The 144,179-nt window shown below is 45.2% G+C and overlaps 1 long non-coding RNA gene and 1 pseudogene across 1 annotated transcript; both read right to left on the reverse strand.

Moving 5' to 3' along the window:
- Positions 1-26,318: 26,318 nt before the first annotated feature.
- LOC100437315 (iron-sulfur cluster assembly 1 homolog, mitochondrial-like) lies at positions 26,319-69,974 on the reverse strand (annotated as a pseudogene).
- A 17,708-nt stretch (positions 69,975-87,682) lies between these two features.
- LOC112132936 (uncharacterized) lies at positions 87,683-92,066 on the reverse strand. Its single transcript, XR_008526577.2, has 4 exons — positions 92,003-92,066; positions 89,985-90,073; positions 89,757-89,900; positions 87,683-87,843 (listed from the first exon to the last, which is right to left on the reverse strand). It is a non-coding gene; the product is annotated as an uncharacterized LOC112132936 (long non-coding RNA).
- Between the last annotated feature and the right edge of the window lie 52,113 nt (positions 92,067-144,179).

Consider the following 144,179-nt stretch of genomic DNA (forward strand, 5'->3'; position numbering starts at 1 on the left):
GCTTCTCCCTGTAACTGGCAGAGACAGAAAGAGCTACAATGTGAGGTCCCCCTCCCATGGGATTCTCATTTTCCCCTACCCCACCCCAGCAACTGAGATGGGCTGTGTACCCTGGCCTGGGGGGCAATGCAAGACTTTTTGGCTTCTCATGCTCCTAGCTATGGCCTTCCTGTTTTTTGCATCAGATAGATCACGTGGTAAACTAGGGAGAAGACTTGTCGGTGTTTTACCTACCCGGCAAGAAGCTTCCTCCTGGCAAAGGCCGGATGATTGCAATGACCTCCTCCTTCCCGGCTGCTCTCGGACTGCAGGCTTTCCCCCTCTGCAGCACTTGTTTATAAAACTGACCACACAGTCTTCCTCTCACAACATTTCCTTACATCATCTCCTTCCTCAAGAACCCTCCCTGCCCCCTTACTGCCTTTAAGGTCAAACCCGAATGCTGATCCCTGTGCAAGCCCCTTGTCTGTCTGCACGTGTCCCTCCTTCCAGTGTGCACGTGCCCACCCCTACAACTGTTTTCCAACTCTCTTTGACCCTCGGGGCCCTCAGCACTCAGCTTCAACTTGCTCTTTCCAGTGCTTCTCTGCCTGGTTCCCAGGACTTCAGCTTTGTCAGTGCCAGAGCATATTGCAGGGTCATTACCGAGGGTTCCTTCTACTTGAATTTGTTTTAGAGTGTGCTCCTACCTGCCCTGCCCTGCCTCAGTGAAGGGGCTGGTGTTTATGCAAAGCAGGAAAGCAGAAAGACCAAGAGCACTGGACTCAGCAGACCTGGGTGCAAGGACACACGCAGCGCTTCAGGAGTTGTAAGACGAGGGACAAATTCCTCAGCTTCTCTGAGCTTTTGTTTCTTTACCATATACACGGGAATAATGGTACCTGTTTCCCAGGACTGTTGGGAGGAGGAAAGTACAATGGTCATGGAGATGAATGTGTGGAAATTACAAGGCACTTTCCCGGGGGTCAGCAGCTGTCCTGCTCAGCTGCCCGAAGCTGGCTTCAGCACCACTGGACAGGCTTGGCTCATGCATTGGTGGCCAGGCAAGGCACAGAGCAGGCACGAGGGCCAGAGAAGGGGATCACTGTTGTCCTGGTGCACAGCCTGGAGGAGGACCTAGAAAACAGCACTCAAATATATGAAGTCAGGAGCGAGGGGCAGAGTGTTGGATTGGAGATGTGCAGAAGCAGGTCTGCAGAGCTGAACAGGGACAGGGGCCAGGGACAAGAAAGCAGATAGGGGGAAGAAGGAGGGATGAATACAGAGAAGGCCACTCCGTGTGGCTTAGGGAAGAGCTTCTGGGACACTTTTCATCCAAGGCCAATTATGTGGCTTAAAACATCACCAGTACAGCCCAAGAATGCATCCTGGAGGTCAGGAGCCCTGGAGACTCTGGAGGCTGGCAGCTCCTCTGTTCTGTCCGGGGGTGGTGTGTTCATGTAGGATTTGAGGAGACTGAATCGTGTAATCATGTGGAGCCTTGGCTTTGAAATACTTTCTGTGCCCTGGACGATGACATCTCAAATGTTATTGAAGTTCTTGAAGCCCCCGTTCCTCCTCTGTATGACAAGAATCCTAGTGACCACTTCACAGGGTGGTGATAAGATTTCAGTAGATACAGCACAGAAAGTGCTGAGGACAGGGCTGGGCACAGAGGAGGTGATCTTGGTTGTAATCATCATTATTATGCTCATAAAGGCTGCTTAGGCAATGCATGGAAGCTGGAAAGATGTGGGTCTTCTCCGTACAGAATATGGGTAAGGAAAAAGTTTACTCTCAACATCAAGTGATGCTTCCTCTGGGCTGGAGTGGAAAAGTTGCTCCTGGGCTGCTTGCTTTGGTCTGGGAATGTCTCTGTGGCCTCCAAAAAGCAGATGAGGCTGGAGAGGGTTTCTTTTCTGGGGCAGCCTCTGGAGTTCAGACATTCAGGTTTCCCATCCTTCCCAGGGTGCTTATCTTAAAAACACGTACCTCAGTCAAGAGATTCACTTCTAATAAGGAGAAGTTGCCAGAGCTGGCTGCAGAGGGTGGTGAATGCAAGTGTAGCCCCGTGGTGTTATGACAGATACTGGTTTTCATCCATGGTTCCTGGCTAATAACTCCCATAGCCCTCGTTAGTCTTTTATTATAATGTTGGGTGTGTTAGGCCTCATGGGCAGGCTTCTGACCTTCTCCTGCCTTCCTCCCACTCAAATGTTCCCCAGACTTTCTGACTGCATCTTGAGACCTCCTATGAGGGTCCCACCCTGTAAACGAGGGAAAGGAATACTGATGTCATGAAGCTTCCATAAAAACCCAAGAGGACAGAGTGTGGGGAACTTCCGCATAGCTGGAGACATGGAGGTTCTTGGAGGGTGGCGCTTAGGGAGGGCATGGAAGCTCCGCACCCCTTCCCCCATACCTCGCCCTACTTGTCTCTTTGTCTGTATCCTTTGCAATATCCTTTATTATAAACTGGTAAACATAAATGTTTCCCTGAGATCTATGAGCCAATCCAGCAAATTAATCAAACCCAAAGAAGGGGGCCCATGATCCCCTCTTGAAGCTGATTGGTCAGAAGTTCCGGAGATCTGGACTTACGACTGGTGTGTTTGGGGGGGCAGTCTTGGGGACTGAGCCCTCAACCTGTGGGATCTGACACTATCTCCACTTAGATAGTGTTGGAACTCAAATAGATGACACCCAGCTGGTATCCTCTGCTTGGAGTATGTGGTAAAAAAAACTCACATATGGTCACAGAAGTCTTCTGTGTTTGATGATTGTTGTGGTATGAGAGTAGAGGGGAAACATAGTTAGAAAGAGTTCTCTCTATACAAACCCCCAGTGGGAAGGTTTGATCGGAAAGGTATACATGGGCTGGAGGCTGGGCTGCAGGGAGAGGCACTTGCATGCGTTGTGGTCATGCTCTCAGCCTGGACACAGGGACCAGAGGGCTGGCCCTGAAGGGTGGCAGGGCTGCCTGAGGTGGCATCTTACACTTTGCAAACAGAGGCCACTCGGTTGCATACATGGGAGCAAAGTCCAGGGAGACTTTTTCTGATCCTTGAGATGGCTCCTTCGTAACTGAAGGAGAAAATGCATTTTAGAGAATTAAAATTTGGAAGTTGGCAGTAAAGTTGGCCGTGTCCTACTGGTCAGCACTTGGAAAAAGGAAGTAAGAGAGGGAAGGAGGGAGGGAGGAAAGGAGGCTGGATTGGCTCTTCAACTATGAAACTTTTGACAAGTTCCATCTTGATTTTCATTCCTCTCTTTCCCATGCACTAAAGTTGACACCTAAGATAGATCACGGTGCAATTCACATGGAATCTGAAGATGAGTGTGCTGGACATTTCTTGCACTGCTGTTTGGCTGCTATGCACCCTTACAGGGATTTCTCTGGAGGGGTAGATTTCTCTGGAGAGATCATATTCAAGTCCTGCTGGCAGAAGATGCTACCATCAGGTGTTTTTTCCTAGTCTAGAATGACATTTAACCCTAGGAAGCATGCAGCTTCTGGGGCGAGCCCTGGCTGCAGCCTCCTGCCGCTCTGGAGTCTCAGGTGGTAGACGCGTTGAGGTGGCACCTCATCCCACTTAGCACCCGTTTTGGAACATCACACAGAACATGTGGGCTTTTCTTTCGAAAGCTGTCACTTGGGGAGCAGTCTGTGTGTCCTCCTATTATATAGTTTGATGTCTTGTTAGAATAGAAAGATTTCAAAATTAGCATCAACATTTGGGGAGAAATCAAATCTCTTCCATATGCTACTTTGCTTGGGTAGCACCAAAAAAAAGGCAGAGCTGAGCCCCAGAATGTGTCTCTCATAGCCCCCGCCCCGCGGCCCAAGCAGGTGTGTTCTCAGACGTGCAGCCTCCACAGTGGCCTAATTTCAGCTTCTACGGCTGCTCCCTGCTCTTCATCCCCACGCTGTCTCTTCCCCCAGCATCTGGCTCAGTTCCCCCTCTGCTCTTGCTTCCCTTGCTGATGCACCGTTGCTGATGCGGTGGCATTGTAACTTGAAGGCCAGCAATCCGAGACCCCCAACTCCTCACTCCTGGGCTCTCTCTCCTTCATGCTGGTTCTTAGGGGAGGAAGGGCTGGGAATTGGGCAATGTGCCTCTGATCTAGCCACATGCTATTCTCCAGGGAGCCTTGCCAGGCCTTGCCTCACCCTAAACATAAAAGCAAATGACACTGACCTCAAAGTCAAGGCTTCTATAGAACTCTCAGATTAGAGAGTGAATATTCCCAGATCAAAGTAGGCACAACTCTTATGGTCCACTCTTGGCAGTGAAGGATTCTCTTCTCTGACTTATTCATTGGAATCTTTGCAACTTGTTCAACTGCATATCCCACAGACAGGTCTCTGGGCATTTTATGGTGCCCTGTTGGCCAGACAAAAGACCTTAGACTTTGACCTTTTTTTGTTTTAAATGAATAATCTCCTGGGTCTCATCTAAGTAAATATTTTTCTTGTTCACAAAAGTTCCTGTGATGAGCAGTGAATTCTCATACAAAAAATACTATCAAGCAAGAATTTCTTGCCTTCTAGGAAATCATCATTTTATCCAGGTTGATCTATCTTGGAAAATTACCAACTAGTCCTAACCACAAAAAAAATCAGTAAAATGCTTCCCTTTTGGCCTTTTGTGCTGCCAGAGCAGATAAACTTCACCTCCCAGGGTCCAAGCACTGAGTACTGGCCTTGGACCCTTTTTTTGGTACCTTGAGACCAAGGGATACAAAGCAAGTTCAGAATTAATAAAAATGATTTCATATATTATAATTTATCATATTAATAGAGTGAAGTAGAAAAGTATGTTCTTTTCTTAATATACAAGAAAGAAAGAGACGATATTCAACATCAATGAGTTCTGAATCATTGGTAGCAAACTTGAAATAGGACAGAGCTTCCTTTTTGGGGCCCTTTGTCTTTGGCTCAGATTAATTCATTGAATCAAATAGCTGACACCTTGGAGATTTTGGAAGTCTGAGGTCAAGTGAGTGCCAGTGGAGAGGGAAGGTGGACAAAAATAGGAGGCGGCAGAGGCCGTCCAGGGTAGTTGTAAATTCCATGCTTACCTCCGGGCTCTCAGGGGTCTCACTGGCATATTGAAGAAAATCAAAATATTTCATCTCAAAATATATTTCTTTGACACATTTTGAGATTGCTGTTCACAGAGCCTGCAAACAGAAGCAGCCCTGCAAGGCTGTCATTCGTGGGGAAATTTGCACCTGCAGAGAATCTGATTGACGCAGCCGTCTCGGAGGCCCTCCCTTGTCTGGATCTAGGAAAGATTAACTGAGGTTCTTTTTTAAAGAACTGACACCTTTAAAGATCTGAAAGAAACATTCACCATCTATGCTTTCTGAGGGCTGCTACCTGTGCGGTTTCATGTATGTAACAAGGTGACCTTTGCTAGCCAGGCCTCCTCTTCTCCCCCTTCCATAACCTGTGTTGCCACCATAACCTGATGTACCACCATTACCTGTTTTTGTCATATTCTGAGTCCTCTTGTCTCTGTAACCTCAAGATGTACCCCACTGGGCGGCTGGGTAATCACTTTGTGATTTTCTCCTCTGCGCATGTTAGTAACTTTGTATGCCTTTTCTCTTACTGATCTGCCTTTTGTCAGTTGATTTTTCAGCAAACCTTCAGAGAGCGAAGGGGAAGTTTTCCCTTGGCCCCTACAATGTTAAGGTGGCACTGAGATGCTGGCCGGTGGGAGCAGCTCTCCTGGCCTCCCTCTTCTCCCCAGCATCCTGCATTGTCACAGTCCTAGCTTCTGTTCCCGACTAGTGGGACTGGAAAAAATGTGGGAGCAGCCTCAAGCCTGTTCTTTTCTCCTGTCCTGCATATGAGTGAGGGCACCACGGCAGCCAGGCAGGATAGACTTTCATTTCTCTCTCACAGAACAGTCCAGAGGCAGGGCAGTCCTGGCAGGTTGGCTGGATGCATGAGGCCATCCCGAGACCCCAGCTCCTCCCCTCTTGATGCTCCGTCATCCCCTAGGTGGGTCACATCTGCACCTGTAGCCCATGGGAAGCACAGGGGGAGTAGAAGATGCCCCCTTCCTTTGTAAGAGATGTGACTCAGAAGCTGTCCTGGTCTACTTCTGCCCAGATCCCATCAGCTGGAACTCAGACGATGCCACACACAGCCCCCAGGGAGACTGGGAGTGCTGGTCTCCAGCTGGGAAGCTGTGTGCCCTGCTGACCCCCTATTGAAGGAAAGAATGAGAGAATGGAGACAAGCGCAGCTAGCCACCCGCTCCCTCCCAGCTCGACTCGGACCCCGCTTTCCACAGGAGTTCTGGGTTCGGGCCCCTTCCCAGTGCTCCTGCATGCCAGTGTCTGCGTCTGAGGGCCCCACATCCCCGCAGGTTCCGATTTGAGGAGCTGGCCGCTCCCTTGGCTTCTGTTCCAGATTACTTAGTAGAGCTATGACACTCCTCTTGGCTGCCAGCTGCTGGCCCGAGCTTTGGGATCATCAGCTGAGCTCCTGGCGCCTGGCCCTGCCTATGTGTTGACAGGGGCGTCCTGCGCTAGCAGGCCACATTAGGGAGGCTGCCCACCTCTCACTGTCCATCCGGTTGTAGCAACCCCCCGCCCCTGGGAGTCAGGCTCAGTTCTCCTCCCTTGGGCTCTACTCAGGTGGGCACAGATGAGAGGGCACTTCAAAGGGCACAGGAAAGGGTAATGGAAGGAAAAGTGGGCCCAGGTTGAGCCCAGAGTCCCAAAACCCTCTGTCCCCTTCGATTCTTTGTCTGCACAGGAAACCAGAGGGTGAGAAGGACAACTAGGGATACGAAGGCTGACCGCGATTGTGAAGACCATGCTTGCCCATCCCCCAGGCTGCCACTGAAGAGCCAGGCCTCTTAGATGAAGGCTCAGAATGTAGTGGTTGAAAGAGACCTCAGCTCCTCCCCTGTGCAGCAGTGCTCAAGTGCTCTACCCAGCCTCGTGTTCAGGAGCCGCCTGCAGGTGCAAGGGAAGGAAAGGGGCACCCTGGACAAGGCTGGTCAAGGTTGTCCACCCCACCTTGCTGCCAGAGCGTTTCTGTCTTATCTGTTATGTGTTTGGGGGTTGTGTGCAATATTTCACTTACTAAAAAGGATCCCACTGGTGGGAGGGAAAGAGGACTTGAAAGCCACTGATCCAGGACAAAGCCTTCCTTTTACACCTTTCTTTTCCTTCCTTCCTTCCTGCCTTCCTTCCTCCCTCCCTTTTTTCCTTCCTTCCTTCCTTCCCTCCCTCCTTCCTTCCTTCCCTCCCTCCTTCCTTCCTTCCCTCCCTCCTTCCTTCCTTCCTCCCTCCCTCCCTCCCTTTTTTCCTTCCTTCTTTCCTTCCTTCCTTTCTTCCTCCCTCCCTTTTTTCCTTCCTTCCTTCTTTCCTTCCTTCCTTCTCTTTCTCTCTTCCTTCTTTCTTTTTCATATAACCCACAAACATCCTTCCATATACTTAAATTTTTTTTTTCCAGACGAGGTTCTGCTATGTTGCCCAGGCTGATCTTGGATTCCTGGCCTCAAGTGATCATCCTGCCTCAGCTTCCTGTGTAGCTGGGATTACAGGTGCCTGCCACTGCACTCAGCTTCTGTGTTTTGAACAGGCTCCATTGGTGATGCAGATGCTGCCTATGGGACCTGTGATGGTTAATTTTATAAATCAACTTGTCTGGGCCATGGTACCCAGATAGTTTGTCAACTATTATTATTATTATTTTAATACAGCATTTTTTTTTAATTTTTAATTTTAATTTTTTTTTTGAGACAGGGCTTTGCTATGTTGCCCAGGCTGGAGTGCAGTGGTGTGATCATGGCTCACTGCAGTCTGGACCTCCCAGGCTCCAGGGATCCTCCCACCTCAGCCTTCCAAGTAAGTGGGACCACAGGCATGTGTATCACCACACCCAGCTAATTTTTGTATTTTTGGTAAAGATGAGGTTTCACTATGTCACCCAGGCTGGTCTCAACCTCCTGGGCTCCAGCGATTTTCCCACCTCAGCCTCCCAATGTGCTGGGATTACAGACATGAGCCGCCATGCCTGGACAGGTCAAATATTATAAATTTTTCTGTGAAGGTGTTTTAAATGAGATTAACATTTAAATCAGTAGACTTTAAGGACAGCAGATTAGCCTCCATAACATGGGTGGGCATCATCCAAACAGCTGAACACCTTAAGAGAAAAAGACTGAAATTTCCCAAGGAATATTGAATTCCTCCAGCAAACGGTCTTTGGTTTTGAGCTGAAACTCTTCCCTGGGTTTCCTGCCTGTCCTACATGCCCTACAGACTTTAGATTACCCTAGCCTCTACAGTCATGTAAACCCATTCCTTAAAATAAAGTTTCTCTCCCTCTCTCTCTTTATGCACACACACACACACACACAGAAACACACACACAAACACACACAAACACACACATACACATACACACAAACACACATACACATACACACACAAACACACACAAACACACACACATACACACATGCACACACATACACACAAACACATACGCAGAAACACACAAACATACACGCACACACATACATATACACACACACAAACACACAGACACACAAACATCCTGTGCGTTTTGTTTATCTGGGTTCAAACTCCAGCTCTTCCACTTACAGTGAGACTTTAGACAGGCTATCTCAAATCTTTGCTTCTGTCTCTATAAAGTGGAGATTATACATTTAGTCCAGTGCCTGGCATGTAGGAAACTATTAATGAATTAGAACTCTAACCTTCATCAGGCCATGATGATTATCACAGTAGCACTGGGAAAAACTGTAAGAAGTCTCGCCCTTCCTGTTCTTCAAGAAATCTTGTCTCTATCCGTTATTCTAAGCAATGAAAACCTCACCTTTGCTTGAAAATCCCATGGAAATGAGATTGTAGAGACATCCTCTGCTGAGCACAGCAGCCCTGCCCAGCACGTGAGGGCCCGATGGCCCCAGTCCCACCTCTCCCCTCACTGCCAGGCAGCAGGGAGGAAGCAGCAGAAAGCGTTTCCCAGTCAGGACACGCTTGTTGTCAGCTCTTTCCTGGACAGAGCCAGCTTTTCCTTCTTGTTTTACTTGGCACCTATCTGTGTATTATCTGTGCAGTTCTCTGGAAAAGAACAGAAAACCAGCTTCCTATGTGAATAGCCAAGAGCACTGACCCCTCTGATCTCTGGCTGTTTTCAGGACTAACTCAGAATTCTTGGCTCCTCCTGCCCCTGGCCAGGGAGGCCACCTGAGTTAGTGCACAGAAGCCTCAGCTGGTATCGGGAATGTTCTGCAGGACCAAGGGTGGTTCCAGGGTTTTTACATAGAAGGGGCTTGAAGGCAGGAGTTTGGTTGGAAGAGAAATTGTCCTATAATTGTATTTGCAGCACAAACACAATGGTTTTATTTAGATGGCATATCATAGAGCATGAGGGTGACAAACTGGCCAGTGGGACAAATCTGGCCCCCTACCTGTTTTTGTAAATGAGGTATTGTTGGAATGCTTCTATGCCCTTTCTATTGCCTATGACTTCTTTCGCATTGTAGCGGCAGAGTGGAGTAGTTGAAACAGAGGCTGTATGTGTGATCTGCAAAGGTCTAAAATACTTACAATCTGGTCCTTTACAGGAAAAGTTTGCAAATCCCTGTAACACAGCAGTAAATCAGCACATTTTAAAAAAAGATGCTACATTTATAACAATGTGCGTAAAAATGAGAAACTATCCTTTGCTCATTTCAAATCATATTTTGGGGATGTCTCGGTGGGTGGGATAATGAGGCCCCTGGGTGGGGAGAGGAGTGTAAATTTTCCTAAGTGACGTTTTTGCTGTGACCATGGAGACGCTCCTTCCTCAACCCAGGTCCTCTGAATCTCACAGAATGCCAACCTGTGGTCTGAGTTTCTGCTTTGTTTTCAGGTTTTGGCCTCTGCCCAGCAGCACAGACTGTCCTCTCACCCGGGTTGTTTTTTCAGTTTTTCTTGCATCATGGCAGCTATGGAAAACGGCATTCATTATTTGTAAAAGGATGTGGCTGCTCATGGCTGAGGAGACAGCCACAGGAGCTGTCCCAGACCCCATCCCCAGGACTGAGGCATAGGCCTCTGCACACATGAAACCCATTAGCGGCCCGGAAGACACTGCAGCGGAGGGCTGGGAGGCTCCCGCTGGTGAGCTTCCCCTTGTTCCTGGTGACAGCGCTCTGAATCTGCCACTCAGGGTGTCAAGGAGAGTCGGTCACACTTTCCTGTTCCTGCTCCAGGATGGGGCCTCCTGTCCCCCAGGGCCCCAACTGTAACAAAGACCTGAAGGAGCATGCTAAGTCCTGGTTGAGTTGTTTTCTCCTACGTTTCATTTAAACCTAATTAAAGTTCTGGCATTAGGCCAGAGAGATATGATACTATTAGCTATGTTTTGTAATGGAGGAAATGGAACCTCAGAGCACTGCAGCAAGTTGCTCAGGTAAATGGGCTCTGAGCCAGAGGATCAAGTGCTGGTGGTGTGCTGGTAATGCCAACAACGGGATCTCCTTGAACAGCAGGGAGTGGGGAAGCCTCATCCACAGCATCTGCCCCAGCCCTCAAATAAATCCCCCACCCAGGGGGCTCGCCACCGCTGGACTCGGATCCCTGACCCTCTCTGGGCCTTTATTCCCTGACCTGGGGGTTGAGAAGGTGTAGTGCCTGGAGCTGCGGAGCAGACCTGCACAGGAAGTGCTTTAAAAGCTATAGGAGCCTTTAAAAGCCACAGTCTTAGATGGCGTGGGTCAGTGCCAGCAGAGTAGGAGCCCCAAGCATGAAAAGACCTGGCACATCCCACCTCAGTCACCCATGTGCGACTAAAAGCAGATCTGACACTAAGCCATATGTTTAAGAAGGCGTTTTTCTCATGATGCCTATGTAAATTATCATATTAAAAAAAGTGTTGGGCTCCCTATCTTGCTATTGCCCTAAGCATGTTCTTGGCCTTTCCACTGGGTGACCCAGCCTGGGGACAATACGTCTGAGAAAGATGGGTATCTTGTATCTTTCAGGATCCAGCTGGAAACGTAAGGAGAATTAGGGGTATCCAGTATCCAGCTTGGAGTAACTTCAATGGCCTGGGACTGAGTTTAGACAAATGGCCTGCAGAATTGTACCTAACTAGCCGCGTAATCACTCGTGAATTGTTTTCTGAGCACCTCTGGCAAGGTGCTGAGGGGGAAGAGGTGAGATGCTTGTCTTCTCTGGGGCTGGGGATGGGGTGAAAGATGCATGTGGCAGAGGCTGCTTATGACCCAGGGAGTGCTGCTGCCATGATACCTGGGCAGCATCCGAGGGCCCATAACGGCCAAGTGTGCTGTAAGGGGGTCAAGAGATCACTGTTGAAGTTGGCAGCTGCAGGAGGCTTCCAGAATGGCAGATGGAGCTGGGCCTCAAAAGGCAGGTGGGATTCCAGCAGGTGAGGACAGAGGCTGGAACAGCACTCTCGGGGATCCACCGAGTGGTTTTTCCTTTCTCTGTTTCACTTGGATGCCCTTGATTCTCGCTTCCATTTTCTCTCCTGGTTTGACCCCCGAACTACATCCTCAGGTGAGACGGCAGCCTTGATTCCCCTGTTCTGGGACTCGTTATTAGGCTTGGTAGGGGTGGAGAGGAGGGTGACTTCCTCCCAGAGGCAGTAGTAATATACCCAACTGACACTCCAGCTCTCCTTAAAGGCATCTTCGCATCCCTTTAATGAGTTCATTTTTCCATTATGTAGCCTAGAGGTGTGTGATTGGCTAAAATTCAAAGAACTAGTATTTGGCCACCTTTTAGCACCTTTTAGCAATTATTTCAAATATGTTCCTTTAGAATGTGCAGGTGCTTGTTGAGAGTTCTTTTCAGCAAAGATCCTAACACAACCGGAAAAGTCCTCGTGTAATATCCTGTTACGTTCTCTAGGTTGATTTTACATTCTGCCTATATGATTGAACACATTTCCAATGCAATTAGAAAATAGTTTGCAACAACTCAGCAGGTGCTGATGTGCAGCTTCCTCAGTTGCCTGGCCCATCATTTTCATCAGGTTACTCTTAGGGCGTTCTGTGACCCATGACACTAAGGCTGTGTGACCCATAACGTAAGACCAAGGCCTGCTGGCCTATAAGGCAAGGTGCTGTTACCAGCTTACTTGACGCCCCTGGCTCATCTTAGACTTGAGGTCTCCTAAATCCTTGCTTAGAACACTTTCACAAGGTTCTTTCGTCCCCTAAACAAAACAAAACAAAACAAAAGAAAAAACAACCCAAAACCAAAAGCCTTGAGACCTCACTTTTTGATTTGAATTTTTGTTTACCCTAATGTCCTTTTATCTCTTAATAGTTGGCTCTGGGACCCACTGCAGCTGAATCCTCTTTCATCGGCCCTTGTGCTTGTTGGTATAATTTGGTGTAAAGGAAAATAAAAAACTCTCAGGACCCCCGAAGTCCTTATGCAAAAGGGAAGGTTAAACCTGGAGACTGAGTCACATAACACTCCCTTCCAAATGAAGAGCTGTTACCAGCATTATGTGGTTCCCCTCTGGAAGGTAAAAATCCTCAGGCATCTACAAAGGACTACCCCACAGATCATTCATAAGTAAATTCTTTGCTAGCCTCCTATAAACAAGCACATGTCAATTGTAACTTTGGATCTACGGTCTAAGGCTAGCGCCAAAAACTAGTCAGTTCATTCTGTATTGATAATGTGAGTTACAAGCTTATCTTCCCAGGTGCAGAACATAGACAAGATGAGACTAGTCATTCCTCCACCTACCCAGAGAAGTCTGCATAATCAGTTCTTCATTTACTCCCTTTTTTTGCTTCAAACATTCGCCTTATCTTATGTAAAATGTAGATTTAGTGAGCACTAACTAAAGTCTTACAAGAATGTGACCATTTACCTTACCGCCTACCTGCCTGTCTTCCTACCTGCCTTCCCCTCTTAAGGAAATGTACAAATACTAAACCTTCTGAAAACCTTTTTAGAAAAAAACAGCCACAGATGTGTCTGTGTTTTTCCTGGATCCTCCCTCAAGCTGGCTTAATAAACCTTGATTGACTGAGACTTTTGCTTCAGTCACTCATTTCGGTTATATTCAGATTACATGAGAATATCACTGTGCTATCTAGAAAAACGGCCTCCGCTGCTGTAGGGACCATGCTAGGAAAGTCTTCCCTCATTTTCAGTGCCTGCCTGCCCTTCTGCAGTAAAAATCACCTACTCTACCTGCCCACACTCCCCTAGCACCAGCCAAAGGATGCCCCGCTGTGAAGACAAAGCTGGAGTCCCCAGGAGGCATCTCCACATAGGTAGAGTGTTTGGAAGAGGTGGGGTCCTCGGGTCCCACCAGCCAGAGAAACATTCAGTTAAGGCAGAGCCTGGCGTGTGGTCAAGGATTGCTTTACTGAAGAAGAAATCTCGAAATAGATATGTAGGTGTAACTGAGTAACCCTCTTTTTCTAAGAGATAGTGAATGAGTTGTTATTATTATTATTTCTCTTCTTTTCTCTTTTCTCTATTTCTCCCTGCTCCCCACTTCCTACTTAGCCCTTCAGAAATGCAATTATAACCTTCTACCACGCCTTCACCAGACACTGCCTACAGGTGAGTTCATCTATGTGCTTAGAAGGTCTAGAGGGGGACTGTCTCCCACCAGAAGACTGCCTTGAGGACAACAGTCAATTTACAACTCAAGGTATGCCTGCTACAAAACTCTCTCCCACCTGGAGAGTTTCGGCCACCTTTATAACCTAGTTCTACCCACCAAGGCACCAACTCGTCCACCTGGTAGATAAGGCACTGAAAGTAGTATGTGGACCCCTACCTGTTCACTTCCAGCCCTGCATGTCATTCATGCCAGGTCCCCTTTTAAAAGTGCCCACTTTCTTTTTATTTTATTTATTTACTTTTTTTGAGACAGAGTCTCACTCTGTTACCCAAGCTGGAGAACAGATCTCGGCTCACTGCAGCCTCCGCCTCCTGGGTTCAAGTGATTCTCCTGCCTCAGCCTCCTGAGTAGCTGGGATTACAGGCATGCACTACCACGCCCAGCTAATTTTTTGTATTTTTATTAGAGACAGGGTTTCACCATTTTGGCCAGACTGGTCTCGAACTCCTGACCTCAGGTGATCCACCTGTCTTGGCCTCCCAAAGTGCTGGGATTATAGAAGTGAGCCACCACACCTGGCCAAAAGTGCCCACTTTCTGTTCCAAATGTGAAGTGGTATCCTTAAGGCAGGGAAGCCTGTACTTCTTCCCCTAAGCTAGCTTTGGAATAAAAAATCACCTTCTTTGTACCAGACCTCGTTCTTGTTGATTGGACTCTGCAAGGGGCAAGCGACTGAACCTATGTTTTGGTTACACAGGGAAACCTCAGCACCTTCAACACATTAAAAATACTGAATATACTGTCTCTTCTACTTCTGGGTCCACATCAAATTTACTTTCACGTTTTCTTTAATTTGGGAAGGAAAGAGAAAAGGAAAGTAACCTTGGTGAGATCTTTTCTTATTGATCCATTTATTTATTCGTTCATTTACTCAATGAATCCACTATGTGCCACGTGAGCAGCAAGATGATAAATGATAAAAATACCATCTATCTATGCCTTTGTCAAGTTTGATGTCCAGCCAGAAGCCATCAGCATTTGGAAAAGTTTTTCTGTTATCACAGATGCTAGCCTCCCCTAGACCACATTGTGAGAAAGGTGAAATTTGACCTGGATGCAGTTTCACTCTTTTCCTTCCTCTCTGTATCAACCTTCCTCTGCTACCTCACTGGGCCCGGAACCCTGTGGGATCTACTGGTGGTCTCTGTTTCTATAAGGACATGACTGACCTCCCAGCTCCCTTCTCTGAATCCCAACTCCTCATGGTCATGGGTCAGAGGGTAACAGTCCTTCCAATTCTATTGCCCTAAGGGATCACCACTGACTTGGGCTGAAATAATATCCTCCCTGACCATCCACTGTGAGAGGTGCCCTCTCAGCCAAGGTAGCAACTGAGTATGTTTATAGAGATCAAAGGATTTAGTCCTAAGAATAGTATTTGATTTAGACATTGTTTTTGTAGCATTTCAAAAATGTGGAAATGGAAGCTGGGAGGGGTTGAATGGCCTGCCCAGGTCCACACAATTCATAAAGGGCTGAGGCAGGCATCAGATCCATATGTCTGACTTCACGTTTCCATCTTCTCCATCATAACACCCTGGATCGTTGAGATGCTCATGTGAGTAGGCTCTTGCACCTGGAGAAAACTAGTCAAACTCCATGTATTGTTAAGTTTCTACCTTTATATTTGTGTAGGGCTTTTTAGAGCCTGAACTCAACATCAGTGGTAGACTTTTCAAGGCCTCAAATTACCCTAAGTGATGATTACACACTCTGCTGGTTTTTAGACTAATTGATTCCAATACAACTTCTTCGATAAGGGTAGTGGAGATGCAGAATTTGCAGGAGACTCAGGGTCCAGGAGCGGGAGTCAGGGTAATAGGTGAAAGGACCCAGTCAGGTTTGATCTCAAGACCTGCTATAAAATTAGCTATAAAATTACTAATAACATGGTGAAAGAATATGCTGAGCTGAGACAAGAAAGTCATTGAAAAAGGAATAGGCCTTGAACTTGGAGGAAGGCAGGAGAGAGATCGGATAGCCCTGAATGACAAAGAGCTGGTCCTTTGAGGGTCTTTCTCAGAGGGGAAGACCGAGGGCTGGATGAGTACTTCTGTTGAAGAGAAAATTTGTTCAGAAAAAGCACACTGGTTATATGACATGGAGTGAACTTCAATGACTAAGAAGAAGCAATGTGGGAGAGATTTTTTTGGGGGAAAATGTAGTGAGTCTCCAGCCCTATGGGCAGTCTCTAGGGGTCTGGGGAGAACCCCCTAGTGAAATTCACAAAACTGCAGCTGTCTGGACCTTGACACCAGAATTTTTGATTCAACAGGTCTGTAGAAGACCCAAGCATCTGAGTTTTCAGAAGGTTCAAGGTGATTCTGACACCCTCCAAGGCTGAAGATCTTGATCCAGCTTGTACTTCAGAGCTGACCTTGGCTTGCTCTGTCAGCCCCTGTCCAAAAGTCAGCTTCTTCCCTGGGATCAGCTAAGGCCATCCCCTTTGAGTTGACTTTGACAGCCTTTGACTTCCCGAATAACAGAGAGCACTGGAAGAATTCTGAATATTTTTTATTTTTATTTCAGTAGGTTTTTGGGGAACAGATGGTGTTTGGTTACATGGATAGATTATTTAGTGGTGATTTCTGCAACTTCGGTGCACCCATCACCTGAGCAGTGTACACTGTACCCAATGGGTAGTCTTTTATCCCTCGCCCCCCCTCCCACCCTTCCCCCACCAAGTCCCCAAAGTCCATTGTATCATTCTTGTATCTTTTCATCCTCATAGCCTAGCTCCCACTTATAAGTAAGAACATATGATATTTGATTTTCCATTCCTGAGTTACTTCACTTAGAATAATGGTCTCCAGTTCCATCCAGGTTGCTGCAAATGCCATTATTTCATTCCTTTTTATGGCTGAGTAGTATTCTATGGTGTGTGTGTATATATATATATATATATATCGATATACATACATACACATTTTCTTTATTCACTTGTTGATTGATGGGCACTTGGGCTGGTTCCATATTTTTGCAATTGTGAATTTTGCTGCTATAAACATGCATGTGCAAGTGTTTTTTCATATCATGACTTCTTTTCCTCTGGGTAAACCCAGTAGTGGGATTGCTGGATCAAATGGTAGACCTACTTTTAGTTCTTTAAGGAATCTGCACACTGTTTTCCACAGTGGTTGTACCAGTTTACATTCCCATCAGCAGTGTAAAAATGTTCCCTTTTCACCACATTCATGCCAACATCTATTATTTTTTTTATTTTTAAATTATGGCCATTCTTGCAGGAGTAAGGTGGTATCACACTGTGGTTTTGATTTACATTTCCCTGATAATTATTGATGTTAAACCTTTTTTCATGTGTTTGTCAGCCATTTGTATATCGTCTTTTGAGAATTGTCCATTCATGCACTTAGCCCACTTTTTGATGGGATTGTTTGTTTTTTTTCTTGCTGGTTTGTTTGAATTTCTTATAGATTCTGGATATTCGTTCTTTGTTGGATACATAGTTTGCAAAGATTTTCTTCCACTCTGTGGGTTGTCTATTTAATCTGCTGGTTATTTCTTTTGCTGTGCAGAATCTTTTTAAATTAAGTCCCATCTGTTTATCTTTGTTTTTGTTGCATTTCCTTTGGGGTTCTTGGTCATGAAATCTTTGCCTAAGCCAATGTCTAGAAGGGGTTTTCTGATGTTATCTTCTAGAATATTTTTGGTTTCAGTTCTTAGATTTAAGTCTTTGATCCATCTTGAGTTGATTTTTGTGTAAGGTGAGAGACGAGGATCTCACCTTATTCTCCTATAGTGGCTTGCCAATTATCCCAGCACCATTTGTTGAACAGGATGTCCTTTCCCCACTTTACGTTTTTGTTTGCTTTGTCAAAGATCAGCTGCTTGTAAGTATTTGGCTTTATTTCTGGGTTCTCTGTTCTGTTTCATTGGTCTATGTGCCTATTTTAATGCCAGTACCATGCTGTCTTGGTGACTATAGTCTTGTAGTATAGTTTGAAGTCAGGTAATGTGATGCCTCCAGATTTATTCTTTTTGTTTGGTCTTGTTTTGGCTATATGGACTCTTTCTTCAGTTTCACATGAATTTTAGGATTTTTTTTTCTAGTTCTGTGAAGAACAATGATGGTATTTTGATGAGAGTTGCATTGAATTTGTAGATTGCTTTTGGCAACATGGTCATTTGCACCATATTGATTTTACCCATCCATGAGTATGAGATGTGTTTCCATTTGTTTGTGTCATTTATGATTTCCTTCAGTAGTATTTTGTAGTTTTCCCTGTAGAGGTCTTTTACCTCTTTGGTTAGGGATATTCTCAAATATTTTATTTTATTTTTTTGCAGCTATTGTTAAAGGAGTTGAGTTCTTAATTTGATTCTCAGCTTAGTCACTGTTGATGTATAGCAGTACTACTGATTTATGTACATTAGTTTTGTATCCTGAAACTTTAATGAATGCATTTGTCAGTTCTAGGAGCTATTTGGATGAGTCGTTAGGGTTTCCTAGGTATACAATCATATCAGCGAACAGTGACAGTTTGATTTTCTCTTTACCAGTTTGGATACCCTTTATTTCTTTCTCTTGTCTGATTGCTCTGGCTAGGACTTCCAGGACTGTAGGACTATGTCGAATAGATGTAGTGAAAGTGAGCATCCTTGTCTTGTTCCAGTTCTCAGGGAGAATCCTTTCAACTTTGTCCCATTTAGTATAATGTTGGCTGTGGGTTTGTCATAGATGGCTTTTATGGTTAGCTAGTATTTTGTTGATGGCTTTTATGGTTAGCTAGTATTTTGTTGAGGATTTTTGTCATAGATGGCTTTTTTGGTTAGCTAGTATTTTGTTGAGAATTTTTGCGTCTATGTTCATCAGGAATATTGGTCTGTAGCTTTCTTTTTCTGTTATGTCCTTTCCTGGTTTTGATATTAGGGTGATATTGGCTTCATAGAATGATTTAGGGAGGATTCCCTCTTTCTCTATCTTTTGGAACAGTGTCAACAGGATTGGTACCAATTCTTCTTTGAATGTCTAATAGAATTCAGTTGTGAATCCATGTCATCCTGGGCTTTTTTTTGTTGGCAGTTTTTTTTTTTTAATTACCATTTCAATCTCACTGCTTGTTATTGGTCTGTTAAGAGTTTCTGTTTCTTCCTGGTTTAATCTAGGAGGGTTATATATTTCCAGGATTTATCCGTCTCCTTTAGATTTTTTAGTTTGTGTGCATGAAGGTATTCATAGTGGCCTTGAATGATCTTTTGTATTTCTGTGGTATCCGTTGTAATATCTCCCATTTTATTTCTAATGGAGCTTATTTGGATCTTGTCTCTTCTTTTCTTGGTTAATCTTGCTGTTGGTCTGCCAATTTTGTTTAACTTTTCAAAGAACCAGCTTTTTGTTTTATTTATCTTTTGAATTTTTTTGTTTCAATTTCATGTAGTTATGCACTGATCTTTATTATTTTTTTTCTGCTGGGTTTGGGTTTGGCTTATTCTTGTTTCTCTAGTTCCTGCAGGTGTGAGCTTAGATTGTCTGTTGTGTTCTTTCAGACTTTTGGATGTAGGCATTTAATGCTATGCGCTTTCCTCTTAGCACCGCTTTTGCTGTATCCCAGAGGTTTTGATAGATTCTGTCACTGTTATTGTTCAGTTCAAAGAGTTTTTAAATTTCCATCTTGATTTCATTGTTGACTCAATGATCATTCAGGAAGAGCTTGTTTAATTTTCTTGTATTTGGGTTGTTTTGAGGGTTTTCCTTTTGGAGTTGATTTCCAATTTTATTCCACTGTGGTCTGACAGAGTACTTGAAATAATTTCGATTTTCTTAAATTTATTGAGACTTGTTTTGTGGCTTATCATATGATCTATATTGGAGAATATTCCATGTGCTGATGAATATAATTGAATAATTATTAATTGTCCACTTAGCATCTCATAGAGCTGAGAAAGACGTTCCCAAAGCCAACAAAGCAAGTAGCAGCGAGGGGCTCAGAACAGGGCCTTCCTTTTCTTTTTCTTTTTTTTTTTTAAGACAGGGTCTCACTGTGTCACCCAGGCTGGAGTGCACTAGAACAACCATGGCTCACTGCAGCCTCAACCTCTTGGACCCAAATGATTCTCCCACCTTAGCCTACCAAGTAGCTGAGACTTCCGGTGTGTGCCACCAAGACTGGCTAATTTTTGCATTTTTTGTAGAGGTGGGATCTCCCTGTGTTGCTTACCCTGGTCTCAAACTCCGAGGCTCGAGTGATCCTCCCACCTCAGCCTCTCAAAGTGCTGGAATTGCAGAAGTGAGCCACCATACCCAGTGGGCTTTCCTTTTCAAGGCTGCCTCTGCCCACGCTCTCCTCCTGTCTCCACTCTGCACTCTGTCTCACTCAGATCCATTTCTGGCTCTGAATCTCTCTTCCTTCTTTCTGCATTCCCCTTTCCACATTAACCTCCCACAATATGAATTTGATGTACATAGAAATCATTTGCAGGATTTAACAAGCAAAAGTTTGCATGTCTTGTTCATTCAAATATTCAGTGAGCTTCTCCAGCTCTGTCAAATCCTCCTCACAGTGAAATTAATTCCAGGTGGCCTTGCCTGTAGGTCAAGACCCTCCAAGAGCAGTGGTCTCCCCACCCTTGAGTGAACCAAGGACAATGAGGTTATGGGTCTTGGTGGATGTTCTACTTGACTCCCACTAAGCTGGTTTTATTTCTGGTACCTCAGTTTACCTACCTGTAAAATACAGACTCCCTTCAACAGGATGCAGCTAATGCATGCCTAGCACAGTGCCCAGCACATGAAAGGACACACACAAAAAACCAAAATCCCTGTTTCTCATGGAAGTAATAATACTTGCTAAGGGACACTGGGAGATTGATTCAGAGAACTCAGCGTCATTTCCAAGGAAGAAAACTAGTCACAAAAGATAGCTTTGGGCTCTTGCCCATTCTGCTGAGCTCCAGGACATGCTTGCTGTGCTCATAGGATCAGACTTGTATGGTTGCCAGGCACCTCCGTGTTCATTTCTCCTCTTGTCGCTCTGTGTGTGTAGCATCAGGGAGGGGAGGCAGGGATTAGGACCCCTTGATGGTCCCTCAGCCTCTTACCCCTCCAATGGCCAGCAGCAGGGAATGAGGATATGCTCACAGTGGACAATTATGCAAATAAGTACATTATTTTTACGGGTTCTTAGTAACATGGGAAATGTTTATGGTATGAGATCACATTTTAAATGCACACTCCCAAATTGCATATTATGCAGCATGAACTCCTTGGGCTGCGGTGGCCCTGGTGTGAGCCTATGAGGTACCCAGTGCTGATCACCTGTGTCCTAGAGGGTCTGGTGACCTCAGGCAGAGGAGCACCCTGGGAGGTAACTGCCTGAAGGAAGAGAGCTGTGGTGGCCAGTGACTGGGGCCTGGAGGGAGGAGTTCCATCTTTCACTTGGAAGAGCTGGGTAGGAAAGGTCCAAGAGCTAGTGCATCTCCAACTGAGAGCAGGCAAGAGTGCAGGAGGCAGTCCAGGCTCCAGAGTCCCTGTTCAAGAGGAAGGACCAGGGCACCTAATGGAGCTGGCACAGCCGTTGGCACTAGTGTCACCCTACAGAAGTGGCTTCTGTGCTGTAGTAACCATGTCTTTTGTTTTCTGATGCTTTAACAAATGGGGCCTTGCTTACCCTGGAGGGACTTGCCCCTGAGTGCAACTTTCACATGCAAACCAACCAATTCAAAGCCCACCCCCTACCCCCTCCTCTATCTGGCTATCATACTCAGGGCTACCATCCACCTGCCCTCATCCAACACCTAGGGCCAGGTACCAGACAACTAGGGACAGCCTCTATGCCCTGGCACACACTGAAATGATTCAAGCCAGCCAATCCTAAGTCTGCCTGCCCAGCTTCCCTGGTCCTTCCCGCAGAAAGCTGCTAAATGCTCTTGCCCTTGTTTTCTTGTGCTCCCTCTGCCTCCTGACCAACGCTGGTGCCTGCCGTATGGACCCCGGTGCCATGGCATGCCCCCTCCTCTTGGAACTGTGAGCAATAAACTCTCAGTTCAATGGCAGCTGTCTCCTCATCTGCCTTACTACACCTCAAATTTTCTACTAATATATTTTAGAACATGTGTCCAGAGGATGTAATTGCTGCCCTGACAAGGCTGCTGTAGGAACAGGAGTGTCCAGCTCAGGTCACGAGGGGCAGGGAAGCTAGGAAAGTGGAAGATGAACCAGGACAGGCTGTGGTAACATCTGAACTCCAGCACATGAGAAACCCACCCTGGAGAGCCCCAGAAAACAAGGACAGGCCACTTCCCAGAAGGCTCAGGCCCAACATGAGCAAGAGGAAAGTCAGTGGAATGGGTGCCAGGCTATGTATAAAACACAGGAGAAGTTGGCAGGGTACATGTGAGATGTGGTGTGTGGTGTGCTGGGGGATCTGATGATGGGGGAAGGGGTTTTTTTTTGGGGGGAGGGGGGCCTGTCTGTAGAGGGAAGATGAAATGAAACCATGGAATAGTGTGCCTGGCCAGGACTGACTCTTCTGATCCTGGCCATAACGAGAAGCTAAAAGAGGAGCCTCCACAGCCAGAGGCAGGACTCAGCTCCCATGCGTCACTTGCTGATCAGCTTCACACCTGGGGCTCCCAGCTGGAGAGACTTTCACTCTGTAAAGTCAGTGAGAAACCTCGTGTTGCTGAAGGAGATGTCCAGCCAACTCCAGGAGGTACGGTGGGGCAGCTGTGTCAAATTAGCTGGGGAAGGCTGACACAGCTGTAAGACAGTGGCTGACGCAGGGCCTGGAAGGAAGAGGGGTTGCTGCACTTTCCCAAGCTCCCAGCATGGGGAACGGGAACCAGGGTGGGCCCCAGGCTGGGAGCTGCTGTGGAAATATCCCTGCTTAGGCATCAGGAGACCAAAAACCTTGCATGGTGACACCTGCCAGCTGACAACCTTGAGCACGCCGTTTCCCTAGGTAGGCTGTGCTCCACTCTTCTGTGAAATGGGCTGGTTGTGGCTTGGTAACATTTTCCGACTCTGACTTGCATGAAGTTCCTTTCCCCCATACTTCCCCTGACTCCAGCAGGGAGTGAGCTCAGAGCCCTTTGCCATTAGGGTAGCCCCTGTGAGGAAGGAAGAAGAGATGGGCTTAAAGTCTTCCCAACCCTACTTTCCAAAACCCAAGCCCCAGAAAGGGAGAGGATTTGTGGATGTAAACAAGACATCTTCGCTAGAAACAGGGAGAGAGAGGGGAGCTTTTCTCATACACCAGAAAGATGTTCTCCATGAGGAAGATGAAAGAGGAAAGCAAGCAGCAACAGAAAGAGAAAAATCTCTATGAGGGGCCCTGTGGGCAGGATGAAGGAGGGCTTCACCATGACACATGCAGACCACGAGGCTCCTGCCTGGTCCGATGACCCACAGCTGTGAACAGCCCTGCAAACAGGGATGTCCAAGTGGGAAGAGGGTGACTCAAGTAGAATTAAGTTAAAAATTTTACGATCTGGTGAAGTAAGCCTGAGGCAGCTTTCAGTACCCATTGAACACTAACTCCCCATTCTGCCTCCTCTTAACCCCCTTTCAACTTTCCATCTCTTTGCATTTGACTCCTCCAGGTACCTCATATAAATGGAATCATACAGTCTCTGTCCTTTGTGACTGGCTCATTTCAATTAGTATAATGTTCTCAAAGTTCATCTATGTTGTGGCATGTGTCAGAATTTCTTTCCTTTTGGAGACTGAATAATATTCCATCGTATGCATCCACCATAATTTTTGTTTATCTATTGATCTGTTGATGGACTTGGGTTGCTTTCACCTTTTGACTATTATAAATGAGGCTGTTATGAACAAGAACGTACAAATATCTCTTCCAGTCCCTGCTTTCTATTCTTTTGGGCATATACCTAGGAGAAGAATTGTGAACTGTGTGATAATTCTATGTTCAACTTTTTGTGGAGCCACCAAACTGTTTTGAACAGGGGTTGCACCATTTTACATTCCCACTAAGATTCCAATTTCTCCACATCCTCACCAACACTTGTCGCTTGTTATTTTGTGTTTTTCTTTTGAATGTCATCCTAAAAAGTGTGAAGTGGTGTCTCACTGTGGTTTTGATATGCATTTCCCTAATGATTAGTGATGTTCAGCATCTTTTTATGTGCTTGCTGGACATCTGTATATATTCTTCAGAGAAATGTCTACCTAAGTCTTTTGCCCATTTTAAAAATAATGAGTTAATTTTTTTTTAAAGAAGTCAGGTCTTTTTATGTTGTCCCGGCTGGACTTGAACTCCTGGGCTCAAGTGATCCTCCCACCTCATCCTCCCGGGTAGCTGGGACCACAGTTTGGCTTGTTCGCCCATTTATCAATCCAGTTGTTTGGTTTTTGTTGTTGAAATACAGGAGTTAATATATTCTGGATATTAATTCCTTTTTTTTTTTTTTTTTGAGATGGAGTCTTGCTCTGTCTCCCAGGCGGGAGTGCCAGTGGCATGATCATGGCTCACTGCAACCTCCACCTCCTAGTTCAAGTGATTCTCCTGCCTCAGCCTCCTGAGTAGCTGGGATTACAGGTATGTGCCGCCATGCCCGGGTAATTTTTGTAATTTCAGTGGAGATGGGGTTTCACCATGTTGGCCAGGCTGGCCCCGAACTCCTGACCTCAGGTGATCTGCCTGCTTCGGCTTCCCAAAGTGTTGGGATTACAAGCGTGAGCTACTTCATCCAGCCTCTGGATATTAATTGTTTATCGATACAAGATTTACAAATATTTTATCCCATTCTGTGGGTTGCCTTTTCACTGTCTTGACAGTACCCTTTGAGGCACAAAAGGTTTTTTTTGTTGTTGTTGTTTGTTTGTTTGTTTGTTTTTGTAGAGATGACGTCTCACAATGTTGCCCAGGCTGGTCTTGAACTCCTGGGCTCAAACGGTCCACCTGCCTTGGCCTCCCAAAGTGCTGAGATTACAGGCGTGTGCAAAAGTTTTTAATTTTCATGAAATTCTATTTATCTGTTTTCTCTTTTTGTTGCCTGTGCTTTTGGTGTAATATCTGAGAAATCATTGCCAAATCCAAGCCATAAAGCTTTTCCCTGATGTTTTCTAAGAGTTTTATAGTCTTAGCTCTTACCTACCTTTAGGTCTTTGATCAAGTTTGAGTTAATTTTTGTAAATGGTGTAATGTAAGGGTTCAACGTGATTCTTTTACATGTAGATATCCAATTTTTCCAGCACCATTTGTTGAAAACACTGTCCTTTTCCCAGTGAGTGCTCTGCAAACCCTTGTTAAAAGTCAATCAACTAAATATGCAAGGATTTACTTCTGGGCTCTGTATTCTGTTCCAGTGATATTTTTGTGTATCCTTATGCCAGTGCTGCATTGTTTTGCTTTTGTGGTAGCTTTGTAGTATATTTTGAAATCAGGAAATGTGAGGGTTCAAATTTTCTTTCTTTTTCTCGATAGTTCTGGCTATGTGGGGCCCCTTGAGATTTTATATGAACTTTAGGATGAGTTTTTCCATTTTTACAAAAATCGCTATTAGGATTTTGATAGGAATTGCAATGAATGGAGATTGCTTTGGTTAGTATTGTCATCTTAATAACGTCAAGACTTATCATCTATGAACAAAGGATGTCTTCCCATTTATTTAGTCTTCTTTAATTTCTTTTAGCAATGTTCTGTAATTTTCACTGTATAAGTCTTTTGCTTCATTGGTTAAATTTATTCCTAAGTATTTTATATTTTTTGATGTTATTGTAAATGCAATCATTTTCTTTTTTGAATTGCTCATTGTTAGTGTACAGAAATGTTACCGATTTTTTTGCATGTTGATTCTGCATCCTAAACTTTGCTGTATTTGCTTGTTATTAATAGCTGTAACAGGTTTCGTGTGTGTGTGATCTTCTGCATATAAAATCATGTCAACTGTGAACAGAAGTGGTTTTATTATTCCTTTCCTTTCTTCCTTCTTTTTCTTGCCTAATTGCTTCAGTTAGAACTTCTAGTACTGTGTTGAACATACAGCCAAAAATGGGAACCCTTGTTTTGTTCCTGATCTTAGGCTAAAAGCTTTCAGTCTTTCACCATAGAGTATGATACTGGTGGTGCATTTTCATCTATGGACTCTACTATGTTGGGAAAATTTCCTCTTACTCCTTATTTTTTGGGCATTAAAAAAAAATCATAAATGGGTGCTGAATTTTGTCAAATGGTTTTTCTTCATCAATTCAGATGATCATGTGGGATTTTTTTTTCTCTTCATGCTCTTAATGTGGTATATTACATTGATTTAGTGTCATATGTTGAACAATTCTTACATTCCAAGAATAAACCCCATTGGTCATAGCGTATTTTTTTTAATATGTTGCCAAATTTGGTTTGCTAGTACTTTGTTAGGCACTTTTGTATCAATATTCATAAGGAATATTGGTCTGTAGTTTTCTTGTAATTTTGTTTTCTGGCTTTGGTATCAAAAGTAATGCTGGCTTTATTGAATGTTAGGAAGTGTTTTCTCTTCAACTTTTGGGAAGAATTTGAGAAGCAGTGGTGTTAATTCTTCTTTAAAAATGAGTAGAATTCGCCAGTAAAGCCATCTGCTCCTAGGCTTTTATTTTTTTGTTTGTTTCATTTTCAAAATGCATCACTTTATTTTCCTTATAAGGCAGCCACACATTAAGCACGTGACAGTCACATGATTTCTTCAGTGAGCCCCAAGGCTTCCATGAGCTTTCCTGGAGCCTATGGTCAGAAGAGTCCTGAGATTTCAAATATTAAAGGTTTCTCCACAGCCACAAGTTGCTTTGATGTTTGGGTTATTGAACACAAACTCACTGGATAATTTGTCTTCAACATAGTCCATTTCTGTTCCTAAAAGTGTTAGCTGTGCTTTCTTTTCGATGAATACTCTGACTCCATCTTGAATAACTTCTTCATCAGAATCTCCTTTTGTCTTTGTATATTCTATAGTATAAGAAAGGCCATTATAGCCCCTGGTTCAGACACCAGCGTTTATACCTACATGCTCAGGCTTATCTTTAAGAAGTTGTTTTATCTTGTTTACTGCTGAGGGTGTCAGGGTGAAGGCAGCCCCGGTGGGCTGCAGTTTCCTCTTTCTAGTTTTTTTAGTTTTCCTAGTTTTTCTAGTTTTTTAGTTTTTTTAGTTGCCCAGACTAAGGAAGCCAACATCTTCGTTGTCCTGGAGCCCTGGTGCTTCGGAGCCCGGCCACCTCAGCCTGTCTCCATGAACACGGCGGGCGAATTCCTGGCTTTTCTTTCTTGGAGGTTTTTGATAAGTGATTCAATCTCCTTCCTAGTTATAGATCTAATCAGATTTTCTATGTCTCCTTGAGTCAATTGTGATAGATTTTATGTTTTATAGGAATTTTTAAATTTCACTACTTTATCCAGTTTGTTGGTGTATAATTGTTCATCATATTCTTTTTTAATAATTTTTATTTCTGTAAAACCGATGGTAATGTCCCCACTTTTATTTCTGACTTTAGTTATTCGAATCTTCTCTCTTTTTTCCTTAGATAATGTAGCTAAAGTTTTCTCAATGTTGTTTTTTTTTGAATAATCAACATTTAATTTTGTTAATTTTCTCTATTTTTCTGCTCTCTTTTTTTTAAATTTCTGCTCTAATCTTTATTATTTATTAATTATGTTTCTTTTGACAGCTTTGGTTTTAGTTTATTCTTCTTTTTATAGTTTCTTAAGGCATAAAGTTAGTTTGTGAATTTGAGATTTTTCTTCTTTTTTAATGTAAGCATTTAAATCTACACGTTTTTTCCTGGCATCACTTTTACTGAATCCCATAAGGGATTTTTAATTATAATTTTTTTAAATTTTAGATTCAGGGGATACGTGTGCAGGTTTGTTACAGGATATTTGTGTGATGCTGAGGTTTGGGCTTCTATTGATCCCGTTATCCAGATAATAAACACAGCATCCAATAGGAAGCTTTTCAGCCCTTGCCCCCTCTCTCCTCCTCTCCTTTTGGAGTCCCTAGTGTCTGTTTTTTCCATCTTTATGTCCATGTGTACTCAAGGTTTATTTTCCACCTAAGTGAGAACATGAGACATTAGGTTTTCTGTTTCCGCATTAATTCACTTAGGATAATGGCCTTCAGCTGCATCCATGTTGCTGCAAAGGATATGATTTTATTATTTTTAATGGCTGCATAGTATTCCATAATGTATATATGCTGCATTTTCTTTATCAAATCCATGATTGATGGGCACCTAGGTTGATTCTGTCTTTGCTATTGTGAATAGTGCTGTGATGAATGTATAAGTGCGGGTGTCTTTTTGGTAGAATGACTTATTTTCCTTTGGGTATATACCCAGTAATAGGATTGCTGTGTCAAATGGTAGTTATATTTTTAGTTATTTGAGAAATCTCCAAACTGCTTCCCACAGTGGCTGAACTAATTTGCATTCCTACCAACAGTGTATTTGCAGTCCCTTTTCTCTGCAGCTTCACCAACATCTGTCATTTTTTGAAGTTTTAATAATAGCCATTCTGACTGATGTGACATGGTGTCTCATTGTGGTTTTGATTTGCATTTCTCTGATGACTAGTAATGTTGAGCATTTTTTCTATGTTTGTTGGTCACTCATACGTCTTCTTTTGAAAAGTGTCTGTTCATGTCATTTGCCCACTTTTTAATAGGGTTATTTGTATTTTGCTTGTTGATATGTTTAAGTTCCTTATAGATTCTGGATATGAGTCCGTTGCCAGATGCATTGTTTGCAAATATTTTCTTCCATTCTATAGGTTGTCTGTTTACTTTGTTGATGGTTTCTTTTGCTGTGCAGACTCTTTAGTTTAATGAGGTCTCACTTGTCAATTTTTGTTTTTGTTGCAATTGCTTTTGAGGACTTAGTCATAAACTCTTTGCCTAGGACAATGTCTGGAAGGGTATTTCCTAGGTTTTCTTCCAGGATTTATATAGTTCAAGGTTTTACATTTAAGTCTTTAATCCATATTGAGTTATTTTTTGTATATGGTGATAAATAGGTATTCAATTTAATTCTTCTGCACATGGTTAGCCAGTTCTCCCAGTTCTCCCAACACCATTTATTTAATAGCGACTTTTCCCCATTGCTTACTTTGGTTGATTTTATTTAAGATCAGTTGTTTGTAGTTGTGTAGCTTTATTTCTGTGTTCTCTATTCTGTTCTGTTGGTCTATGTGTCTGTTTTTGTGCCAGTACCATGCTGGTTTGGTTACTGTAAGCATATATAGTTTGAAGTTATGCATCCCATAAGTTTTGATATGTTGTGTTTCATTATCATTTATCTCATTTCTTTCATTACTACCTTCTTTTGTATTTAGTTGATTTTTTGTAGTGATACATTTTGATTCCCTTCCCATTTACTTTTATGTATATTCTATAGATATTTTCTTTGTGGTTACCATATATAACCTCCTAAAGTTATAACAATTAGATTTAATTACCACCAACTTCAATCACACACAAAAACTACTCCTACATAGCTTCATCCTCCCCTTCATGTCATTAATGTCACAAATCATAAATGACATCTTTAAACATTGCGTGCTCGATAACATAGATTTATAATTATTTTATCCCTTCTTTTTTTAATCCCAGTAGAAAATAAGCTCAAAATTATAGAAATACTGGCTTTATACTTGCCCATGTATTTACATTTACAGAGATCTTTATTTCTTCATATGGCTTTGAGTTACTGTATAGTTTTCTTTAATTACAACTTCAAGGCCTCCCTTTAGCATTTCCTGTAGGATAGGTAATGAACTCCTCATTTTTTGTTTATCTGGGAATGTCTTAATTTCTCATTTTTGGAAGACAATTTTTATGCATATAAAATTCTCAGTTGACAGGTCACTTTCCTTTCAGCACTTTAAGCTATCTGCCCATTGCTTCCTGAGATCCAAAGTTTCTAATGATAATTCTGCTGATAATCTTAGGGAGCATTCTTTGTATGTTATGAGTTGCTTCTCTCTTGCTACTTTCAATATTCTTTCTTTGTCTTTTGGCAGTTGATTATAATGTGTCTTTGTATGGTTCTCTTTGAGTTTATCCTACTTAGAGCTCGTCAAGTTTTGTGAATTTGTGCATTCATGTCTGGCATCAAATTTGGGGAGTTTTTAGCCATTATTTTTTTCAATTTTCTTTCTTTCCCTTCCTTTCTCTCTTCTCCTTCTGGAACTTCCCTAATGTGTGCTTGTCTGCTTAATGGTGTCCCACAAGTCTCTTAGGCTCTGTTCACTTTTCTTCATTCTTTTTTCTTTCCATTCTTCAGACAAGATAATTTAAATTGTCTTGTCTTCAAGTTCATATATCTTTCTTGTGCCTGTTGAAATTGAATCTGCTGTTAAATACATGTAGTGAAATTTTCAATTCAATTATTGTACTTACAGCTCCAAAATTTCTGTTTGGTATTTTTTAAAATTTTGGTCTCTGGTAATATTGTCATTTTGCTCATCTATCATTTTTCTGATTTCCTTTAGTGGTTTGCCCATGTTTTCCTTTAGTTATTTGAGCATATTTAAAACAGTTGTTTTAAGGTTTTTGTGTAGTAAGTCTGATGTCTGGGTTTCCACAGGGATGGTTTCTGTCAATATCTTTTTTTTTCATTTTTTACTTGAGTGAACTATGTTTTCCTGTTTCTTTGTATACCTTGTGTTTTTTGTAAACATTGAACATCTCACTGTTACAATGTGGTAAGTCTGAAAATCAGAATCTTTTCCTTCCCCAGAGGTCACTGTTTTTTTGTTTGTTTGTTTGTTTGTGGTTTTTTTTGTAAAAATTGTTGAAGCCTGTGGCATTCATGTCTGAGAGTTTTTCAGACGGTTTTCCCAAGACTATTCCTTGTCACATGTAATCACTGAAGTCTGTATTCCTTTAGTTTGTGTTCAGCTAATGCTTTGACCGAGATTTCCTTCAATGCTAAGGGCTCTTGCAGTCTTTTCAGATTGCCTCTGTGCTACAGCACTCTTTCAAGGCTAGCGAGGCTTATTCAGACCCTAGGGATCAGCTTCAGGTGAAAGCCTAAGGCTTTCTTCAGACTTTTTGAGCCTGTGTCTTGCCTGGGCATGGACATGGCTTTCTAAATTCTCTCATAACAGCTGCTTTTGAGTGTCCTAATTTCCCAAAGAGTCTTACTCCAGCTTCTCATCCGGGCCTTAGACGGTCTACTCTGTGGCTCCACTCAAAATCTCTTGCCCAGGCCATGAGCCTATAGTGATCTTGCAGCTTGTATTAACAGTGTCCACTTATTTTTCCAGCTGTGTTCTGAGTTAGGTAACACAGACTAGTGAGTCAGTCCGTCACTTATCTCCCAGACAGTTTAAAAGAGATGTATATAATAATTTGCAAGTAATATCTGCTCTGATTCTTCCAGTTTACAAGGAGGAAATTGGAACAAGGCTGGTTGCTGTGTTTCAAGACAAAGACTGCTGCCACACCGGGGAGAGGATGGGGCCAGGGTGAGTTAAAACACAAAACTTCCCTGCCATTTTGAAGATGACTTTTTCTTGATTGGGCCTTCACTTGACTGCTGTAAACCTTTGACTGTTTCCAGTGCTGTGACAAAATTGGTTCAGAAAGTTTCTAGGTTTTAAAAAATGTTTCTGTGGGGAAATGCAAATTAGGAGCTTCCTAGTCTATCATTTTGCTGATATTCCAAAGCCAACAAAGTCTTTAATCATGTGTATTAACACACAGATATTGTCATATCTATTTCGCCTGAATGCTTCCTCAGATCTTTGTGGAATGAAGTAGAGAATAAACACATAAACCCTTGGACAGGCTGCTGTGCCAAGACTGCAGGTGCCTGATCAGACTTCAAACTGATATTTTTGTTGAGAACTTGAAAGAGGGAGATTGTAAATGGGCCCAAAGTCCTTCTGGAGAAAAACTATTGTGAGGGTATGTCTCTCCTTTCCTTGGAAACTTTACTCAAAACCATTTAAAATTCTTCACAGCTACTTTACCAATCTGGTGGAAACTTCAACTTTAGTGTTATTATTTTTTTACCCATTTGTGGTGTAACACACATGTATGTATGTTATGAAGTGGGCAGAGGGGGGATGACTAATTATTTTTCCTTGTCCAAAAGGGCAGAGAAGTTCCCCCCTCACTCTGTCACTCCCCCACATTGATCAATCCCCTCTTTACCTCCCACTTTAAAAAACTCAGCACCTGGCCTCATTATTCCCTCTAAGGAGTTCACAGTTTGGTGAACTCCTTTCAACACCCTCACAATCTCTTGTGGGGCAGGTCTTTCTACCCACCCTTCCTCTCCTGCTGGTTTTAGATCTAAAGGGCTTTACATTTAGGATCAGCCTTCTAGTTAGTTGAAGAACTGGAGAGAGAACAGAGCTTGGTGGCTTCCAGTTGGCTCCAGTGCCACCTGAGTCCAAGTCAATTAAATTCCCACCATGACCAAGGATGGTGCCCAGAACTTTCCTTTTGAAATGTGTAATGCAGAGAACCCTGAGAAAGTTGCAATGAGGGAGGAAAAGTCAATCAGATGGGCTCCACCTTCCCTGTCATTCCTCTTTTCAGTGCCCCATCTGCTGCCAAGTAGCAATTTGGGAGCTTTTGAAAATGAGTTTTAAATGGAAGAACTAATGGAAGAAAAAGTATACAAGGAGAAGGGGTAAAGGAAAGAGGATACCCTTTCTAACAGGTAGCTCCTCTTTCCTCTTGACCTGACCTTGTGAGACAGTGAGACCAAGGAGTTTCTGGGGTCACACTTGGGCATTGTGGCCTGAAAATCAGACAGACATGGAGTGGGTGTGTGAACCATTAAAACAAGTGAGAAAAAAACCTAAGCTCGCAAAGGACAGCTCCCAGTGCTGTGGGAACACACTTCGCAGATGAGGACTGGTCGCAATGACTACTCGCAGGACCTCAGTCTGCATCTTTCAGTCCCAGCCCCCCAGGGGAATCAGAGGAGGGAAGGAAACCTCCCTAAGATGTCTGTCTGGTCAAGGCTGCAAGGCCTTCTGGTTTTCAGTTATGAAACAAAGGCATTTAAAATGTTCTCTCCTCACTTTCTCTGAGAGCCAGGATCTCTTTCCTGGGACTATGGGAAAGAGGAGCTGCTACAAGCCCAGAGGATATGCATGATTATCAGATGGCAATGACAACTGGGAGATTTTTATTTGACTTGGTCCCACTTTCCCATTTCACAGGTGGGAGAGCAGGCTCAGAGAGTGAAGTGGTTTTTCCAGTTTTATAGAGTAAACGTCTGTTGAGATGAAGGCCAGACTGCTGATAGCAGGCCAGGCATGTATGCTGTCTGATTAGTTCATCTATCTTCCCCTCTACTCCTGTATCTTCCCACACACTAGCTCCAGTCAAATGAATCAGCTATGAGGTCAACAAACCCATGCTTTGCCTTCCTGCAGAGTGAACAAGGTAGGGGCACATCCCCATCAGAAAATAGGGCAAAACCTCCTGGTTTAATCAGGCTGACTTTGGTGCACAATCTCAAGTAAAGAGTGGAGTTGTTTCCTTTTCTTGGTAGCTGATGTTGTCTTTGCAAAGAAATAAATCAAAAAAACCACAGGCAGAACTCCTGCTAGTATGTCAGTGCTTGACCGACAAACCGATTCATACACTGGTCTGGTTTGGCTATTTACATGTATAAGGTCTTTCCCCACAGGATTGATATACAGACAAGTGGGTTTGCAAATCCTAGCTCCTCCATGTGTGATGGAAGGATTTGGAATCCCAGTTGGGGTGTTCTGCTGTGAAAAATTTATCAAGGTAGGACTGTGTCTAAACATTTAACTCTGAAAAATGGGCCAGCAAACAGAAATACCATATGTGAATTTCCTATTTGTTCCTTAGCTCAGGATTATTGGTGGTTTCATCCTTACTCCACAGTACACCCCTCCCGTCACTTTTTCATACTCATTTAAGTACAGAATTAGTCAAAACTGGTTTAAAAGTTATGACTCAGAGCACGGGGCCAGCCACCTGGGTGTGAGACAGAGGGTCCTGCACTTGGTTTAATGCTTGGATGTTGCTGTCTTGAAACTCTTAGTAGTTTTTGGACAAGTGCCTGTATTTTCATCTACCACTGGGCTTTGCAAGTTATGAAGCTGGACCCGTTGGCATATATGACTTCCAATTTCGGCTCAAACTTGTGTTGTGACTTTGGCCAAACTTTACTCTTTTTGAGACTCTGTTTCCTCATCCATACTCGCCACAAGGGCAGTGGCTGCAGTAGTTATTTACTACTAAATTCTGAGCCCTTACCATGTGCCTGACACAGGTAAGTGCTCAATAAATACTTGTAGAATAAATGAATTAATGTCAAAGAAAACCTGCTGCTTAAAATTTGAATGGCCATTCAAATTGAATGGCCATTATGAAATAAAGATGATGGCAATATCACTGACCATCTATTTCCTGATGGCTGCTCTGGGAATTTACTAAACAGCGGATACGGAGAAAAGAAAACAGCCTTCAGTAGATACAACCGGGACTGATGCCAGACATCTCATTGAATCTTATAAATTCTTCATCTTTACATAAGCGTGCATGGAAAAAGGCTTCTCAAGCCATAAAGAAAGCTACAAAGAAAGCTCTGGATATTGCGTTTCAGGCCAAGGTCTAGTTCAAATGCAGTCTGGGAAAAGTCCCATTTGGAAAAGCTGTCTGCTTGCAGAATTTTATTCCCCATTAGTACTTTGGTATCACTCAGAACACAGGCAGAACTAAACGCTGGGCCTAGAAAGGAAGAGGACTTCTCGTAAGGATGCCTCCAGTCAAAAGTGTGGTTTTGGACTGGATAAAAACTAAACATCAGCTCCAGCAAATCTGGGAGGCATTTGGTAAATTGCTGAATTGGACCCTGCCTCAAGACTTCTTGATTATTTTTTCTGCTCCCTTTCCTGCCCCAGGGTGTGCCTCAGAGACGGAATTCAGGGTGAGCTTTTCTCCTGAGCTGCTGGGGGATGTGGGCACAACCCCACCTGAGATGTGAGCATGGAGCTCTGGTTAAAGCATCCAAGCTTTTGAGATTCAGGGCTATAGTTAGAAGGGGAGGTCAGAGATCACAGTAGCTACTGGTTATTTCTCACTTACCAGGTGTCATAAGTTCTTCATGTGTATCATGTTTAATCCTCAAGACCCCTAAAGGAGCTATTATTACACCCGTTTTAAAGGTGTGGAAAATGAGGCTCAGATAAGTTAAGTAAGTTGACTTAGTTGATGCATTTATTAGTGGTAGATCCAGGATTTGAACCCAAATTGCTCAGGGTCTAAAGTAAGTGCTCATTTTTCATCTACGACTTGTCCCTTTTGATTTTGGGATTGCCAATGGAATGTGGGTGGGCATGATGTGGGCACTGGCTCTAAAAGTGCTTGCCATGAGAGCATGAGTAACCACTGCCCTTCAGGCTTAGCCCCAGCTGGGAGATGTGAACAGACTGGAGCTAGCTATGAAGCTGGAGAATCTCTGAGCTGTGGAGGTCATTTGTTACACAACACCATTGCAGCAATAGCTGATTAACACAGCTTGTTTTTTCACTGGGAAAAGACAATCAAGATGATATACGTATCAATTCAATAAATGTTTATTGATTACTCTGTGCCAAGTACTGAGCTTGGTTCTAGGGAACACAATAATCAATGGATCAGACACATGCTTCCTTAGTCTCGTTTGCTGATTTATCCTTCCCTACCTGACTTTCAAATGTTATTGTGAAGGTTCCATTCTAGACCCTCATATGTCTCAATATTCTTCCCAAATAATCCCATCCATCTATGTCCATGGCTTCAATTCCAACCATATCTGTAGCTCTCTCTTTCTTTCTGAGCTCTAGATTGGCATAGCTAATCCAATCTTAACTGTCTGCTTTCCTTTGCCACTGGGCACTTACAGCCCCTTTCAAGCTCAACAATTCCCAAACTAAACTCATGCTCTTCCTCCCCCTAATTTGGGTCATCTCCTGTCGGTAACCACAGAGGAAGTCCTGTCCCCATTATCTACTGTCAGAGTAACTCATACTTGTCCTTGGTAGGGCTTGCCAAGGTTAATTAATTAAATGCAATAGCTTAGTTAGTTAATTGCTTGTCTTCCTCGTGAGAATGTAAACTCCTCCAGAGCATCCACAGATCTGTATGTAATTGTGGACACTCACCTATGGAATAAGGTCCAAACTCTCACAGCTTTCAAAGCTCACTGAGATCTGGTCTCAACTTAACATCAAGTCTCCATTTCTCTGCTCAGGCAACTAACACCCTTCCCCTACTATTTCTCTTTCCCTGGATAGGGAGAAACACACATGTAGGAGGAAAATGACCTATCACTGAAAATGCACCAAGAAGCTGGTGTATTTGGCCTCGCCTGCTGGCTCTGAGGAGCTGCCCATTCTGAGTCCCTTCTTCAGGGACAGAGTACTGTGGTGCTCCTCTTTACCACACTGTCTCCCATTATCCCCAGCCCTTTCTCCTCTAGCCTGTCCCTCCCACTTTCCAAACTATCACTGTGCAACAAAGAAAGAGAAAAAGGAAATGAAGCAATTGAAGTGGAATTGAATCCTGGAAATCTGCAATAGCAGAAGGAAAGGTGGGGCTTGTGCTCCAACCTCCTCATGTCAGAGTTCATGGCAATCTCCTGGGGCTGGTTTTTTACCTTTTATCCTTTAAAAATTTTAATGTACTGCAGATTCTAACCTTCTTATCCATTCCTGGAAATCCCCCCATTTTACTTCTTTTCCCAATAGGCCCATTTAAATCTTGGCTTTGCCATTAGCAATGTTTGAATCTGAACAGCTTTAAGGTAAAGTGATCCCTGAAATGGTTCAAGTTAACATTTTCTTTTGTTTCAAAATTTCTTGCTTATTTTTTCCGGTTAAGACCCCAGTCCAAACCCCACATTTCAGATAGCACATCTGAGCTGCAGTCTCAGAACAGTGAGCTCATGTGCTGTGTTTGTCTTGGCTCAGCCCGCCTAACCTAGGCAGGGACTTGGTGTGTATGTAGGGGAGTGGGGGAGTGGGGATTTGTGGGGGGGCGGGTAACGGCAATAGATTAGAGCCATAACGACAGCCCAGTCCTAGCCCTTGTTAAGCACAAGGCTGGCCAGCCTCTTAGGGCTTCAGGAACCCCTTCAGGGAAGCCCAGCAACGCCTTGTTGGTCCCTTTTTGGCCCTGATTTGCACCTCTGTGGTCTTTTATATTGGCTTATGTTCTTTTTTCTTTTTTAGAGACAAGGTCTCATTGTCACCCAGGGTGGAGTGCAGTGACACAATCATAGCTCACTGTGGCCTTGAACTCCTGAGCCCAACCAACCCTCCTACTTCAGCCTCCCAAGTAGCTAGGACTACAGACCCACACCACTATGCCTGGATAATTATTATTTTTTGTAGAAACAGGGTCTTACTGTGTTGCCCAGGCAGGTCTTGAACTCCTGGCCTTGAGTGATCCTTCTGCCTCAGCCCCCCAAAGCACTGGGATTACACGCATGGACCTTTGCACATGGGCCTGGCTTACATTCCTCTTCTGCTCAACCAGGACAATGGTGATAGGTGGTTAGAGACAGTCTGAGCAGATGGGGAGGCAGAAGAAGAATCTGATGCATCTCCAGAGGTCTTTCTGTCCATTCTGGTGGGCAGATGTCGTGGCCGTCCCCAGGGTCCAGCCCAGGCCTTAGCTCATAGCCCATTTAGTGCCTGCCAAGTACAGGTCTCCCAGATGTATAATAGAACCTGACTATCGCTAGCTAGCTGTCCTTTTCTGTGGAATCTGCCTTGCCACCCCAGTTTGAGTCTTCCCTGACATCCATACACCTATCTACAGCCCTCTGCTGCTGTTGGAACCCCCAGGGCCCCATGAAGGCCCTTCTTGCCTCTTCCCACTAAAACGTCTGCCAGCTCCGCAGTAGCAGGGGCCTCATTAGCCAATCTGAGAGTGAAGTGGCTTCGTTGTCTGGGGAAATACCCGAGGTTCGTTGTCTCGAGCCAACAAGATTAACGACACGGACACACACGCACGGAGTAGGTTTAGGTTTAAGGAGCGGAAAGTTTAATAGACACAAAAAGAAGAGAGAGAGAAGAGAGCTTCCTCATGCAGAGGAAGGGGGTGCCCAAGAGGGTTTCTAAGTTTGGGATGGGATGCAGTTGATTATATAGACGGGCTTGAGGAGGTGGTGTTTGATTTACACAGGACCCAGGGGATTGGTTTGACCAGGTGTGTCATTTACATAGCCCTCGAAGAAACTGGCCCTCCCACCCTAATCTTTTATTATGCAAATGTGGCCTCAACCTGGTGGTGCCATGACACCTGCACAGGTGACAACAAGGAGAGGGAGGGGAAGTCACCATGTTGGAATGTACTTGGCTTCTAGGTACAGCTGCTGGCACTTACACATGTGACCTTCCAGCTTGCTTATCTATGCTTACAGCTTGGCTTTTGGGCTGCTTTCTGTTAGAAAAGAAATGGTTTGGGGGCTGCTTTTTATTAAAAGGAAATTCCACCGAAAACTCTTTTACCCACACTAACTACCTAAAATAATTTCTTAATAACGCCTCTATCATTCATGCTGGTTCCATAGACTCAGGGTCCCAGGGCACAGAGAATTTGGGACCCCATGGTGCCCTAGCCTCTAGATCCCAGGTCCTGAGGGCAGTTAGGGATAACTGCATTTAGGCTGGGAATGTAATGCCATTCCTACTGTTTGAAATTTGTGGGCTGGCATAGAAAGCCATTGCATGGGGCCTCTCACACAGCACTCAATAAACCCTAACAAACCTCATGATAACCTGTTTCTACATGTGGGAACATTCGTATCTTTCAAAGATCTTCCATGGAACTCTCTGGAAATACTAAAATAGAGATCTTTGTAAGGGCCATTGCACTTTAGTCTGGGCAACATAGCAAGATCCCGTCTCAAATAATAATAATAATAATAATAATAATAATAATAATAATAATAGAGGTCTTAGAATCTGAGAGTGGAATTCTGACCCTGGCCCTGTCATGGCACAGTGTGACTATATCACACGCAGCTGCTCTGGGTCCTGCTTTTAAGATGTGTACAATGAGTGGCTTGCCTAGCGTTGCTGGTTTTCTAATAAACCCTGACCACACAGAGGTGCCTGGGGAGGAGGAAGGGAGGGAGAGCTCTGTGCCGTCCTTCCAGCTCCGACAGAAGAATCTGTCTTAATCAGGCCTGCCCATAAGCTTTCATTTGAAAGAAAGTTTTGCACTTAGAAAGTAAAGCTCAAAAGCCACAGGACTAGGAGAGAACCAAGACCTTTCCAGCTCTAACATTCTGGAACTGAGCACCACAGCCTGGCATGTGACAAGCTGGCATTGCATTCCCCTCAAAGATGTCACTTAGGAAAAAGCTGACTCACTCATAGGAGTTAAATGGATTCTTCTAAGGGAAGACAACACCAGTAGCTAACTCATTACTGAGCAGGATGAATAACACTGATTGTCAAAGGAGCACGTCTATTGGTCGCAAAGTGCCATATGGCTGATTGCGTCTAATAAAATGAGCTCATGTTGAATTGACAATCTGTATATGTCTCTGTTGTCCTCAAAAAGACAGCTGAAAATGATTGAGGGCTGCAAGTATTTGGTGACTGCACCATGGATGCAGTAATTTAACTCAGCTGTCACTAAGCTTGTGCCAGATTTGGCCTAGCAGACATTTTTGTGTTGATGGGGCGTGTTTCTTGGTGTGTCTCATTACAGGTGATGGGGTCAGGCCCAGCTGAGGGGTCCACATGGACTCCCCAGCAGGGGCAGTGTATGGCTGTGAGAGCTGCTCACATATCTCTAAGTCCTCATCCATTCCTTCTGTTCCCATGCCCTGCCCATCTCCTCCCACCAGATACAGTGCCAGGTGGGGAAGGCAAGTGAGGATGGTGGGGAGGGGGGTGCAGTGGCAAAGGCCCCCAATACGGTCTGCTTTGTGACTTGTGGCTGGAGGACTCCACCTAGCACCTTCCTTCTGAGCTGAGCTCCAGCTTGAGCCCCAGTTGCCCCGAGTCCTGGTTAGAGTTCAGAGCTGCAGCTCAAGGTGGTAGCTGCAAGCCCCATGTGGCTACTGAGCACTCTAAATGTGGCAATTCCAAACTGACACTGAATTTCAAACCCTTGGTATAGAAAAAGAGATTATAAAAATCTTACAAATTTTATACAATTACATGTTGGAATGATAATGATTTTTATATATAAAGTATATTGCTAAAGTTAATTTCACCTGTTTCTTTTTATTATTATTACTTTTTAGTTAGCCACTAGAAAATGTAAGATGACGTGTGTGGCTCACATTATAATTCTGTTGGGCGCCACTGATCTAGAAAGAATTCGATTTGTAAAGGGGCCCAGATGGACCATTTCAGGGGATTCGGCAAGTGTTTGCCGAGCACCTTCTGTGTGCAGCTCATCTGCCGCACAGATGGCTGTCTGAGCTGCTGAGGGAGGTGGGAGGTGGGGTCGGAGCAGGGAGCTGCCCCATTGGAGGAGCGTGGGGAGCAGTGCCCATCCCTGAGCTGAACCACGGACATCTGCCTCAGGAAGCACTTTGAGTATCTGGGCCCAGCACAGCCCGGAACCCTCCCAATACCTCTAAGGTTACAAGCAATTGTCTAAGGCCTACGTTATTACTGCACACCCAAGCACAGCCCTCAGCATCTCATGGGAAAAGAGAGCCTTGTCTCCAAGATGCACTTTGAAGTTTAAAAATAAAAGTGGGGGTGACCAGTGCAGTGCTGGTTGGCCTCAGCCCATGATGGGGGCTTGGGAGAGTTTTCTTCTCTTTCTTCTCTTCCTCCCTCCCCTTCCTCCCTTCCATTCTCCTCTCCTTCCTTCCTTTCATCCTTTCCTTCATTCCTTCCTTCCTCCCTCCCCTTCCTTCCTTCCATCCTCCTCTCCTCTCCTTTCTTCCTTCCTTCCTTCCTTCCTTCCATCTTTCCTTCCGTCTCTCCCTCCCTCCCTCCCTGCCTCCCTCCCTTTGATGCTTAAGACTCAGCACAGGAAGAGAGAGCTCCTAGGAACATGAAAGCTGAAGATAAACCCCAAAGCCTCCTTTGTCTTCCCTTAATCTGCTTTAAGCTCCCACCAGCTCAAGCCTAATTGAGTTAGTTCTTGAGTGAAAGGGAGCTTTGGTGATGTTAAACTGTTATTTAATCACAAGTGGCAGGTGGGATGTGGGGCAAAGGGCAGGAAAAGTGGGTCTGTGGGAACGTAGAGCTGAGCAAAGCCTTCCTTCCTCCCCTCACATCAGGGAAGGCCCGCGATGCCCTTTCATTAGTATTTCAGCCAGTGTTTTCCAAATTGCTGACCATAAACCGTTAGGGGATTGGGAAATCAGTTTAGTGGATTTCAATGAGCATTGTTGAAATGTGGGGGGTGGTGCGGCCTGGGAAGAGTAGAACAGAAAGTAACAGAAGGCTTTGCCTGTAATAAAAGGAAGTATTGCTTCCTGAAACTTTTGACTTAGATGTGAGTGTGTGTGTGCGTGTGCACGCATGGGTGTGTATACTTAATTGCAACAGAAAATGCACTTTTTGCTGTGGGTCATGAGCAAAAAAGTTTGAAAGCTTCTCTCTGATGCTCCTAGAAATAGAGCCCCTTCTGTGCATGGATCAGGAGAAATGATAAGCGACAGAGGACGGGGAAAGGAATCCTTGGCCGTGTGATAGAAAAGGCCGTGGGGAGGTGCGAGGTGGGAGGTGGGAGAAGCAGCAGGGCCTGAGTGCCCAGTCCTGGGCAGCCTGTTAGACTTCATGGCCCCATGGTCTGTTTGCTGCTGCACATGCAGCAGGGAGCAGAGGCCAGGTCCCAGGGGGCACGTGGCTCCACATTCTGAAAATCAAATTAGTGGACGAGGGAATGGAAGGCCTCTTTGAGGGGCTCTGTGCCGCATGTATTCACCTGGGATCGGGGGAGGAAGGATGACAATGGAGAGAGTGTTCTGGGAGGAAATTCAGTCCTCACCTGAGTAGACTGTCTGTGGGGGCTTTGCAGAGGCTCAGCATTGCAGAAGATGACGTTTCTATTTCCATTGTTAAAGACACCGTCTTGGCCGGGTGCAGTGGCTCACACCTATAATCCCAGCACTTTGGGAGGCCGAGGTGGGTGGATCACGAGATCAGGAGTTCGAGACCAGCCTGGCCAATGTGGTGAAACCCTGTCTCTACTAAAAATATAAAAAATTAGCCGGGTGTGGTGGCATGCACCTGTAATCCCAGCTATTCGGGAGGCTGAGGCAGGAGAATCACTTGAATCCAGGAGGTGGAGGTTGCAGTGAGCTGAGATCGTGCCATTGCACTCCAGCCTGGGCAACAGAGCAAGACTCCATCTCAAGAAGAAGAAGAAGAAAAAAGGAACCCCTCTTGTTCTTTCGCCATTCATATTTTATGTGTATAATAGTCAAAGAATATTACGATGAGCACTGGGATTCATACTAACTCATTCTATTGCTAAAACAATTTTTTCACTGAACTTTTTCTTTTGGTTCCTCTTAAATAATATCACTATTAAACCAAAAAAGTCAGAAAGCGAGCTATTTGGGAAAAAACAAGCACAAAGATGAACTCAACCCTGGTTGAAATATAGCCCTGGGGAAGGGAACTACTTGATCTCCCAAAGCACAAAGATTGGCGACTTTGTAGCACTTTGAGTGTCTGGGCCTGGCAGGCAGCTCCGAATGTTCCTGTTGCCTCTAAGGTTACAGATGATTGTCTAAGGCCTATGTTACACCTTCATACCCATGTACCACACTCAGCATCTTATGAGAAAAGAGAGCTTTATCTTTAAGATGAACTTTGAAGTTTAAAAATAAAAGCAGGGCTGCTGTTTCCCAGGCCGCTGTTAAGACTGCGCAGAATGGGCTATTTCTTTACAAATAAACAAGCATCTCACTGGTTGACCAGCTAACTGGCATTTCAGGTGGCTGCAACCTCTTCCTTTGAGGCCTACCCAGGTGAAGGGACATTTACTTGGGTTTAGCATGTTTGCATCTGAGGAGAAATTTTTAAAAGCATTTTTCTCATGGAGAAAGGGAAACATTTTGCTATTTATTTATTTATTTATTTATATTTTAGAGATGGAATCTCACTCCGTCACCCAGGCTGGAGAGCAGTGGCATGATCATAGCTCACTGCAACTTTGACCTGGGCTCAAGGGATTGTCCCGGGAAACTGTTCTTTTCAAATGGCAGGGAGATAGAAAATGCTGATGATCCACAGTGCTGCTCAAGTTTAGAATGCAACAAAGAAACAGCCAGTTGTTGTGAAATTATTTGCCAATCATTACACACAATGACAGGAAATTATTTATAGAAAAAAACCCAACACAATTTCTTTCCCCAGCGTCCCAGGGGACGAACCGGGGAAGGTAGTGCAGGAACAAGCCCAGCAGTGAGCTGTCACCTGCGGCGCTGCTCAGCCACCTGCTGTGTCTTCAGTGGCTTCCCCTTCAGGCGTAGGGCTTTCTTCCTGCTGTACCTTAGTGTATCCCGGCAGGATGAAAGCAGGTCTGAGACAGATGTTTCTGGGTCCTGGTGTTTCTCTTTGCCCTGCCCTGGGTTTAGTATGCACACATCCACACTGGCGGTTGCTCCTAGCCCCAGGGCCTATGTCCTGCGACCTTTCTTGGCCTTTACCTCTCATGGCATGAAAGAGGGAAAGGCCCAGAGAAGCGAAGGCCCTGCATGAGCCAGGTGGCTGGGGAGGGGTTGAGCAGGCTCACAATTAGGAAGATGACAGACAAGGATGCTGGCATCCTTCACACTGATGTGCTGTGTAAGGTCCGGCTCACAGTGTGACCCTGTCACCCCCAGAGGACCAGGACCATTGAGCAGCACCTTCTGACTGGCACAGCTCCTTTGAGGCTCTCAGAGGTACAGGTTTTCCTTCAGGCCTGGTGGCTCTTCCTGGAGGAGATGGTGCTGCCACCCTCTCTAGCAGTCCAGGGTCTGCACAGTGGGCTTGGTGGGGCCCAGTGTCCTCGGATCACAGCTCCCAGCAGAATTCTGCTTCTCTGCTGCCTATGGTAGCTCCTCCACCAGGACCCAGCCAGTGCCAGGAGGGTGGAGTGGGTCCTGGAGGCAGGAACGGGGTAGCAGATCCCTGGAGAGCTGAGCCCGAAGGGACCATGGGCCAGCTTGGGAAGTAAAAAGAGCAGTAGAGAGGCTGGAGCCAGGTGTGGGTCTCAAGTATGGGTCTCAGGGCAAGCGAGGGGGTGTGTCCCCAGAGGGATGGGAAAGTGGGCCCAAGGCTGAGTGAAAGCACGTTGCCAGGAAGAGCCAGGGGACGGAGAGGGAGCCAGAGAAGCAGAGGACTCATCTGCTGTCCTGGGGACCTGCGGGTCACTGCTGCTGAATCATCAGAGCTGCCTAGAAGCTGCTTGGTTGAACCCAGGAGCAGAATGGGAAGGACCAGAAAGGAAGTTCTTCTCCTTCTCGGGGACCCTGGAAAAGGATCATGGTCATGGCTGGGCTGGGCAGCACCATGAGGGCATCAGCCTCAGGTGGAGCAGGTCCTGGTCAAAGAGCTCCATGGTCCAGGCCAAGCTGCTAGAGCAGAGCCTGAGGCCCCTGGCAGTGCGGTGTAGGTACCGTCAGCACGCACTGGCTTACGTTCTAGACTCTACGTTCACTTTAGAGGTGAGGCAATGGAGACCTGGAGACTTGCCCGGGGCCACAGAGAGTCGGAGGCGCTGGTCCTCCAGAGTCCATGCTCCTTAATCACTTCCCAGGGTCTGCAGTGATCAGATCCTGGAGACACAGTGATGAGACCTTATCATGCCTGTATTATTAAGGGCCCAAACTGAGCTAAATGGCCAATTGAAAGATGGATAGATAAATTCCAAGGATGCTGTCCTTATGGCAAGGCCATTTGATTTGCTGGTGTATTTATATATTTGGTGGATTTTTAAACCTCTGAATAAGTATAGAAATTTTTTACCATGCTCATCTGAGGAGTCCCCAGGCCTGGGAAATAGGGAAGGACTGCACAATTTGCTGTTTCTTTAAGGAGTGGAGCATCTGCCACCATTCTGTGTCTGGCTGCTCTCCCAGAACCTGGTGCACTGACAAGGCCAGGCTGTGGCTCAGGTCCACATCCCAGGAACTGCCCTGCCCTGGGTGCATTGATAGCGATGTTGGATGTGAAGGTGGCTGTGGGCCTAGTGTGCACACTCTCCCCTTTAGAGAAGTGGATGCTGGGAGTTTTATGTTGTCCCATGCCTGGATGCTGGTGTGGCCTGGGCCGACCGAGTATCTGTATCAGCTGCCATCTTAGTGCTCTAAGATTTGCCAGTTCCCTTCCTGGGCTAATGGCCTGCAGGCTGTGCCGGCTGTCTCCATGGGAGCAAGGCTGTGGACTGCTGTGTGTCCTAGAGAGGAAGTGGACTGCTGAGTTATGTGCTTACGACAGCCTGTGGTTTCTCTGTAGGCTGCAGCAGACCCAGCAGACAAGCCGAGGAGACCCTCCTTGCCTCTGCTCCATGCCTTCACCATCCTCTGATTCTGTCCACCTCACAAATGAGAAAACCGAGGCTCCCTGAGGGTCAATGCATTGATCAAGGTTCAACTGCTTGGAAGTGGCATATCCCAAACTCAAAGCTTTTTTATGCAAAAGCTGATGCTACACTGTTGTACCAAGTGCCTGTTATATCTTGTGAGTAATTTTGCTTTGGCAGGACAGACCAGCAATCTAGAAATCGTTTCTTAGTGATGCTAAAGGGCACCATGGTGGAGTCTTTTCCTTCATGACCAGAGTGATGCGCCTGCCCCAGAGAGCTCCTGACCTCTCCCTGGGCTAATCAATGATGTTTGCAATAAGTTATCCCACCCAGGATTTCCTTCCCCAAAAGAGGGGTTTTGCAGGGGCTCTGCTGTTTGGATAAGGTGGTGAGTCAACGTAAGATTAAAAGCCTCTTGATCTGCAGAGAATAGTGCATTGTGGGCTCTGGCTGCACCCTACAGGGTGGGGACCCAGGCACTTCCTTTTCTGTATTGCTTGTTTGCAAGGAAAGGGCTCCTATGTCATCCATAGAGACCAAGCGGGTGATGACAGGTGTTCTTGCTTCCATCATGGGTATCTCTGGCCTGGACAGCCAGGAAGAAAATAGTGATTAACTTTGCGCCAGCTTTCCTTTCTCTGGTTGATTTGGCAAAAATGCTCTGACTTTCCCTTTTGTTCTGTTTGAGGAACATTTTAGCAGGAGGAAAGATTTTGTCAGGCTGAATTGATCCAGTTGTGTTTCCAGGGTATCCAAGCCTCTCCCTGCGGCCCTGGCCCACCTCCTCCCCATGCACCAGGCTCTGGCTCTCGGGTACTCCTCCTGCCATGGGGCCCAGGCAGCAGCTACAATGCATGCTTTGTTCAGGAAGCCCTGGGGAGGCAGCTGGCTACAAAAAAGTTCATCCACTAACTGGGCTTGTCCTTGACATCTGGCTTCTCTCCTAGGACCTCACTTTCCCCAACTTAAGTGGGATTTTGAATTAATGAAATTATAGCCCTTTGAACTGACTTGAGAATTCTCTCCCAGGCTCAAATTACATCTCCACTCAGTGTGTCTAGATGGCTCCAACACTTTCACAGATCATCCCCTCCCAACCCCTAGGAGATCATCTACATTGCTGTTTTCCAGTTGTAGAAGAATGTGATTCAATAGAACCTACTGCCTGAGACAGTGATAGCATGTGTGCATTTATTGAGAGCACTATACTAGGCATTTTATACTAATTTTCTCTAAAATTCACAACCCATAAGGTAAATAATGATACAATATCCCAATTTTTCTGACAAGAAGACCAAGGCTTTTGTCTACAGTTACTCAGCTAGAGGGTGGCAGAAACTAGATTTGAACCCATATCCCTCTAATGCTAAAGCCTGTGAGACTCCACAGTGTCCCTCTAAGTCACAAGTTGTCTGTGAGTGTATATTTACAAACACATGTGGACAAAAATATTAATGGTAGCATCCACAAACGTCACATTGAGATGTGAAACAGGCCTCTAATAAATCAGATTGGGATACCTTCCTTGCTTCTCACCTGGCATAATGCTGGGTTTGTGGCAAAATACAAATATGTATAAAGTTGGCCTCCTGTTGCCTCAACACAAGAAGCCTTTGCATCCTAAAATTGCTATTACTTAAGTTAAAATACATCACACAGTCTACTTCAGCCTGCTTCAGGCCAACTTGTGGTTGTCACAGGGGCCAGCCTCAGAGGTAGACAGAGTTTAGACTTTTCAGTCTTGCCCCCAGTGTCCTTCTTCTCTCACTGGGAATTTCCCTTTGATATTCCAACCAAATACCCTTGCCCTGGATGGAGTCATATTCTCTGAAGTATCTTCCATTCAAGGGTCCTAAGAGTCAAGTTCATTCCTGATGGAAACACATGCCCAGGAAAAGAAAATCAACCCTCAATGTGATCTAGGTCGTTTAGATCTAATTTCCACTTTTTAAAAAAATCCAAGGGTCAGAGGGACATGTTAAATGACACCATAAGAATATAGCAGCAAGTCCAGACTGGGGGAAACTGCAGGACAAATGACCTGGTTTCTTCTCCAATAAGAATTTGTAAAGGGAAAAAAAGGCCAAGTGTAGGTGCCCATGCCTGTAATCCTAGCGCTTTGAGAAGCTGAGCTGGCAGGATCGCTTGAGCTCAGGAGTTTAGCCTGGGCCACATAACGAGACCTCATTTCTACTAAAAACTTTAAAAAAATTCACTGGGCATACTGGCACCCACCTGTAGTCCCGGCTGTTTGGGAGCCTGAGGTGGGAAGATTGCTTGAGCCCAGGAGGTTGAGGCTGCAGTGAGCCGTGTTGTGCCACTGCACTCCAGCCTGGGGGACAGAATGAAACTGTCTCAAAGAAGAAGAGGAAGAAAGAAGAAGAAGAAGGAGAAGGAGAAGAAGAAGAAGGATTTATAGAATATGTAGGTAGAAAGAAACTTCAGAGACAAATCAACCAATCTCAGTATATGAATCTCTTATTAAATCCAGAGTCAAACAAATGAAGTACAAATTGCAAGACAATTGGGAAAATGCAAACACTGGCTGGGTATATTATGAGACTAAGGACTAACATTAATTTCTTAAAAAGTAAGAATAATGTTATCATAATCACATATTTTAAAAAACAGCCCTTATCTTGTAGAGCTATCAATGGAAATACTTAGATTGCAATGACATGATATTTGTTCATACTAGTATTTGTTATACCATAGCCAGGGTAGGCAGCAGTTAATTGCTGGGTGTATAGACAAAATACTATCTGCCATGTGTTGATAATTGTTAAAACCAGGTAATGGGTATGTTGGATTATTAAATATTGTCTGTAATTTTATACATATATGAAAGTTTCCATAATAATGAGTTAAAAAAAAAAAACAAAAGAAAATAAGGGCATACCCCTTTATGCTCCGTCCCCAGTGGGTGGCCCAAGTGGAGGGTGGAGAACTTCGACTCTGGATTCAACCAGACTAGTTGGGCTCGCTGCGCCCACCACTGCCCAGCTGGAAGCTCCACTGGATGGAGCCCTGGCCTGATGTAACCATGGCTCACTGAGGAACAACCTGAAGGAGAAAGAGCTAGCTAGCACATTTAGAGGACAATCAGGAGAGTAATGGAAAGGAATTACTAGCACAATGGCAATCTATGAAAAGCACTTTGTAAATTGGGAATTAATAAATTCTTTTTAGTTACAATTCATGTATTCTTAGAACTAGGGATATAGCAATGTTCACAAATCCTCTTCCAAAGGAATTTAGAAAAAATAATTAGAGGATGGTGCAGAAACACAAGGATATAAATGATGTAGAAATGCCAGAGAGAGATCATGATTGATGGGTAGGAAACTGAGGAATGACCTCAAGCATGCCTGGACTACCCCTGGTCCCAGGCTGGTGGGTTCAGGATGCACAGGGTAGGGCTGTCCTCCTTCCCGCCTGGCTAGCCTGCCTGGCAAGGCTAGCTCTTCACGGAACCGGCTCAAGAATAGAGATTGCACAAGTGTTTCAGCAAAGTGCTGCCACCTGGCAAGACTAGAATGCCAATAAAACTAGAAGAGTCAGGAGGAGCAGAGAAGTCCTGTCAAAGTGAAAGTGGGGGAGTGCCTTAGTCTGAGGGTTCGGCTCTTAGTCAGTGTGTTCGGGGTGGATAGTGTCGGGGTGGGCCATGTCGCCCTTTCCTCTTGCTGCCTCCGGCCCTTGTCCCAAGAGCTACCTCTCTGGTCCTCAGATATCCCAAGAAGGCAGGACGGGGAAGGGGTCAGGTCCCCAGTGGTGGAGCTGGGAGGTGAACACTTCTTATTTGTCCATTCAGTCAGGCTGGTGAAGGACTTAGGACTGCCCTGGTCATGCTGGGCTGATGTCACGCACTCAGGGACCAGGTTTGCATCCTAGCCTGCTTCCTATTTGTTTCTGTCCTTGGACAGGTTATTCATTTACCTCATCAGTAAAATAGGGATCTCCCTCTGCACTGCTATCATAATGGAGATTATTGCCACGTGTTTCCAGGTAGGGGTTTGAGAGGGAGAATGAGCAGGAGGTGGTGAGGTGCAGGGACAAAACGTGGGCTCCAGGGACAGACAGAGAGGAGAGATCCCTGTTCCTCTTCTTGCCAGCACTTGGATAAGGTTTTTAGAAATTTACATTTTCCTGCTGCTCAAAATTGTTGTTATTTTCTTTTGCATTTTCTGGACAAACAAGTAAAAGATTCTTCCATAATCCAGCTTCTCTCCCCCATCAAGGTTGTAAAGAAAACCAGTAGTGCTTGGGAGAGTGGATGTCAGGCGTGGTGTGATTATGTGTGAGAGCTCTTGGGAAACACTCAGTGTATTGGAACTTTCTTTCAAAGAAAGCAAGTGAGAGAAACAAACAAGTTAAGGGGACTGCTATGGTCTGAATGTTTGTCCCCCCCTCACCCCAACATTCATATTATTGAAATTTTAACCTCCAATGTGATGGTATTTGGAGTTGGGGCCTTTGGGAGGTGATTAGCCCATGAGGGTGGGGGCCTTATGAGTTGGATGAGTGGCCTTATAAAAGAGATCCCAGAGAGCTCCCTCATCCCTTCCGCCATGTGAGGACACAGAAAGAAGGTGCCATCTGTGGACCAGAAAATGAGCCCTCACCAGACACGGAACCTTCGGCACCTTCTTCATGGAGTTCCAGCCTCCACAGCAGTGAGGAAGGAGTTTCTGTGTCTTGGAAGATGCCCAGCCCAAGGCATTTTGTTATAGCAGCTGGAATGGACTAACACAGTGACCATTCTCCCTTTGCTGAAGTGTCAGTATCAACCACAGCAACACAGGGTTTTGAAAGCAGTCAATAAATGAGTCACATTAAATCACAGAAAATAATTCTCATATGGAAAAGTCATCTCTTTGTCTCCTTTTGCCTGCTGGGAAAGGCTGTCTCCTCTGAGCCTCCTTCCGGTGATCATGCACGGGTGTCGGTTAGAGATTCACCCTCAGTCTGTGGCTTTATTCACATCTGCTGCATCAGAGCTCAGCATTCAGGAGCCAGAGCCCACTGGGACAAGGGACAGCCACCACCGGGGAGGCAGAGCTGGGAGACAGAGGGCACCCTTTTCTCCAGGACAGGACCACCACAGGCCTGGCTGTCTCTGCGATGGGCCCCCATCTCTGTCCTCTGAAGCCTTACCAGAAAGGTTATCGGCTGCAGGGAGATGGAGGTCCTCAAACGAAAGTTGCTCTAATATGACCAAACTCAGTATCTTTCAGAAGGTGGCCACTTACTGTTGTGGATGGGAGCCCTAAATGGTGACCTGGAATTGCAGCCTCACTGAGAGGCTTCCCCAGGGATCTGAGGCATGCAGCTCTCACTCAGCCACAGAGATGGCGTCTGAATTGCCTTCTGTCCACGGAGGGGCAACAGCAATGTCCCCACAAAGTAGTAGTGGGGAACTTGCTGTGGGCAGACTGAGACAGGGCCTGAAATATGCCAGGGAGTGGCTAAGTGGCAAATGGGAGCTAGAAATGGAGGGACCTGGGGAAGGGCAGCTCAATCGAGCACAAGTGGCACTCGCAGAGCAAGCAGGAGGACTGTGAGGCCATGCTTGTCGCATCCAGCTACCTGCACAGTGGGTGGTCCCGCCTCTCCCTAGTCCCCTGCATCAGCCCAGTCTCCGTCCTGCTAGCTCTCCACTTGCTGTGGCACTGAAAATTCCGGCCGATGGCATTTCTACCAAGTCATTACTGACCAATAGCATTTAGCTTGTTTCCCTTCTCAGAGACAAACAAGTTTAAAAAAGAGTTTTCTGCTGCTTCTCCTTCTCCTCTTTCTCTTTCTCTTTCTCCTTCTCCTCCTCCTCCTCCTCTTCCTCCTCCTCCTCCTTCTTCTTATAGAGACAGGGTCTTGCTCTGTCACTCAGGCTGGAGCTGGAGTGCTGTGGGGTGATCATAGATCACTGAAACCTTGAACTCCTGGGCTCAAGTGATTCTCCCACCTCAGCCTTGTGGTAGCTAGGACTATAGGTGTGCACCACCACACTCAGCTAAATTTTTTGTAGAAAATAAGTCTGTTATGTTGTGCAGGCTGGTCTCACACTCCTGGGCTAAAGGGATCCTTCTGCCTTGACGTCCCAAAGCACTGGGGTTACAGGTGTGAGCCACTGTGCCCAGCCAAAAAATAGTTTTCATTTACTGTACATCTATGTGGCATAACCTGAAAATTTTTCAAATCAAATCGCTCAGTCCAACTTTTATTTTGTCATATGTTTTTCCAATTCTCAGCCATTTGCATAAGGAAGGTTCATTTAATCATTTCTCATTTGACAAATACTAGTGCCTGCTATGTCATCCTAGAGTTTCACAACGTATTTTATGCTACTGAGAGTTCTGAGAAGTTCTGCTGTAAAAAAATCAATCTCTTCCACTTTAGCTCATCATCTTTTTTCCTTGATACAAATTCTGGTGGATTTATGCAAAAGAATACTTTACAACTTCAGAGTCCAATGTGGAGCCCCAAGACCCCTGTGGCAATCCAGCACTTGAACTGGGACTGGTCTAAACTGAGACATGCTGTAAGGATAATATCCATGTCAAGTTAGGAAGATAGGGCAAAAAAGAAGAACATAAAACCTCACATTAACAATTTTTATTTATTAATTTTTTAAGACAGGATCTCACTCTTGCCCAGGCTGGGATGCAGTGGTGCGATCACGACTCACCATAGCCTCGACCTCCCCGGGCTCAGGTGATCCTCCTACCTCAGCCTCCTGAGTAGCTGGGACTAGAGGCACATGCCACCACACCTGGCTAATTTTTGTATTTTTTGTAGAGACAGGGTTTCGCCAGTTCACCCAGGCTGGTCTCAAACTCCTGAGCTCAAGTGATCCTCCCACCTCAGCCTCTCAAAGTGCTAACTAAGATCACAGGCGTGAGCCACAGTGCCCGGCACATTAACAATTTTGAGGGCGGTGGTGGAGAGGGCAGCGGGGATGGGAAGATGTCCATCAAAGGGTACAGAATTGCAGTTATGTAAGATGAATAAGTATAAGAGATTTAATGTACAACATGAGGACCATAGTTAATAATATTGTATTGTGTTGTATACTGGAAATTTGCTAAGAGAGTAGATTTTAGATACACTTAACCACACACACATGCACACACACACACACACACAGAGTAGCTAACTATATGGGTAATGGGCATGTTAATTTGCTTGACTGTAGTAAGCACTTCACTACATATATGTATATCAAAATATCAGGTTATACACCTTAAATACATACTGAAAATAAAACAATTTTTATATTGATTATGGGTTGAAATGATAATATGTTGGCTATATTGGGTTAAATAAAATGTTGCTAAAGTTAACATTATTTGTTTCTTTTTTTTTTTTTTTTTTTTAAGGAGAGTAAGTCTCATTCTGTTGCCCAGACCAGCCCAGACTCCCCTCAGACCCTGCCTCACTTCCACTGCCAGGGTCTGATTTGTCCTTAGATGGCCCACACAGTCCTCCCAGGTATCTGCAGCTGCTGCTGGAACCTCCTTCACGCAGGCAGAGATGGGGTTTTTGGCCCTGACACGGTGTCCTCTTACACTCTCCCTGAGCTGGCTGCTAGAACTGGGTCATGTCTCTAAATGCCCTTCAGTCTTTCACAAAGCAGGGCGCGCGGGGTGTGTGAAAGTTGAGGCTGTGCTGCTGGGAACAACCCATCCCGTCCTTTCCCTTTGCTCCTCCCCAGCGTTGGCTGAAGCCCTCCTTTATTCACTGGCCAGGTTATCTCGTAAAGAAGGCGCTAGCTTATGAACTCAGTCAGCACATTGGTGAAACAGCCTGAGATCATTTGAAGCTGGTTTCGGGGCTTTGTTTATTCTTTCAGTTTTTCTAAAGTTACTGAAGGAGGTGCGTAATTCAGAGCAACTGAGAATTTTCTAGTAACTCTTTTTTCTCTGTGCACCCCCTCTCCACAGGAGGATTTAGATAGAAGCCATTACTTATTATTCTTAAGTGAGTTTGCCCTTTTGCTCAAGGGTAAATTATAGTCAAATCTTACCAATTTTTACTAAAATAATTTGAAATTATATAATTCACTGTATTAGAGTTCTCTAGAGGGACAGAACTAATGGAATATATACATATATATATATATATGGGAGTTTATTAAGTATTATTAAGTATTAAGTTTATTAAGTATTAACTCACATGATCACAAGGTCCCACAGTAGGTCGTCTGCAGGGTGAGTAGCAAGAAGAGCCAGTCCGAGTTCCAAAACTGAAGAACTTAGAGTCTGATGTTCAAAGGCAGGAAGCATCCAGTACCAGAAAAAGATGTAGGCTGGGAGGCTAGGCCAGTCTCTCTTGTCACATTTTTCTGCCTGCTTGTATTCTAGCCATGCTGGCAGCTGATAAGATTGTGCTCACCCAGATTAAGGGTGGGTCTGCCTTTCCCAGCCCACTGACTGAAATGTTACCCTCCTTTGGCAACACCCCCACAGACGCACCGAGGATCAATACTTTGTATCCTTCAATCCAATCAAATTGACAATCAGTATTAACCATCACATTCACATAGGGCCTGGATTGAAGTTACTGGTCCTTGTCAAACCATACATTGGGAAATACCTGTGGCACAACAAAGGGTCCCAAATTTGGAATTCCAATCCCATATTTGGAATATGTGGGTTCAACCCCTAGCTATACCAAGTTTTCCCAGGGAGGCCACTCATCTCTTAACCTTAGTTTATGCTCTATAAAGTGAGGATAATAGTAGAAATACACCCTGTGCCAAGTTGTAAGGATTCACCAAAATAACAGAAGTAAACAACCTTTGTAAATTGCAAAGCTATGCAAATAGAAATGGTCATTGTTTATCAACAGTGTGCATGAAAAGTACAAACAAGATTGGGAGAAATAAAATGTTAAGATCATATTTTAAAACTCTATAAGCATTCTATCTTCTTACGATTGATGTGCTAATTCCAACACCTTGTATTATGACCAGCTCTCTGATGACCTCTGTTTGAAATCGGACCCTTCTCACTCTGTTACCTCCTAGAGACCCTGCCAGAAATGCCCAGAATAGAAAGGGGAACAGCCAGGACAAAGGGGGGCAGCTTCTGCAAAGGAAAGGCTTATTTCTCTTGGTTTTATTCACTGCTTATAAGGAGAAGAAGTTAGGTCCTGAAATCCCAGTAATTGACTCACCATCACTTTAAAAAACTGATTTTTATATGGAAAAAAATATGTTTTCCTGACAGAGTATAAAAAGATAAAAGAGCATCTAACCCACTGCAAAGAGAGGTCTTATGAAATTCAAGGGCTGAACTCCGACTTTCCATGAAAAGAAAGGTCATCTTGGTCAAATTAAACATAGGCACTTGCAGTCCATATCGTCAGCAGAAGGACGGCCTGCTGGTCTAGCGAGCATACTTCTTCCTTATGCTGCTTGCTGTCTGTCACCTCCAGCAGATTCACTCCCTACCTTCTTCCTCCCTCTTCCTCCCTTCCCCCTTTCTTTTCTGGTAGTATTTGTGTCTACTTAGCCACACATTATCTAAATCCTACTTAAGATAAACAGGAAAACGGAAATGGGATTTAGGAGTTAGTGTGGAAAAGTCCTTGAAATTTTCAACTCAGTGTATGAAAACAAAAGAGGGTTAGGTAAGACGCCAAAAAAAAAAAAAAAAAAAAAAAAGAGTGCAGAGATTTCTAATAATTGAATTTGGGAAATATTTGCAAGCAAATCATACAAATGCATTAGTAGATGGACCCCACCAGAAGCACCTTTGTGGATGGATAAGTTGGAAGCTATTCCTATTAGATGGTGTAAAAGAAGACAATTTAAAAAGGCTTAAAGTTTTACAATTTTTACAGATTAAAATTTGAGAAGGCAAATGTTGGGGGTTATAGGTATTAAGAATGAGGAGTAGGGATATCAAATGGACTTCAATGAAATGACGGCTGGGTGCGGTGGCTCACACCTGTAATCCCAGCACTTTGGGAGGCCGAGGTAGACAGATCACGAGGTCAGGAGATCGAGACCACCCTGGCTAACAGGGTGAAATCCCATCTTGTAAAAATACAAAAAATTAGCTGGGTCTAGTGGCACACACCTGTAGTCCCAGCTACTCAGGAGGCTGAGGCAGGAGAATCACTTGAACCCAGGAGGCGGAGGTTGCAGTGAGCCGAGATCGCACCACTGCACTCCAGCCTGGGTGACAGAGCAAGACTCTGCCTTAAAAAAAAAAAAAAAAAAAGAAAGAAAGAAAGAAAAAGAAATGGCATAGTTGTTGAGAAGGAACTTCCAGTGTGTTTAATTAATCCTGGATACTCACATAGGATTAGAGATCTGTGATGCTCTGGCGTTTATGAGCCTCCACTCCTCAGTCTTCCTAACTTGTAGCATGGGTCTTTTTAATGAAAAACTGCCCCAAATCATTTTCTAACAAAGAGCAGCCTGAAAGCTGGGAGTTTGCAAGGGTGAATGCCAGCAGGAACTAAGGAGTAGACATGTTCAAGATAGCGGCTTCATCTTCCCTTCTCTGCCAGTCATGTGTACTGTAAATGACATCATACCAATATTCCAATCAATTCTCACTCAGTTGCCACCCACAATGACAAACTGTAAGACAGAAAAGCAAAGGAGTGAAAATGGCCCCTTGAAGTCCAGAAAGTGATGTCATACTTGCCTCTCTGGGCTCATCACTTATCATGACAAACATCTTCTCATTCCCTTAGTATGCTTATGCTGTTCCTGCCAAACTAAGATATCTTTTGAAGATAAAACAAAACATAAAAATAGGCCTTTCATCTTATTTCAGTGCAAATGGAATGTTACTGAAAAATATATAAAAACAAATTATACCAGAACATAAAATACATGCATGGGTCTGTGCAACAGAAGTGACCTCTATTACACACATCAACTGAGGTTATACAATGAGAAAAAACATAACTTTTTAGGTAAACTTGCCATGAAGTGGATAAAATGAGAAGCAAAATATGCCACCATCTGATAACAGAGCCCAGAGAAGGATCTGAGAAGCTTGGCCCTGACTTGATGGCTGAGACCAAAAGCTGAGATTGGGACATTCTACAGTTCATCTGGGTAAGAGTGCCCATGTGCTGGGTTTCTTCATTGTAATGATTTTCACAAAATATGTTCACCAAGATGAGCAAGATTTGTTGGATGTAAAACCTGACACATTCACTAGGGCCAAAAAGCAAACACCCCATTCAGCTAGTTTTTAAACACACCATCAAGTAAATTGGCAAAAATGCCCAGCGTCTGTAGCCCCAGTCAGCAGCCCCAGGAGGCGGAACCACATGGGTTTCTCACACTCGATTGGCCCTGGGCTGCGTGGGTTTCCACATGGTCAGGTCTCTGAGTGGGCTTACACCTGAGGATGGCCAGGTTGTGGACAGGTGACAGTTGTCACTGCCTGCCCTCACACACTGAATCTGGGTGTCCAAGGCAGGGGGCAGAGTCCTGAGAACAAGAGAAGCCCATTCTAGCAGCTGCTTCTTCCTTACAGGCAGCGGCTCTGTGGAAAACACAATGATGGTTCTACATTGCCAAGTGATTCAGAAGACTGGGACTTTGTGAAGACGTGTCGCGAACATCTTAACCAATTTTATTCTCCATATATTCCTCACTTTATGAAACAGCACTCTGTGATTTAACATTGTTTTTAAAAAGTTTAAAGAGTACTTCCAACAATTATAAAATTAGCATTCTAAGATGTAAGAAACTGGTCTGGTCTTAGTGGTGCTTAGGATAATGGTGCTGTCTTACAATGGTAAGTTGCACAGATAAGAACTGTGCTAGGATCTTTCAAGTTGACATTGGATATTGCTATGGAAATTGTCAATTTTATTAACAATGATTTGTAAAGGTATGTAAAAATTTGCCTTTTCGTAGTAAAGTTTGATGTCTATCTCTAGAGAAGATGTAATACTGGTGGGAATATTTAAATGACACTATGTATATATAGTGACACAAAATCACTATACACATTCCTACATACACACATGTATATACAGTCATGCATTGCTTAACAACTGGTTTATGTTCTGAGAAATGTATTGTTAGGTGATTTCATCGTTGTGTGAACATCACAGAGTGCAGTTATACAAAGGTAGATGGTATAGCCTAGGACACACCTCGGCTATATGGTACAGACTATTGCTGTCAAGCTACAAACCTGTACAGCATGTTGCTGTACTGAACCTTACTGTACTGAATTGTAACACAATGGTAAGTATTTGTGTATCTAAACATAGAAAAAGGACAGTAAAAACATTGCATGAAAGATAAAAAGTGGTACACTTGTAGAGGGCACTTACCATGAATGGAGCTTGCAGGACTGGAAGTTGCTCTGGGTGTCAGTGAGTGGTGAGTGAATGTGAGGGCCTAGAACATGATACCACTGCTAACATTATAAATGCTACACTTAGACCACACTAAAATTATTCTAAAGTGATTGCTCTACAACTTTATGACAGCTGCAATATTAGGCAATAGGCATTTTTCATCTTACAGGACAATAGATACTATAATCTTACAGGACAACTGTCTCATCACACTTTATCATTGACCAAATCATTGTTATGTGGCTCATGACCGTACATACCTATATATGTATTTTTTCCTTTTGCAAATGTAGGAACTCTACCCAGCTAAATACCGCCAGATATAACATGCTTGCTCCAATTTGCATGTTTTGCTGATATTTTTAATGAACGGAACAAATTCAATTCAGGCTGTGAAGGTTGCAACATTATGGTGATTACAACTGCAGAAAAATTGTTGGCAGTTAAAAAAAAAGAAAAACTTAAACTCAACCTGAAAGATAAAACAAATTTGACTTTTAAAACTTTGCTTAAATATGTTGCAAAGATGAGCATTATGGTATCTAAGATTTTTTATTTTAATGACATTATTTAATATTCAAAATGTTTCAAAAGATATATTAAAAGAATATTTTTGCCAGAAATGGAGAAAGATTCTTTGATTTCTTCCAGATTTAATACTTACTAATTAATGATTTGAAACATTCACTTAGAGCTTTTTTTGATTTGTGATTTAATGTTGGAACAAAAATATTCTGTTACTCTCTTGAGCGTTTCCATAGGGGATTAGCAAACAGGAGGCCAAAGCCAATCTCACTGCATGTTTTTGTATGGTCCATCAGCTATGAGTAGTATTTACGTTTTTAAATGGCTGAAAAGTGATAAAAAGACAAATAATATTTTGTGAAATGTGAAATTTATATGAAATTAAAATTTCTGTGTCTGTAAATAAAGTTTTATTGGAACATGGCCCCGCTTATTTGTTTACATGTGGTCTGTGGCTGCTTTTGAGATAGAAAGGCAGAGTTAAGTAGTTGTAACAGAGACCATAAGACCCACAAAACCTAAAATATGTACTACTTGACCTTTTACAGAAAATTTTGCCAATGCTTAACCTAGATCAATTTGCTGAAAAAGCATCTCGAGTTTGCAAAATCAATTATTTAAAAAACATTAGCATGCACAGTTGCTTATCTGAGTGCCCCAGACCCTTCTCACTGTGCTGCAACTAAAACAATCCATAGAAATAAACTGGTTGGTAGGGCTGTTATTAGTATTTCAAATTCTTATTAAATAAATAACACTTCTTAACTTGCTAAATAAAATTTTGATTTAAAAAGTTGTAACATTTCTTTTTTCTTTTTTTTTTTTTGAGATGGAGTCTTGCTCTGTCACCCAGGCCGGAGTGCAATGGCACAATCTCAGCTCACTGCAACCTCCGCCTCCTAGGTTCAAGCAATTCTCCTGCCTCAGCCTCCCAAGTATCTGGGATTACAGGCACGCGTCATCATGCCCAGCTAATTTTCATATTTTTAGTAGAGACAGGGTTTCATATTGGCCATGCTGGTCTCGAACCCCTGACCTCAGGTGATCCACCCACCTCGGCCTTCTAAAGTGCTGGGATTACAAACGTTAGCCACTGCTCCCAGCGTCATTTCTTCTTTTTTTTTTGAGACGGAGTCTTGCTGTGTCACCCAGGCTGGAGTGCAGTGGCGTGATCTCGGTTCACTGCAAGCTCCACCTCCCAGGTTCATGCCATTCTTCTGCCTCAGCCTCCTGAGAAGCTGGGACTACAGGCAACTGCCACCACGCCTGGCTAATTTTTTGTATTTTTAGTAGAGACAGGGTTTCACCACGTTAGCCAGGATGGTCTTGAACTCCTGACCTTGTGATCCACCCGCCTCGGCCTCCCAAAGTGCTAGGATTACAGGTGTGAGCCACCACACCTGGCCCAGTCTTATTTCTTAATTGAATTTTTAACTACTGTTGTAGATTTGAAGTAGCATAAATTTGTGCCAATGAAATATCAACATGTGGTTTTATATTAGGGGCTTTGGCTCAAGATTTCATTAAAAAATGGAGCCCACTCCTGTAAAAATGTGAAATTCATCAGAACATACAAAGTAAAAGTTAAAGAAAGTAGGGTCCCTGGGCACTTAAGTCCTATTTTTTTTTTTTTTTTTTTCGAGTCATGCTGTGTCACTCAGGCTGGAGTGTAGTAGTGCAATAACAGCTCACTGCAGCCTCAGTCTCCCAGGCTCAAGAAATCCTCCCACCTCAGCCTCCTGAGTAGCTGGGACCACAGGTGCATGCCACTATGCCCTGCTAATTTATCTGTTTGTTTGTTTGTTTTCTTTCTTTGTTTGTTTTTTTAATAGAGATGGAATCTGGCTATGTTGCCCAGGCTGGTCTCAAACTACTGTGCTCAAGCAATCTTCCCACCTTGGCCTCCCAAACCGCTGGGATTAAAGGTGTGAGCCACTGAGCCCAGACTTAAGTCTGTTCTTCAAGGTCCATTTCAAATGCCACCTTTTTTTTCAGGTGGGCACTGACCATGTCAGTTCCACGTGTTCTCTTCTCTGGGTGTGCTGGTCTTGCTATTCTGTCCTAGGCACTTCTTAAAAACCTGTTTCTCTGTTTGAGTCTTATCTCTCTGTTGAGGTTTTCAGTTCCTGAGGACAGCTGAAATGTCTACTCCCAATGCTAAGCTCTTATTTCTCTATTTTTTTTTTTTTTTTTTTTTTTTGAAACAAAGTCTCGCTCTGTCGCCCAAGCTGGAGTGCAGTGGTGTAATCTCGGCTCACTGCAACCTCCACATCCCAAATTCAAGCCATTCTTCTGCCTCAGCCTTCTGAGTAGCTGGAACTACAGGTGTGCACCGCCACACCTGGCTAATTTTTTGTATTTTTAGTAGACGCGGGGTTTCACCATGTTGGCCAGGCCGGTCTCCAGCTCGTGACCTCGTGATCCACCCGCCTCGGCCTCCCAAAGTGCTGGGATTATAGGCGTGAGCCACCACGTCCAGCCTACTAAGCTGTTATTTCTTAACTGAGCTATGCCCTTTGAAAGATCTACAATTGATTTTTATATTTACACCTTCCCCAACTTACGGGTTAAGCCAGGGAGAGACCCTAAGCAAATGTCAGTCTTAGGATATTACAAATGACTAGAAATTTACAGTTAAGAAGCACCTTTGCATGTACGATCTCAGCTGATTTTGGAAGAGCAGGTCATAATTCTGTAAGTGAGGTCAGTGGCTTGGCCAAGACTTGGGTACCTGGTGAATGCTCACTGCAGTCAGGGCCTGAATGTGCGGCTCTGGGTTTAGTGTTCACCACTGGCCTTTCAGCTCCATCATTGACGCCTCAGGCAAGATAAGACCACTGGGGCTGAGGGTAGGAAAATGGGCCATGAGAGATGTCCCAACCTGACTGACGCATGTCTGTGGTCTGCAGAGACACACAGGCTGGGCGGCTGCGAAAGTGTCCAGGTGCTAAAGGGACCAAGCCTTTACTGAGTGCTTCTCATGCATGTTCTCATTCATTCCTGAGACAACTCCATGAAATAGGTTCTAAATCCCCATCTCACAGATGTGGAAACAGAAGTTTGTGAGTTCAGTAATCTACCCAAGGTGACACCACCGGGGCGCTGTGGAGTCCCGATTTGAGCCTATTGTCTGTTTGTGGGGTCTGTGTCCCTCCAGCTGCCTCCCACCAGTCTCCCTCTCATCCTGCCACATGTGCCTCTTATACACAGGGCTGACGGCCGCTTATCTGAAACCAAGCAAAGAGCCAGTGCCCTCCCAGAGGATCTGACATGGGTGACATTCCCCAGGACAAGGAAGTCCAGGCAGGTAAAGAGGAGATGGGGCAGCTTCCAGTCAAGACAGCAACATGAGGTGGGGACAGGGGCTGTGCCCCCTGGGCCCCAGTGCCGAGGAGACCCTAGGAAACCCAAGGAGCTATGTCCACATGGGGCTGCTTGTCTCCTGCTTTGGGGATGCTCAGTGCCACTGTCTTCTGCTCTGGGACTGTGGAAGATGGTTCAAAACCTGCCATGTTTACTTGGAAGGCTGAAGCTGGAGGATCGCTTGAGACCAGGAGTTCGAGTCCAGCCTGAGCAACATAGTGAGACCCCATCTCTAAGAAAATAAACAAACAAATGAATAAATAGCCTGCCATGATTTTCCCATTCCTGGTTGCAAACTCTTGGTAGGCAACTGCTGCTCCTCTTTCTTTCCAAGCTCATCCTAACTTTTCCTCTGCTCATTCTAAAACAAGAGAGGAGAACACTTTTCTGCTTCAATGGAAGTGAGTAAGTTTTGAAGAAATATGCTAGATCACACATATCCAACCCCATGGACCCTTCCCTTTGGCTAAAGGCAGAGTGAGTGGTTCCCTGGGAGAGCTGGGTGGGTCTATGTGAGATGGACAGGCCTCTCCACTCAGGGGATTGCTCAATGGGATTGACCACAGCACCGTACACACTGCCTGGCTCCCTTTGCTCACCAAATATTTATTATGCACCACCTATACACCAAGGCCTATAACAGGCCTTGTGGATACAAAGACAAATTACAAAATGCCTCTGCATGAGTCATGGCTCCAGCAGGTTGCCAACGGAGGCATCAGCTCCATTGTGTCGCACAGAGCAGAACGCGTTTTCATCGTCTGTGTTTCTTCGAGCCACACCACAAGGAGGCTAAACATAGGGTCACCTTGATCAAAATGATAAGAATGTTTTTCTCATCCTCATCCCCTGGAAGGATCTCATGTGGATTGTGAAGGAATGTCATCCTTTTCTTGCGACCCAGAGCCAGCCTCCTATTCCACCAGCTCCAGCACAGACTAGTTCTAACTCATGCCCACACAGGAGAGGAGGTGTAGACCAGGAGGAGAACTCGCTTACCTGGCCGATGCCTCCACTGCTCGCCAGCCATAGGGCCGGAACCTGCCAGAGGGGCCTGTGAGCATCATTCACTTCCTTCTGCCTAGATGAGCTGTTTGACCCTAGAAGGCACTGAGCTCTCTCAGAGCCACCTGGCCATCCATGTGGGTTGCTGACATGAGGCAATACAGTCAGCAAAGGGGACTTAAGACAGAAGCAGTGTAGGGTGAGTTTTCCAATGCGTGATCTGAGAGTCTTGTCTGTGATGCTGCGTTTGGGAAGCACTGCATTCTATAAGCTCCTCTGAAAATCACAGTGCATGCCAGTGTAACAAAGACTTGAAGAGCCCTGTGATAAAATCAAAACAAAATAAAACACACTCGGACACAAAATCCTGTTTGTCTAAATTAGCATTTTCCTCAAGTTTTTTTTTTATTGGTTCGAGGGTTTCTTTTTTCTCACTGAAAACTTCTTCATCTTACAGAACTAAGGCCTGTGGGAAAAACATAGTGCAGACAACCCTGCCCTAGGGCATCAAGGCAGGAGGGTTGGGGGTGAGGGGGGGCACACTTTGCCTTTCCTCCAGTTTCCGCCTCCCAATGGCAGGACCCGGGACCCAGGACGTCTCACTCCCCTCTCCACTCCTGGCTGTGGTGGTGTGTGTCCCACATCGGAGGCAGCTGCAGTTGTTGATTGAAATGGGACACACATTTCTACACATTGTTAGCTGAGCTCACTGGTAGGAGGACACACACTGGGGAAAGAATCTTGGCTTAGGAATTGGACAGACAAAGCTGGGTACTATTGCCTATTTAACAGCTGTGTGATCTTGGGTAAGTTAGAAGTCCCTGTAATTCTCGGTTTCCTTCTGTATGACATGAGAATAATGCATGCTTGACAGGCTTGTGTAAGGACAAAATGAAGTCATGTGTGCGAAAACCCTAGGGATGTGTCAGATACAGGGGAAGTGTGCAGTCATTGTTAGCCTCATGTACACACTCACTCACACACACTCTCACACTCACACCATCACACCCTTCACACCACACATCCTCTCACACACCACACTCACACACACACCAAACACACTGGCACACAGGCCATACACACTCACACATGCACATCCTGCAGGTCCCTGAGGCGCAGGCACTGTGCTTGGGCAGCATTCTGAAAGTACAGCAGGACCCATGTCCAGTGCAAGGGAGGGTTGGGGGGCACTTTCCACTCCCTGGCAGAAGGTCTGAAGGGACTCTGAAGCCAAAACAGATGGAAGGAATTTGACAAAACGCTGGCAAGAAGGGCGTGGTGGCTCACACCTGCAATCCCAGCACTTTGGGAGGCCAGCCTGGGCAACATGGCAAAACCCTGTCTCTAGAAAAGCATAAAAAATTAGCCAGGGTTGGTGGTGTGTTTTCACTCAGCTACTTGGGAGGCTGAGGTGGGAGGATTGTTTGAGCCCAGGAAGTTGAGGCTACAGTGAGCCGTGATCATACCACTGCACTCCAGCCTGAGCAACAGAGTGAGACCTTGTCTCAAAAAAGAGAGAAAGAAAGAAAGAAAAGACACTGGTGGTAGCTTTCAAGTCTTTAGAACTTGCTCCTACAGGGTCTTGATGCGATGGACAAAAGCAGCTGAATCGAGCAGTAACAGGTCTGTGAACGAATCCTCCTATGTGTACCCCTCATGTCTGTGTTCTGCCCACTTCTGCAGAGAATCTCTGCCCCAAGCCAGGCCAAGGGACATCTTTACATGAGCAGCCAGGGGACAGAGACCTCTGGCTTCCCCAGGTGGGCCAGGGAAGCACAGAACAGCCAAGGGTGTCCCGATGTCTATTCACAGCGTATCTTCTTCCATCTTGAAAGTGCATCACTTGTGGAAGGAACAAAACACCATTACCCTCTATCTCATGGAGAAGCAGAGGTAAAAAGCAGAGAAGCGCTGTTTTACCCCATCCTTCCTTATCTCTCTCAGCCATACTGGAAGCCCCCAAGGACGCATGATTATCTCAGGGTGACTGATGCTCTCTCTTTCCTTAATGCCACACACGTAAGTCCACACTTTCAGCAGAAAAAAATACATAAGTGAGTGTAACAGCACAAGAGCCATCTATGCATGCTTACATAATATTGTTTTGGGGCCTGTAAAACCCTGACTGGAAAAAATATTCCAGGCTGGACGCGGTGGCTCACGCCTGTAATCCCAACACTTTGGGAGGCCAAGGCGGACAGATCACAAGGTCATGAGATCGAGACCATCCTGGCCAACATGGTGAAACCCCGTCTCTACTAAAAATACAAAAGTTAGCTGGGCATGGTGGCGCTTGCCTGTAGTCCCAGCTATTCGGAAGGCTGAGGCAGGAGAATCACTTGAACCTGGGAGGCAGAGGTTGCAGTGAGCCAAGATCGTGCCACTGCACTCCAGCCTGGGTGACAGAGCGAGACTCCGTCTCAAAAAAAAAAAAAATGAAAAAAAAGAAAAAATATTCCTTGTGCTAATGCCCAGGAGTCCACTCACAGCTCTGGTCTAGTCCCTTCAGTGTGGTGTTTTGATGCTGTTAAAAAGCAAAACGTCCCTGAGAAAGGGTACAGCCTGTGAAATATCTGCAGGCATGAAGGCTGCGAGGGCTTTGTTAGAGGCAGGAAGAGTATCTGTTGTTGGCCAACGAAGGTGGGTTCGTTTCTGCATTAGCTCTGTGAGCCCAACCCTGACCAAACCCAGACACCAAGATACTCGGTAAAGTAGCCCCTTAGTAATGGTTTTTGGCTGGACCATCTCCAGAGCCCTAGGAAAGCCCATGAAAGGAGCTGCCATCTGATGTGGTGTTGGCCTGCAGCCCTTGCTCGAGGCTGAGGAGGACATCTGGGCCTTCCGCTGCCTGGGTGTTTGCCTGGTGAATAATGGCTGTAGCCAGAGTGTCTCCTCAGAGTCAGGCCCCAGGCTCTGTGACCTCAGGAGGTCAATAAATATTTGTTGACCGACAGACTCCACTGCTTGTCTTATTACAGACACACAAGGGGGCCTGCCCCTGCTGGCCAACCCCCAGTGTGGCCCCATCAGAAAACACAGGACAATAAACAGAGACGGATGGTCTGCCAGGAAAGACAGTGTCTTCCATTTGGTCATCCTCTTCCCAGCTGTGCCCTTCATTGAAGTTACAGGACAGAGCGAGTGGCCTCACCAGGCCTCGGGGGCACCAGGACCTGAGGCACCTCCTTCCTCCCTCCCCTCCCCCTGTCCTGAGGTGTGATGGACAAAGGGAAACCCTGCCTGGGTGCCGGCTGATTAACCTCCCGTTCACACTGGCCTGGTGGGGGGCGTGGGCTGAAGTTTCACAGAGTTAGCAGATGTGCTTCTAATTATTTATTAGGACTTCTGTCAGTGTGGCTCTTCTAATGAGACACTCTAAACTCCCAGAGGCTCGCCCATAGGGGAATCATACAGCCACGGTTTGCAGGCAGGAAAGGCATGTCTCCATCACCACCCAGCCTTTGCCTGAGTTCAGGTATGCTGTTATGTGTAAAGTGTACGAAGTCACACGTTTAAACACTAAGCCAGGAGACCTGGCAGCTGGAATGGCCTAAATGTTGACTTCATGGACTGAACTGTGTCCCCCCAAATTCATCTTGAATTCCTAATCCTCAGGACCTCAGAATGTGACTGTATTTGGAAATAGGATCTTGAAGAGGTAATTGAGTTATGGTGGGCTAATCCAATCTGACTGGTGTCCTTGTAAGAAGAGGAGACTGGACACAAACACAAACAGGGAAATTGTGTGAGGACACAGGGAGAAGATGACCAACTGCAAGCCAAGGAGAAACTACCCTGGTAACACCTTGATCTTGGACTTCCAGCTGTGCAGAATCACAAGAAAATACATGTCTGTTGTGTAAGCCACCCAGTCTAAGCGGCTCTGATATGGCAGCCCTAGCAGACTAATACGGTGGCCCTGGGGAATGTCGTCCTTTATACCCGGGGCTTCACAGCTTACCATGTGTGCCATGGCTAGTGGCTTGTGCAGTCCGCACCACAGGCCTGAAGGGCAGGTCAAGAAGTATTACAGGACTCCTGCCCCTTATCTAAAACTACTGGGAACAAATGTGTTTGGACTTCAGGATTCCTCAGATTTCAGAAAGATCAAGCATGCATATACCACAAATTATTGAACACTGAGTGAGTCTGACATAGCACCCATAATTAAACACACGAACACTTCTGAAATGAAACAGGATGCGTGTGTGTAGAGATAGATGTCTAGATATAGATATGTATTTGCACTGAGGGATTTATATAGTTTGGATATTTGTCCTCCCCAAGCCTCATGTGAAATTTGATCCCCAATGTTGGAGGTGGGGCCTAGTGGGAGGTGTTTGGTCGTGGGGGCTGATACCTCTTGAATGGCTTGATGCCCTTCCCCAAGATAATGAGTGAGTTTTATTCTATGAGTTCACGTGAGAGCTGAGAGCTGGTTGTTCGAAGGAGTCTGACACCTTCTCCCCGCTCTCTTGCTCCCTCTTTCTTGCCATGTGGCATGCCTGCTCCCCCTTCACTTTCTGCCATGATTGGGAGTTTCCTGAGGTCCTCACCAAAAGCAGATGTCAGTGCCATGCTTCTTGTATAGCCTGTGGAACTGTGAGCCAAAGAAACCTCTTTTCTTTATAAATTACCCAGCCTCAGGTATTTCTTTACAGCAGCACAAAACGGACTTAGACAGGGATACACATAGAATATATATAACCTCCTGTTTGTTCATATGAAATTTTGCCACCAAGACAGTTAGTACTAAGTGGATAAATACTTGTTTGGTTTGGGGGACTTTAGAAATATGTGTAGGGTATTATGGATTTGCCTAATACCCCCACCCCCACCTCCTGACTTTCATAGATGAAGAAATCAAGACTCAGAGGGTAAGCAGTTCATTGGAGATCATTTGACTCATGGAAGAGCAGCTTGGCTCTTAACTTCTGTCTCCTAACTCCAAGATCCATTTCCTTCCACATGAGCCTAGAGGGCCGCCCTGTAGGGTTTATTCACCACCAGCTGCTTGCAGATGCCTTCCTATGTACACATCACCCACATCCTTCCTCCACACCTTGCTACCTCCTGGCTCCACCTTGAACACCTGGCAGCTGTCAACAGACATTATCTTCTAGGCTCACTCCTCTGACCTCTCTGACTCATAGTTTTGGAACTAGAAATGATTTTAAAGATTATTCTAGCATGGTAGCCTGCTGATGTTTTTAAAGAATCAAGCCCTTTATTTTTCCAGCATAATCATACAACTCAGGTTATCAAACAAATACAGCAGAGCTTCAAAGTGAGCTGTACAAGGTGAGCCTGGCATCCTTCCCTAGCCCAACCAGCCAGAGAGATCTGAGGTACTGTTACTGCAGCAAATCTGTATCTGTGCAGTCTGCAGCAACCTTGATTCTTGCCTCCTCAGAAGAAAGAATTCAACTGAGGGGCATAAGGCATAAGGCATAAGGGAAAACTGAGGCAAGGTGTTTTGTTTGTTTGTTTGTTTGTTTGTTTTGAGATGGAGTCTCACTCTGTCATCAAGGCTGGAGTGTAGTGGCATGATCTCAGCTCACTGCAACCTCCGCTTCCTGGGTTCAAGCAATTCTCCTGCCTCAGCCTCCCGAGTAGCTGGGACTGCAGGTGCATGCCACTGCACCCAGCTAAATTTTTATTTTATTTTTAGTAGAGATGGGGTTTCACCATGTTGGTGGCCAGGCTGGTCTCGAACTCCTGACCTCAGGTGATCCACCTGCCTTGGCCACCCAAAGTACTGGGATTACCGGGGTGAGCCAATGCACCCGCCCATGAGGCAAGGTTTTAGAGCAGGAGTGAAAGTTTATTAAAAAGCTTTAGGGCAGGAATGAAAGGAAGTAAGTACACTTGGAAGAGGGCCAAGCAGGCAACTTGAGAGGTCAAGTGCAGGGTTTGGCCTTTGATTTGGGGTTTTACACGTTGGCATGTTTCTGGGGTCGTGTGGTACATCTCCCCTGATTCTTCCCTTGGGGTGCACTGTCTGCATGTGCAGTGGCCTGCCAGCACCTTGCAGGGGCCTTGTGTGCAGTGCGTTTACTGAAGTCATGCACATGCCCACTTGAGGCATCTGTCCCTTACCAGTCCAGCGTTCCTAGAGGAAGGTCATATACCAGTTAAACTCCGCCATTTGCCTTTTAGTGCGTGTGTTGGGTCCACTCACCCAACTCCTGAGATCTTATCTGGAAGCTGCTGATCACCAGTTTCAGGTATTTTCTATCTATTGGGAGACTGCCCTTCCCTGGCGCCGGCTGCGACCAATTACTATTTTAGAGAGATCGTTAACAACCAGCTGCCTGTCACCTGATGGTCGCCTGACATTTCTGGTGTGTGTGTCAGGGCTGGCGGGGGAGCACTCTCCTGTCCTGCTCATGCCTGACTAGCTACCTACTATAACAGAACCTTCACAGAACTCTGGGGATCCCCAAAATACAGTCTGATAAACTCTGATGCAGTGTGACCCTCTCACACCATGGAAGAGAAAAAAACAAGATCTGCCAGGTCACAAAAGTAGATGATTTTTACAAGATGCCCACTAGTTATGACTAATCTCATTGCATAGAGTCAGAAACGGAGGCCCTGAAAAGAACAGCAAAAACAAAAACAAAAACAAGAACAATAACAACAACCCAAGGGCAAGCAGACTGCTGTTTCCATCCTAGCCCCTGGGCTGGCAGCAGCGCTGCAATTAGCATGCCTTACAGATACATGTTCCAGGCATTTCATGTTGCTCTCCCATATGGTAAACAGAAGAGTGAGATGTACTGTCTGGAAAGCTGCCTAGTTGTATCCTGGGCTGACCAGGTTTATGCTCGGGAATTCTTAGCAGCGATAGTTTGTAATATGAAGCACAAATTCCAATGCCCATCCTTATGCCCCAAATGTTCATAATAATGCAGTGACCCCTGAGTTAACCAAATGTAAAGAAATCCCAAAATATGTTACATAAGAGAGATTTTTGTTTCTCTGCTCTAGAATCTGCCAAATGGAGCATTTTCAAACTTTTCATCTCAAAAAAGTTCCCCCTAGACTAAAATCCAAAATCCAAGAGTTCAATCCGAAAAGGATAAATTTGTTAAAGGTCATGATCCTGGTAACTTAGACTAGATTGTAGTGAAAATTGATGTTTTCATGACAAAAAAAATTAGGTTTATAGTAGTAGTATTTTGGAGGAGTTTTGCCAAAAAACTTTGAGTATCTCTTTCAGTTTTCTTAAAGCGATGCTTGTCTTTTCCTCTGCCTTCTTGATTCCATTGTGAAAGTCACCTCTACATGTTTGGGGACAGTTCCAGGGACTTCAAAGTTTGCTCAGCTACTGTCTGAAAGTGAGATAATGACTATAAATTGTCCTTTGATATTCATCACCCTCTTGCTCTTGATAACAGAAGCCCCTGAGCACAGGCAGGGCTCACAGCTACGCACAGGGATATGACGTTCTTCAGCCTCCCTTGAACAAGATATGGCCCTTAGGTGAAGGTTGCACAAAAAGGATGCAAGCAGAAGTGATGTGGGCTACTTCTGAGTTATGTTCTTAAGAGAACCACGCTTGCCCCTCACTCACCCGTGCTTCATGTGATTGAGGATGGTTCCCCAGGACTCGAGAAAGGGAACTGGGCCTCTGGATGATGACCTGCTGCAGCATTACCCACTCTGGGCCACATGTTTTGGGGTCCCTTTGTTACAGCATCTTCCCTGTATCTACTAACAAGCCTGGGACATGACGTGTGGGTGTGACAGCTGCAAGAAGCAAGCATGGCAGGAAGCCTGCCGTCTCCCACTCCCCTGCATGCATTTACTCCCCTTCCTGACCCATTTTCTGCTTGTCCTATCACAGCCCTATCTGAGGAGAGGAGCTCTGTCCTCATTATAAAGATGTCATGGATAAATCTTGAGAGGAATGACTCTGAAGAATGCACTGGGCTAGCTGGGCGCAGTGGCTCATTCCTGTAATCCCAGCACTTTGGGAGGCCGAGGCGGTCGGATCACGAGGTCAAGAGACTGAGACCATCCTGGCCAACAGGGTGAAATCCCGTCTCTACTAAAAATACAAAAATTAGCTGGGCATGGTGGCACACGCCTGTAATCCCAGCTGCTTGGGAGGCTGAGGCAGGAGAATCGCTTGAACCCGGGAGGCAGAGGTTGCAGTGAGCTGAGATCACGCCACTGCACTACAGCCTGGGCAACAGAGCGAGACTCTATCTCAGGAAAAAAAAAATGCACTGGGCTAGAAATAAGAGCAGGAAGTTCTGGTCTTGAGCCTTGGCCAGAACATGATGTCAGCTTCGGTGACAGCACTTGTGAGCTCTTGGGAAAAAAAGTAGCCGTTGTGACCAAGGGCCCGAGAAGTCCACAGGTTACTGAAAAACTTGCGCTTGATGCTGCCCTGCTCATAAGTGTAATTTCAGCCAATGAACGCAGGTCGGCCCAGCACGTGGGGAGGAGGGACTCTGGGCCAGCAGCCCTCACATCTGGTTCACATAATGATACCTCGCACAATCACCACTATCGTCCTCTTCTCCACAGGCTTTTCTCCCTGGAGCACTGAGCAGATGTGAACCTTCTGTACTGTGGTGGCGGGCAGGGGTAGGGGACTCTGATATTTTCAATCATTTACTCATTCATTCATCAACAAATATTTATTGAAGGCCTCCTGTGTGCTGGGTGCTACGCTTGACAGGAGGGTCAAGGCCCCTGCTCTCATGGAACTCGCATTTTAGTGGTGGGAAACAGAGAACAAGTAAGTAAACATTGAACAATATTATTTTAGGACGTGATTAAGAATGAGTTGAGGGCAACTTTGGGAAGAGTGGTCAAGGACACTTTCTTCAAAGGGCTGATGTACACACTGAGACCAGCACCAGGAGATGAAGCCAGCCACGAATAGTGAGTGCAAATGTCCTGGGGCTGTCAAGCTCTTGCTAAGTTCCAGAAACCTAGAGAAGGCAGTGCCGCTGGAGTACAAGACGTTCAGGGTGGAGGGCCGAACAGTAGGCAGGGGCCAGATGGTGCAGGGGCCCTGCGAACTCTGACATGGACTTTCAATTTTATTTTAAGCACAATCTGAAGCCATTGAAGGATTTTTAAACAGGAGAAGGATGTGGCATGATTTGCATATTAAAAAGATAGCCCAGCTGCTATGCAAAGAATGTCTTTTAAAAGTGCAAAAATAGAAATACGAAGACCAGTTAGGAGGGTATTGCAGTAATCCTGGCAAGAGGTAATAACTATTATTATCCGCATTTCATGGAGGCCTAGAGAAGATGGAATTTATGCAAATGCATACTACAGATAACAATAATGCTTTACTTTTATTTGCATTTTAATGCAATAATGATTTTAATTTGAAAAGCCTTTTTACCTATAGCACTTCATTCAAACTTCAGAACAACCCTGGGGTAAACTATGATCCCATTTCTTAGACTGAAGTGAGCCTCTGAGAAGTGGATGCCTGACAAGATCACAGAAGTGGTCAGGGCCAGAAGCCTGGTTTAACTCCTGGTCTCCTGACTCCTAACTTCCAGTTCTTTCCACTCCCCTTTCCCTACCCCATACCACTTCCCCAGATTAGAAGCAATGGGCATAGAAGCCAAACCAAGTAATCAAGCATCCAAAGTCACACAGGACATCTGCCCTGAGGGGCTCCAGGAGTAATCGAGCTACTTACCAAGTCCCTGTGAGATGCCAAGCTCTACTTCAGTTGCTGCCAGAGGGTTAGAGAACAAAGGAAACAAGACATTCCTTGGCCCCTAGACACTTAAAATCTAGTTGGGAAAATCAAGAGGACTTCTATAGATTATTTACAAATGCTCTGCAAATTAAAAGCCATATCCAATTACAAAAAAAAAAAACTTTGGGAAGAACCCAGATTCTTTCCCTGTGTCCAATGGGCCTGAACTCTATTAACAAAGGTAGTTCCTTTAAATGGGCCTTCATGGTCCTCAAGGGCAGTTGCTGGCCTGTTAACAAGGTCAGCAGCAGCACCCGGGTAATGTTGGGCTGGAGAAGTCCTTTTCCAAGTGCCCTGTCTTATCTAATGTGACACAGCAAAACACTCTCAAACTTAGTAATCCAATAACCATTTTTATGATCCTCATGAATTTTGTGGCTCATGAATCTGGACAGGGCTGAGCTGAGCTGGCTTGTTTCTGATCCACCATGTTTGGGCCTCAGCTGAGAACACGTTAATGGCCAGGAGCTGGAATCCCCTGATGCCCCATATGGCTGGCACTTGGTCTGATACTCGCAAGGCTGAGCTGGGCTTGGCTTGCTGACCAGCCCATTGCCTTGTGCTTTCTCCACGGGCTGGGGCTCCCCACTGGATCATGGCCTCATGGAAGTCATACTTCTGCTTTGCAGCTCGGAGCTCCAAGAGTGAAGGTTCCAGAAAACGAGGTGGAAGCCACATGACTTTGACTTACTCTCGAAGTCCCACAGTGTCCCCTCCACCACGGTCAATTAGGCAAATCATTGTAAGGTCACCCACACTCAAAGAGGGGGCCACAGATCCTGCCTTTCAATAAGAAGAACATCAAAATTTTACAGCCACAATTAAGAGCAACCACCGTCCCCTTTGCCTAAATGGTGTGCTCCTGTGAGTAAATATAAATTAATACTGAATAAGGTGTTCATAGTAGCATTGCCAGTGTGCAGAATGAAGGAATGACTACAGTTAAGATTGCCTAGTCAGGAGGGTGTTAATACAGATGTTTTTCTGAAAGGTTCATTTTAGTTAGGTTTTAAAGGATGCAAGAAAAATATTGATTTCAAATGAACGCTAATTATAAATGAATCTACTCTTCTCATTAAAGCAGCCCAGCAGGGCTTACACTTGGAAATACTTAGAGAGAATTAATAGAGTTATTATGTGCTTGAGATAAAAATAAAAAGAGAATGCTAGGTTGCTGCAAGAGAAAAAAGCAAAGAGCCAGTCTAAGAAACACCACGGAAAATGTGTGATTTTTTCCCTGTTGATTCTCCTGGTAGGCTCCTGGACTATTCTCTAGTCAGCTCTCTGGCAGCAAAGCACAGTATGATTGCAGAGTATCTCACAAAGAAGAATAGGTTTTCTTCTCCCATGGTAAGCTAGAATGCATGTGCGCACCTAGTAAAAGAAAAACCTGGGTTAGTTTGAACCTCTTCCATTGCTTTTTAAAACATCTTTATTAAGACGTAATTCACAAATCATAAAACCTACCCATTTAAAGTGTATCATTCAGTGGTTGTTGGTGTATTCACGGAGTTGTGCAGCCACTAGCACAATGTAATTTTAGATTGTTGTCATCACCCCAAAAAGAAACCCCACCCCATGAATAGTCATTCCCGTTCCTAACCTCCTCCCCAGCTCTAGGGAACCTCTAATATACATCTGTCTCTTTAGGTTTGCCAGTTCTGGACATTTCACATAAATGGATGTAAAGTGCTTCTTTATGTCTGGCTCTTTCACTCAGCATAATGTTTTTAAGGCTCATCCATATTAGCACTTCATTTCTTTTCAAGAAACAGCAACGTTCCATTTATGGATATATTACATTTTGTTTATCCATTTATCAGTTCATGGACATTTGAGTTGTTTTCACTTTTTGGCTACTATGAATTCTATTGCTACGAATGTTCATGTACAAGTTTTGTGTGGACATATGTTTTCATTTCTTTTGCATATGTACCTGGGAGTGGAACGCTGGGTCATGTCTGTTTAACATTTAGAGGATCTGCCAAAGTGTTTTCCAAAGGGGCTGTACCATTTTACATTCTCATTAGTAATGTATGAGAGTTCCAACTTTTCCACTTCCTTGCCAATACTTATTATTTTCTGTCTTTTTGATTATAGCTACCCTAGTGCGCATGAAGTTGCATCTCATTGTGGTTTTGATTTGCACTGCCCCGATGATTAATGATGTTGAGCATTTTTTTCAAGTTGTTATTTGTCATTCATATGTCTTCTTTGGAGACATGTTTACTCAAATCCTTTGCCCATTTTTAATTGGATTACTTGTCTTTTTATTATCGAGTTGTAAGAATTCTTTTATATAGTCTGGATATAAATCCCTTGCTATATATGGAATTTGCTAATATTTCCCTTTATTCTGTGGGTTATTTTTTCCTCTTTCTTGATAGTATTGTTTGCAACACAAAAATTTTAACTTTGACAGAGTTCAATTTATCTATTTTTTTTCTTTTGTTGTTTGTGCTTTTGGTGCTATATGTAACAAACCATTGCCTAAATCAAGATCATACAGATTTTGGGTTTTTTTCCCAAAGGGTTTCATGACTTTAGCTCTTACCTTTATGTTTATGACTATTCTGAGTTAATTTCTGTGTATGGCATGAGGTAGGGGGTCCAACTTTACTTTTTTATTTGTGGACATCACCATTTATTTGTGTCCACCATGGTTTGTTCAAGAGTCTATTTTTCCCCTATTCAGTTGTTTTGGCACCCTTCTGAAAAATCAATTGACCATAAATAAAGGGTTTATTTCTGGACACTCGATTACATTTCACTGATCTATGTTTTCCTTATGTCAGTACCATATGGTCTGATTACTATAGCTTTATAGTAAGTTCGAAAATCAGGAAGTGTGAAAACTTCAGGTTTGTTCTTTTTCTAGATTGTTTTGGCTATTCTGAGTCCCTAGCATTTTCACATGAATTTTAGGATCAGCTTGTTAATTTCTGAAAAAGAGCTGGTTAGAATTTTGGTAAAGATTGTGTTAGATCTATAGACCAATTTGGAGAGAATTGTCATCTCAATAACATTAAGTCTTCCTATCCATGGCCTTGGGAAATCTTTCTATTTATTTAGGCCTTTCATTTATTTCAACAATGTTTTGTAGTCATCAGTATAGTCTTATACTTTTTGGTTAAATTTATTCTGAGAAATGTGTCCCTTTTGATACTACTACAAATGAAATTGTTTTTAATTTCATTTTTTTAAATTGATAAGTAGTAATTATACATATTTATGGAGTATGATGTAAAGTTTTGATATATTTGTACATTGTGTAATGATTAAATCAAGCTAATTAACATACCTAGCATCTCACATACTTACCATTTTTTGTGATGAGAACATTTACAATTTACTTTCTTAGCAATTTGAAATATACATTATTATTAACTATAGTCACCGTGCTGTGCAACATATCTAAAAACTTATTTCTCCTATTTAAGTGAAACTTTCTACCTTTTAACCAATGTCTCCCCCAGGAAGCCAGCTTCTGGTAACCATCATTCTACTCTCTATTTCTATAAGTTTGACTTTTTGTTCTTAGATTCCACATATAAGTGAGAATATGCAGTATTTATCCTTCTGCGCCTAGCTTATTTCACTTAACATAATGTCCTCCACATTCATCCATGTGGTCACAAATGACAGAATTTCCTTCTTTTTAAAGGATGAATAATGCTCCATTGTGTATGTATGCTGCATTTTCTTTGTCCATTCATTTGTTGATGAACACTTAGGTTGATTTCATATCTTGGCTGTTGTGAGTAATGCTGCAGTGAATATGGGTGCACAAAACTCTTTGATATGCTGATTTCAATTCCTTTGGATGTATACCCAGAAGTGGGATTGCTGGATCATATGGTAGTTCTATTTTTAGTTTTTTGAGAAATCTCCATACGGTCTTCCATAATGGCTGTACTAATTTACATTCCTAACAACAGTGTGCGAGGGATCCCTTTTTTCCACTTTCTCACTAACAGTTTATCTTTCGTCTTTTTATAATGGCCATCACAGTATATTGTGCCGCTGCTGACGTTTCTGTTCAGTTACCTTATTGGTCAGCTAATGATTTGCCAGAAATTTCTTTAAATGCTTTGAGCCAGTAGATCTTCCACCCTTTGCCAAGGGGCCCCGGGTGTGTTGGGGCATCTCTTCAATGCTCAGTTTACAACTCTGCTTTAACCTTTACTTCTTGTTTGTGCAGAGCCTTATGGTTAGCCAGAGATTGGGTGAGCTGAGAGACTGGGACCTTCTTGGGTCTTTTCTGGGCATGTGCACAACCCTGCACACATGCATGATAGCATTTTAGATCCCTGGGAATATGTCAGAGCTTTTCAAAGCCCCATAGGGACACATCATTCCCCAGCTATTCCTGTTACATTTTTGGCCAGACTCTTGATTGTCTCACCTGACAGTGCAGCCTCAGGCAGCTGCAGTGATACACAATTGCTGCTGACAGTTTTTGACCAATCCCCTGGGTATAGAGTTTTTCTTCAGAGTGAACTCTGTTAGGCCAAATATCAACAATGACTGGTAAATGGGACTTCTCCAGAAGTCGGAAGGACAGCTAAATAATGACAATGTTTTGCAGATGGGACATTTTGAGGAGCTTCAAACCCGGTCTACTTCCTCTGGTGGCTGCAAGGTTACTGGTTTTTACCACTCCTGAGGTTGTGAGGCTGCTAGTTATCATGGCTAACAGGGAGCTGGGTAGAGTGGGATGGGAATAGGCCAAGTTCAAGTGTCACAAACCTTTCTGCTCTTACCAAGGTTCAACAGTTTTTCCTGAATAAACGCCCTCAGATTGTTGCCAGCCTTTGGTTAATTTCCAGAGTTCTGAAACAGTTGATTTTGACCATTTTCCTAGTGTTTCTGTTATTTTAACGGGAGATTAGGCTTATGGAGGGCCTCACTCTGCCATTCTGTAAGTCCTGCCCCTCTTCCATTCTTAAACAGGACCATTCCTATTTGGTTGCACTGAAAAACTATATCGAAATAACATTGTCTCTCCAAAGTCATTTTGGCAAAACCTCCGACCAACCAGAGATATGGGTGAAGAATATTCCATGGTCAAATAAATTCAGAAACTATCCTTTGCTCTGCCTCATTCTTGGGGAGTCCCAATGCATGTTAGCATTCAAGAGTGGGAGAGATCCTGCTGTAAAGAATCCATTTAATTTTGTTTACCAAAGGTTTCCTAAACATATTTGCCTGTATAACTGTCTTGTTTTACTTTGTTTCATTTGCTTAACACGTCTTAATTAGTGCTTCTCAGAGTCTACTAAACTAACCTTAAAGGTGAACTCCAGGCCAAGTGTTTGGCCCACTTCTCAGAACTAACGCCTCAGGAGTTGGGTATCTGATAAGAAGTGTCAGGGTCCCCATGAAATCCAGCTGTAGTACTTTTGCCTTTATTTCTATTTTCTTTATACTTGATCTGATGTCTAATGAGGTGACTATGTTTTTTTCAGGTTTGGAGATGTGGGTCCAGCTAATTTACATGTTTCAGCTCCATTGCGAATATCCTGTGTGACCTAAGAAAGTTGCTTTATCTATTGTGGTTTTCTTTCCTTTCGCCAAAGAAAGGATCTGCGAACTCATCTCCTGGAATAAGGAAGTGCAAAAAACTTTGTGGTGCAACGTATGGGTTTCATCTTCTTCAGGCCCCTCAATCAATAATGGATTCTAAGAAATCACGCAGACAGGGAACGCCACAGAATCAGCGATCCCAGTCATATGCATGCACACGCACACATGCACACACGCATGTATACAAGACCCAGTGGGTGTGGTGAGCCCAGCAGGGCTAGGGTGGCAGGAGTCCCCAGCAGGTTGCCTCCATCTGAGAGCAGCCTTGTCCCTTTACCACAAGGGTGGTGCAGAGATAATTCTTTCCTCTGAGGGCCTTGGCCTGAGTAAGCCTGGGCAGCCCTGGCCTGGGAGGCTTGCGAGCATCCCCACCATCACTGGTGAAGGGCTCTGGGATAGGGAGTCAGGAAATTGGTTCTTGTTCTGCCTTTGTCACTCTTCTGGAAAAGTCACCTCACTTTCCTGGGTCTTCGTCATATAGACCCAGGAAATGAAGACATTGAACGTTGTTGTGACTGCCACAGTCCTTGCCAGCTCTGGAGTTCCTTGAATTTTATGATACAGGATGTCTTCATAGTGCAAGAGGTCCCAGTGTCATGCATGGCCATGGTCCCATCAAGTGCCTCCTAACCTCCCCCAGCTCTTGTCAGGCCTGCACAGGGCGGGCTTCCAGAAAACAGCCTCCTTTCTGGTTTCTGTCAGCACAGCAGTTGTGAACTTCCTGCCATGTGGCCTATAGCTTCAATGTCTGGGCCAAATGTGGAGAAAGGGCAAGCAGAGAAGGCCTGCAAGGAGGAAGCTGAGGGACTGGCACTGGCTCCCACTTCCTTCTTATCTGTGGGTGAGGCACAGAAAGCCCCCTCCCCTCCCCTGCCAGGGTGCGGTGTGTGGGCCCCTGATCGGCAAGGCCTCCACATCACTACCACCTTACCACATTGGCCTGCACGTGTTTCGGAGCCGGCTCCCTTCCCATGGCCTTTCCATGCCACCCCACCCCACCCCCAGCTCTGACATCAAAGCAGTGGGCTCTGGAGCTCTGAGGATGTCCCAGGCTGTTCACACAGAGGCCATTCCACATTTTACAGCTCTAATTGGTTTCATAACTGCAGTGAGTTGATGAGAAACACACGCGCTCACACGTAGAAGACAGGGAGCACTACAAACTTTGCTTATTTTGCAAATGCAGTGAAGCAAGACAGCAGTGTCAGTGCCAACATCTGACTGATCAAGAGTGTCCATGGCATTTTTCCAGAGAGACAGCTGGGCCTGTGATGGCCTTGCAGGGCCCCAGATGCTCTGTGGGGTGCCCCAGTGTCCCTCCCTCACTTGTTTACCCGTGAATGCGTCACATCCTGCCTGGGGCTGGTCAAGTGAGGCTGGAGGACTTCATGGCGGCAGGCTCAGCCTGAGAATCCCAGGCCAGCGGGTGGTGCTGGGGTCAGGCTGCACATGGACAGGAGGATGAGAGGGCATGGACAGTCACCGCAGGTGGGGCCAGCTTGGGCCTGGCACACTGCAGGTGTTCAGTTGAGACTGGTTAAAAAGTCTTCTTGCTAGAGCTCCTGACTCTTCTTGGTGCTAACAGGCACCTCCGGCTTGTCCCATCCAAAACCCACGCTTGTTTTCTGCACCAGCCCACCCTAACCTCCTCCATCTTTCCATTTCAGTGAATGGCACCACCCCCTACCAGAGCTGAGAGAAAATCCTACCAGCTCCCCATCGCTGGGGACATCAGAACAGTGGCGTCCATGCTATCAGCACCTCCTCCTGCAGCCTCCAATGAGTCTCCTCATTTTCCCTTTCGTCCCTGCAGTCTGTTCTCCAAAAACAGCAGGAGCAAGCTTTCACAAATGGGAGTCAGGTTATGCAGCTTTCCTGCCTAAAATCCTCGGCTGGCTTCCCATGGCTCTTGAATAAAATCTCAGCTCCTCACCACAGTCTAAAGGCCCTGACTTCCACCTAACTTCTTTCATTTTTGCCGTGAGTCCGTTTGTTCCAGCCTGTGGGACTGCTGTCTGTCCTCAAGGGCATGAACACGGTCCTGCTGAAGGACTTTTGCATGTACTCTTTGGCTGCCTGGAATGCTCTGCCCTCCATGTTTTCAAGACCCGCCTGTCCTCTTCCCTTCCTCGGAGGAGTCCCTTACCACCCAATGGGAGGGCATCCCTCCATCCCATCAGTGCTGCCAAATACTTCCCATTCTACTATTTGCAGCCATTACCATCCAACATTTAGATAACCATTTTTATAGTTTTTGTTGTTGATTTGTTTATAATTAACCTCCCCTACAAGAATGAAAGCTTCTAGGTTGTCTTGTTAGCCACAGTGCCTAGAACAATGCCTGGCACCCGTCAGTGCTTAATACGTGTTGACTGAATGGAGCTGGGCCTGTTCCACTTTCATAAGTCACCCCAGTAGGAATTCCTATCATGTGGAGAGTAATGACTCCATCCCCAGGTTCACAGGGACCATGGTGGGTTGAAGTGGGGCACTTAGACTTCAGCAGAAACTTGACAGCTCCCCGTGAGCATGCCTGCGGCCACACTGGTGGGGCTCTGCCCTCACTGTGGACCAGCAGCACATGAGGGGCCAGCCAAGGTCACCTGGCCCTCCCTCCTCTCCCGCCAGCTGAGCCTCCCGGCATGCGGGTGGGACCATGAGGGATGTTTTCGAGTAGAGAAAAGGAAGAGGCAAGATGAAGACTAGCTCAGAAATGTGACTGTTTTCTTTTTGTTTACCTCTATTTTCTGATAATTATATAGTGATCATGTATGTCTTTCATAATTAAAAAATCGTTGTAAAAATTATTCTAGTAGATTAATAGTATCAGGAGAGAGAGCTAGAAATAACAATTTACCTTTAAAATATCTTGAAAATGGACTGCAACCATGTGCAACGATCCAACCCTCTAGCTCAGGAGTCGGCCGCCCACAGCCCACCACCTGTTTTGTAAATAAAATTGTATTGGAACACGGCCATGCTCATCCTATAGATGCCTTCTAACTCTATCATGTTAGAGTTGAGTTGTTGAGACAAAGACCCTGAGGCCCGCACAGCCTGACATACAGACCACCTGGCTCGTTGCAGGAAAAGCTTGCTGGCTCCTGCCCTAGAAAGAGAGTGCCCAGCTGTCTGCATTTCCTGGGGGGTCCCTCCACAATGCCAGCACAGGCAGCCTGCAGCTCCTGCTGTGTCCTCTGCCCCTGCTTGGTGTATCTGTGTGTCTCTCTGCTGAAGGTCAGAAACTAGATTCATCTTTATATTTTTATAAGGGCTGGCACATTTTTTACCTTAAATGAGTCCATATTATGAAAATATTTCTGTTCTGCTTGAGTAAGGAAGTCTCAGCTGATGTCCCACTCTCCAACAGTCATGCGTGGCCACAGAGTTGGGGATCCTCCCACTGAGTGCTGCACAGAGACCCCCATAGCTGCCTCTTTTGCAACTCCTCACTGTCTGGTGGCAGGGCACCCTGTCTCTGAAAGCTCTTGGCCACACGGGACAGCTGGAGATTGCTCCTCCACAGCACCCCTCCCTGACCCTGCTCAAGACTGCCCTGGAAAGGCCTCTTCAGAGCCAGGTAGCACCCCCCAGGAAAAGGAGACAGTAAATACCCACCAGTCAGGATAAGCCAGGATAGGGGTGGGCAGGCTGGATTAGGATTTGCATTTTTAAAGAAATTTCATTTTGTTCCTTTCACACAAAAGCACCTGGACTTATGCTTATGAAACATTGCTGAGAAAGCACCATGCTGAGCATGAAATGAAAAGTATAAATTCATTTGTAATTTGCAGCCAGCATCAATGGCACAAAACAGGCAGCCTGGTCCAGTGTGTTTAATTGGCCCCCTGTCAGATGTGTATATCATGAAGTAGCTTTTAACACTCCCTTTGTATGTAACATAAGGGCAAATAACAGCAGAGCATAGCTTCCTGATAAACCAAAGGATCACAATTCCAGGCTAGCAGAATTCAATTAGGGAGGATATGAATTAAGCAATAGACCCAATAATTCATCTACTATGAGAAGGTGATGTGTGTCAAAGCTAGCCTCAGGAAGCTACGAGTGTGTGTGTGCGCACGCAAATGAATGATGTGTCTGTGTTCGTGTGTGTGTGTGTGTGCACATGTGCCTGTGCCTGTGTGTGTGTATGTGTGTGGGGGGGATGGGGGGAGTGAGAGAGTCCAGCATTTTTCGAGAAGGGAAGGAACTAACTGAGGTTGCCTGTGAACATCTGTCATCTTTACTCTTCATGCTAGAGAAATGGCCATTCGACTTAAGACTGGCTGTTCCTCTTGAGCTGGGTGTGAAAGGGACAGAGCCTTCTTTTTCTCAGCAAAAGGTAGTAGGTTCACATTAAAATCATTTCCCAGAGAGCTAATGGTCCTCTCAGGTTAACGACTCAAGGCGAATTAACTCGTCTGGTCACTACTCTGTAGGGGACACAGGGTAGGGGGTGTCTCATCTCTAGAGCTTAATTAAAGAACTGCAGGCGTCCGGGTCAGCTGGTGGTCACGTAGGCTTGACTAATGGTAATATTTTGTTCATTAAACTTCTGGAAGGAGACATAAGCACGATCCCTCACAATCCCTCAATCCCAAAATAGGCAGACCAGCGTTTACCATGTTCTCCACAAGTCTGATTCTTGGGGAGCTGCCAACTCTGGGCAAAAGCTCAACTTTGCTGGCTGGAGGCGCACAGCATGGCTTAGTAACAGAGCAGACGTCTGCTTGTCTGCCCTGCAGGACTCTTGGGGGTCTCTGCTGACCGCGCTCTGAGTGTCACAGGAGCGGGCAGTGCAATGAGATGGGCCTCCCCGTTCCACTCTTTTGGGAAAAGCCTTACCCCTGGCCTTGGGTAAGAAGCACGAACAATAAGATCTGCATTCACTCTGTTTCTGTTCCTCTTCCTCTTTCCACCCCTCAGATTTGCAGGTCTCCAGGATGATTCTCAGATTGAGCTCCTAGGAAGCAGTTTAGATGCAGGTTCCATCCGGACTCAGGATGGCTGAGCTGGGCCTGCGATCTGCAGTTTCATAGGGCGATGCTCAAGCGGGTGATCCACAGATCACACTGTGATGGCACTGCCTGATGCACAGACAGTCCTAAGAGCCTTCTGGGGTCTCCCCATGCACCCATGTGCCGCCTGTCCTAGGGCACAACGGCCACCTGGCTGCCAGGCCTGGTAAAGCCTCCTCCGAGCTCCCGCACCATGTTCATGCTCCTCCTCATCGCATTTCCCATCTGATATGCCTGCTGCTTGACAGATCCCGTGACATTGCTTTAGAAACATTTTCTTTTAATTTTCACAACATATCCCACAAAATAGATAGTTTTATCCTGATTTTCCCTAAGGGGGAACTATGACTCCGAGGTAAAGCAGTATGCCCAAGTTCAAACAGCTGCCAAGTGCAAGAGCTGAGTTTCAAGCTGTGACCCTCGGATCCCTGCCCTCCACAGGGCAAAGTGGGAGTCCTCTGCACGTCTCTCCAGGCTCTGGGTCTGGCGGGACTTGTGCCTCCAGACTCAGCTCCCCCTGGGGGCACCAGCCGCCTGCACTTCCCCACTGTTATGAGCCGAATTATGTCCCCCATTAATTTATAGGCTGGAGTCCTAACCCCACATACCTCAGAATTGGACTGTACTTGGAGACAGAGTCTTTAAGGAAATTCAGTTAAAATGAGGTAATGAGGGTGGGCCCTAGTCTAATATGACCAGTGTCCTTATAAGAAGAGGAGATGAGGACACGGACTTGCACAGAGGGAAGACCATATGAGGACTCAGCAAGATGGCAGAGTACGGTCTTCCTACAAGCCAAGGAGAGAGGCCTCAGGAGGAACCAAGCCTGCGAACACCTTGATTTTGGACTTCCAGCCTCTAGAACTGTAAGATGGTACATCTCTATGGTTTACCACCCCCTAGTCTGCAGTGCTTTGTTATGCAGCCAAAGCAGACTGAGACACCCCTCCTCACATGTGCTGCACATTTGCCCACACCTGCCATCCCCATGCCTGGGTGCTCTTTCCACTGTCTTTGCTTGGTTAGCCTCTGCCAGTCTTTTGAGATTCATGAGGGATCTATTCTCCTCCAATTCTCTGGTTTGGGATTCCTTCTCTGAACACCTGTAGCCCCCTGTGCATGGCGGTATCTTAGCAGACAGCAAATCATGATTGGTTGTGTGTCTGTCTCCCCAACTGGACCCCACGCTCTGGGAGAGCAGGGACTCTGTCATATACCACTGTGTGCCCAGCAGCTGGTGCAGGCCCTGGTGCATGATGCCAGACTGACATCAGTGGCACTATATGCTGAGTGCTGGGTCCTCACCAGAGCATATGCTAGAACCCAAGTTTCTCTGTGCTCATGAACAGAAGCCCATCACATCTCTCGGCAGGATCCATGGGTGGCCACATTTCCTCCTTTCTTCCTCTTCATTTGGCCTGAGTCAGCTTGTGCTTCTGCCCCTCTGCGGAGCATGAGGAGCCTGTAGCCGCCAGGGGAGCCTGCCCCACCCTGACCCGTCACAATTGCCAAGCCTCTCTTTGCCTTGAGTCCCTTGATGCCTTCTTGCCCCCTGGCCCCTCCTCAGTGCTCCTGGATCTTGGAGGCCAGTGGGACCTCACAGAGGCTGGGCTTACTTGTCCTAAGGATCTGGAGTGGCAGGTGTACTAACGCAAGGAGCCAGGCCTCCACCCCACCACTGCCTCCCACCAGTTCAACCCTGCTTCTGCAGCAGCCCAATTCCCTGCTTTATGAATGGAGCAGATCCCTCCAAGGTGAAACCATGGCTAAAACAGATCATTAAAACAGAAGATGTTTGGATTGAAAGTATATTATATTATATGCACTTTTTTGCAGCAGCAGTAGCATTTTGCTGCTAATTTTTTGCATATGCTAATTTTACAGTGAATTTCATTCATTCCCAGAGTCCACAGCAGCTTGTGTGTGCTTGTAGGCATATGGGGGTCTGGTTCACCCATGATTCAAGTGTGGACATCTACCAGCCTGTGAGGGTAGCTTCCCTGAGCTGGCACTCCTTCGCCTCTAAAATGGGGATAATGTCTACACTGCAGGGCTGTTTCGAGGAGTGGAGATTTTGTGATAGTTGTTCAAGTGATAGCTCTCACTGACAGCTACTGATTATTAACAGCAGTACTCTTTCTTTTCAACTTAATTTTCAAAGCTTGTGTCAAATATCTACTTCTTTAGTATTCTCTTTACTGTCTATCACATAATTAAGTTATTGTTTCTGTTTTCATTAACTAAATAAGAAAGGGAGAAAAGTGTCATGTTTGGGAATAAAACAAAAATAGCTTTGGGAAATCAGAAAGGAGATAAATAAGTGGGAGAGAAAGCATACCACTGATGGCTATGTCTCTCTGTGCATCTGACAATGCAGGAGCACCTTTGTTATCCCATTATCCCTACTGGGTCCCAGCACTAGCTGCCTCCCTGCAGCACTGTACCTGTTAAAGGCAAGCTGGCACCATGCTCGGTCGGCCTTGTGCTTCCCTCTTTCCTGGAATACACATATCATTATTGTTTGTTGTTCTGCCTTGAACTCATTGCTGCAATCCACCCTGTGCACAGTTATGAATTTAACAATCAAAAGGAGAGCATGTGAGGAGCTGTCTTCTGCTGGGGGGACAAATCTGAATAAAGAGACATATAAAAATCATTCCCTTGCCCTAAAGGAGCTGACAGTCAGGTTGATAATTCAGGTCTTAGACATTTTTTTTTTTTTTTTTTTACTTTTGTAATTTAAGAATATTCAGTATGAGCAGTGCCAGCGGAATGGTTTGGAGACTTTCAGTGCTTCCTGAGTTCAGAGGAAGGAAAGACAGCCTGGGGTTGGAGGTGGGCCCCAGAAGGCAGGAAATCCATCAGGAGACAGGCAGGATGATGTACACTCCAGGGGCAGATGGGTCATCCTGGGGGGTGTCACCTGGCTGATCTCTCCAGGTGCTCACCTGCTCCTCCCTGCCTAACCCCCTAGAGAAGAGCTGGCTTGCCCCCACCCAGGAGTGAGGAGGTGGCCCCTACCATGGAGGCCGCTCTGTCTGTTCTCCCTCCCCCGGCAGAGCAAGAAAATCCCCTTTCCCAGGGATGGAGCAGCTTTGGGATGCACTCAGATACCACCCAATCCTGACCCCACGGCAGATGGGACTTCACCATCCCAGGGCAGAAAGGGCCTCATCACTCACAGGGCCTCACCCCAAAGCCCCGTCCACCAAGACGCAGATTTATTCAGATGGTTTATGCAGGCAAGGTGGCTTGCGTGGGAGTTCTTCCTCAGGCCCTCTTTAATAACAACAGCAATAATAAAGTCAATCCTGCATGATTATTATGGAATGCTGGTGCAATTGAGCAGATAAAGTACTTCTGAATTAATGTGCTCCTCATATAACACACAGTATACAGTATGATGTACAATGCAATGTACAACATGTAATATGAACCACACCATACAATATAGCTCAATGCAGTCAGGCATGGCTTAACAATGAGGACATGGTCTGAGAAATGTGTCATTAGGCAATTTTGTGGTGCTGCAAACATCGCAGAGTATACTTATGCAAACCTAGATGCCTTCTGCACACCTAGGCTGCATGGTATAGCCTATTGTTCCAAGGCTCCAAACCTGTGCAGCATGTTACTGACCTGAATACTGCAGGCGGTTGTAACATAAGGGTAAGTATTTGTGTTTCTAAACATATCTCAACATAGGAAAGGGACAGTAAAAATATGATACAAAAGATAAAAAATGGTCACCTGTAGACAGCACTTACTGTGAATGGAGCTTGCAGGGCTGGAAGTTGCTCTGGGTGAGTCAGTGAGTGAGCAGTGAGTGCATGTGACGGCCTAGGACACTACTATACCCTACGGTAGACTTTAAAAACTCTAGACACTAGGGCTACTATAAATTTACTTTAAAATGTTTTTCTTTCTTGAATAATAACTTAATCTTAGCTTACTATGACTTACACACTTAAACTTTTTCTTTTTTGAGACAGAGTCTCACTCTGTTGCCCAGGCTGGAGTGCAGTGGCCTGATCTCAGCTCACTACAACCTCCACCTCCCGGGTTCAAGCGACTCTCGTGCCTCAGCTTCCTGAGCAGCTGGGATTACAGGAGCCTGCCACCACGCCCGGCTAATTTTTGTATTTTTAGTAGAGACGGGGTTTCAGCACGTTGGCCAGGCTGGTCTGGAACTCCCAACCTCAGGTAATCTGCCCACCTCGGCCTTCCAAAGTGCTGGGATTACAGGCATGAGCCACCATGCTGAGCCTTTATAAAATTTTTAATTAAAATTTGTTTTTCTCTTTTTTGATAGCACTTAGCTGAAAACACTAACACATTGTACAGTGGTACAAAAATATCTTCTTTCTTTATATTCATATTTTATAAGCTTTTTTATTTACATTTTTTTAAAGAGATGGGGTCTGGTTCTGTCACCCAGGCTGGAATGCAGGGGCGTGACCACAGCTCACTGCAGCCTCAAACTCCTGCGCTCAAGTGACCCTCTCACGTCAGCTTCCCGAGTAGCTGGGACTACAGTTGCATGCCACCACACCTAGCTTTTTTTTTTTTTTTGGTAGAAACGAGGTCTTCCTATATTGCCCAGGCTAGTCTCAAACTCCTGGCCTCAAGCTATCCTCCTGCCTTGGCCTCCCAAAGTGCTGGGATTATGGGCGTGAGAACTGTGCCCAGTCAAAAATTTTAATTTTTTATTTTTCTTTCTTTTTAAACTTTTTTTGTTAAAAACTAAAACATAAACACACACATTAGCCTAGGCCTACGCAGGGTCAGAACCATCAATATCACTGTCTTTCATCACCACATCTCATCCCACTGGGAAGTCTTCAGGGTAATAACATGCATGGAACTGTCATATCACATGATGAAGATGCCTTCTTCTGGATACCTCCTGAAGCACCTGCCAGAGGCTGTTTTATACTTAATATTTTTTTGTAAGAAGAAGGAGTACACTTCAAAATAATCATAAAAAATGGGATAGTGTCTTCATTAATTTGTGTTGCTATAAGGTAATACCTGAGGCTGGGTAATTTGCTTTTTTAAAGAGGTTTATTTGGCTCTCTGTTCTGCAGGCTGCATAAGAAGCGCAGTGCTGGCATCGGCTCAGCTTCTGGCTGCTTCCAATCATGGTGGAAGATGAAGGGGCACCAGCACGGGCAGACTACCTGGTAAGAGAGGAAGCAAGAGAGAGATGGGGAAGGTACCAGGCTTTTTCTAACAACCGGCCCTCAAGGGAAGGAATAGAGTGAGAAACACTCATTACTGCAAGGAGGGCACCAAGCCATTCGTGAGGGATCCTCCCCCACGACCCAGACACCTCCTATTGGGCCTCAACATTGGGGATCAAATTTCAACATGAGGTTTGGGGAGACAAACATCCAAATTATAGCATATAGTAAATACACAAGGCAGGAACGTCGCCATTTATTATCATTATCAAGTATTATGTACTGTACACACTTGCATGTGTTGTGCTTTTATGTAACTGGCAGCACAGTAGGTTTGTTTACAGCAACATCACCACAAACATGGGAGTCATGCACTGAACTACAATGTTATGACTGCTGTGATGTCACTAGGCAAGAGGAATCTTTCAGCTTCATTATAATCTTATGAGACCACTGTCATCCATGTGGCCTGTCATTGACAAAACATCGTTATACGGTGCATGACTGTATAGCTCAATATCAGCTACAGGGCTGATACGTGATGTCTATTATGCATAATTTAATGATACTTATGTGAACAGTTCATTCTATCTAAACACAGCCAAAATAACGAACATTCCACGGGAGACTGGAATCCCGTGCTGAAGCCTTGGGGACCCGAGAAGCACTGGGCATTCTAAGAATTAAGTAGTAAAGATCCAAAGGAACCTCTGGGCCAAGTCTTCCCTCCACGCATAACTGGGCTCCTGGTGTGGTGCTTTTCCCTGAGACCTCCAGCTGGCTTGCAGCACCCAGCCTTACCTCCTCTGTCAGATGGCCTGGGCTGCCCTTCATCACCTGCTCCAGCTGAGCCAGGTGGCCCCTCCCAGCCTCCCTGCTCCAGTTCCCAGCTCAGGAGAAACCTCTACTGCAGAACCTAGAGCTGTAAATATCTGTGCACGTGGTTCTCATCCTGATGAAACTGTTGGCTTGAGCAGCATTCTTCAGAATGCTGAAGGGCCCATAGCGCGTGGTGATCAGCATGAAAGAAGAGAACATATCAAGATGCATCACGTATGGTATGGACGAGCTTGTTTTGTAGAACTTTTGTTTCTTCTGTCTGTGCAAATGTGTGTTTCTGTGTGTCTGTATATGTCTCTGTGTGAATGGGTGTGTGCAAATGTGTGTTTGTGTGTGGGTCTGTGTGAGTGTGTGTGTGAATGTGTGTGTCTGTGTATAATGTGTCTCTGTGAATGCGTGTGTGTCTGTGTGGATGTGTGTGCTGTGTGTGTGTCTGCATGTGTCTCTGTGTGTGAATAGTTGTATGTGCGCTGGATCACCACGTAAAATCTATGTTTTACAGTATATTGTGGCTTATGATTTTAAAAGTTGAAAGCCCTGATCTAGAGGACTGGCATTTTCCCTCAGTGCCTACAACGTGTCTGGCTTCAGCAGATGCTTGTTGGATAAGTACATGAGTTAACGTATCAATGAAAGAGTTAAATTGATAGCTAGGGAGAGTAGTGCTGATTCCTCTCAACTTCTTCTGCTCCAACAACTTCCAGTCCCTTCCCCCACTGGCCTGCAACCCATCTCCCCATACACTTACTGTCCCTTCCTCCACTTCCCCTGCAGGAAGGGGCCCCAGCCCCGATTGGCCTCATCAGCGCACTGACCTGATGCTGCACGAGGGAGGATGCAAAAGCAGAACCCTCCCATTTGGGTATTTACAAAGCTGAAGACCCAAACTCCACTGCGTGCTGCAGTGGGTGGTGTGGCACAGAGTGGTGCCTGGTACCTGGTCCCTCCACTAAGCATCAGCACCCCTCACTTCTGCCCAGCCCTCTACCTACCCATCCCCCGCTCAACTCCTGCACAAGGAGCAGAACAGCATCCCGGAATCCTGTGCGGCCCCCCTGGCAGACACACACCTGCGCCCTGCTTTCCTTCCTTTGCCAGGTGTCTGACCTCACTGGGCTCGGGAAAGGCGGAAGCTCTGCTAGGGGTGAGTCCAGAGGCTGACAAGCTGGTGCTTCATAGCAGTGAGTTTGGACGGTGGCCACTACAGTCACCATCTGGAAATGCAAGGTGTCCCCGAGATGGTCACATCTCAGCTAGCTCTGGGTGGAACCCAGAGGCTGTGTGGTGTTGTACCGCACCTGAAGGTCGCCAGAAGCTTCCCTCCAGAGAAAATGCCTTGATGGGTCTCACTTGTTACTCTGCTTTGCCTCCAGTGAACCTGTGGGAACTGAGCCCGAGTCAGACATTTGGCTGAGATTAGGCATTGGGCCAGACTCACTCCTGACACAATGCGTCAGCAAACCAGGGCAGAGCAAAAGCGGCCGAGGCCCAAGTGAGGCCAAACAACCTGGAAGACACTGAGCAGAGGGAAGGCAGGCTGCTGGCTGGGACATGCTTTCCCAGGGTCCCTGGAAGAGCTTCCCTCACTCAGGGAAGGAGTGGAGGACATGGACATTTGACAGCTAGCTGCTTAGCAAGGGATGGAAGCAAGCTTTGGGAACACAGATTGTCTGGGGACAGGAAGCAGAGAGCAGGGCTGGCCAGTGAGCTTCCCTGGGGCCATCCACATTCCTGTTAATTCTGAGGGTAGCACAGCTACCTCCCATTTGTCTTGTTGCCTGCTGCACGTAGCATATAGGCTATGTGCAGTCTAGGGCACACTTGGGCATTCAGTGGCTTGTAGTGCATGATTGTTGATTGAATGAAGGACCTTGTAAGTGTCTTTAGGAAGAACTTCTAAGTGCTCTCTTGATGCCAGAAAGCAGAATTCCAGAATTGTTTCCAAGTAAAGCAATTAACATGTAAATTTAAAACAAACAAACAAAAAACCTAAATGTCACAAGAGGCTCTAATGGTCTTACTAATTGGGCACAAAATGAGGGTAGGGTTTCATTCCTAAATCCCCAGTGTTTATACTTCCCTCCTGCCACATAAGTGCACAATGAATGTTTAATGAATGAAGATGCTTTGATTTCCAGGGCTAAAGAAAACCTTCTTCCTACTACCTTCATCTCCCATTCCAACCCACCCCACCAACACACGTACCCTACACCATACCCATACACCACACTGCACACCATAACACACACACTCCCCACAGCATAACACACATCCCACACCCCACACCAAAAAACACACACCATCACACACACACAAACAAAATACACACCCCACACCACAGTACATACCCCACACCATAACATGCACATTATAAGACACACACTCCACATTTTAACACACACTTCACATCTTAACACACACCTCATGCCCCACACATAACATACACTCCCATACCACAACACATACATACACGCACACCCCACACCATAGCACACACACACCTTCCCATAACACACATATGCACATACCTCCCACCATAACACACACATCCCACATCATAATACACATATACATCCATACCCTAACATACACACACACACAACACACCATAGCACACACACACAAACATACCTTCCCCACATACAAAGCTTTCAAGGCCTGAAAATCTCTAGAGATACTTTCTTTTAAATTGAGGCTTTGACCCTTATATAAAACCTCTGTGGGTTTGCACATAAAGTCGCCTTATCCGTTATGGTCAAGAATGAATGTTCACAACACTCTTCCTTGGGGTCTCCTTTAGATGAAGGGCAGGAAGAGAGCCGATGTGGATGTGGAAGTGGGTGAAGAACAAGGCAGGAGCAGATGGGGCCAGCACTCCCTCCCCCTTTCCTCTCCCTTCTCCTCTCCTCCCCCAGCCCTGCAGAGCAGAAATCCATGGGACAGTGGAATGATCTTAAGGAGTAAGGAGGCAATCCTGTCATCACAGCCCTAAAAGGAATCAGCTTAAAAAAGAAAAAGGTGTAATTTACACGAAAAATCCATAGCCTTTCAGAAAAGGACAGAAACGAAGAAAACAAAACAGACTTAGATCACAAGCTTGGGCATGGGTTTTCCAGTGGCAATTAAGTTAGAAACAAAAAGCACCTAAGCCAGCAGGTAGGTGTTAGAGCTGCCTGTTGGAAACAGGGAACACCATTTCTTGGTGCCAGGTATCACAGAGGAATAAGCAGCGGGGCTCAGAAGTGGGATTCAGATTCTTCTGTGTGAAATGTGGCCTATGCTTCTGATTAGCATTTAAACATAAAAATAAAAATACCTGGGTTTGAAGAATCACAGACATGGATGGTGACACTGAGACCAAGGGGTGAGATGACTCTTCTGAGACTACACATATACCGCACGCCATCACACACACACCTTACATCATAATACACACACATGGGCTTCCACTCCAGCCTCAGTTTGCAGGCCACATGCATGTCTGTCTTCTTCATCCTAACCATCTCGGAATGTCAGGGGCAGTCACAGGACTGGCCTGTGTTTGGGAAGATGGTGCCAGTAACTGTGTGGCAGGTTTAGAGAAATCACTTATTGATGGTCTTCAATGACAGTACATCTGAGCAGTGTTTTATTAGTAGAGCTTGGACTGTGGTATGAATAGCTCTCCATCGGGGCCATGTCTTCAGGACCACACCACGAGACACCACAGGGACACCCAGATGCTGCCCAGCTGGGAGAGGAGAGTCTGTGGGAATAGATAGGAGTCCCCCAAGGGCTTCAGAGAAACTCTCCACAAGCCCAGCGCTGCATGCCACCTGCAGAGAACCAAACTGCTACCGGGAAGCCAGGTCTGGAGCCCTGAATAAATTCCATGAGGGCGTCTTTCAGAGTGTCACTTCAACCTGGGCAGGTTAAACACTCATCTCTGAACTCCGTGTTTTGGGTGCTGTCTACGTCTTTAACATGGCAGCAACTTAGGGCTGTCAGCCCTAAAGAATGCTGGACAAGTCTCTATCATGGCACCCAGAACTGGGCAAAGCACCGAAAAGGCATTTGGAACGAATGAGTGAATGAGTGAATGAATGAATGAATGAATGAATGAGATAATAATGTATTTATTGGGAGGCCGAGGCGGGCAGATCACGAGGTCAAGAGATCGAGACCATCCTGCCCAACATGGTGAAACCCTGTCTGTACTAAAAATACAAAAATTAGCTGGGCATGGTGTGGGCGCTTGTAGTTCCAGCTACTTGGGAGGCTGAGGCAGAAGAATCACTTGAACCTGGGAGGCAGAGTTTACAGTGAGCTGAGATCACGCCACTGCACTCTAGCCTGGCGACAGAGCGAGACTCTGTCTCACACACACAAAAAAATGTATTTAATCTCATTAGATGAACATATATTCATTTCTCAAAGCATCTCCTGCCTGCCCAGTAAATGACCAGCGTGATGGTCTGCAACTCTCCTTTCCCCACATGGGTGACAGGGAACTAATGAAACCCAGAAAGGGAACTAGGCCATGAGCAGTACAGGAGGCTTTTGGACATGAAAATCAGGTTTGGTGTGTGCTGTGCGCAGTGGGCCAAGAAGAGGGAAGGGGAGGCAGCAGGGACAAGGAGGTAGGGAGGGGCAGGTGGGAGGCAGGGCCCTCAGTGCTCCCTGTGCAGATGAATGCAGGCCTCCGAGAGCACAGCGGGGTATGCTGTCTCCATCCCTGGCCCTGTGCTCTGTCTCCAGCATTTGGTTCCCCCTGGCTGGAATGGGGCATAAGGAAGGGAGCATAGGCAGGAAGCCCAGAGCTCTGAGAAAGGACAGAGGCTTCCGAGCCTAGGCAGGGCTTGGAGCCATGTACATGTTGGACTACTATAGAACTAGCGCCCTGGGGCCTCAGGAACATGGGGGCTCAGATGACAGTGGTTCAGCCCCTTCCAGTCCTGTGCTCTCGGACTGGGCTGGAAGCTGAGGCCAGGGAAGGCAGGGAGCAGAGCCCAGGCCCAAGGGAGGGCAGGAAGCCAGGAGAACTAACTCCCTGGCCAAGGTATGGTGTTGTGCTGTAGCTTTTGTTAGGCACAAGTGGCCTGGGCTTGCCTTTCTGTGTCTTCTAAAGCATCTCCTCACGGACACCTTTCATTCCCCACTGGGCTCTTTCCCTGGCGTCTCTTTCCTTCTTGTCGATTCTCTCTGCTCAGTGACGGCCATGTGTCGCTGGCCAAGGCCACTGGGGTTTATGGGGCAGCCTCTCTTCTTTTTTTTTTCTTTTTTCTTTTTTTTTTTTTCTTTTCTTCCCTTCTTTTCTTTCCTTTTCATTCTTCAGGAGGGTCTGCACTATCTCATTTAACTCTAACAACACAGCATGAGGTGCCCCCATTGTACAGATGGGTACACTGACATTCTGAGAAGTGACAGCCCAAAGTCACACAGGAGCAGAGAGAGCAAGCTGAACCCCAAAGTCAATGCCTTCCAGAGTGGGCCGCTTCCCCTCTTGGGCCACACCTCTTCCCACGCTCCTGCTCCCTGAAGAGCATTTCCCTCCTCTCATCTCTGGCTGTCCTGGGTGTGAGGCTCCCTGGGCTTGTCTTCAGCACCGAGAGTGAAACTAGGTGTTTTCAATAAGAGAGATTATTAGGTGAGACTCAGTTGAGGTGGAGCCAGAGGGCCCCTCGGGAGAAAGCTGGAAGAGTGGTTTCCACAGTGACTTCAGAGCCAGCAAGCCTCTGGTGGACATGCTGAGCTTCTGTGATGCTGAGCCTGGGGTGGCAGGTGTTCCCATGTCCCCAACCCTGTCTCTCCTGCCATCCTGTCAGGTGAGCAGGAGGGGCTGTAGGGGGAACCCCCAGGCATCTCTCTTATCACTCAGGCTCCTTCGGGCTAAGCCGATACCTGGGGCTGCTCAAGCATCCACACCTGCCCTGCGCCTCACCAGCACTCGCCCCACCCTGAGGCTCCTCCTAGGAAACAGAAGGGGGAGATCAACATCAGACACAAATGCTGCATCAGCCCAGAGAATGATGAGCTTAGTGTCAAGCTGAGCTGGACTTCTGTGGAGAAAGGGAAAAAGAAAACCCAAAAAACCTCAGACAAAACTGAGGCACAGAGGTCACTTGGAGACCTAATGTTACTTCATTAATATTTCCCTAATGGAAATATTAGTACTGATGAAAATCCCCCAGGGAGAGGGATGGGGAAACGGGTGCTTTAGTTGGATTCTCCTGGTGTCCACACGCAGGTGGGTGTGAGAGAGCTGCACTGGGAGTCACTGAGACGGAGGACAGGATGAAGGCTGATAGGCGGTGGGGTGGGGAGCTGGGAACACAGGTCCCAGGAATAATGTTGAGAATCAGGGCTCATGATCAGCTCCACTAGTTTCTTCCATGGGTCTCATAACAATTTCTCCTGAGCAAATAAATTCAGTTCAATACAGAGCAGACTGAGACACAAAGTAAATGCCCCAGAAGCTTCATTTATAGGAACAGGGAGACAGAGATTCAAGGTCATACCCTTGGACCTTAGACAAAAGCCAGAATTGCAATGAGACCTCTAGGCAGGAATAAATGAAGGGAAACCAGAGTGAAGTCTCTAGAGCATGTGGGGAATAGTCCCTGAGAGGCCGTTCCATCGAGCACATATGCCACAGGAATGGGACTTACGTCACATGTCATCAAGCACACATGTCATGGGTTTCGGGTCTTAAAGACCCTCACCTTGGATCTAATTCTGTCAAATTCCACAGGTGGAATTTGGTGAAAACTTGCCATTGTTGCCCATGACTTGATAACCAGTAATTTTAGGGCCTGAACCAATACGGCCCGGCGGTGTGCACCTCACCCCCATGTTGGATGCACACAGAAGGAGCGCATGAAACTATGAGCCCTCGATGTGTGGATGCAGGCGTGTGGGCTGCACAGTGCCTGGCTGTGTGCTCACCAGGCATTTGTTGAATGAATGGATGAATGAGTTTTTAAATCAAGCCTGTTACATAATAAGCAGAAAGCAAGAATTTTAAACTGGTCACTCGATACTTTCTGAGAGTTTAACAATATTAAAATTATAGTTAACATTCATTGAGTATTCAATATTACAAAGGTATTATTTAGTTGAATATTCAAAATATTCCAAATAATCTTATCCCACATTTTAAATAAAAGATTATTGAGGCTTAAATAGGCCCCGTAACTTGTCCAAGGGCACACAGGTAGATAAGAGGTAGGGTCACTACGTGAATGCCTGTTCGCCTGACTGCAGACTCAGACACCGTATCGACGGCCTCTCTATAGAACATGATATGAAAACTGCCACAAGAGTGTGGCATAATGGCTAGGTGCCTAAAATAAGATTCTCAGAGAGTGAAAAGCAAGGCAGGAAGGAGGCCAGGCCATCAGTTCTGCTCTTGGGTCAGGAGTTTAGAAGTTCTCTGACCCTTACGGTACTTGTGAAATGAGCTAATGGCCCAGTTAGAGGATCCCCAGGGTTTAACATCACAAAAAAGTCTCAGTTCAAGCTGCTCATCCCTGTGGACCTTGTCCAAGAAGCCAAGGGCTGACTTTCACCAAATGGCCCAATTGTCTTCCACTGGAGCTTGAGAGGAGGTGCTCTGAAGAAGTGAGGTCAGAGTTGGGGCGGAGGGGGTGATGGAGGTGCCTTACTAGCGGTTCTTAAGTGGTGCTCCCATAGTCCCTGGGCCTCACCCAAGGAGGTCCCTGGGCTAGAATGGAATAATAGAGGGATTTTACTCCAAATCAAGCTAAAATTGAATTAACACACAAAACATTCTCTATGTTTAAATTCCTCCTATAAAATGCTTTTGAAACTTTTTTTTTCTTTTTTGAGACAGAGTTTTGCTCTTGTTGCCCAGGCTGGAGTGCAGTGGCGTGATCTCAGCTCACCACAACCTCTGCCTCCCTAGTTCAAGCAATTCTCCTGCCTCAGCCTCCTGAGTAACTAGGATTACAGGCATGGGCCACCACACCTGGCTAATTTTGTATTTTTAGTAGAAATGGGGTTTCTCTATGTTGGTCAGCCTGGTCTCGAACTCCCGAGCTCAGGTGATCCACCCGCCTCAGCCTCCCACAGTGCTGGGATTATAGGTGTGAGCCACCACGCCTGGCTATTTTTGAAACTTTTGTGCTTCTACTAATTGTTTGCTAAGAAGAGGTAGCAGAAAACAAAATAAATGAAATAGGAGTAAATTAATATTATAAAATTATGGGCAGCTAATTATGTTGAGTTCAATAGTTTATTTTTAATGTGCTCATCTACTCTCAATTTGATAAGAGATACCCTTAGAATACAGAAACGGTTGCTGCTGGCTGTTTCATTCCAGTTCATATACTGAAATTGGGACTCAGAATGAGGGAACTGCTGCTGGGCTTTGGAGCCAACAGCTCCCCATCAGAGACCAGCATCCCCACAGACCACCAACTCCCTGGCTCCACGCAGGCCACCTGGCCTCTGGAAACTTTCTGCTCCTTCCTGGAAAATGGGAACTTATGGCATCCACCTTGAAATTGCTGCAAAGGTTCCATAATGAAGAAGGCCCCTGGGGTGCGAGCAAGTGTCCCGAGGTAGCTTTCATTACTGTTGTCTTCGGGAATCATCCAAAGGAAAATGGTTCTGCAATTTTAAGTTGTTTCCCGTGTGAACAAGTTTGGGAACTACTGCCTCAAATTTTGTTCCCTCTTTATTTAGGCAGACTTTTATGACAATTTAGAGGCAAGATCTTTTCTTCTGGCTATGGGCAAAGGGGCCCAAGTGACACGATGGGAAGTGAGAGCCACGCCTCTATTGACTCCTGTTCATCATCTCCACCACCAGCAGCAGCAGCAGCCCCCTCCTCACCATCTCTGGCAGCATCACATAAGGTGGGGGAGGTGAGGTAGGCTGCGGTCACAGACACGATCAAACCCTCTCTCTGTGGCTTATGAGATTAAAAGTCGATTTTTCACTCATGCCATGTGACCAGTGTGGTTGGTGGGCTTTCTGTTTTGTGTAGATATTCATGGAGCCAGGGTGAGGAAGGCTCCATCTTGACCTGTATTTCCAAGATTCCCAACAGGAAATAAAGAGAGAACCCGGGGTGGGGGTTGAGGGGAGCAAACAGTGCACAGGCTTGTAAACCCTCTGCCTTGAAGCAATACGCATCCCTGCTACCCGCATTCCATTGGCTGAAGTTGGTACCACAGCCCTGCTTCACTCCAGAAAGGAAGGGGAGTGTAGCCGCCCTGAGCTTCGACAGCAGAGAGCGAGACACACTTGACAGACAACTCTAACCACCACCAGAGTCGCCACCATCCACAGAGTACTTACTTCGCCAGCTGAGCATCTGTCATTGCTAGTGATAAGCCTGCAAACGGGGTTCAGGGATGACTTCTGTGAGGAGCAGCCAGCTGGTTGGTGGGGCATGAAAAGGCAACTCACAGATGAATCAGTGAAGAGCTCAAGGTTGCTGTTTTACAATTCAAAGGCAACAGGAAGGCACTCCAGGGACCCTAGGAGTGTCACAGGGTGTGGAAGTCACAACTTCATGGACAAAGGGATCTGAATCAGTTGGTAGAGAAAGGCAGGGCTAAAGCAACTAAGAGATGGGGAGGGGTATTAGAGGCAGAAGAGCAGAGGGGAAAAGGCTCAGAGACAGAAGAGCCTCCAGTGCATTCTGAGAACTGCACGTAAACCCATGGAGCTAGAAGGAGGGCTGCTTTAGGGAGGAGGTGGAAAGTGAGGGCAGTGGAATGGCAGCATTGGGGTAGAGGGGAAGCATCTTTTTGTTTTGTTTTGTTTTGTTTTTGAGATAGAGTCTCACTCTGTCACCCAGACTGGAATGCAGTGGTGCAATCTCGGCTCACTGCAACCTCCACCTCCCAGGTTCAAGCAATTCTCCTGCCTTGGCCTCCTGAGTAGCTGAGACTACAGGCATGCACACCATGATGCCTGGCTAAATTTTTTTCTTTTTTGTATTTTTAGTAGAGATGGGGGTTTTACCATATTGGTCAGGCTGGTCTTGAACTCCTGACCTTGTGATCCGCCCACCTTGGCCTCCCAAAGTGCCGGGATTACAGGCATGAGCCACTGTGCCCGGCTGGGAAGCATCTTTTTGAAGTGCTTGAGTTCAAGGCTTGGAAAAGAAGGCTTTACCCTGTAGGCTGCTCAAAATTATTGTAGGCTTTTTTTCTTTTTTATAATTTAGACAGGGTCTCGCTCTGTCACCCAGGCTTGAGTAAAGTGGTGCAATCATAGCTCACTGCAGCCTCAAACTTCAGGGCTCCAGTGATCCTCCCTCCTCAGCCACTCTCATAGTTAGACCTACAGGCACATGCCACTTTGCCTGGCTAGTTGTTTTATTTTTTATAGAGACGGGATCTGTCTTGCCATGTTGCCCAGGCTGGTCTCAAACTCCTGGCCTCAAGCAATCCTCCTGCATCGGCCTCCCAAAGCACTGAGATTACAGGGGTGAGCCGCCATGTCCAGCCTCCATGGCAGGCTTTTAAATAGGAGGGTGACATGTGCAAGGCAGTGCTACTCGGTGGTGTATGGTTGGGGAGGATGGGCACAGGCTGGCAGCAAGGAGGTCTGCGACACCACCCATCCACAGTGTTTGGACTATGTAGGTGTGAAGGGAAGAGGCCTGGAGGGAGGGAGTCTGGGGATGGAAAGAAAAGTGGGGAGGGGCTGACCATTGCTTGGACCACAGTTTTCAGTGAAAATAATGAGAAGAGCTGGACAAAACAGAAAAAAACAAAAAAACACGTCTGAAGGCAGAGAATAATGGCCAAGGCGGTGAGAATGTGAAAGGCCACAAAGAGAAAGTCCGAGAGAGGTGGATCCAGCACTTAGACCAACACTTCCCTGCGGGGCAGCAGCCAATTCCGGAACAAAAAAGAGGTTGTTGAGCTGAGAAACTCAGCAGAGCTTTTGGCACTCTCCTGGGACAGAGGCACAAAAACCTATGCTCAGAACATGTCAAGGAGGAAGGTGCCTACTGAACGCTCCCAGCTTTCAGCTGGGGCCCGAGATCACAGCGTAGGAATAAGACAGAACTGGACACTGACCCTCACAGGCACGGGCAGCCAGCTTTGAATTAGCGCCGTCGCCAGGAGACGGGAAGTGATCTTCTTGGTCTAACTGCAGAAAAGAAAAATGACGGTCACTCTCATTTAAAGATAGAAAAACTCTACACAAATGTTTAGCAAATGCGACCCGGCACTAGATAGAAAAGGCAATGTATAAAGATCAAGTTGCAAGGTTAGTTTCACATCCGAAAATCAATAAAAGTAATTTGATGTGGGGCCGGGCGCAGTGGCTCACGCCTGTAATCCCAGCACTTTGGGAGGCCGAGGCGGGCAGATCACGAGGTCAGGAAATCGAGACCATCCTGGCTAACATGGTGAAGCCCTGTCTCTACTAAAAATACAAAAAATTAGCCGGGCGTGGTGGCGGGCGCCTGTAGTCCCAGCTACTAAGGAGGCCGAGGCAGGAGAATGGCGTGAACCGGTAAGGCAGAGCTTGCAGTGAGCCGAGATTGCGCCACTGCACTCCAGCCTGGGCGACAGAGCAAGACTCCGTCTCAAAAAAAAAAAAAGTAATTTGATATGGGAAAAAAATCATGCAATCATCTCAATAGAAGCAGAAAAAAGTATTTTATACAATTCAATGTTTGTTCTTAATTTTTAAAAAGGAACTCTTAGGCTTGTAATATAATAGAACTTTATCTAATTAAAATATAGTTAACATAATATTAAATAGTAAAATTAAGTTTTCTCCTCTAAGGTTGAGAATGAGACAAGTCTGTTTGCTATTTGTATTTTATTAAACATGGTACTAAAGGTCTCAGACAGTAAAATAAACATATAAAGAAATGCAGAAACAAAATGTATAAGAGTTAGCATGGAAATAATAAAACTGTCATTATTCCCAAATGGCATATTATATGTAGAAATCCAAATGAATCTACACATAAACTATTAAAATTAATTAATTGATGTACCAAGTTCTCTGGATGCAAGGTTAATACGTAAAAGTCAATTATATTTCTTCATGGTATCAGTAAACAATTGTTAAAGTTAAAAAAAAAATTCATTTAGATCAAATAGCTAGGAATATATTCAACACAAGATTTGCAAACCTACACAGAAAACTATAAAACATTCCTAAAAGAAATTTAAAAATTAAATAAATAATATACCATATTCATGGATTCAAAAAAACTAAATATTTGGAGGTATTGATTGTTTCCCAAATGGTCTATATTGATTTAATGAAATTCTGATCAATATCCCAGCAGAATTTGTGGTGGAAACCGACAAGCTGATGCTATAATTTATATGGAAATGTAAAAGGCTAAAAATTGCTAAGGCAAACTTAAAGAAGAAGAAAATAGTAGTGGGACATGCACTACTAGACATAGTAGTAAAGACACTGCAGGATAGTAGTTAAGACAGTGCAGGACTGCAGCAAGAATATATGGGTAGACCCATGGTACAGAATAGAGTCCAGCAATAGACCCACATTATATGGATATGTGATTTATGACAAAGGTAGCACATAAAATAATGGAGAAAGGATTTTTAAAAAAATAAATGATGCTGAGTTGATTAGATATCCAAAGAACGAATAATCTTGACCTCTATCATATACCAAAAGCAATTTCAGGTGGACCACAGATCAAAATGTGAAAGATAAAATAATAAGGCTCATAGAGCATAACATTGGAGACTGTCTTTGTGACTTTGAGGTAGAGAACACAAAAAGCAGTAGCCATAAAGGAAAAGATTGATAAACTGGACTATATTAAAATTTATAACTTCTGTTCATCAAAGTATACCATTAAAAGAATGAAAAGAAGATATCTGCAACATGTAACAAAAAGGTTCATAAGAAGAATAAATAAAAGACTCCTACTGATCAATATGAAAATGACAGACAACCCAATAGAAAAATTGGCCAAAGACCTGAATAGGCACTTAACACATGAGAACCTCTAAACAGCTAATAAACATATGAAAAGGTGCTAAACCTTATCAACCATCCCGGAGATTTAAATTAAAACCATAATGAGATACCCCCTCACAACCACCAGAAGAGTGAAAATGAAAAGGACTGACAATACCCAGAGTCCATAAGATGTGGAGCAACAGAAACTCTCGGCTCTGCTGGTGGGAGTATCAGCTGACTCAGCCACCCTGGATAACCATTGGAAACTGAATACACAGACCCTCTGGGCCAGCAGTTTCATTCTTAGGTATATCCTCCCTCTCCCCAAATGCATAAACAAAAAAGCTTTCTATTGGCCGTATTTATAACAGCTAAAATCCAGAGACAACCCAAATGTCCCTTGATAGTAGAACAGATAAATAAATGGTAGTATATTTATGCAATGGAATCCTATACAATAATGAAAACGGTGCTTCATGGAAGATCAGAAAGGAATCACACAGACATAAGGTTGGGCAAGATAGGCCAGAAACTAAAGAGCATGCACATACTGTGTGATTTCATTTACATAAAGGTTAAAAACAGGCACAAGCAATCCAAGGTCTTAGAAGTGAGGCTGGGGGTGCTTTGGGAGGGAGGCACACTCACCTGGCAGGGTGTGAGGAGGGCTCTGGCATGCTGGTAATGCTCTTTGTACTCATCTGGGTGGAATGACGTGGGAGCGTTCACTCTGTAAAATGCTCTGAGTTATACCCTTACAGATAGTGCATTTTTTGATGTGTTTGTTATATGTCAACAAAAGTTTTTGTTGTTTTTTTTTTTAAATAGAAATAAAGCAGAGGTGAACGTTGGGCTTGGTAGATGGCTCCAGCTCCTGGGCGTGCTTGTGACTGTATTTATGTGGATGGCAGTTCATTTAGCTCAGAAACGTCTTCAGCTCTCAATGGAGCCAGGTTTGGCATAGGCAGCAATTTAATAGCTCAATCACAATTGCAATTTCATAGCACCTATGAAGCAGATTCTCTTGCAGAGAAAATAGGGGCCAGCACAGATGGGTGGCTCTCTTTACCAAATTCTTCCAAAATGCACACACTTCACCCTGGGGCTCCTGTCTCCATGGGTCTTGAAACATCTCTGAAAACCAGCCTGCCCTTCTCTAATGGCTTTTTCCCTTGTCCTGCAGACTTGAGAAGGGCTCTGTCTGCTAGATCTTTTGCAAGCCTCTCAGAAGTCAAGACACTCCTGAGCAGTTGCCATTTTTTAAGGCTCCTGGAAATACATACACTCAAGCCTGGAGTATTTCCAGGAATGGAGATGTGTGTGTGTGTGTGTGTGTGTCTAAAATATATATAGACACATACACACACATACTTATACAATATGGAGGATTCCTGAACAATGCAGGGATTGGGGCACTGACCCTCCATCCAGTCACAAATCTGCTTATAAACTTTTGACTATTTAAAACTTTAATTACTAATAACCTCTTGTTGACTGGAAGCCTTACTGATAACATAAACAGTTGGTTAACACATATTTTGTACATTATATGTAATAAATACTGTATTCTTATAACAAAGTAAGCTAAAGAAAAGAAAATGTTTTTAAGAAAATCATAAGGAAAAGAAAATTTATTTCCTATTCATGAAGTGGAAGTGGATCATCATCAAGGTCTGCATCCTCATTTTCTTCACATTGAGTAGGCTGAGGAGGAGGAGGATGGGTTGGTCTTGCTGTCTCAGGGGTGGCAGAGGCAGAAGAAAATCTGTATATAAGACACACACACAGTCCTCCAAGACAAGGTAATAAAAATTATGGTATATTTTAATTTTTCACATTTAACAAATTCATAGTTTTAGCATCGCTCTCACCTTGTTCGCCACACACACTCATAAAACACAATGACTGTGTGGATGATCTTATTTAAAGATACAATTAAATCCCTAAATTTGATGCCTTTCTGAAGGTGAGGCGAAGACCAATAACGCATCTTTCCACCACTCATTACTACCCCATTGCCAATGACAGCTATACGGAAAATGTTTTAATGTACTTCTCACAGCAACCACCTGAGCCCAGCATGCTGGTTCCCATTTCCATGGTGAATAACCAGGACTGTTAAGTGACTTCTTGGGGGTTCACAGTGGCCTGCCGCAGACCCAGGCCTGGCCGTCTGTCCTCTTCCCTGTGCCTTGTCTCGGAGGCTCACTGTCTCTGGTATGGATCAAGCTGCTCACTCCAGCCCAAGACCCTCCCAGGAATGAGATTTATTTACACACAGCAGCAGGGTTTACAGACAGCAGGATGTGGCCTCTCTGAGCTGTCCTGCGGAAGCAGAATGCTGTCCTGCAGTGTGTAACAAGGGGAGGGGACATTTGGTCACTCCTCACTAAGGGACACCTCCTCTCCTTTCTCTCTAGCCCCTCCAGGATCCAAACACACTGAGCAAGCAAGGGCAGCTGCTTTGGGTTTTGTTCATCTGTTTTTCTTGTATTTTAATCAGTACACTGTAGGGTTGGAAGGGTCCCACCCACGACTGGGAGCTTGAAGATCTTTCCAGGGGCCGCTGGGTGGTTTGCTTCAGTTCCTTTGCCTCCTCCTATCACATTTGAAAAACTCTGAACTGAGTAAACCCACATTCCATTTAGGTGAGATAGCAAGTTCCAAATGATGGAAACAGTTTGCAAAGAAATGTGCTAGAATATTTTGAAAACAGCTTGTACTTGAAGGAATGCAGGGAGAGTGAGATTAGAGAGAGGGATTGCTTCAATCACTATCAGAAATTCCTGAGCACAATCTTTGGTATATGGGCACTTTTTTTCCTTATAAAAAGGAATTTGACTAACGAGTGGAGAAAATGCCCCCTCCATTTGTCTTCTTGTAATACTGCCCACCTCCGAGGTCCAGCTCAGCTATGACCTCCACTTTGGCCTGGATCCCACTCCAGCCTCAAACCTCACTCCTTCCTCTGAACCACTGACTGGCTGTGATATTTCCTTTGATACTTAATCTCATAAGGTTTTATATTGCATCGCTTATCTTCCAATAAGCAGATTGTGAGCTATTAGAGTGCTGACAAAGATCAAATTAAGGCTGAGTCCAGTGGCCTACGCCTGTAATCCCAATGCTTTGGGAGGCCAAGGTAGGAGGATCACCTGAGCCTAGCAGTTCAAGACAAGCCTGGTAACAGAGTGAGACCTCATCTCTACTAAAAATAAAGAAAATTAGCTGGGCATGATGGTGTGTGCCTGTAGTTTCGGAGACTCCAGAAGCTGAGACAGGAAGATTGCTTGGGCCCAGGAGTTCGAGATTGCAGTGAGCTATGTTTGCTACCACACTCCAGCCTGGGCAACAGAGCGAGACCTTGTCTCTTAAAAAAAAATCACGAATACTATGTAGCCGTAAAAAAGGATGAGTTCATGTCCTTCGCAGGGACATGGATGAAGCTGGAAACCATCATTCTCAGCAAACTAACACAGGAACAGAAAACCAAACACCACATGTTCTCACTCATAAGTAGGAGTTGAACAATGAGAACACATGGACACAGGGAAGGGATCGTCACACGTCGGGGCCTGTCAGGGGGTGAGGAGCTAGGGGAGGGATAGCATTAGGAGAAATACCTAATGTAGATGGCGGGTTGATGGGTGCAGCAAACCACCATGGCACGTGTATACCTATGTAACAAACCTGCATGTTCTGCACATGTATCCCAGAACTTGAAGTATAATTTAAAAAAAAAAAAGAAAAAAAATCAAACTGATGCTTGATGCCATAAATATTTGGTGAATATATATTAATTTTATATGTATAATTATGTGCATTTCAAATAAGAAATTTTAAAAATCCTAATTAAAATGGCTTTGGCTTCGAGGAACAGAAATCCCTGACTCCAATGTCCTTGTCAGTTAGAGATGTATAATCACATATGACAAGATGTCCCAAGGTGGTGCAGCTCCAAGTTTGGCTCACCTGATAACTCAACAACATCTTTGGGGACCAAAGATCCACTCTTCCTACTCTGCTGACTTCCACAGGTTGGATTGGTCTTCAGGACAGTTGCCCTCATGGTGGTAAGTTGGCTGTGCAATTCCAGATATCTCATATAAAACAAAAATATCCAGAAGAAAAAGGACTGACTCTTTCTTGTGTATTTTTTAATTGTGCAAAACTCTTTCTCAGAAGCCCTCCAGTAAACTGAGAGGGGAGGTGATGGGAGGCAGGAGGATCATTTGAGGCCAGGAGTTCAAGACCAGCTTAGTCAACATAGCGAGACCCTATCTCTTAGAAAATAAAGGTAGGGGGTGGGGGGGAATAACAAATATTGGCAAAGATGTAGAGAAATTAGAATCTTTTTTTATTGCTGGTAGGTATGTAAAATGGTCCAACCACTGTGGAAAACAATTTATCAATTTCTTAAAAGATTAAACATAGAATTACCATATGACCCCAAAATTCCACTCCTAGGAATATGTGCAAAAGAATTAAAATTAGAGACTGGGACAGATGCTTGTACACCAGCGACAGTATTCACGAAAGCCGTAAAGCCACTGATGGATGAATGGATAAATAAAATGTGGTATGTCTGTACGATGGAATACTATTCAATCATAAAGAGGCATTAAACTTTGATATATGCTAAAACATTGATTAACATTAAGGAATTATGCTAAGTGAAATATGCCAGTCACAAAAAGACAAATACTGTATGATTCCACTTATATGAGGTACCTAGAGTAGGTAATTTCATAGAGACAGGAAGAAGAGGGGTTATCACAAGCTAGGAGGAAAGAGGAGCTGGGAGCTATTATTTAATGGGTACAACATTTTTGTTGGGTAGAATGAAACGGTTTTGGAATATAGATGGGGCTGATGGCTGCACAACAATATGAATGCGTGTAATGCCACTGAAGTGCACACTCACGAATGGTTAAAATGATAAACATTATGTTAGGAATATATTACCACAGTAAAAAATATAATGTCTGCCACATGAGTCTGCTTCTTAGCTTCAAAGGTTATGGTGTTCTGAGTTTATTCTCTACTTAACCTGTTTTTTTTTGTCCTGTTGATTTGATTTTGTTGCAGCCATCACGATTTACATGTGACACTACAGGACAGAGTTGTGGATGTGTCTGTTACACCTTCAGTAAGGGTCCTTCCATTTGGCAGAGGATTGCACAAATCCCATAGGGGACCCGTACTGACATAAAGGAGGAGCTTTCATCAGCTTAGTGTCAAGATGAGGAACATGCTGATTTTTTGTTACGCTTAAGGAAAACAAAAACAAAAAAATCCCCAAAAACCTGACAGTTGTCTGGTGTTGACTTCTTTTGCCTTTACTTTTGTATGTGTGTGCTTCATAAAAAAAAGCATAAATCTAGGTTTCTATTCTGTATAGAGATCTATACAACTATAAAACCCAAAAAATACATATATATATAACTACCAAAAAAACTATAAAAACTGAAACTGACAACACTAATGTGGCAGATGTTTTGCAGACACTAAATAGGTATTTTCAGTGTGCCTATAGCCTTGAATTTGCAGTTCTTCTCAGTTTGTAACTCCCATCCCACCATACACTCTGGGATGACGTCCTGCCCCCACCACTTTTCCTACGTGCAGGGCTGCCAGCTTCCCATTTGCTGAGCATGTGGAGTGTCACCTGGCTATCAGCTGGCCTTCCTATGCCTCTGTCTGTTGACTTGTTATGAGCTGTGATCAGTAACTCTCGCCACATGAGGCCAGGCCTAGAAACACAAAACCCCAATGGAGAACCTGAAAATGCTGCTAAGAATGTCACCAGGATAATCCAGAATGGCTTACAGATAGAGTTTTCAAATTAAAACACAAACTTAAACATTCTCATTGAGAACAGTCAGGCTCCCTAAGAATATCTCTGTGAACCTCCAGTGGGTCCCAAATCCCTGGTGTCCCAGAAAGCACACAGGCCTCACATTCAGAAGAACAGGTTGACTTCACTCCCCTCCACCCTCATCTGCACCCTAAGAGGGAACTAAAAGAGAATTTTTTGCTGGGCCTGCTTCCTTCCTCCTGCACGCATGGCCCATTGGGCTCTGCTTTAGGGCTGCCTTCTGGGAGGGGCCCTCTCCCCTCCGGTCAGAGGCCGAGGGGCAGCTCTGAGCTGGTCCTGCCATCCTTAGTTTCCCATCTCCATCCCTAAACTTCAACATTGGACTCATTTCCTTACCCTGCCTTCTTCTTAGCCTCTTTCCTATCTCTAAGTCCCCAGCACTTTTAATAATCCCCAAAAGGAAGGACTTGTGGATTTAAAGGAATGACTTATGGATTTAGTGGAAAGCTAAAATTCTCGGAAGAAAAATAGAAGCAAGTTTGCATACACTAAAATATCAACAGTTGGGGATTAGGATGTTGGGGCAAGAGAATAACCCCAATATATAGCGCTGTGGCATACTGGCCACTTCAGATTAAATATATAAACCAAAACTAAAATTCTAAGCCCCCACAACCAATTGTACAGACCCCCTCTGGGCCATGAGAAACCTGAAAAACTGAATTCCTGGCCATGATGGGAAGGAAGGTTGAACAGGCCTCCTGATACTCCCTGCCTTTTTGAATTTAGGCACAAGTGACCAGCATTAACATTAAAATAGAGATCCTAAGACTAACAGAACGGACTCTTCAGCAATGAGATACCATATTCCAACCTGACTCTGGTACAGCATCACATGACAGATAGCAGATCCTGAAAGAAATAAAAATATTTTACCCTAAAATAGATTTCTTTGACATCTATTTTGCATCTTTGCAGAATGGTTCTGCAAAGTTTTCTTTTGTGGTGAAAATTTTGTGCTTGTAGAGAATCACATTTAGTGCAGCCAGAACTTTCCCAGATGTAGGAGAATTTAACTAAGAGTCTATGACACCTTTTAAGGTCTCAAAAAAGATATTTACCATCTATTCTCTCTGAGGCCTGCTACGTGGAGGCTTTGTCTATATAACAAGAACCTTGGCTTCCTCAAATCCCTTTATCCTAACTTAAGCATGTCTTTCTACTGACTTGAGGTCTTTAGCTGAACTCTTTCAATGACTTGCCAATCAGAAAATCTTTGAATCCACCTATGAGTGGATTCCACTCACAGGAACATCTTTCCACTCATAGTATTCCTATATGCACCTATAATCTGCCACTTTGAGATATCCTGCTTTTCCAGGCCAAACAAATAGATTCCTTACATGTATTGATTTATGTCTGCCTGTAACTTCTGTCTCCCTAAAATGCATAAAACCAAACTGTAACCTGCCCACCTTGGGGACACCTTCTCAGGACTTTGTGAGACTGTTCTCTGGGCCATGGTCCCTCATATTGTCTCAGAATAAGCCTCTTTAAATATTTTACAGGGTTTGCTTTTTGTTCTTGTTGCTGCTGACAAAAGAAATTGGAAGGCCTTAGGAAGTGCCTCAGAACCAAAACCTTTCTAATCTTTTGTTCCTCTCTCACCCCACACCCTCTTCCCCCAAGTGCAAGAAGGGACTCTGGAATTTTCTTATCTGAGAAGATAAGTGATTAAAAGCCACAACTGCACCCAGATAGATTTTATTTGTTCTTCTGAGGGCAGCTCCAATAGATTGCCTGGGAGGCTTTCTACATAATAAGACCACCTCTGTTCACAGTGCAGTTCTGCCCCTCACTTTCCTGTAACTTGCAGGTCCCATTCAGTTTCCTAAGAATATTTACAAGATAATATCTGCCTCCCAGGTCCTCTCAATTCCCCTAAAAATTATTTGCAATCCCTTAAATTGTCTTGATTTTCCCCATCTCCCTCTCTTCTATGAAGAGAGTATATAAGCCTCAACCATCTGGCCCTTCTTGGAGTCTTATACTTGTGTGACTCTCGTGTCCATGTGCACATTAATACATTTGTGCATCTTATTTCCTGTTAATATATTTCTCATAAATTCATTTCAACAGATTTAGACTTGAACCTTCAGAGGGAAAGTCTTGACTTCCCTGTAGGAGGATTTCTGTCCACTTGTGTCTTCTGAGCTTAAGCAGCACATGAATTCAATAACTAGCATCTACCAAAGACTTTATTCTCCAAACAAAATGAAACAGATTTCTAGTTCAAAAGAAAGCAGCAGGTATATATGGAAGGAGAGAGGAACAGGAAAAGGGAGACTCATTATACTCAAAGAAGTTTACTCCTGTCTTTTATGGGAGGCCGTGAGGCAGCAGGAACCTGACCTCGCTTGCTGACTGTCAGTGATATCACTAGACAAGTTCCAGTAAACACAACTGACCATGTGGCATTCTTCATTACTGACAATTTGCAATTACACTTTGCATCCCAGCAAGGGGTTTGGCCTTGTCCTTTTCCTAGTCTTGGTTAGGCATTCCTCCTTGTGGGATAATGTGACATTCTGGGCAGTACATTTCTCGGGGATTATTGTATTTTTCAGGTCTTTGGCCTAATGCTTGAGAACATCAACTTAAGTCATGGATAACGGACCTGAAATGTATTCTCCATGGGCACCCACTGCTTAGGAGCTTCAGAACTTGCCCCAGTCCTTGAATACAGTATTTCTCAGTTCCCACCATCCAGTTGGACCTAAATAAAGCCATCCCTTAACCTAGGAAGCACATGTACATTTTGTTTTGTAGGTGGGAGGAGAGCACACTACTGGAAAAATCTGAAATCATTTAGGCTGTCAGGACAAGGAACTAAGGAAACAGAACTCCAAACTTAATGAGCATTTTCTTGGCCACCACAGCAAAGAGCTAGCCGAGGATCCGGTAACTGTCACCTGTGCAGCGCTTAAGCAGATCTTCAGTTTCCAGAATGGGAAAGTCCCCAGAGAGTCCTGAGGCTGCCAACACCACTGCGAAGATTGGTTCCAACTGGGGCTTAAAGGATCAAACAAAAGCATCTTTCCTCCAAGTGGCACTGATGCATCGTGCCTTCTCTGAAATTCTCCTGTCAGCTTCCACAGAGAGACTCCAAGTCATGGTGCAAGGGTTAGGATAGAAAACTAGTACAGGCCCCAGCTGGTAGCACCAAAGGAAGAGGTTGAACACTATTGTCTAGAGCATGGGCTCAGCCCTGGCCATCGCATTCAAATTCTGTGACCTTTGAAAGTTACTTACACTTTTTGCACTTTAGTTGTCTCATTTGTAAAGTGGGGATGACAATGCCTTTTTAAAAATTATGTTATCATGAAGAATAAATAAGCTTATACATACGAAGTAGTCAGCAAACCCTGGCCCATAGTGTAACCGCCCAGTGGGTTCACATTGCCCACTGCTTAGATAGAGCCAATTTATCAAGACAGGGGAATTGCAATAGAGAAAGAGTAATTCATGCAAAACTGGCTGTGTGGAAGACCAGAGTTTTATTATTACTCAAATCAGTCTTTCCGAGCATTCCAGAATCAGAATTCTTAAGGACATCTTGGTGGATGTGGGGAGGCCAGTGAGCCAGGAGTGCTGATTGGTCAGGTCAGAGATGAAATCATAGGGAGTCAAAGCTGTCTTCTTGCCCTGCGTCAGTTCCTGGGTTGGAGCCACAGGATCAGATGAGCCAGTTTATCAATCTGGGTGGTGCCAGCTAATCCATCAAGTGAAGCATCTGCAAAATATCTCTGCAAAACAGCTCAAGCACCGATTTTAGGAACAGTTTAAGGAGGGTCAGAATCTTCTGGTGGCATGACTCCTAAACCATAATTTCTAATCTTGTGGTTAATTTGTTAGTCCTACAAAGGGAATCTAGTCCCCAGGCAAGAGGAAGGTTGATTTTTGTGAAAGAGCTATTATCATCTTCATTTTAAACATTAAACTATAAACTAAGTTTCTCCCAAAGTTGGTTCAGCCTGCACCCAGGAATGAGCAAGGATAGCTTGGTGGTTAGAAGCAAGATGGATTTAGTTGGGTCAGATCTCTTTCACTGCGTCAGTTACAATTTTGCAATGGCAGTTTCAATAGTAAGTGTCAGGCCTCTGAGCCCAAGCTAAGCCATCATATCCCCTGTGACCTGCCACGTATACATCCAGATGGCCTGAAGCAAATGAAGATCCACAAAATAAGTGAAAATAGCCTTAACTGATGACATTCCACCATTATGATTTGTTTCTGCCCCACTCTAACTGATCAATGTACTCTGTGATTTTCTCCACTCTTAAAAAGATTCTTTGTTATCTCCCCCACCCTTAAGAAGGTTCTTTGTAATTCTCCCCACCCTTGAGAATGTACTTTTTGAGATCCACCCGCTGCCCACAAAACATTGCTCCTAACTCCACCACCTATCCCAAAACCTACAAGAACTAATAATAATCCCACCATGCTTGCTGAGTCTCTTTTTGGACTCAGCCCGCTTGCACACAGGTGAAATAAACAGCCTTGTGTCTCACACAAAGCCCATTTGGTGGTCTCTTCATATGGACACATGAGACAGTAAGTGGCTTAGTAAATAATAGCTATTAGTAATACTGCAGCATCAAAACAAGAAACTGTAAAATTGTGTTGGAGTCATAGAAGCATTGGATCTTAGACTGGAATAAATCTTAATGGTCATCTAGTTCATCTCAGTCCAAAACTCCCTGGCCCTTTAGGAGAGTGTTGCTGCCCTTGCCCACTCGGCACTGCTCAGGCCTTTTTCTTTCTAATCTGCCAACTCCTCCACATGCCTGGGATAAAACCACAGGCTTGGACCATCCTACTCAAGCTTGAGGAGATAACCCTTTTGCAAGCAGAGAGTGTGACTCACATGGCTTTATGTACCCTGCCTTCTCCAGAATTATTACATGTGCAGTCTTTATCACATTGCAGGAGTTCAGACTATGACTCCCCTAAAATGTGCTTCTTTTGCATAAGGATTATTTGAGCTGATTATTTTCAGAAACTGTAGACACAGGAGAAACTGTAAAAATAGTGCAGCAGTTACCCTTTGGTAAAGAGAATTTACATGTATAAAGAAAATCTCCATTTGTAAGGGTATCTCCCTGTCTGTACCAGGAAGAAAAGAATGACTCTAAGTTACTGACTCTTACCAATGGAGAAGGCACTGACTTAAATTTGCATAACAAACCTTACCCTTGTTTACTGAGTTTTTCCTTGTAACTTCCCCATTATTGGCCCCACAATGCCTTTCTGTCTTAGTCCATTTTCTATTGCTTATAACATAATGCCTGAAACTAGGTACTTTAAAGAGTTAATATTACTAAAATTTCAATACTACTCAGTGTGATCAGACTCAATGCAATTCTGATCAAGATATCAATGACATTCTTCACAGACATAGAAAAAACCATCCTAAAACTTACATGGAACCACAAAAGACCCTGAATAGCAAAAAAAAAAAGTTCTGAGCAAAAAAAAATGCTGGAGGCATCACATTATCTAACTTCAAAATATACTATAAAGTTGTAGTAATCAAAACAGCATGGTATTGGCATTAAAACAGACACATAGACCAATGGAATAGAATAAAGAACCCGAAAATAAATCTATGCACTTACAGCCAACATTTTTGACAAGGGTGCCAAGAGCATACATTGGGGAATGTATGCTATCTCTCACCATACACAGAAATAAAAACAAAATGGATTAAAGACTTAAATCTAAGACCTGGAACTAAAAAACTACTAGAAGAAAACACTGGAGAAACACTCCAGGACACTGATATGGGCAAATAATTTTTGAGTAAGACCTCAAAAGCACAGGCAATGGAAACAAAAACAGACAGATGGATTTCATCAAGCTAAGAAGCTTCTGCACAGCAAAGAAAACAATCAACAAAGTGAAGATGTTACCAACAGCAAATCCATGCAGGTCTCCAGCAACCTCAGTTCTTACCTCCTCAGAAGAAAGAATTCAGTGGAGGGGTATAGGCAGGAGAGACTAAAGCATGTTTTAGAGCAGGACTGAAAGTTTATTGAGAAGTTTTAGGGCAGGAATGAAAAGAAGTACAGTATACTTGGAAGAGGACCAAGCAGGTGACTTGAGAGATCAAGTGCACCATTTGACTTTTTCACTTGGGGTTTTATACATTGGCATGCTTCAGGGGTGTTGTGATACTTCTCCCCTGATTCTTCCCTTGGAGTGGGCTGTCTGCATGCACAGTGGCCTGCCAGCACCTGGGAGGGGCCGCATGCACAGTGCGTTTACTAAAGTTGTATACAGGCTCACTTGAGGTGTTTTTCCCTTAACCATTGAATGTTCCTAGAGGAAGGTCATATACCCATTAAACTCTGCTATTTTGCCTCTTGGTGCACATGCTTGAGCCCACTCACCCAACTCCTGAGATCTTATTGTTACTGGGGGGTCCTTGCTCCCAGAGCTCCCAACATGGTGGCGGGCCACTTCCAAGATGGTGGCAGGCCACTTCCAAGATGGTGGCAAGCCTCGTGTTCTCTGACCTGGGGTTCTTTGCCTCACGGATTCCAAGGAATGGAATATTGGGCCATGCAGTGAGTGTTATAGCTCTATTAGAAGCTGTGGGTCACAGAAGAGAACCGTGCAACCCAGTGGCTAGTGTTCAGCTCGATTAGGATGAACCTGGGCACTTAGCCATACAGGAACAATGGCAAGTCTTTACCCCGATCAGGAGCAACAATGGGCACCTCACTGGATCAGGAGCACAGTGGACACCCTGCCAGATCCAGAGGGATGGAAGTTAGTGGCGGGTCTGCGATGGCGGCAAACAGCAGTGGTGGATGGCGAGCAAAAGCTCAGCTCAAGCCCTAACAAACACGGACCAGAAGAGAGTGCAGTTGCAAGATTTAATAGAGTGAAAACAGAGCTCCCATACAAAGGAAGGGGACCCAAAGAGGTTAGCCATTGCTGGCTCAAATGCCTGGGTTTATATCCTGATCATTGTTCTCCCTCTGTGCTCTCAGGTGATAGATGATTGGCTATTTCTTTATCTCCTGTTTTTGCCTAATTAGCATTTTAGTGAGCTCTTTTTACTATCTGACTGGTCGGGTGTGATCTAAGTTGCAAGCCCCGTGTTTAAAGGTGGATGTGGTCATCTTCCCAGCTAGGCTTAGGAATTCTTAGTCAGCCTAGGAAATCCAGCTAGTCCTGTCTCTCATTATCAGGAAGCTGCTATCACTAATTTGAGGTTTTTTTCTATCTATTGAGAGACTGCCTTTCCCTGGAGCTGGCTGTGACCAAGTATTTTAGACAGACAGTTAACAACCGCCTGACCATCACCTGATGATCACCTGACATTCCTGGTTGCGGGGGGCCTTCTCCTGCCCTGCTCATGTATGACTAGCTACCTACTGTAAAAAAGAGACAAACCACAGAACGGGAGAAAATATTTGCAAACTAGCTATGTGACCAGGGAGTAATAACAAGAATATATAAGGAACTCAAACAACTCAATAGCAAAATAAGTAAACAATCCAATTTCAAACCAGGTGAAAGATCTGAATAGACTTTTCTCAAAAGAGGCCATGCAAATGGCCAATAGGTATGTGTAAAATGCTCAGCATCGTTAATTTAACCACCAGAGAAATGAATGCCAAAACCACAGTGAGATATCATCTCATCTCAGTTAAAATGGCTTTTATCAAAGACAGAAACAACAAATGCTGGTGATATTGTGGAGAAAGGGAACCCTTCGTACACTGGTGATAGGAATATAAATCAGCACAATCACTATGAAAAAGTGTAAGGAGGTGCCTCAAAAAACTAAAAATAGAACTACCATATGACCCAGCAATCCCACAGCTGGGTTATTTATCCAAATGAAAGGAAATCAATGTATTGAGGAGCTATCTGCACCCTCATGTTTATTGCAGCACTATTCATGATAGCCAAAATATGGACTTAACCCAAGTGCACATCAATGGATGAATGGTTAAAGACAATTTGGTATATATACACAATAGGATATTATTCAGTCATAAAATAGAATAAAATCTCATCATTTACAGCGACAGAGATGAACTTATGTCAAGTAAAATAACCCAAGCCCAGAAAGTCAAACACCACATGTTCTACTCATATGTGGGAGCTAACAAAGTGGATCTCATGAAGATAGAGAGTAGATTGGTGGATACTAGAGGCCAGAGTAGAGGGGAGAAGTGGATAAAAGATGATTGATAGAAAAAATACAGTTAGAAGAAATAAGACCTAATGTTCAATAAATCAGTACAGTGACTATAGTAAACAACAATTCATTGTATATTTCAAAATAGCTAGTAGAGAATAATTCAAATGTTCCCAGAGTACAGAAAAGATAAATGTTTAAGGTAGTAGATGTTCTAATTACCCTAATCTGATTATTATACATTATATATATATGTATCAAAATATCACATGTAACCCCAAAATATATATATCTCTTATGTATCAATGTTAAAAAAGAATGAAATTTATTTTTTACAGTCATGGAGACTAGAAAGCCCAAGGTCAGAGGGCTGCATCTGGTGAGGACCTTCTTTATAGGAGAGGTCTCTGAGGCATCCCAAGGAGGCACAGAGCATCACATGGCAAGGGGGCTGAGCTTGCTCATGTGCTAACTAGCCCAGGTATCTCTTCCTCTTCTTGTAAAGCTACCAGTTCCCCTACCATAATAACCCATTAATCTATTAATACATGAATGGGCTAACCCATTCATTAGGGCAGAACCCTCATGATCCAATCACTTCTTAAAAGCCTCACCTCTCATACTGCCACACTGAGGACTAAGGGTCAACATGAGTTTTGGAGTGTTTCATGCACGTCCATGTGAAGAGACCACCAAACAGGCTTTGTGTGAGCAACGTGGCTGTTTATTTCACCTGGGTGCAGGCGGACTGAGTCCGAAAAGAGAGTCAGCGAAGGGAGATAGGGGTGGGGCTGTTTTATAGGATTTGGGAAGGTAATGGAAAATTACAGTCAAAGGGGGTTGTTCTCTGGTGGGCAGGGGCAGGGGTCACAAGGTGCTCAGCTGGGGAGCTTCTGAGCCAGGAGAAGGAAATTCACAGGGTTAATCACTCAGTTAAGGTGAGGCGGGAACAAATCACAATGGTGGAATGTCATCAGTTAAGGCTGAGCAGGGCCTTTTCACTTCTTTTGTGATTCTTCAGTTACTTCAGGCCATCTGGGCGTATATGTGCAAGTCACAGGGGATGCAATGGCTTGGCTTGGGCTCAGAGGCCTGACATTCCTGCCTTCTTATATTAATAAGAAAAATAAAATAATAGTGTTGAAGTGTTGGGGTGGCAGAAATTTTTTGGGGGGTGGTATGGAGAGAGAACGGGCAATGTTTCTCAGAGCTGCTTCAAGCGGGATTGGGGGGGTGTGGGAACCTAGAGTGGGAGAGATTAAGCTGAAGGGAGATCTTGTGGTAAGGGGTGATATTGTGGGGTCGTTAGAAGAAACATTTGTCGTATAGAATGATTGGTGATGGCCTGGATATGGTTTTGTATGAATTGAAAAACCAAATGGAATAAGAGAAGGAGAAAAACAGGTATAAAAGGACTAAGAATTGGGAGGACCTAAGACATCTAATTAGAGAGTGCCTAAGGAGGTTCAGCATAGTCCTGCCAGCAAAGATTACTTATTTACTTCAAGAGTTAAGAGTGGCAGTTTGGAGATAGCACGAGGAGATATCAGCTGTGATGGCTTGGAGAAACAGTGTAAACTGGCAGTGTAAACAGGAGCAGGGTATGTATGAGTAGTTGAGAACGGTGAATAGGAGTATGACTAGACAGAAGATAGTAGGGATGACAAATTATTTGGGGGCACAGTCTAAGTTGGTCTGGTGTCTGGAATGAGACTGGGGCTTAATAAAAAGTAACGTCTATACAGGAGCTTAAATGGGCTGTACCTTGTAGCATTTTGAGGACAGGTCTGACTTCTGAGAAGGGAAAGTGGTAAAAGTATTGTCCAGTCCTTTTTAAGTTGGTGGCTGAGCTTGGTGTGGTGTGTTTTTAATAGACCATTCGTCTGTCACTGAATACTAAGAGCCTGAAAAAATGCTTGGCTGATTTGACTAATAAAGGCTGGTTTGTTATCAGACTGTATAGGGGTGGGAAGGCTAAACTGAGGAATTGTGTCTGACAGAAGGGAAGAAATGACTGCGGTGGCCTTCTCAGACCCTGTAGGAAAGGCCTCTACCTATCTAGTGAAAGTGTTTACCTAGACTAAGAGGTATTTTAGTTTTTGTGACTCAGGGCATGTTGAGTAAAGCTAATTTGCCAGTCCTGGGTGGGGGCAAATCCTCGAGCTTGATGTGTAGGGAAGGGAGGGGGCCTGAATAATCCTTGAGGAGTAGTAGAATAGCAGATAGAATAGCAGATGGAACACTGAGAAGTTATTTCCTTGAGGATAGATTTCTACGATGGAAAGGAAATGAAAGGTTCTAAGAGGTGGGCTAGTGGCTTGTACTATAGCATAGCCTGCCTTTGCTGGTGTGTGGTGATTAGGCCTGGTGGAACTGCCATCAATAAATCAAGCGTGATCAGGGTGAGAAACAGGGAAGAAGGAAATGTGGGGAAATGGGATGAACATCAGGTGGATCAGAGAGATGCAGTCATGAGGGTCAGATGTGGTATCTGGAATAATGTGGGAGGCTGGATTGAAGTCGGGGCCAGGAACAATGGTAATTGTGGGACTTAACAAAGAGTGAATACAGCTGAAGGAGCCAGGGAGCAGAAAGTATATGTGTCAGGTATGAGGAAGAAAATAGATTTTGGAAGTTATGAGAACTGTAGAGTGAGTTGAGCATAGTTTGTGATTTTGAGGGCCGCTAAAAGTATTAAAGCAGTGGCAGCCGCTGCACGCAGACATGAGGGCTAGGCTAAAACAGTAAGGTCAAGTTGTTTGGACAGAAAGGCTACAAGGTGCGGTCCTGGCACTTGTGTAAGAATTCTGACCGCACTAACCATGCCTAGGAAGGAAAGGAGTTGTTGTTTTGTAAGGGATTGAGGTTTGGAAGACTAATTGGACACAATCAGCAGGGAGAGCATGTGTGTTTTTATGAGAATTATGCTGAGATAGGTAACAGATGAGGATGAGATTTGGGCTTGACTGAAGTAATGGGGGCTGTCTGTGAAGCCTTGTGGCAGTACAGCCCAGGTAATTTGCTGAGCCTGATGGGTGTCAGGGTCAGTCTAAGTGAAAGCAAAGAGAGGCTGGGATGAAGGGTGCAAAGGAATAGTAAAGAAAGCGTGTTTGAGATCCAGAACAGAATAATGGGTAGTAGAGGGAGGTATTGAGGATAGGAGAGTATATGGGTTTGGCACCACAGGGTGGATAGGCAAAACAATTTGGTTGATAAGACACAGATTCTGAATCTTATTCAGAAAGCCTTGTCTGGTTTTAGGACAGGTAAAATGGGAGAATGGTAAAGAGAGTTCATAGGCTTTAAAAGGCCATGCTGTAGCAGGCGAGTGATAACAGGCTTTAATCCTTCTAAAGCATGCTGTGGGATGGGATCTTGGCATTGAGTGGGGTAAGGGTGATTAGGTTTTCATGAGATTGTAAGGGGTGCATCATCGGTCGCCAAGGAGGGAGTAGAGGTATCTTATACTTGTGGGTTAAGGTGGGGAGATACAAGAGGAGAATACAAAGGAGGCTTTGGATTGGGAAGAAGGGTGGCAATGAGATGTAGCTGTAGTCCAGGAATAGTCAGGGAAACAGAAAATTTAGTTAAAGTGTCTCATCCTAATAAGAGAGCTAGGCAGGTGGGGATAACTAAAAAGGACTGCTTAAAAGAGTATTGTTTAAGTTGGCACCAGAGTTGGGGAGTTTTAAGACGTTTAGAAGCCTGGCCGTCAATACCCACAGCAGTTATGGAGGCAAGGGAAACAGGCCCTTGAAAAGAAGGTAATGTGGAGTGGGTAGCCTCTGTATTGACTAAGAAGTGGACAGACTTATCCTCCACTGTGAGAGTTACCCAAAGCTCAGCATCCGTGATGGTTTAGGGGACTTCCGAGGCAATTGAGCAGCATCAGTCTTCAGCTGCTAAGCTGAGAAGATCTGGGAAGGAGTCAGAGAGCCTTAGGCCAGAGTTCCAGGGGCTCTGGAAGTTGCTACCAGGTGAGTTGAACAGTCTGATTTTCAGTGGGGTCCCACACAGATGGGACACGGCTTAGGAGGAATCCTAGGCTATGGGCATCCCTTGGCTCAGTGGCCAGATTTTTAGCACTTGTAGCAAGCTCCTGGGGGAGGAGGTTCTGGAGGAACACCTGGCTGCTGCGGTTCAGGCGTTTGGAAGTTCTTGTGTGCTGGAGATGTGGCTGGGGTTTGTCTCACAGTGGAGGCAAGGAATTGCAATTTTTTTCTATTATTGTACACCTTGAAGGTGAGGTTAATTAAGTCCTGTTGTGGGGTTTGCGGGCCAGATTTTAATTTTTGGAGTTTTATTTAATGTCGGGAGCAGATTGGGTAATAAAATGTATATTGAGAATAAGACAGCTTTTGACCTTTTAGGGTCTAGGGCTGTAAAGCATCTCAGGGTTGCTGCCAAACGAGCCATGAACTGGGCTGGATTTTTATATTTGATGAAAAAGAGTCTAAATGCTATCTGATTTGGGATAAAGAAAAAGGAGCATTAACCTTGACTATGCATTTAGCTCCAGCCACCTTTTTAAGAATAAATTGCTGGGCAGGTGGGGGAGGGCTAGTCATGGAATGGAACTGTAAGCCGGACCAGGTGTGAGGAGGGGAGGTGATAAAAGGATTATAGGGTGGAGGAGCGGAGGCTGAGGAAGAATTGGGACCTAGCTCAGCCTGGCGAGGAGGGGAGAGGTCTATAGAAAAGGAAGATTAGAAAGATTCAGCGACACTTGGGGTTGGGACTGAGGGGACAGGTGGGAGGGAAAGAAGAAAGATTTGGGACGAGTTGCACTGGGCACAGAGACTAGGAAGGAACTGATGTGTAAAAGAATGTCTGGACATCAGGCACCTCAGACCATTTGCCCATTTTACAACAAGAATTATTTAGATCTTGTAGGATGGAAAAATTGAAAGTGCCATTTTCTGGCTATTTGGAACTACTGTCGAGTTTGTATTGGGGTCAAGCGGCATTGCAGAAGAAAATAAGGCATTTAGGTTTTAGGTCAGGTGTGAGTTGAAGAGGTTTTAAGTTCTTGAGAGCACAGGCTAAGGGAGATGGAGGAATGAAGGATGGAAGTTTGCCCATAGTGAAGGAGGCAAGCCCAGAGAAAAGAGAGCATAGAGACATGGAGGGAAGGGGTTCGGGGGTTCTTACCCTCCAGAAAAGCGGGAAAGGGGTCGGGGCATGGAAATAAGGGATTGGGGGTTCTTGCCCCCTAGAAAAGCAGGACTTGCCGCTAAGGGTAAGGAGAAGGGGTTGAGAGGTACTTGCCCCTCCCCTAGAAAAGCAGAGAAGGAGTAGAGACATGGAGAGAAGGGGTTGGGGTACTTGCCCCTCCCCCAGAAAAGCGGGACTTGCCGCTAAGGGTGAAGGACCAATGCAGGCGTCCCTGCATGGTCTGACACCTCTGAAACGTGGGTGAATAATCAGAGAGGTGTCCCTGCAATGATTAAACCCCAAGGGAAGTCTGCTTTCCCAGTCTGTGACCGGCGCCGGAGTTTTGGGTCCATGGATAAAACGTGTCTCTTTTGTCTCTACCAGAAAATGAAAGGAATTGAAATTAAGAGAAGGGAGAGATTGAAGTGTGGCGCCAAGATTGAAAGGAGAAAGAGGTTGAGGGATAGTGAGGGAAGTTGGAGAAGAGAGTAAAAAGAGGCCGCTTACCGGATTTGAAATTAGTGAGATGTTTCTTGGGCTGGTCGGTCTGAGGACCTGAGGTCATAGGTGGATCTTTCTCATGGAGAAAAGAACAAGAGGACAGGGGATTGATCTCCCAAGGGAGGTCCCCCAATCCGAGTCATGGCACCAAATTTCATGCATGTCTGTGTGAAGAGACCACCAAACAGGCTTTGTGTGAGCAACATGGCTGTTTATTTCACCTGGGTGCAGGCAGCCTGAGTCCGAAAAGAGAGTCGGCGAAGGGAGATAGGGATGGGGCTGTTTTATAGGATTTGGGAAGGTAATGGAAAATTACAGTCAAAGGGGGTTGTTCTCTGGTGGGTGGGGGGGTCACAAGGTGCTCAGTGGGGGAGCATCTGAGCCAGGAGAAGGAAATTCACAGGGTTAATCACTCAGTTAAGGTGGGGCAGGAACAAATCACAATGGTGGAATGTCATCAGTTAAGGTGGGGCAGGGCCTTTTCACTTCTTTTGTGATTCTTCAGTTACTTCAGGCCATCTGGGCGTATACGTGCAAGTCACAGGGGATGCGATGGCTTGGCTTGGGCTCAGAGGCCTTGACAGAGTGGCCATTCAAACCATGGCACCTTCTTTCTTCGTTTCAGTTGAAAATCGTATTTAAACCTGAAATCACAGCCACCTCTTTGTGATTTACTCTTTTTCTCTGGGTAGCTCCCACACATATATGAGCTATACGTGTTAATAAACTTGTATTTGTTTTTCCCTTGTTAGTCTATCTGTTGTTACAGGGGTCCATCCCAACTAAGAACTATAAAGAGTAGAGAGGAAATTATTTTTTCTTCCCTACATTCCATTACCACTTAAATTTCATTTTGTATTTTTCCAATTTGTTTCATGCATGTCTGATCTCTCCAGCTAAATGTTAAGCTCCTAGAAAGTGAGAAATGAGTTTATATCACATTTGGGTCTCCTCCAGCTCTGATCTTGAGCTTACAGCAGGTATTTACTGAGACTTGCTATTTGCTTGAAAAAGTATTTTGCATTTCACTGGAGCTTAACAAATGATAAATATAGACATTATACATATATATATTTTTGTTATACAGGATAATCTTCTCATGGCCCACAACATCCACTGCATTTAAAAATCTTTCTCCTATTGAGATAAAGAGAAAGGGATAGCAACAGTCTCCTCACTATTTGGGAACTCTAATTTTTGAAGTTATTGGTAATAATTTTGGAATTTCTGTCAAGGAGAGATTTAGGGTAATAACTTTGGTTGGGAAAGGGTATTCAGGAATTTATCTTGAATTTATTGTTTCATAGTGAGGCCACTGATTTTTTAAAACTGATATCTCATGTTTATTTGGGTTAGCTTTGGGAAGCATTGGAGGTTATAGGGAAAGAGATCTAAAGACTTCCACTAGCAAGGTAAAATGCAATGGCAGCACCACTAGAAGTAACCTTTTTAATTTAGAAACTTCTGGATCTAATTCCTTTTCCATTGTGTTAGTTATATATTGCTATAAGACAAATTATCCCAATACTTGGTGACATAAACAACAACAGTTTATTATCTCACAATGTCTTTGGGTCAGGAGTTCAAAAATGACTTAGCTCAGGGTCTCTCATGAGGTTGTAGACAAGATGTAGGCCAGAGTTGGAGGATCCATTTCCAAGATGATGCGTCGCCACGAAGTTCACAGGAGGCCTCGCTTCCTCACCCCTTGAGCTCTCCAATTTGTTTGAGTGTCTCCATGGTATGTCAGAGGCTTTCTCCAGAGAGAGGGTGAGGAGGAATCCCAAAGCGTGTTTATCAGGTAGCCTCAGTCATCTAATGCCATGCTGCTATAGTTTGGATATTTGTTCCCCAAACCTCATGTTGAAATTTAATTCCCAATGTTGGAGGCGAGGCCTAATGGGAGGTGTTTGGGTCCCAGGGGTGAATCTCCCATGAATAAATTAATGTCCTCCCTGGCTGGAGGGGAGGCAGAGGTGAGTGAATTCTGGCTTTTGTTAGTCTCCCCTCTCCCCCAGAGCTGGTTGTTAAGAAGAGCCTGGCATCTCCCACCTTGCTCTCTTGCTTCTTATCTCACTGTATGATATCTGCATACAACAGCTCCCCTTTGCTTTCCACCATGTGTGGCAGCAGCCTGAGGCCTTCACCAGAAGCAGATGCTGGTGCCCTGCTTCTTGTACAATCTGCAGAACTGTGAGCCAAATAAATCTCTTTTGTTTATAAATTACCCAGCATCAGGTATTCCTTTATAGCAACACAAAATGGACTAAGACACATAGCATTAGCCTTGTTCTATTCATTAGAAGCAAGTCACTGAGTTCAGCTTGTACTCAAGGGGAGAAAAATTAAGCTCTCCCTTGAAAGAAGGCATGATGTCAAAGAATTTGGGACATATATTAAAACCACCAACCCATTGTTAGCAAAATCACCAAGGATTGGGGAGGGTTCCATGCCTCTGACTTACCCAGGGCCATTGTTTCTGAAGTTGTATTGGTCAAAATGGGCTGTTGGAACAAAAATGCCCCCAAAATCTCAGTGGCTTAACACTATAAAATTTTATTTCTCACTCTTGCTCCAATATGGGTTGGGAGAGGGTCTCTGTTCATTATCACAACTCAGGGACTGAAGATGATGAAGGCTCCATCTCAACACACACATCCATGATTGCCAAGGCAGAAAAGGGATGCCACGAATCTCACACTGTTCATAAAGCTTCAGCCTAGAAGTGACACACATCACACAATGTATTGGCCAAAGCAAGTCGCACCGTCTGGCTTCAAAGGGGTGACTAGGGAGTGCAGTGGTAAGTGTCTGAAGTGAGGGGAACCAGAGTGCTTGCTAACATACAGTAATGTCTATTGTCACCTCTATTTGACCCTGCTTAGTCATATTGCACTTAGGGGAAAAAAGAATCAAAATGCAAGAGCAAAGTCAAAACATCCTTTATGCACTTTCACTGGGTTCCCTGAGGGAATGCTGCTTTGTAGAAATACTTTAATCTCTTTTACATTCAGATTGGCCTATTTGCAGGGTCTAGAGCAGATAATACAGGAGAATGAGGTTTTTCTTCCAGTTGCATAGCTATGTTGTCCCTGTTTAGCCCTCAAGTCTCCTCTCAGAGAATGGTAGGAAAAGCAGGACATAAGCCTTACAAATGCAGTCAGTGATATATAATTTTAAGTATCCTATCATTTTCTACTTATGTCATATTCACTATGATCTTGGTGATTGGGAAGGTATTCACTCCAAATCTGTGTGCTTTGCTATTTGCCCCCCACCTCTAGAATTCATTAGAGTTTCAGCAATAATTAATGACCCATTAACATGTTAAGTATCACTCATCATTATGTATTAATCCAGCATTAAAAATAATGGGCCTGTCCTGGGAGAAGTGGCAGCACTGTTCCTGCTGGAAAGCAGTCAGTCACTTGGCTCTAGGGAGCAGAGGCTCAGGCTGCTCTTCCTCCCCAATCATATTGGTGTCATTCTTGCAAAGCAGCCACAGTCTAGTTTTGGGAACTGCAGCTGGGAAATTACAGCAGCCCTGTTTGCATTCAACTAGGCCTACACTCCAGAGACACAGTGAATTTAGGGAAGAGTCTAACATTTTTTTCAAATTATGAATTTTCACTATATTCTAAAATATGAGTTGCTCAAGTAGGAGAAGTGGGCCATCCTTCAAAACCAAGCTCCTACTCTAAATTCCCTATGAGGGCAGCCATGTATGTATGCCTTGGCATCAATCTTGCAGGAAAAGAACCACTAACATGGTGAATTCCACTTCCTGGACAAGTATCATGAGCCCAGGCTCTCACATCAATCTACATAAGCAATTGCTTTCTAAGAAAATCACTCCTGACTGGGGACACTCTAATTCTGCTTCCCAAACCTTGTCTGTGTGTTTTGAACACAGTGTCAGCCACTGACATTGGGGTTTCTTTCCTAGTGGTCCAGTTAAGATGTCACAGGGTCTCATCAATTACCTAAACCCCTGACTTCCCTTCTGCCACACAGACAAAGCATCAGGGGACCCCTGCCTGCAACAGGACTTTATTTTTCTAGCCTGATTGGTATTTAGCACAGCCTTGCTTAGTCACTTAACTGCTTACATCACATCTGCCTTGATGGTGAAGCAGGATATTTTCCTGACTCTTTCACAGACAGGAACTAGAGTGCATAGGCACTAGAACTAGCCAGCCAATTTGGTGCCAGCAGGGGCAGACTGTACTGGCTCGGTCCTGCTGCCTTCCACCCCTTTTGGGAGGGGGAGTGCAGATGAGTGGGTACAGGAGCCAGGGTGAGCGCTTTTGGGCACCGGCAGGAGCAAAACTTTGTGCAACCCCACAGCAGCATCTAAGGGGTGACTGCAACCCTGAAGCCCCAGTAGAGGGGTTACAGTGCCCTTTTAGCTTTGCCATCCATGGACAGCATAAGTGTTAACAGCTCAGTGGAAGGTCAGTGTGACAGCCTTTTGCACCCCCACTCATGACACCCGAGTCCTTGTCTGGCATTCAGGAGGAATGAGGTCACATGAACAACTTGAAGATGGTAAATGCAGGGGATTTTATTGTCAATGAAAGTGGCTCTCAGCAGGAAGGGGAGCTAGAAAGGGGATGGGGCAGGAAGGTGATCTTCCTCTGGAGTCCAGCTATCCCTGGCCAGACTCCACTCCTAAGCTACGCTGTCAAGCTGTCCCTCTGAAACCAAGCCACTTCTCTCCAATGTCTGACCATAGTCTCTGATATCCAGCTGCTTCTCCTCTCTGTCAGCTGAGTTCTGGGGCTTTTATAGGTACAGGATAGGGCGTAGGGTGGGCCATGGGTGGTTTTGGAAAAGGCAACATTGGAACAGGAAATCAGGGATGTATGTTCTCACTTTGGGCTGTGGTATTAGGCTTTTTGGCTTCAGGGTGGAGCCCTCGCTGGGGACCCACTCTCATCTGCCCAGAATTTCCCTGCCTCCTGTCCCTATCAATGGGACTGTCCCCAGTGACCACAAAGGCTCTTGCAGTTCTATTTTGCATCCTTAATTCCTTAAGGTCTCATTGACCATGTTTTGGCATTTCCCCGGCACCCACAGGTACAGAGAGAAAAGAGATGCAGGATGGAATTGTTACTGGGGGGTCCTTGCTACCAGAGCTTGCAACATGGTGGCAGGCCACTTCCAAAATGGCAGTAGGCCACTTCCAAGATGGTGGCAAGCCTTGTGTTCTCTGACCTGGGGTCCTTGGCCTCTCAGATTCCAAGGAATGGAAGCTTGGGCCATGTGGTGAGTGGTATAGCTCTATTAGAAGCCGTGGGTCATGGAAGAGAACCGTGGAACCCAGTGACAAGTGTTCAGCTCGATTAGGATGAACCCGGCCACTTAGCCATGCAGGAACAATGCAAGCTTCTAGCCCAGTTGGGAGCAGCAATGGGCACCTCACTTGATCAGGAGCACAGCAGACACCCTGCCAGATCTGGAGGCATGGAAGTCAGCGGCGGGTCTGCCACTGGGGCAAACAGCAGTGGTGGATGGCGAGCGAAAGCTCAGCTCAAGCCATAGCAAACATGAACCAGAAGAGTGCAGTTGCAAGATTTAATAGAGTGAAATAGAGTGAAAAGAGAGCTTCCATACAAAGGGAGGGGACCCAAAGAGGGTAGCCATTGCTGGCTCGAATGCCTGGGTTTATATCCTGATCCTTGTCCCCCCTGCTGTGCTCTCAGGCAATAGATGATTGTCTATTTCTTTACCTTCTGTTTTTGCCTAATTAGCGTTTTAGTGAGCTCTCTTTACTATCTAATTGGTTGGATGTGAGCTAAGTTGCAAGCCCCGTGTTTAAAAGGTGGAAGTGGTCACCTTCCCAGCTAGGCTTAGGGATTCTTAGTTGGCCTAGGAAATCCAGCTAGTCCTGTCTCTCAGAATTGCCCTTCTCAACTACAGCCACAGGGCTCAACACCTCCTCTCCCTCGGATCAGGAGCATGTATAAAGACATCCACACATAAGAACAAATCTCTGATTCTCTGACCTAAAATAAGGAAATAAGATTACCTAGAAAGAAACTTGACCTGCAGTTAAAAAAAAAACAAACAGGTACTCGAAGCTCTGAAGTCTGCCCTGGCATTTGGCTCTGTCACTGGCAGGCAAAGTATTTATACCACTAAGCCTCAGCTTCCTCTTTTGGAAGAATGAGGACGGTGATAGTTCTTATCTCATAAGGGGTACTGAGAGAAGTAAAAGAAATAATGCATGTAAAACAGCACCAAACCTAATGAACACAATTGTTATTACCCAAGAATGTTGTCATTAATTCTAATTAGGTTTTCCCATATTGGTTGCCATTTTTCTGCACAATTTATTGTCTCATCCATACTGGTGGGCAAGGGTTCAAGTGCACCCCAAACAAGTGTGAATATTTCCCAAGCAAGATGGGGAAGGAATTCATTGTCATCATCCTAACAAATAGGTTCATTGCCCGATGCACACAGCCAGTCAATATGCCCAGACACTGGGTTGCAGCAGAGAAAGAGGTAGGGTCATCAAATGAGGAGATGGGAAGGAACCCCAAATCCATTTTCCTGAGGAGTTTAGAGTAAGAGTTTTTAAAGGTTTTGAAGTGGGCCAAGGTGTGGAGATCCTTGATTGGTTGATGAGTGCAGGGTGAAGTCCTGGGGCAGGGCGAGATGAAGAAGCTGTATTCTTATTCTGATCCACTGTTCTGAAAAACATATTAAGTGATCTTTATGTCAGAGATCCTGTCTATGGGAACAATGCAGATGCTAATTAATTCTTAAGCAGCCTTAGGACCCTAATGTCAGAAATCCTGTCTACAGGAACAACAGGGATGTAAGTGGTCAGAATCTAGTGCTGCATGGCTTTCAGCAACAAGAAAGTGGGCAGAAGTGCAGCCTGAGTAATGCTTCATTACAATGATATTTCTGTCTAGAACCCGGCATGCAATTTGTCAACCCTATGGGCACAGTTGCAGTAATGGAGTTGAGATTACGCCCTCCAACCCTGTAGCTCATAGTTCACCTTGGAATTCTCCTCGAAGTGCAGAGGTGTGCATTTTGTGGGGATATGAGGGAAAAGCTATCTCTTGTGTAAAGAGGGGAGGCCAGATGGGGGTCGGCAATAGGATGAGGTAGCACAGCAACCTTGCTCCCCACCACCCCAGTAGTCAGAAAAAGCCCAGCCTGAAGAAAAGTCTCAGAGTCTGCTGAGACAATGGAGGGGACTCAGCAGGTGACAAAGCCCAACACTGCCCAGCAGCAGCCACAGAGTGCTGTCCCCAGCAAGGGAGGGAGGGCACTGAGGCTCAGGGGACCCAGTGGGATGAGGGATGCAGCCTTCCCATCTCCACCACGCCCCCCCCATTTGATGGACTTTGGGACCCTTTCAAGGTCCATATGGCCCAGTGGCCAGCAAGGCTGTTTTCAGAATGCAGACCCAGCACAGATGCATCACCAGGAGCCTGTGCCCTGGCCTGTCTTGACTAACGACCCCCTTAGTCCTGTCAGCCCCGAGAGACACCAAGGCAAGCCCTTGGGGGCTGAATCTAATAGGTCAACAGTCTCCCCACGTCTCTATCATGAGGCTGCACATTGGGTTCCCCCCCAACAGAATATTTTTCTCCAGAAATCACAGGATTAGGCCTCCCAACCTTCTCTCCCTAAACTGCATGTCCTGGTGTTGTAAGCTGACCATCAACTGAAACATAGTCATGAGAAAACGTGGATTTATACGTAGGTTTGCTTGCAAGAGAAGTTGGGGGACACTGACCAGGGACCAACACTTTTGTTCCTATGCTTTTGCCTGACCTGTGTCCTCGTCCAGTGCCTTCGCTCTCCTTCGTGTCTGCTGCAATCTCACTTAGGCAAAACTGTGGCTCTTTTACGTGGCACTGTCTGGTCTCTGGATGAACTGGGATGCCATACTTTTCATAGTTACATCCATTTGCAGGGACGGCTGCCTCAATGACGGGTGTGGGTTGGGGGAGAAGCACACACTTGAGTGGCAGAGCCAGCTACTGCTCCTCCCAGACACTTGCTCCCTCTTTCCTTCCCTGTCCTCTGCCCTAGAACTTCATAATCCTAAGCCACAATTGTGCACATCAGAGGAGAGATACAGGAACTAAAAAAAAGTGGCCCAGCGGTTTTGTTCCAGAGAATTGAGTTTAGAGCACAACACCTCACCTGGGCTACCACAGTGCCCTAGAAAGCTGTAGATGGATACAGGATGTGATGGTGAGTTTCATGCATCAGCTTGGCCAGGCTATAGGACCCGGTTATTTAATAAACACTAATGTAGACGTTGCTGTGGAGGTATTTGTGGTGTGGGTCACATCTACAATAAGCTGATTTTCAAGAGATTGCCCTTGATCATGTGGATGGGCCTCATTCCGTTGATCCCCCTAAGAGCAAAAACTGAGGTGTCCCACAGAAGAAATTCTGCCTCAAGACTGCAGCCTCAACTTCTGACTTCAGACCTGCTACCCTGCTGCTTTGAGGCCGGTGGCCCTGCTGGGCCCCACCTCCTGTGGCTGAGTGTCATTTATTGTCTCATGCTCAGAAGGACCCCAGCCCCATCCAGAAACCAAACACACCCTGTGGTCAGTCTCAACTCAACCTGCCAATCACCCGGCTATGATTCTGTCCTTCTCACTATGCTTATTACAAACAGGTGGACCAGGCTGTAATTGGGCAAGATCTGCTGATGGCTTACTGCTGACTGAATCAGGCAGGGGTGCCTGCTCTTAAAGGTATTTCTTTTTAGTGAGATCATGGCCTTGGGTGTGAGCGAAGGCATAACTAGGGGCTAGGGAGCAGCAGATCCAGATGTGAGGCCCAGCCCTTATGTTTATTGCCTCTGTCTCCTCATGCATCCTTGGGCCTCAGTCTTCTCACCTGTAAAATGGGTTCGCAACAATAAGCTTACTCACAGTGTTGCTTTGTGGCTCAAAGAAGGAAAGGTGTGTGAAGCATGTTGAGAACTACGAAGAAAAATACCAAGGTTAATAATTAATTAAATCATTTTTACCACTTTCCATCGAACTATTGAGAACAAGAAAAAACTTTTCCAAACTGTGGCTAAAAGCAAGGAGTGGAATCTTAGCACGTGCACTTAGGAATGTAAGGTCAGGTCTGTAACCACCCTCCTGACATTTCTTTTTTGTGTGTGTGTTTTTGTTGTTGTTGTTTTGTTTTTTTGTGTGTTTGTTTGTTTTTTGAGACTGAGTCTCGCTCTGTCATCCAGGCTGGAGTGCAGTGGCATGATCTCGGCTCATTGCAACATCTGCCTCCCGGGTTCAAGCGATTCTCCTGCCTCAGCCTCCCAAGTAGCTGGGATTATAGGCATGCGCCACCACGCCTGGCTAATTTTTGTATTTTTAGTAGAGATGGGGTTTCAACACGTTGGCTAGGCTAGTCTTGAACTCCTGGCCTCAGGTGATCTGCCCGCCTCAGCCTCCCAAAGTGCTGGGATTACAGGTGTGAGCCACTGTGCCTGGCCCCTCCTCACATTTCTAAAACCCCCAAAGGTGGAGGGAGGCAGCTGGGTGTTGGGGCCTCACAGCCCCAACTTTTCACCATGGCTGCTGAAAAAAGCCCTGTGGGAAGGAACAAATAGTATCAGTCCATTTGGGAGGCCGGTCTCTCCTCTAATGTTTCTTCTTTGATTCCCAGCCTTTTGCATTTAGCCCAATATATGCTCCTTGGTGCCCTGAGTTTTGAGTAGGAAGTGACCAAGTCACTGACTTCCCGGAATCTGTCTCTGCCAACACAGGCTATAGAGTCCTGTAACAACCTGCCTGTGAACAGTTATTTATAGTGTTCACCTCAGGCTGACACCACTTTTAGGGCAGCAGGGAAATGAGAACATCCGCTAAGGGCGGTTTAGATCGATCTATTTTGCCCAGCTCTGCTCAGCTGGGAGAAGTCTGCTGTCTGCTCCACAGCCCCTCCACTTCAGAGCAGGTAGTCGTGGCTTGCACTGTGGGCTGTTCCCCCAGCCTCTACACAGCTGGAAGACAACCTCTTCCTGTTCACAGAGCTCTAGAGGGGGACAAGGGAGTGTCAGCCTAGCATCTGTGGAACAAGAGTTCAGGGAGGCCGCAGCGAGCCATGGGAAAACCTAGGTCTCTTCCCTGCTAGGGTGTGACTTCCAAGACCTCCGGCTTCCCCTCCTAAGTGAGGGTGGCATGCTCTGCCAGCGTGTGTCACAGAGATCCTAAAACCTCCCATGAACAAAAACTGATACACAGGCGGGTAACAGTGTTGCTATTATTCTTTCTTCAGTAATATGACCCAACACAAGCAAAGAAAGAGACAGGCAGGCTGGCTTCACGGCTAGAATTGCTGAAGATGGCCACTGCAGGAGGGAAAGGAATCACGTTCATGGTTCCTTGTCATCAGTGCAGAATTCCCTCCTAGTGTATTAGGACAAAAGGGAAGAACCTCTGCAGTTGAGAAGCAAGGCAAAGATAAGAATCTTTGGATTTCTTTGGTTAGGTACTAAATGCCTGGAGTGCGGCTTTTTCTACCAGCAGCTGCGTCCAGTCATTTGTGGTGTTGAAGCCAGGGTAGCGGCCCTGTCCTGGGAGTTGGCCTCAGTCTTTGGCTTTGGCTGTAAGACACACTGAGAGAAACTAGGCTGCAGGCCGCTCTTCTCTGCCTTAAACCCGTCTGGGTGGGGCAGCTCTCTCGAGAGCGGTCATTACTGCAGCTGTGTGAGCTGCAGGGTGGCTGTGCAGAGGAAAGGGAGGCTCGATTGCTCATCCCTTGGGAGGCAGCACAGGTCAGAAGAGAGCTTTGGAGTTGTACAAATCTGGGTTCCAATCCTGGATCTCCCTTCTTAGACATTCAGACCACCTCTCTAACCCTCGGTTTCCTCTTCTGTATAATAGTGATAATCCTACAGGCCTCAAGATTTTGGGGGCACCAAACGAGAGCACAGAAAACCAGTGCGGGGGGGAGGGTGCTGGTGCAGGGTAGATGGTGGGTGAGTATGACCCTCAGCACCCCTGACTCTCCACCGTTCACACCTGAGAACGCAGGGCCGGAGGTGACTTTGCCAGACTGAGCACCTAGCAAGAAGCACAGCTGCGGGAAACACGGCACGCTCAGACATCCACAGTCTTTAAGCTAAATGACATCTTACTGAGCGCTCCCTTCCGCAAGGCTCTGTGTTGGGAACTGTGCATGCGAGGGATCTAGGTTGCCTGGGGGAGGTGCTGTCCCCTCACCTTTTCAGAAAACAACTTCCAGGTTTAGTGTTTAGAGTAATTTTTTTAAAATGTACAAAAAGTGCTTTGGTGTCCAAAAATATGTGTTGAATTTGAAAAGATTCAGATGGCATCCATAATCTTCAACCCCACCCTTCCAGCCCCGGGCTTGGTACCTCTGCAGGGCATGCCCGGGGTGGTTGGGGACTTGTACAGGTCTGTGGCCCTGGGGGTTGGGGACCCCTGCAGTAGGGTCCTGAGACTTTGTGAGTTGCTGGGCTGCCTGCAGTGCCAAGGGGCATAAGCAAATCTCCATCCTGGCATTGGCGCAGGTGAAAAGGAGGTATAAGTCCCTGCTGCAAACGGGGAGGACACAGATATGACACAAATGGAGAGAGACAGTGAAAATCACCGAGAGACCAGGCTCTGCCCGGACTGGCCACCTACCAGCCACCCAGCTATGGGATGCTGGACACTCCTCAGGCCTCTCGGGGCCTCTGTTTCCTCACCCAGGAAATGAGCTCAGGCCAGAGGGACAGTTTTCAGGGTTTTGAATTTTTTTTTTAAAGCAGCAGAACCTTTTCTTTAAAATAAACCATGAGCAGAGCCCCAGTACATTAAAAAAAAAAAAAAAGTAGCACCTGCCTGGTGGAGTGGGAGTGGGGACCCAGAGGCCTTGTGTCCCTTGACCCCTGAGGATGTGTTGTTGGGGCCGCGCTTTCACAGGGGCACCCAGCACCCTATATTGGGCCCACAGGTCTACGTCTGTTCCCATGTCCCAATTTAGCTGTAAGTCCTTGCAGGCAGGGGCTGTCCTAGAGCACTTGGGGTGCCCAGAGCCCAGCCCAGCACCCTGCTCACATGCTCTGGTGACATGTCATTAGTAGAGGCAAATTGTGCAGGTCTGCAGCAACCTCCATTCTTGCCTCCTCAGAAGAAAAAATTCGACTGAGGGGCATAAAGCAGAAGAAAAGACCAAGGCAAATTTTAGAGCAGGAGTGAAACAAAGTACACTTGGAAGACAGCCAAGCAAGCAACTTGCGAGGTCGAGTGCAGGGTTTGACCTTTGATTTGGGGTTTATATGTTGGCACCCTTCCAGGGTCTTGCATTACTTCTCCTGATTCTTCCCTTGGGGTGGGCTGTTCGCGTGGGCTGTTAGCATGTGCAGTAACCTCCTAGTGCTTGAGAGGGGGGCATGCACAGTGTGTTTACTGGAGATGTACACGTGCTCACTTGAGGCGTTCTTCCCTTACCAATCTGGCATTCCTAGAGGAAGGTCATATACCAGTTAAACGCCTCCATTTTGCCTCTTAGTGCGCATGCTTGAGCCCACTCACCCGATCTCCTGCAGACTTATCGGGAAGCAGCTGATCACCAGCTTCACGTGTTTTCTATTTATTGGGAGACTGCCTTTCCCTGGTGCTGGCTGTGCCCAATTATTATTTTAGAGAGACAGTTAACAACAGCCTGACCATCACCTGATGGTTGTCTGACATTCCCGGTGTGTGTGTTGGGAGAGCCTCTCCTGCCCTACTCATGCCTGGCTAGCTACCTCCCGCATCAGTACGGCAGTGGGAAGAGGCAGCCGGTAAGTCGATGAGAAGTGCCTCCTCTGCAGCAGGGCTTTCAGTCTTGTACACTTCACCGGGTGGCCGGTTTTCTATTTTTCCAAAGACTGGTATTAAAATAGACAACTGTCCCTACTGCAATCACCTTCAGTTATTCAAATAAAGGGCATTTTAGCAATAGTAAAATGGCTTGGCCCTTGGGGACCACTACTCTAGAGCCACTTCAGGTCATTTGCTTGACTTTGTCATCTGCCTGTCCTTGCAAGTGAGTTCGGCTTTAGGCTGACCTTCGGTCCATGGTGGTCCAGGTCTGCCTCCTGACAGCCCTCAGGCGTGGCTGGCTGTGACTCATCTGAGCCTGGAGTGTTGTCCCCTTGGTGGGCACTGATCACTGTGACATCTCTGTCTTTGGTCCAAAGTCCTGCCTGTACTTTAATAGAATATGACTACTGAATCTTGACCTTTGGCAACAGACGCCTGGGGTGATTTAAAGTAAACAAAACAGCCCTTACCACCAGAACCTGCCCAGGGAGGCAGGGACAGAAGTAAAGCAGTGTTCTGTCCTCAAGCTGGTGGCGACACAGAAAGAAAGCCAGAAAAAGCAGCCCCACAGTGTGTTAACTGAGTCCTCACAAAGTGCTGCGGAACCCATTGGTGGAAAGAGTTCCTTGACCAGCGCTGAGGGAGAGGATATGCTTGTGAGGGGACCAGGAAAGGCTGCTTGTAGGAAAAACAATGTGATGGTCCTTTCATTTATTAACTTATTTATTGATTTATTTTGTAATTACAACTTTATTTTAGATTCGGGGGGTGCATGTGCGGGCTTGTTTACATGGTGAGCATATTGCATGATGCTGAGGTTTGGGATATGAATGATCCTGTCAGCCAGGTAGTGACAACAGTACCCAGTAGTTTGTTTTTCAGCCCTTCTCTCCTCCTTCCCTTTCTGCCCCCTCTAATAGTCCCTAGTGTCTATTCCCATCTTTATATCCCTGAGTACGCAATGTTTAGTTCCCATTTGTAAGTGGGAATGGCGGTATTTGATTTTCTGTTCCTACGTTAATTTGTGCAGGATAACAGCCGGCAGCTGCATCCATGTTGCTGCAAAGGACATGATTTCATTATTTTTATGGTTGCAATGGTTCTTAAAGGCTGAGGAGTCTGCCAGGCTAAGTGGAAGGGACACCCGGCAGAGGAGGAAGAGCTAGTAGTGTCATGAAAGACTGTCAATGTCAGTAACTTTGGGAGAATGTGTCTATATCATTTTTTCAACTAGACCATTTTCTTTAAAGTGTGGTGAAGGCGCCACTCATAAATATCCTATCTGCAGAGCCCTTAGACCTAACTGTTATATGTACATGCCAATTTGCTGCCAGAAACTAGTTTTGGCTGCCTGCACTTTGCAAATGACAGGCCCATCACTGCAATGTGGCAATGGAGGTTTCAGGTGGAACCAGGACACTTGGAGCTATTTTGACAGAAGTCTCTTCTCCCACAGAAGGCCCACTTTGGCGGTAGTCCTGAAGGTAAAAAGAACTCTTGATTAAGGTGTCTGTATGATTTCCTGTAGACAATCAGGGTCTTGGGCTGCTTGTGGGAAGTTTCCTGGAATGGCACAATCAATTCCAGGGCTCCACCTGAAGCTTCAAGCCCGCTTTCCAGGATATGTAGCCCTTCTGCATGTAAAGCACCCTGCCAGGCATTGCAGGGCATCTGGGGAGAAAAGGTCCTTGAAGAAGACTCCAACCCCATTCTCCAGTAGGTTGGGATTCAGGAAGGGCTGGAAGACAGGAGTGAAAGTAAGCATTCCATGCAAGAGGTCCAGAGTCCGGTGAAGACTCAAAGGCACTTCCAGTTTGTAAACGTGGAAAGAAAAGCGAAGGCAGGGTGAGCTCTGGGTGTTGAAAGAGATTGGAGTGGGCCACAGGGAGAAAGGGGGTGGAGAGGGGTGCTCCAGGTGGAGTGAGGGAATGGTGTGAGTGAAAGTTCATAAACAAGGATAGAAGGAGGGCTTTTCAACCTCCTGGAATTGCCAAGTATCTTTCTCATAAGGGCTAGGAACTCCCTGGCAGCCTGACTTCTTTAGGAGATCCCTCCACTGAATTCTCCATGCACCTTCAAAATCAGGCCAGTCTGAGGTTTAAATGGTAAATCATGTGATTGAATCAGCAGCAACAGGCTGGCCAGGAACACCTTTGGAATATGTAGTAGAGACTGCCCTGCATGACCTGGGGTCTCTGGGGCAGATAGTTCAGCCCAACAGCATTCAATGTCGCACCCCTGGCTCATGAATAAGCACTGAGTTGATGGTGGTGATTCAGAGGGGCTATTATGGATTGAACTATGTCTGCCCAAAAGATGTCCTAACCCCAAGCACCTGTAGATATGACCTTCTTCAGGAATAGGGTCTTTGCAGATGATCAAGTTAAGATTCGGTCATTAGGGTAGACCCTAATCTGATATGACTGGTGTTCTTATGTAACAGGGAAATCTGAAAGCCAACATGTACAGAGGGAAGGCTTGTGAAGACACGGGGCAAATGCCATATATAAGCCAAGGAGTGAATGCCTGAGGCTACTATAAGCCAGGAGAATGGCCTAGAACAGATTCTTGTTCACGGTCCTCAGAAGACACCAACCCTGCCAAGACTTTGACCTTGAACTTCCAGCCTCCAGAGCTCTGAGACCATACATTTCTGTTTAAGCCACTCTGTTTGGGGTACATTGTTAGTAGCAGCCTTGGGAAACAAATACAGGGGTGTATTAGCTTATTATTAAAAAATCTTCAGGTTGATGATAAGTATAATTATGAAGGCTCAGAACTAGATGCTGTGGTTGATTCTTGACATAACCACCGAGATCCCCCACATCTCCCACTATCAATTTGTGTTAGTTCTGTTCTATATGGGACAGTGGAATGAGTAATTGGCATCTCATACTTGGCACTTTTGGCCAAGCATAATCTGATAAATCCCTCCCCAGAAAAATGCCCACACATACACTCGAAAAAGGCACAGACTTCTGCACTAAATTTCTGGCATCTCATGTGCTGGCACACTAGTGTAATAAGTTGAGAAAACAAATAGTAGTGATGGCTCACTGTGATGTACCAGCAAAATCTCAGAAGGGAAAGCCAACAGCAGTTCACTGGGGTCTCGAAGGGCTTTGGCAGCAGGCCTTTGTGATAAATGATTCAGGGTTATTGCTGCTGATTAGGGATGTGCCCAGAGGAAATTGGTGTCCATTCTGACATAAGCGATACATGTATCTTATGTGCACCTGGCCCCTGCCAGGCAAGCAGGGGGCTGTGTCTGAACTGATCCATAGGTGCCCACTGACTTTGTTGTCACCCTTCCCATCGGAAGGGGTGAGCACCAGCACAGTATGAGCAGGGCAGAGGTGAAGCTGCCTCATTGGCTCTGTGGCGTGTGGAGCTGCCCTTCCATGGCTCAGGATCTTCCTCCAGGGCTTCAATTTAGTTTGCTACAAGATAAAATGAAAAGCTCTTAGCAGACAAGTCCAGGAAAAAGCTCACTGGTTTTCAACTCTCCAATACACCCCAAACATTATTTTGCACACATGATCAGGAGCACTTACCCAAGAGGGTCACTAGGCTGGCCTTTGTCCAGCTTTTCTCCGCCTATCTCATCTGGAGATGCCATGCTAAGTTGCAGCAAATGCCAGTGGACAAACAAATATTCCACAGCATTCTTTTCATGGGCAACGACCACATGGGAATAGCCCCATTCTAAATCATTCATTGCCCCTTGAAGCTAAAAACAGTCCAACAAATAAAGTCACTTTTTGGTTTGCATAACACTAATTTTTCCAAGATAATGTTAACAGCTCTGCACCTGCATCTCACCCCAACTTTTGCCCACAGCAGCCCCTGGATCTCACCCCAACTTCTGCCCACAGCAGCCACAGCATCACTCCCTGATCCTCTTCAGGAGGAGTGGTCTGTGTGAAGAACAGAGTGACAGGAAAGGGGGACAAGTCTCCAGGGACTCAGGGACTACTTAGTAGAAAGTGTCCTTATAGGTGGTTTCCCAGACTTACATCTGACCTCCACCATTGATTTGGTTGCCATTCACAGAAAAGGGCAAAGGGACAAAATAGACATCGAAATCCAGTGAGGGAAATGTGATGATGAGGGCCTCATCACCTTTGGCACACCATACTGGCTCTGCTATACTTGATACTGTCCATTTTCCAATATAATTGGGGAAAAAATATGGTGATCAGATGCCCATCACCCACACCAATCTCCCTGCTGTGGGCTGAGTTGTGTCTCCCCAACATTCACACATTGATCTAACCCCTGGGACCTCAGAATGTGAATGTATTTGGAGATAAAGTTCAATCACCTTTATAGAAGTGATTGAGCTAAAATGAAGTCATTTGGGTTACCCCTAATCCCATATGACTGGTGCCCTTAAAAGAAGAGGAGATGAGGACACAGACACACACAGAGGGAAGACCACGTGAGGACACAGGGAGAAGACAGCTGTCTGCAAGACATCGATTTCCAGCCTCCAGCACTGTGAGAAAATAGATTTCTGTTGTTCAAACCACCCAGTCTGTGGCACTTTGTTAGGGCAGTCCTGGCAAACTAATATACTCCCCTTAAGTCAAACTTGGATATACCTAACATTTGTAAAGAATGGTTAATTCAAAAAAAAAAAGCTTTTGTAGCCATTTTCTTTTGAATCCTTCCAACAACTCTGCAAGATATCACAATGGCTATTTTGCAAATGGAGGAACTGAGGCTTAAGAAAGTACAGGAATTTACTTCTTGTGCAGCAATAATGGGCAGAGCTGGGGGACTGGAGCCGCCCTTGCCCTCTGCTCTCCTAGCAATTTTCTTTTATGAGCAAACCTACACAGTGTAAACCTCCTGGGCACCTGTTCTTTTCTGCACACTTCACTATATGAACATGGAACATTTATAGAGATAGCCTGTAAGAGCTGAATTCCTGCTGCCTCTAACTCCAGACACTTTTGCCTGAATGTGTACTTCTCACTACTGATAAACCTGTGACTCAGCTGGAAATCCTCATGGTGAAGGAACTGAACACAGAAAACACACATTCATAAAGACCAGGTGTGGAAGTCTCCAGCCCTGTTTGCACTGCGGCAGACAGGGACACCACAGCCCCACGGTATTTGGAAACCCGAGCTTGAGATGATTGATGGAAGTGTTAAAATGCCAGAGCATTTGAGGAATATGGTATGGGCAGCCCCAGAAGAAATGGCCCTGCTCAGATGCCATCCTGTGGGGTGCGGCTTAATGGGGCCACTCACTCATCTGGGATGTGAAACTTTGAAGACAAATACCTGTTTACTTCATTCGTCCCAGATTTTATACATGCTTTTTAAAAAACAACTTTATTCATGTATAACTAGGATAAAATAAACAGCACATATTTAAAGTGCCCAATTTGATGAATTTTGATATTGGTGTACATGTGTGAAACTGTCATCACAATCAAAATAACAAACGCCTCCATCATTTCCAAGTTTCCGCATGTCCTTTGTAAGCCCACCTTGCTCCCCCTTCCCCCGCACAAGCCCAGCCTCCCATCCCTTCCCAGCAATCATTGATATGTTTTCTGCCTCTATGGCTTAGTTTGCATTTTCTAGAATTTTATATAAATGAAATCATACAGTATGTGTTATTTTTGTCTGGCTTTTTTTTTTCACTCAGCATAATTACTTTGAAATCTGCCCATACTGTTGTCTGTATCAATAGTTTATTTCTTTGATCTCTGAGTGTCATTCCATTTTGTGGAAATGCCGTAATTTGCTTATTCATTTGCCTGTTGAGGGACATTTGGATTGTTTTCCGTTTTGGGCCATTACCATAAAGCTGCTATGAACATTTGTATACGTGTGGACAGATGCTTTTATTTCTCTTGAGTAAATACCTAGAAGTGGAATGGCTGTATATTTAGCTTTGTAGAAACTGTCAGACTATTTTCCAAAGTAGTTGTACTATTTTACGTTGTTAGCAGCAGCGTAGAAGAGTTCCAGTTCCTCCACCCACTTGTCAACACATGGTATGGTCCATTTCTAAAGTGTTACCACTACTAGGTGTGTAGTGGTAATCTCAATGTGATTTTCATTTGCATTTCTCTAATGACTAATGATGTTGAGCATCTTTTAATGTGTTTATTTTGCCTTTCATCTATCTTCTTTGGTGAAGAGAATGTGTTCAAATCTTTGGCCCATTTTTTAAAGTTGGTTTATTTGTCTTCTTGTAATTGAGTCTTAAGAATTCTTCACACATCCTAGATCTAAGTTCTTTGTGAGATAGGTGTTTTGCATTTAATTCAGTAAGATATATAAACAAGAAAGGCTTATTGTGAGTCCCTGAACCATGCTAAGAGATGAAATAGGTACCATTTGTTCAACATTAAGTATAAATTATACATACAAAAGCTACATATATCCCACAGATGAATTACTTTTCATTTCTCCCTAATGGCACTGGTGGCTCTTAGCCAGATGGGCTGAAAGAAAGCTCCCTGTCCCTACCTTTCCAAGTATTCTTTATTTCTAGCCTCTTGTCCCTGGGGTCCTTTCCTAATTCCACACCCCATTCTGATCCACACCGACAGATGGACAACTTTGGAGGCAGTAATGCCACCCATCCTGCACTGACTCATGTTAAGGAGGGGCAGCTGCCTGGAACCCTGTTTTCTCCCCCCTGCTAGATGCTGGGGCTCTTTCTAGATTCTCCTGACTTTATGCAGAAAATTACCAATGTTTTGGTTGTGTTACCTCAGTGATTTTTTTCCGCTGATTAAAAATTAACTCCCTCGTTGCTACCAAACCTCCCTTCCTGGGGGCACCAGCTGGGTGGTTGCTGCTTAAGGATGAGCAGCAACTTCTGAGCAGCAACTTCTGAGCAGCACAGAATCACCCCCTAGCTTACTTCTGTCCTGGAGACCCTCAGCTGAGAGCCCACAACCCTAGTCTGTGCTCAGGCTCCGGAGCTTTCCTCAGAAATGATTCTAGAACCCCAGAGACAAGCCTGAGGGAGACGAGGAGGGAGAGTCCCTGGGCAGCGTGCTTCCTGAAAGCACATGTCAGAGTGAAAGCGTGTCCTCATAAGTGGGATTCTCACGGCAGTGGGGTGACTTTGCACAAGGCACTTTACCTCTGTCAGCCTCTCTTTCTTCATGATAATGATAATAATCCTCACTACAAAGCTGTATTACATCACAGGAGACTGTGACAATAGTCACAGGACAATAGGAGAAATCTGGCCATCTCATACACTAGGCCTCCCCAAGTCGCTGTCATCTCTTTGCTGGGTTGTTGCAATCACCTCCTCAAAGGCCCCACTCCCACATCTGCAGTCTCTCTTCATGCTATAGCCAGGAGGCTCTTTAAAACCAGGATTGTGTCACCAATTTGTCAAAAACCCTCAAATGGTTTTCAGTCTGACTCAGAGTAAAAGCTAAGGTCGACACCATGACCTGCAAAGCCCCGCAGGATTAGATGTTTGCAGCCTCTTACCTCTTAAGCCTTCCACCTCTCTCCTTCCCTTGGCCATGGCCTCCCTCCGTGTGGTCTGTCCATTCTGCCTCATGAGGGCCCTTAGCACTGACTGCTCTCTCCGCAGCGTCTCCCCTCACATGTCCACCGGGCTCCCTCTCTTCCCCCAGCTTTCTGCTCAAGTGTGGCCTTCGTAGGGCTGCCTTCTTATCCTCCCTTTCCCTACCTCTTTGCTTTATATTACTCATGGCACTTGCCACTGCATGATGTATTATATATTTATAAATGTCCCTAGTGTCTGCCTCTTCCCAATAAAGCACAAACACTGTAGCACCAGGCACTTTGCCTATTTTGTGTACAGTTATGTTTTCGGCCTTTAGAATAGAGCCTGGCACACACTAGGAGCTCAATACATATTTGTTGAATGAATAAATAAATGTATCTAGTACAGTGACCATATAAAATGTTTGCTTTCTTTCCATTTCTTCCTTCTCTTTGAAAGTGATTTCTGTAGAATGGAAGATAAAACAATGTGGGAAATTTCCGGGATAAAATGCAAAGAGTGTTCACAAGTGTTTTAAAATATCATTGGAAATTCGCATGAATGTCTCTGGAAAACATAAGGGCTCTTTACATGTGCAAATGCACTCCACCAAACATGACAGAAGTTGGGAAGTGCATTGTGAATAGTGTCTGGGAAGGAAGGGACAATAAGCGTGAGCAACTGGGCAGCCAGGAAAAGGAGTGGCTGAGAAAATGAGGGCCTGTAACCAAAACAAGGGCAAGGGGAAAAGATGGGAAAGCGGCAGGGGAGGGAGACACTGATCATCCCGGATGCTGAGAACACAAATTCCCAGCAGACCAGGAGGTGGGGTGGGGGTGGGGTGGGAAGTTTGTGGAGAGTCTTTTTGACTGTAAGCCAAATAGTCAGTGCTGGGGCCCAAACGGAAAGGATTTTACTTCTCTAGGACCACAGGAAAGGAGTCACTTAGGCCAAGTAGGTGGACACAAGACTGAGAACAAGAGGGTTATCACTAAGACCATAATCAATATGGGCAGTACCTGCAGAACCCAGGTATAGCTGCCAGATGAGGGGATGTTACAATGGAGTGAGGTGGCTGCTCCACTGGGGACACTGCCTCCATGCCTGGGCACCGAGGAAGGGACATCCACCATGTGCACAGGGGTCAGGGAGATGTCACCGCTGGGGACACTGCCTCCATGCCTGGGCACCGATGAAGGGACATCCACCACGTCCACAGGGGACAGGGAGATGTCACCGCTGGGGACACTGCCTCCATGCCTGGGCACCGATGAAGGGACATCCACCACGTCCACAGGGGACAGGGAGATGTCACCGCTGGGGACACTGCCTCCATGCCTGGGCACCGAGGAAGGGACATCCACCATGTGCACAGGGGTCAGGGAGATGTCACCGCTGGGGACACTGCCTCCATGCCTGGGCACCGATGAAGGGACATCCACCACGTCCACAGGGGACAGGGAGATGTCACCGCTGGGGACACTGCCTCCATGCCTGGGCACCGAGGAAGGGACATCCACCATGTGCACAGGGGTCAGGGAGATGTCACCGCTGGGGACACTGCCTCCATGCCTGGGCACCGATGAAGGGACATCCACCACGTCCACAGGGGACAGGGAGATGTCACCGCTGGGGACACTGCCTCCATGCCTGGGCACCGATGAAGGGACATCCACCACGTCCACAGGGGACAGGGAGATGTCACCGCTGGGGACACTGCCTCCATGCCTGGGCACTGAAGAAGGGACATCCACCATGTGCACAGGGGTCAGGGAGATGTCACCGCTGGGGACACTGCCTCCATGCCTGGGCACCGATGAAGGGACATCCACCACGTCCACAGGGGTCAGGGAGACGTCACAGAAAAGGGGATGCTTAGAGAAGCAGGAATTCACGAAGCGCACCAAATGAGAAGTAAGAAATGTCTGCCCATTGGAAGAGCGCTGCTGCTTCCTAGATCCAACTGATATCTTGCTGCACTGCCAGACAGCTTACCAAGTGGAATTACCATGGTTCTTTCTCTTGGCCATGTGTTTTCACTGGTGTCACGCAGAGGCAACCACCATTTGAGGAGTTATGAAGTGAAATTTTAAAGGAAAACCGAAGTAACAGGAAGGTTACCTTTAATGGTATTAGGAAAGATTCTAAACTCGTGAGAACATTTAACCTTAGAGTGACTTTTTAAATCCTGTATCTTCCACTTTGTTTTCTTTTGCATGCTTAAATTCCCATTTCTCTTGTGTCTGGGACATCTACCCTTGAATAACTCACTGTTGTCTTCAGTCAACACACATGAAACATGCCCCATCTTCCCTCTCACTTGTCAAAACTACAACAGCTTCCCAACTGGCCTAAATCTCTATCATGTCCACACAGCTCACCTAAATAGTCTATTTTGTTCTTGGGTTTGTTTTTTGTTTTTGAGATGGAGTCTCACTATGCTGCCCAGGCTGATCTTGAACACCTGAGTCTAAGCAATCCTGCCTCAGCCTCTCAAATAGCTGGAACTACCAGTGCAGGCCACTTCCCCTGGCTCTAAATAGTGTTTTTACGGTGTCCTTTC

This window comes from Pongo abelii, chromosome 1, assembly GCF_028885655.2.
Source record: "Pongo abelii isolate AG06213 chromosome 1, NHGRI_mPonAbe1-v2.0_pri, whole genome shotgun sequence".
In the NCBI taxonomy this organism is placed as follows: domain Eukaryota; kingdom Metazoa; phylum Chordata; class Mammalia; order Primates; family Hominidae; genus Pongo; species Pongo abelii.